This window comes from Saccopteryx bilineata, chromosome 2, assembly GCF_036850765.1.
Source record: "Saccopteryx bilineata isolate mSacBil1 chromosome 2, mSacBil1_pri_phased_curated, whole genome shotgun sequence".
Lineage (NCBI taxonomy): Eukaryota > Metazoa > Chordata > Mammalia > Chiroptera > Emballonuridae > Saccopteryx > Saccopteryx bilineata.
This window is the reverse complement of record NC_089491.1, coordinates 45,073,733-45,185,394: the sequence shown is the minus strand read 5'-3', so window position 1 is coordinate 45,185,394 and position 111,662 is coordinate 45,073,733. Positions and strand designations below refer to the sequence as shown.

Below are 111,662 nucleotides of genomic sequence, written 5' to 3'. Positions count from 1 at the left end.
ACTGTGGAACTAGTGGGTGGTTAGAAAATTTTACTACTAACAGAGATGCAATAGTGGGTGCTAGGTATAAAAAGGTTGACTACCCCTGATATGTAATACAAATCACAAATCTTCCAGATTCACACATCCAAATAATTTTTCTCAGTCCTTGTCTCCTCAACCTGAGAGAGTTAATAACCCAAATCCTTGGTAGGCAGCAATGTTTATGAGACTGGGGTAGCTATTTTAAAAAACACAACTCTTACAGAAATGATATATCCAAATGTATGTTTCCCTTTGTTCTTACACAATTATTTCGACAATGCTATTGTTTCTTTAATACTGACTGCTTTATGGGTACAGGTTTTCTGTCATTCATTTTGATCTTTTAAACAAACTTGTCCTTCCATTTACAAGAACCCTTCACTATGTCATATGACTTATGCAACATGTTCTTATGGTGTAACTTGTGAGAAATTGAGGCAGAGCCCTATTTTGATTAAAATTTAGGGAGCCTTTAATAGCTGTCCAGCCGAAAACTGTCCACTTGCACTCCATGCAGGGAAGCAAGAACAGTCCCGAGGCCGGGGGTGGGGGGACAGTATTTAGAGACAAAAACCAGGGTTACAGTTAGTTGCTTCAGCACATTTGCATAATATCTTGCAAAAGCATACATTGTTCTAAAAATAATAAACAGCCTTCCTGTTAATTCTACAAAAGCTGAAGTATGAAAACCACATCCTGCTTCTACCAGTAAGATTAGATCTTAGACCCTGCTGCACAAGCTTGTCACAAATTTTCCACTTGCGGCTGTGGCTATAAACCAGTTTCTCTTAAACTATAAGCTGAATTGGGTCAGGAGTTCTCAGTATGGGCCGGCAAGCCAGCACATTCCCACTGGTTTTACTGGGAAATCAAATCATTGTTTCCTTATCTGTATTAACGGGCTAATAATGTGCCCTTAGACTAGAAGCTTTATGGCTTGAATTCATCTAAACCTAAGTGCTCTCTTCCTCCTTTTCCTGAGTAGTAATAAACCTGTACAGACAGACCTTCTGCAACTTACATAAACCCTTATGTTTTATAAACTTTTTTAACTATTCAGAAGTAATTGGCTTTTATAACAATTTACTTTCTTACTTTTTCGTTCAAAAGAATTTTTATACCATATACTTTTTATTACCAAAACTATACTATTTTTTAAGTTAGAATTCTTAATTTTAAAAGTATTAACTTTTACTGACAACCTACCTGGCAACAAGTAATTTTTCTTTAAAGTATACTTCCTTTTGGAGGTGCCCTCCCGCCAAGTAGCTAGTATTGATAGGTTAAGTATAAGCACACATATATTTTTCATTACCTTGTAGCTTCCCTTCTAGCAAAGGGACTTATATCTCCCTTCGTATGACTCATGGTAGTACATGCATTAACCCTTAAGACAACTTGTTCTGGCTTTCCTTGACCTTAGTTTCCCTCCCTCCCCAAAGTCCAATTAGTCCAGTTAAAAGGAGGTCCTTAGTGAGTTTCTTCAGGTGTTAGCCATGCATAGACTAGCCAGCTTCCGGTTTGTGGCAGGAGCAGGGCATGCTGTCCTTCTCAGGGTCAATTACAATGGTCGGTGGGGTCAGTCTCCGTTGTCTACGTTGTCTACGAGGGTGTCTCTGCTGGGACTGCAAGCTTCTACAGGCTGTGGTAGGCCCAGGCGGGTATGCCTTCTACCTCGGCAGCAGTGGGAGTAGTCAGGATCACAGTGTGTGGAAGTCAGTTCTTGGGTGATGTATTTCTTTACGCAGACTGAGTCTACAGGCTGGAAGGGATGTACTAGGTCTTCTGGCTGTGCTGGAATCACCTCCCCAACAGTCTTTTGGACAGCCTGCTGAGTAATTTCTAGACCCTGCAAGTACTTGAGGAAGGAGTGGTTACCTAACTCAGCTTTTATTTCCTCTCTGAGTTTTGGTAGGAAGGGAGGGGGTCTCCTAAACATTATTTCAAAAGGAGTGAATTCGTCCCTGTAGGGGGTGCACCTCGCCTTAAGGAGGGGAGTAAGGTGGGCTACTTTTCATGGGTTTCAAAAACAAATTTGGTTAAAGTTTCCTTTAAGATTCGATTCATGCATTTTACCTGCCCTGAACTTTGGGGCCTATAGGCACAATGTCATTTCTAATTAATATTGAGTGCCTTTCCTACTAGCTGCGAGAGCTTCGATACAAATGCAGGCCCATCATTAGACCCAATATTAATGGGCAAGCTAAATCTGGGGATAATTTTAATAGCTGTTATTGCCTTTCATTTCTAGTAGGAAAGGCTTCTACCTATCCTAGAAAAGTGTTAATTACTTTAGCAAAATCTATTTCTAAAAGTTCTTCTCTCTGTATTTCTCTTTATATAATTTCTTTACTTTGCTTAGTATTTATTTGGCCATAGACTAAACACTTGGACATTATGCCTTCTGCAATAGATTCTAAGTCTGACTTTGCTAATTATTTCTTCTTATTCTTTGTCGTCCCTTTCCTGCTGGCAAAATCTTTTGCTAATTGGTTGCAAAAAAACCTTTTGCAACAAGGGTTCTGGTAAAGTTACTAAAATTTCCTAAAACCCCACTGGTTTTATGGCTACCTTATTGGTAGTATCATCAGCTGCTTGGTTTTTCTTGAGTTTCTAAGGCAGAGGTCGGGAACCTATGGCCCGCGAGCCAAATGTGCTCTTTTGATGGCTGCATCTGGCTCACAGACAAATTTTTAATTAAAAAGATAATAACGTTAAAAATATAAAACATTCTCATGTATTACAATTCATTAATTTTTTACTGCTCATGTTCATGGTTGCGGATGGCTGGAGTGAATCACAGCTGTCCTCCGGGACAACACCAAATTTTTATTGGATAATACATAATGTAGATGGGTCGTTGTATGGCTCTCACAGAATTACATTTTCAAATATGTGGCGTTCATGGCTCTATCAGTCAAAAAGGTTCCCAACCCCAGTTCTAAGGTGTCCCCCTCTTTTGGTGCTCTGGACAGTGGATGATGGCCATTATTTCAGGGAGCTGGCTCCTGTATTCCTGGGGTGAGGGTTTGAGCCTCACCTTTGTTAGTTCTTAAGTCTTCTCCTTATGGCCCCTCTTCGACTGTGCCTGTCTTCAGTTGTTCCTGTGTTCAGGAATCTTACCCGCTTTTGGCTAACCAGCCATCTTAGGGGCCAGAGTTAGTTATGTGAGTGAAGGAGAAGCAATGTCCCTTCCAAAATGCTTAGTTTTTAGCACCTGACATTTCTACCTTTCTAAAAAACTTATAATACATTTTCTTTTAATTTCTAGAGCTGAATGCTAGTAAAGGCTACATTGACTGTGTTAGTATCTTCTGGTGCCTCTGGTCTAGAGGTGCATAGATTCTGTAAGCTTTCTATAGTCTAAGAAAGTTGCGGGAGTCCTCTGAGGATTCTGAATAACTTTTGACACCTTAGACAAACTTATGGTTCTTTTTCTTTCTTGAGGTGTCTCAGTTGTCCTAAGTGGGGTAGTGTATGTACAGTACAGATTCTAATAGTCCTGTTAAGGCTTGAGGCTTCCCCGAGAAAGGGGATTCTGAGCTTTCTAATTCTATAGGTCACTTGGAAAAAAGGATGTAAACTATTTCCTATTACTTCTATGCCTCAAATCTAAAGATCTAGTTAAAAGCACTAACTGAAATGACCAATATTTCATAAAATAAAGCTTATACTCTACTTAATTATACATCTATTTTACATTCTAAGAAAACATACCCTATTTATGGTGTAACTTTACACACCTAACAGATAATGTCTAAAAGGTCAAGAGAAACAGATTTCTGTTCACATCCTTTAGCCCTTTTAATCTGGGCATAAAACTTAAATGTTTTCTACTACCACAATTAGTCATCTATTTTCTATTTTCTTTTTTCTACCTATTATGTTGAGAATTCTACTATTAAGCCAATTAATAGTAATATTTGTCACTCTGGGTTTGGTGACCTAACATTGAACAATACTGAATCATTACATTAATAATCATGACATATATTACATATTTCCTAATATTTAAACCAAGATTTCAACATGACAGGGCTATGAAATAGCAAATAAAAAGGAGAACTAACAAAAGACTCTTGAAATAACATACATTTCTAATATAGAATATATATTTTTTTCTCCTGACCAGGCAGTGGCGCAGTGGATAAAGCATTGGAATGGGATGCCGAGGACCCAGGTTCGAGACCCCGAGGTCACCAGCTTGAGTGTGGGCTCATCTGGTTTGAGCAAAGCTCACCAGCTTGAGCCCAAGGTCTCTGGCTGGAGCAAGGGGTCACTAAGTCTGCTGTAGCCCCACGGTCAAGGCACATATGAGAAAGCAATCAATGAACAACTATGGTGCTGCAAAAAGAATTGATGCTCCTCATCTCTCTCCCTTCCCGTCTGTCTGTTTCTATCTGTCCCTCTCTCTGACTCTCTCTGTCTCTGTCAAAAAGAAAAAAAAAAGAAAATTTTTTTTCTACAACAACAAATTGTTGGTACAAAAAGGAAGTCTTTGTATTTGGCAGACTATAGAATTCTATATGCCTTATTATTAGTACAAATTTAGTACAATTCACAATAAGAGGATTATAAACTACCAGCCTGTGATACATTCAATGAAAATTACATTTTTTCCTGAGTTTTTAGCTGATCTTCTCTAGCCTTGTCAGCTGCCTGTTTGTACTGCTTCAGGTCTTTCTTCAAATTTCCGATTTCAGTTTCTAAATGCATAATCTGGGTATAGACATCTGGAACATTTCCAGCATCTTTAAGTTCAGTTACTCCCTTTTGTTTTTTGTTGTTGTTGTTGTTTTTGTATTTTTCTGAAGTTGGAAACAGGGAGGCAGTCAGACAGACTCCCACATGCGCCAGGATCCACCTGGCATGCCCACCAGGGGGAAATGCTCTGCTCATCTGGAACGTTGCTCTGTTGCAACTAGAGCCATTCTAGCGCCTGAGGCAGAGGCCATGGAGCCATCCTCAGCGCCCGGACCAACTTTGCTCCAATGGAGCCTTGACTATGGGAGGGGAAGAGAGAGACAGAGAGGAAGGAGAGAAAGAGGGGTGGAGAAGCAGGTGGGCACTTCTCCTGTGTGTCCTGACTGGAAATCAAACCCGGGACTCCTGCATGCCAGGCCGATGCTCTACCACTGAGCCAACTGGCCAGGGCCTGTATTAACTCATTCCTTTGCATTATCTTTCATGTTTCTTTTACATTTGGTTTTTTCCCTGGCTTCCGGAAGAGCTTTCTGAGTACGCCATTCTGGTGCACTTTCCTTTTTATAACCAGGAACAACTCTACATTTAGGAGCTTGGTAACTACTCTCTGGTCCCTTATGTGTTACTGTTGCTCAAAATCCAGAAATCTCTGACAGTCTTCTTACTGGCTCGACTGCTCTCTGTCTCTTTGCAAGGGAAGCAGCATGTTCTCCCTCACTAAAGTCTGGTGAGTCTCAGGTAGCACCCTTATAATTGGTTCATAAGATGCATAATGTAACTTCAACCCTTCGAGGTCATTAATTAACTTCTTTTTTTCTTGGACTATTATGGCTAAAGCTGTGGCTTTAGAAGGGGCAGTATTCTCTAAGTCAGGGGTAGTCAACCTTTTTATACCTACCGCCCACTTTTGTATCTCTGTTAGTAGTAAAATTTTCTAACCGCCCACCGGTTCCATAGTAATAGTGGTTTATAAAGTAGGGAAGCAACTTTACTTTATAAAATTTATAAAGCAGAGCTACAGCAAGTTAAAGTATATAATAATAATTACTTAGCAAGTACTTTATGTCATATTTTAGCTAAGTTTGGCAGAATAAATCTTTATAAAATAACTTACTATAGTTAAATCTATCATTTTATTTATACCTTGGTTGCTCTGCTACTGCTCACCATGAAAGCTAGAACACCCACTAGTGGGAGGTAGGGACCAGGCTGACTACCACTGCCCTAAATCTTCTACTCAGGTCTGGCTATAGATATGGAGGCGGGAATTCCCTGGAGCCAGAGCAGAGGAGGGGGGTGCTGTAGCAAGGTGCTGGTAGCCCTTAGTTTACTGTGCTATTAAAATCCTTTGTCTTAATTACTTGGCGCAGCCCTTGAGCTACGAAAAAAGGTTTCTTTGTTGTACAATATAAGAGAGTCAGTTAGCGTGCCTGGGATTCCTGGTGCCCGAGGGGGAGGGGGCAGGTGCCTGGAGCTATGAGAGTAGCCTGCCGCTTCGCTCTTTATTTTCTCCGCGACTTCTCTTGCAGCCACCTGCAGCCTGCTGCTGTCTTTACTTTCCCTATCCCTGCTGCCTCTGCTGCTGCGATCTGCCACATCCTATGCCACCCACTCGCAGGTAGGTGTCCGGCGATAGCATGCTAGACTGCCTGTGCTTTCTCTGGGGCTAGCAATTCTCAGTCTGCTCTAAAAGTTGGCCAATTTAATTTACAGAGAGTTTTTAATGTACCTTTAGACAATTTTTACATTATTAGAAGATCTAATTTTGAAATTCTTAAGCAGACATTTTAGTGGGGTTTGCCTCTTCTTTCACAGTTTGGAGGGTGGGAGGCAGTCTTTGAGCCACTTTGGCTGCTCAGTAAGAACATCAATCCAAATCTCTATATATGGAATTTGGTTGGGGTGTCCAGGACGCCTGAATGTTGTGGACTGTAAATGGTAAAAAGCCATTGTAGATTCGAGGCTTAGCAAAAGGCTAAGTTCTCCCCCCTTCACCTACATATTGGCTATGATGCTGAGTATTTGCACCCACTTCACTTGCTTCCTTAAGTTGCTGGAAGCAATTTACACGCCCTTCCTCTCACTCTTTGTTTGTTCAGATGTAGGTTGATTTCACTTATGCCTGGTGGGGGGATTCCTGTTTATGCCTTGGGAGAGCTCCTGTTTCAGTCTCGGATGTGTAACTTTGTATTGAGGACTTTCTTGATTTGCATATGGCTATAAAATAAAGCAAACTGGGGCTATGGGGCACTCGGATATTGCCATCAGCATTTGAAGAGTCCTCCTGGTCCCATATTTTTTTAATAAGTGTGTTTCCTTAATTCTGCACCGTTATTAGGAGCCACGCTGGTCCACAGCACCTGAAGATGACTGATTGAACGTGATATGCAAGAGAGATATTAGTAGATCCCTCTGAAGGCCAGTTCCCTAAGGGTAGGGGGTGCCGCTGGCCGCACTAACTCACACAGAGTGCGTAGTCTCCTGGAGCTAATAGTTGCTCCATAGTCTGTAGCTCATTTCTTGAAGTCCTGGAAATTATTCAAAAAACATTAAAGTGGCATACATTTAGTACACAAAGTAGACTGACCCATATTGATAGACTTAACAAGGTCTAGACTGAGAAAGACAACCAAACACTGTCCCGAGAACATGTAGACAGACAAAAACTAAACCTGAGATCACTGGCCACTGTTGTATGCCAGGATCGGGTCGCAGAAGTTATGCTGTGTCCAGCCCTGCCACAGACCCCCTAGGGGTGCCCCAACCTGTCTGGACCAAGTTTCTTCCCGGTAAGATCCTGAGCGGCTCAACTTCCAATTAAGTAGAGATGCTCCTTTGGTTCCCTCAGTTGCCTTGTGCCTGGGGCTGAGGAATGTCTCTCAGGCAGGGCACCTGAAGGCCCAAATGGGCCCTGGTGCCACCACCAGTGAGGTCCGGTGGTATCTCACTGGGGCCTCCAGATGTTATGGTGTAACTTGTGAGAAGCTGAAGCAGAACCCAAATTTGATTAAAATTTAGAGAGCCTTTTATAGCTGGGTTGCTGACTGTCCACTTGCACTCCACGCAGGGAAGCAAGGAACAGTCCCGAGGTTGGGAGAAGAACAGTATTTAAAGACAAAAACTAAAGTTACACTTGTTTCAGCATGTTTGTATAATATCTTGCAACAGCATACATTGTTTTAAAAATAATAAACAGCCTTCCTATTAATACTACAAAAGCTTAAGTATGAGAACCGCATCCTGATTCTACCAGTAAGATTAGATCTTAGACCCTGCTGCACAAGCTTGTCACAAATTTTCCACCTGCAGCTGTGGCTATAAACCAGTTTCTTTTAAGTTGTAAGCTGAATTGGTCAGGGGTTCTCAGCATGGGCTGGCACGCCAGCACACATGTTCTTTTCTGTGATTCATACAGCCTGTGAAAATACATCTAAATTATTCTTACTTTATTCACATTATCTCTTCCCTCCACTTTTTTACTTTCTTTACTGTGGACAAGGCCTGCTGGGGGTGAGGATGACAGAGACGCAAAGGCCCGACTCCGGAGACCAGGTTCAGTGATGCAGATCCGCTTTATTCAGGAAGTAAGCTAGGTTAATACATGGGTTCAGTCTGTAGGATGCTACGGTAGGGCAGATGGCCAAAAAAGGTCAGGGGGCTGCCCCGCTGGTGCTGAGTCATTTCCTCACAGCAGGCGAGCTTCCTTCCTGGGTTAGCCCAGGAGGGTTCCGGGAGCTGGACTATTCTCACAGTATTGTGTCAGCCACAGCCACGAGGTAAATGCTCTGCACTCTACCTACACTTTACTGCCATTTCTTTTAGTTATGACTATGTATTTCCATCTTACCTCTTTCTGGATTCTCTATTGGTTATTACTTTGACTTTTAAAAATAAAAATAAAGTAGGAGATTTGGCTGACACATTTCCGGAAGCTAACGTTCTTAAAATTACAGCTAAGTGCTACACATCTGAGGAACTGTTTCTTCTTGAATACTACAGTCAACACAGTCAACAGTTGCTGCATCTATTAAGGTGTCAGTAGCACCAGTATTCTCCATCTGAAAATTTAAATGGAAGCCCTGGTCATAGCAATCTAATTACTAAGTGAATGTAGTTCTATACAAGTGGACAGCTGATACATTGAAATGAATTTTATCATTGGTGCAATATAAAGTGCTATTGATTTTGAGTTTACATGCTTTCCTGTTTTTACTAAAAATTGATTTTTCCATGTAAATTAAAAAGTGACTAGCCTGCAATGCCTTTAAAGCTTTACCAATATACTTATTCAACTGAATCTTTGAAATATTATTATTATATTGTTAGCAATTAATAAATATGTTTTTCAAAATAGATGAGTTAATATTTTTAACTTCTGAGGAAGAAGTGCTTTGCACTAGTTTCTAAATTCTTATATTCTTTAACCTACTTTGCCCTTTTCCTGAGTCCCTTCATTGAAGAATAATCAAGAAACATGGATTGGCACTGGCCGGTTGGCTCAGTGAGTAAAGTGTCAGCCTGGTATATGGATGTCCCATGTTTGATTCCCAGTCAGGGCACATAAAAAAAGCACTATATGCTTCTCTGATCCTCCCTCTCCTCCTCCCCCTTTACTCTCTCTTCCCCTTCTTGCAGCTGTGTCACCTTTGTTTCCAGTGTTGCCTGTCGCCCAGTAGCACGAAACACTGAGGATAGCTCGGGAGGTCTGAGGGCTTCAGCCTCAGGTACTAAAAATAGCTCAGTTGATTCTTCAGCCCAGCCAGGAGTTGCCGGGTGGATCCCAGGCAGAGCATATTTGGGAGTCTGTCGCTCTGTTTCCCCTCCACTCAACACTCATGTGTAAAAAGAAAGAAAGAAGGAAAGAAAGAAACATAGATTTTTTTTTTCATTTTTTTTACTTTTCTGAAGTTGGAAACGGGGAGGCAGACAGACACCCGCACGTGCCCGACCAGGATCCACCTGGCACGCCCACCAGGGGGCGACGCTCTGCCCATCCAGGCATCACTCTGTCGCAACCAGAGCCATTCTAGCGCCTGAGGCAGAGGCCACGGAGCCATCCCAGCGCCCGGGCCATCTTTGCTCCAATGGAGCCTTGGCTGCGGGAGGGGAAGAGAGAGATAGAGAGGAAGGAGAGGGGGATGGGTGGAGAAGTAGATGGGCGCTTCTCCTGTGTGCCCTGGCCGGGAATCGAACCTGGGACTTTTGCACACCAGGCCGACGCTCTACTACTGAGCCAACCGGCCAGGGCTAAGAAACATAGATTATTCCAAATGTTTTGTGTACACATTTTTTTATTTCCACTGATACTAATCTCCAGACTTAATGTAACAATTATCTATTACTAATCTAATCTAGGCCTAATGTAACAGTAAACTGTTACTGCATAACAACACAACAAACAGTGATTAAAACAATCATTATATTTTTTTATAATTCCATTGCCATCACCTGGAGAAGGGCTCAGATTGGTGGGTTTTCCACTGGCTCGCCTGGACTCATGTAGTCATCGTGGCATAACTGTGGCTGCATGGTCTTAGAGATTCTCATTCATGTGTCTGGGAGCTGGTACTCACCGTTAGCTGGATCATGTTTCTTCAGGGGTCTAGGTAACATCATTGTAAACATCTTTGCTGAGAGAATTTCACCACAAAATGAATTAGCTGTAAGGCAATTTGGCCATAAAATATAAAATAACAAGAAAAAATAGAGGAACATTAAAGAAGACAGTGAAACATGAAAAATGAACATTTAAAAGACTATTGCGGCCCTGGCCGGTTGGCTCAGTGGTAGAGCGTCAGCCTGGCGTGTAGAAGTCCCAGGTTCGATTCCCGGCCAGGGCACACAGGAGAAGCGCCCATCTGCTTCTCCACCCCTCCCCCTCTCCTTCCTCTCTGTCTCTCTCTTCCCCTCCCGCAGCTGAGGCTCCATTGGAGCAAAGATGGCCTGGGCGCTGGGGATGGCTCCTTGGCCTCTGCCCCAGGCGCTAGAGTGGCTCTGGTCATGGCAGAGTGATGACCCGGAAGGGCAGAGCATCGCCCCCTGGTGGGCAGAGCGTCGCTCCCTGGTGGGTGTGCCAGCTGGATCCCGGTCGGGCGCATGCGAGAGTCTGTCTGACTGTCCCTCCCAGTTTCTAGCTTCAGAAAAATAAAAAATAAAATAATAAAAAAAAGACTATTGCAAAAATAAAAGTATATTGTTGTTGAAGCCTTTCGTTCAGAGTTGGACCCTGCTTTTCCTATCAAAGTTTCCAAATTTTCATTGTGACTTGTCACGAGGACACTCCTTAGCATATTATGTCAGCTCAAGTAACAAGCAAAAGTATTTTTTTTCAAGTATTTTCTATGATTTTATTTTTCATGTTAAAACTCTGATCCATCTAGAATTTATTTTGGGTCAGGTGCAAATTGTATATTCAACTAATTTTTTTTTTTTAGAGTTCTACCTAGATGTCTCAACACCATTTCTTCAACACTTTCTTGCTCATGGATTTTAATAGCACCTTTAGCAGATATTAAATTCCTCTTTTTCTTTGAGTTTATTTCTAGACTTTCCAGTCCGTTCTATCAAGGAATCACTCATATTTTTTGGGATGTTGTTGTTTGTTTTTGTATTTTTTCGAAGTTAGAAGCAGGGAGGCAGTCAGACTCCCGCATGTGCCCAACTGGGATTCACCCGGCATGCCCACCAGGAGGTGATGCTCTGCCCATCTGGGGCCATTGCTCCATTGTGGCTGGAGCCATTCTAGCACCTGAGGTGGAGACCATGGAGTGGTCCTCAGTGCTGGGGCCAACTATGCTTTAGTGGAGCCTTTGGCTGTGGGAGGGGAAAAGAGAGAGGAAGGAGAGGAGAAAGGGTGGAAAAACAGATGGGTGCTTCTCCTGTGTGCCCTGAGCAGGAATCAAACCCGGGACTTCCACACATGGGGCCAACACTCTACCGCTGAGTGAACTGGCCAGGCTGAATCACTCATGTTTTCAAAGAACTCTTCAGCTTATAAAAAGATTTCCAAGGGTCCTATAAATATTGGGTTGCCTTTTGAATTTTTAAGTGTTTGTTTATACATCGTTAAGTAATTGGCAGAAAAGATTGGGGAAAGTAGGGAGAATTAAGACATTTGTTATGAACAAATACATATTGACTATTCATCTGAAGTATTTATGTAAATTGGTGAGAATAAAAATAGGAGTTGATTTTTATAAAGAGTAAGGAATTCCCAGGATATCTAAACTGTGAGATGCCTCTAACAAAGCCACTCACAGGTACTGAGAAATGCTTTTGAATATCCCCAGCAATATAACTCAGGGGAAAGCTGGGGTGATATAATCTGTCTTCACCTCAGAAATATGGAGAGAAGCCCACACTTCTGTCCATGAAGCTACCTCCTAAATGTTTTCTGCAGAATATGAAGAAGCAGCTGCTGCCCTCAGACACCAGACAGGCACATCAGTCAAGTCACCTTATCTGAGGACTCCTCACACCTCCACACTTAGTAAGCCTTCAGTTTACAGAATTCAACCCCATCAATCCCTTTGGAATCCCATGGGTCTGGAGCACCTGTGCAGGAGCCACCGGCAACTGGTCATTTTGCCGTAGTGGCTTGATATTCCTTCCCCAAATTGTGGGAGAATCAGAGCTACTGGAAATATAGTCATTTGATGAACTTTCCACATCGGTGGGGTAAATGCACGGTATTAACTCTTTTATCGCAAGACAGTGGAAATCGAATCATAATAGGCAAAGTGTGTAGTTATTTGTGACTAGCTTTGAGGTTCTGAACAAGAGACAGGGAAACATTTTCACAATGTTTCCTTGAGTTGTGCTAAAACACAGAAAACAGTACGCTTGAGATTGCAAAGTCTAGTTCTATAAGTTACTGAGTACCAGTCAGCAGGAGACACAATCTCTGGACCTCAGTTTACTCAAGCGGCAAATTCCTACCCCAATGAGTGCTTGATAAAAACACCAAATAATATAATACAAATAAGACAGCAAAATGCACTGTCAGCTGATGGAGGATACATAAATTGAAGGTACATATAAATGAGAAATTTATCATTATTACCTGTTTCCATGCTTTTTAACTAAAGCTTTAATGGCTTTGTTTGTTATCAGGCATCCATTCATGGAGAGTCCTTGAAGGCTGAAAGTTGACCAAAAAAGTAAGTAAATGAATAACATACATTTCTGTGATGTCTTTATTTACAAGAAAGATTTCAAACCAAAAGCTTTAAGTTTGTTAGTTATTCATACAGCCTCAAACATTAAAAAAGACAGATTTTGTTTTGGTAAACAATGTATTTTATTTTGGGTTTATCATCTTTGGGGGACTCAATAAATCAGCCACAAATATATATACATGATCGATGATAGATAGATAGATAGATAGATAGATAGATCTTTATTTTTTGGATTTCTATTCTGTTGCTTTGATTCTGTCTTTGCAGAAAACATTTTCATTTCAAATTATTTTATCGATACTTTGGTTGTGCCCTAAGACTGTGGTTGTATAAAGTATATGGAATGTTCCTGGTGTGGTCATTTAAACCATAGTTTCCATTATCACCACCTTGTCATTAAGCCAGATACAATAGTTTCCTTCAGAGATAAATTAAGGAAAGCATTCAATGATGTAGTAATCATCACAGAGAGTCTCTATGCTTTCCAACAGACCAGGCTTCAGATAGAAACTGACAACAAAGTAAAATACAGGGAGTAAGTACTACATAGCATTTAGATTTATCACCAAACAGAGTGGGACATAAAAATGGTGGTGTTTTTGCTATGACATTTCCCCGCATTGGATGTACAAAATCAGAAAAGCTGAAAGAGCATCTTCCCTTACAGTCACCAAATTATATCAGCAGTATGAACTCTTTGTGAAAACAAGGCTCAATTTTAAAAGGCTGAAACTTCACTAAAACTTGAAGTTGATTTAAGAGACAATCCTTATCTTGAAATCTCTCTACAAGGAAACTTTTCACATTGAGAAGCATGATGACGGTTTTCCTGATATAGTCAGTTGTCACAGTATTGGTTATCTTACATTACAGCTCGGAGCAAAGGAAGAACAATGAAGCAACAGCCCTGGCAATGAAGACTTCCCTCCCTGTCAGGCATGCCACCTGCAGCTTGGCAGAGGGCCACGAAGGAGTTGGTGGTTGTGCCACTTTTCTTACACAGACAACTGAGGTTAGAGAAGATCAACTGTGACATCACACTGGATGTTCAAAAATGTCTCGCTTTCTCTTTCTTTGCAGAAGTGTGGTAGAATTGTGATTCCTCATTTCAAGGAACTCATTGTTTTGACCAGGAGATGTAATCAGCTGCCTTACAATCCAGTGCACACTTCATGACATCTTCGTTCCTTCCTTCCCCAGACTGTGTCTGTGGAGTAAATACCTCCAACCCACCCAAGATGGACTTAAGCAAAAAAGAGAAACCTTTGTTGTTGTTGTTGTTGTTTGTATTTCTTTGAAGCTGGAAACGGGAGAGACAGTCAGACAGACTCCCGCATGCGCCCGACCAGGATCCACCCGGCATGCCCACCAGAAGGCAACGCTCTGCCCACCAGGGGGTGATGCTCTGCCCCTCCGGGGCGTCACTCTGTCGCAACCAGAGCCACTCTAGCACCTGGGGCAGAGGCCAAGGAGCCATCCACAGCGCCCAGGCCATCTTTTGCTCCAATGGAGCCTCAGCTGCGGGAGGGGAAGAGAGAGACAGAGAGGAAGGAGAGGGGGAGGGGTAGAGAAGCAGATGGGCGCTTCTCCTGTGTGCCCTGGCCGGGAATCAAACCCGGGACTTCTGCACGCCAGGCCGACGCTCTACCACTGAGCCAACCAGCCAGGACCTTTTGTTGTTTTGAGCTACTGAGATTTGGACGTTGTTTGTTAGCACAACAAAATCTAGCTCTTCCTGACTGAAACGAGGGCTGCCCCAACTTTCTATCACTAGAGTGCTTCTGCAGGTAATCAGAAACATTGAAGAACTTTTATGAGGTTGTTCAACTCAGGTGATCCTTAAAATCAGATCTCTAATCCTTTTGTTGTTGCCATAAACAGTACCAGTGATGAAAACATTGTCAGGATGATCTCATTGCTCTAAGGTCAAAAGAAGTTTTACAGTATCAATTCAATTTAAGAGCCTCTGAGAAATCCAGGATGTCAACCATTACCTGATACAGAGACCTACTAGAGTTCTCCTTACATTTACACACCTCTATAGTCAGGGCTATCTGCTCTCAGCTTCTGCTACCCTCAAAATAAAAAGTCACAACCATTGGGATGTTAAAGATGATATTTACATTCAGGCACAGCCTTTATATTAGAGTTTCATTAGAGAAGACTTAATTTTTGCTTTCTACTTTAATTAGGCAATTTGAAATTATTTCAGTTTGTTGGTGTTGGAATTAATTTTTGCATGAAAAATATTTATAAGATATTTAAAAACATTATTTTATGTTCTGATTTTTATGAAGAGAATAAATTTTCAAGGCAATATATCAATATATGTAAATAGATCAGAACAATTAATATACACATCTATATATTATTTGCTATATAATGTACATATATATATAATATATGCACATCACTATATGGAAAAGTTTTTATGTATGTGTGTATGTGGCTCATTATGGGTATGGAATCCATTGCTTAAATCATTTTTTCCAAGAAGTTGTTACCCATAACAGTTGAAGCACTTTTCTAAACTAGCATTTAGCCAACTATGGCCTATGGGCCAAATGCAGCCTATTACTGGATTTTGTCAACCAAGTTTTGGTGGAATGTGACTATGTTCATTTATTTACATATTGTCTATGGCTGCTACAAAAGCAGAGTTGAGTAGTTACAATAACTTGTATGGCCCGCAAAACCTAAAATATAAACTACCTGGCACATTAGAGATAAAGCATTTCAACCCCTGCCCTGATTTCTGCTCCATCTATTTCACGGCACCACTGGTGGCAAACTGAGACCCAAGGGCTGATGCTGCAGAAGTCAGGGCTCCATTAGAGGCAAATATTAATCCCAGGGAGGGGGGAGTCCTCTCAGGGTCTTCTTTCTGCAGTGAAAGGATTTAAGACACAGAGAAATCATACCCAGAAATCCCATTTTCGACATTCCAGTACAGACTCCTATACTTACTAGATGTGTGAAGTTAGGCAAGTTTCTTAATTTCACTGTGCCTAAGTTTTCTGCTCAGCAAAATGAGGAAAAGAAGAATATCTTCTTCATGGAGATGTTCTGGTCATTATAATAATGCAGACATTGCAACTAGAACAGTGGTTGGAATGTAATACGAGCAAGTATTACTTTTAAAAATGCATTATCAATGAATTAACTGGATGAATGGCAGGATGATTTTTGGTGCATTACCTTGAAATTCCTTGTATCAGAGCCATCACCCCCACGTCTGTGGCCCCGGACCAACTTATGTCCGCTGTTGTCAACCTGCTGCAAAGGGCCCTTGCCTGGAGCAGGACCTTGTTCCCCGTAAGCCCAGGACCACTGCAGCTTGTCACATTCAGCTGCTGGTGATTAAAACCAAGTGAGCATTTGTTAGAAACACTTCAGAATGCCTGGGCATGATCAGGAGATTTTAGTAACTAAGAGAGAAGATCAGGGAGTAAGAGCAATCACCTTAGAAGCCAATGACTGATGAGTGTAAACTAGCTCAGCAAAGAAGGAAAGAGAACATGACTAAAGCAATCAAACTGGCCTGTTTCCATTTTGGCCATTCCACCAACCTTCTGACTGGTTCACTGAATCTGCCACACCTTCCTGATAGGAGGGGGTCATAGGGGGAAAAGTGTAACTTGAGAGCCAATGTAGGATTACAGGAGCTCACCGAAACAACCAAAGATTATGTAGCCATTAAAATGTATTTTTGTGAAGAGGTTTTAATTGAGAAAACAAAGGCTTAAGTAACAATGATGATGACTATAGGATGTTTTAAAATTTTTATTATCTCCATTATGTTATGTAAATATTGTTTTAAAATACTCTTTAATATATATGTTAATTTTGTAGTCTAAAAAATTGTTATTTTTCAGCAAGGCAACACTAATTTATAGTGGCAAAACACAGAACAATGCCTAGCTGGAGGATGGCAGTGTGGGGACTAAGTGAGAAGAGGAAAGAGGCCATTTTCTGGGGTGGTGGTGACGTTCTATATCAGGATGCAGTGGGTTACAAGAGTGCACACATTTGTCAAAACTCCATAACTAGTAAACTTACAACATGTGCTCTTCATTATATATAAACTTTAGCTCAAGAAGAAAGAAACAACAACTGTAATGATAACACATGCTGAATTGTTTAGGAGTGATGTATAGCAGATGTCTATGACTTACTTGAAAATTAATTTTTCTTAAAAGATAGGTTGAAGGACAGAAAAAGGAATGAATATATAGGATTGTGATAAACCGAATGTACATTGCTCACAAAAATTAGGGGATCAGGGAACATACAGATACTCCAGTACTTTCAGCCTTTTGTATAGTGCATTTTCACCAATGAAGTAAAAGTTGCTTTTGCATGCCATTTGCATAATCAAACAACTTTCTTTGACTTGTTGTTTGCTTTCCTGATGTTCTTGTTTAATTTTAAAATAATCAAATGCTTCTCTTTTTTCTATCACTTCATATTCATTTTGAAATATCCCCTACTTTCTGTGAGCAGTATAATATACTGGGGAACAATTTTTTTTCATTTTCTGTTGCATGAGGTTTTAGAACCGTTTCTATATATTTCTGCATTGCTGATTCCAAATCTAAAATCCGTTGTTTTAGTGCATGCTCTAGTTTTTATGCAATTTTAATTTCTTTTTGTTACAGTTAATTCCATGTATTGGTTTTAAATTGGAGTTAAAGGGCAATGACTCTTTGAACATAACCACAAGGCAATTAATGTTTTACAAACATCACTTCTACATAATTGTAGTTGTTTTTAAATGTAAAAAATTATCTGATAAAAACACCCTCTCATTTTGTTTTAAGATTGAATCATGGCTTCTTCGAGTAGGTGTAAATGTAATAGTCCTGACACCTTCTGTTATATATGTGGCTGTTACACACTTCAACGTCAAAGGCGCAATATTTCATCATTTGTGACACGTGCATATTTTGCCTATTTGCAAGTTCCCCTTGGAGATCAAGACAAGAATTGGGCTCCTCATATTGTGTGTCATAATTGTGAGGCAATGCTTAATGATTGGACAAAAGGAAAACACAGAGGAATGCCTTTTGGTATTCCCATGGTTTGGCGTGAACCTAAGGACAACAGCAGTCACTGTTATTTCTGTCTGATCCATACAAAGGGCATCAGCAATAAAACAGCATATGATTGCATATCCTAATATTCCTTCAGCAACACGACCTATCCCACACTCTGAGACACTCCTGGTTCCAGTTTTCAATGGTTTTATTTCTTCTAAGGACGAAGAAATTGAATATGGTGAGCAAGTGTATTTTGATAATATGCATGAGGAAATGGTTGTAGAATCTGAAGGGTCTTTTTCTGATGCCAAGCAGTCATTAACTCCTCAACAGTTTAGCCAACCCGAATTGAATGACTTAGTAGGAATGACACAAAAATTGTCCTCGGCTTTCTGAAGTATGAGGAGCATAACTGCATCATTTGTATGATCTGAAAATGGTAAATTTCCTGCTAGGACAACAGAGAGGTTTCACAAGTATCCTTGCTTTCTGTGTTTGTGGGACAGCTGAGCTCAGAAGAAACACTGGACACAGAAGGAGTGGCCGAAACGTGAAGCTCTGGAAGTAGGGATGCAAAATATTGTGAATGAACCTGTAGTTAATTGAGACAGAATAATTTTTCCCCCACTTTACGTTAAACTTGGTTTAATGAAGCAATTTGTTCAGGCTTTTAATAGAGAAAGTGAATGCTTTCAACATACTATTTCTGCTTTTCCTGCCTTGTCTTTCGAGAAGATAGAAGCAGGTGTATTCAATGGGCCTCTAATTCGAACCCTCATACGTGACAAAAAATTTGCCAGGAAGGAGAAGAAAGCAGCATGGCAGTCTTCTGTGGCAGTTACAAAGAACTTCCGTGGCAACAAAAAAGCAGAAAACCATGAACTTCTGGTTCAAAGGATGCTGTTGGCTTTCCGTGACATTGGATGTAACATGAGCATTAAGATTCACTTCCTGAACAGTCACCTTGATAAGTTTCCCGAAAATCTTGGAGCTGTTAGTGATGAGCAGACTACTGCTGGAGCATCAAAAGAGATTGTCTTCAACAAGTACACAGACGCAAGAGCTGCAAACGGAAATTTTGGCCTGAATAGAATTTAAATAACTTTTGCAAAATTTTATGATTAAAATAACTGTTTTAATATGTTCTATTTCAAAATTGTAGACAAATTCTGATGCAATCATATCTTTTAGTGTATCAGTGTATTTACTGCAATATATAAATTATTATATTTTCACAAAGATGATGCCCAAGAAGACATTCTACTTTGTTATGTTAAACTAAATGTTGAAAATTGAAAATAAGATGAAAACCTAAAGTCTTGAATTGCAAAAAAAAAAACAAACCTGTAGCTTACAGAGAAAAACTGCTATCAGACTTGAGATCATGACACTCGAATTAGGTAAGAACAAGTGTTTCTGTGGATGGAACAAAAAAATTTTTTCCCCAGTGTTATCAATTATTGGGCAGTTCATTTTAAAATTAGAGCAGCCCGTTGTTATTTTACAAAATGTAGGTTGTGAAGCATTCAAGTCAGGTTCTATCAAGGTACAAGCAAGCTGTGTCCAAGGGTCCACTGGGTTGCGCCAGGCTTGGCCAACACTGTTCGGGACAAACCATATCCTCATCTCACTCTTACTGCTCCTTCTGCTCTACCCTTCCTCTGATTCTGCCCTCTTTTTTTCTCCATATTCCACTCTCTCCATCTTCTCCAAAGTCATCACAGGAAATGGTGTGAACCTGGTATTAGGGACAAGGTCAGATCAGATAAGTTTATTGGTACAAAATTTAGAGCCACTATGAATCCCAGGCACCTCTTTATGCAAATTAAGAGCTGGGGAGATATCACAACTTCATTCAAGCCAACCCAGTAGGAACTGCTGTGTGAGAGAGGAGCTAGGTAGGGTGATGCCCAGGGAATGTCATGTGAGGAAGATCTTCAGGAGTTCCTGATTGCCACACCACAGGTTCCCCTTGGATCCCGGCTAGAAGTATTTTCAGACAGTACTTTCTTACCCTCTGTGTCTGATTTCTTTAGGTCTCTTTATCTTAAGTAAAGACCCCTTCCAAAAAAAAAATCCTCAAAATAGAACACTCAATATTTCCGTCATTCTTTTAGTAATTCAAAAATTCAGGCTTCAGTTCTCTGAGGCCAATTCCAATTATTGCCTGACTCTAAAGACTTATTAATATTTCCTCTCTGCACAGTGTTTCCTGTGATCAATCCCTGCTCTGAAACTGAAATGCACAGATGTTGCCATAGATGTCACGTGTCCTTGGATGCTGTTCTGGAAAATAGATATACCTGTGGGTGGGAGGCTGTGGAGGACTCCCTGCAGTTCCTAGCATAACTGTAGACTATGATTTCCTAGAGGGTAAAAAAAAAAAAAGTATTGTATTCATCTATTTGGTTCCTCCGTCCCCTCACCAGCCAAGTTATTCAAGCTCCAGGCTGTAGCAAGAATGCTGGAAATGTTTGGTGACTTTAATAATTTCCTAGGTAACTATAACAAAATTCCACAAATAAGGAGGGTTAAAACAGCATAAATTTATTTTCTCACAGCTCTGGAGACCAAATATTCCAAAGGTATAGGAAGGGCCATGCTCTCCTTGAAAGATCTGAAGGAGACTCCTTGCTCTTAGCTTCCGTGTGCTAGCAATCCATGTTGATCCTCTGCTTGTAGACACATCACTTTAATTCCAGCCTCTGTCATCATCACATGTGTGTCATCTCCCTCTGTGTGTCTCTCTGTCTTCTACTTCTACTTACAAGGACACAAGTCACACTAGATTAGAACCCATCTTAGTCAAGAATGACCTCATCTTAATTTGAGTGCATCTGCAAAGACCCCATTTTCAAGTAAGTTCATGTTAACTGGTACCAGAGTTTAGTATTTCAACATACTTTTCGGGGGATAAAATTCAATTCATAATAGTGATGTAGTGGGAAAAAATGAGTTAATGATTAAGTGCATACGTCTTAGAAAGATGGAAAGAGCCCTGGCCGGTTGGCTCAGTGGTAGAGCGTTGGCCTGGCGTGCAGAAGTCCCGGGTTCGATTCCCGGCCAGGGCACACAGGAGAAGCGCCCATCTGCTTCTCCACCCCTCCCCCTCTCCTTCCTCTCTGTCTCTCTCTTCCCCTCCCGCAGCCGAGGCTCCATTGGAGCAAAGATGGCCCGGGCACTGGGGATGGCTCCTTGGCCTCTGCCCCAGGTGCTAGAGTGGCTCTGGTCGCAACAGAGCGACGCCCCAGAGGGGCAGAGCATAGCCCCCTGGTGGGCAGAGCATTGCCCCTGGTGGGCGTGCCGGGTGGATCCCAGTCGGGCGCATGCAGGAGTCTGTCTAACTGTCTCTCCTCGTTTCCAGCTTCAGAAAAATACAAAAAAAGAAAAAAGAAAGAAAGATGGAAAGGAGAAAAAGAACAAAAGAAAGAAGAAAGGGAGGGAGGGAGGGAGGGAGGAAGGGAGGGAGGGAGGGAGGAGAAACACCTGTTTTTTGTTTGTTTTCATGAAACTTAAAGTATCACAGCAAGAGAAAAAAATAATCTTAACTAGATTTTCTGAATTTATGTTCCGAGGAGTCATTATGTGATTGCATTCCCTCATATGACTGACTCAAACGAACAGTTCTTTTCCCTAAGACCAATGGTTAATTTCCTTAATGGTTTGCCTATTAGGTTGCTCATTAAAAAAGAATTAACCTAATGGCAAGTGCTTTGCATTAAATACCCAGAGTAGCTTCAGTTAGGGTCTTGTTTACTTGTCTGTTTTTGAGGGAAAGAATTTTACTTCTGCTCATAACATGAGAGTCTCTAGAGACCAGGCCATATGCTTCTAGTTGTCCTTCTCTCCTTCTGTGCCAGGAAACACAGACCCCTGTTGCTCACGCCCTTACCTTTGCAGCCAAGGAAGGGAGGGAAGGGGGTGCAGGGAGCCAGCCTACACTCAGTTCCCAGTCCTATAGAGTGAAAGGAATGATGTCTTGAACTGTTAGCCTGAGGACAAGAAACCTGGGCTCTGGATCTAACCGCACAGCCAATCACAGACTATCCCCAAATACCAGGTACCTCACTAATTGAAAAAAAAAGTGCTTTATATGGGTAATCTCTCAAATTCCTCTTAACACTGACATGAATCTATCCTGGGTGTCCACTTAGTGTAGTAGGTCCATGGAGACAAAAAGATTTCCTCTGCTCACTAATCAGTTGGGAAATCAAGAATCAGTTCTTAAGAGAACTTGAGAGCTTCCAACATTCAAGACTGAGAAGGGAACACCCTACAGAAATTGTAGTCCTTCTGAAACTAGAGCTGTGAGAGTCCAGGCTCCCCTAGGGAAAAAGCCATTCAGATGGCTGCCTTCAATTGGAATCAGAACATTAGCCACATTACCATGTTATCCCCTCTTCCTGGCAAGGCAGGTCAGTGAGTCAAGACAATAAAAAAATACAATAAACTTGGACTCAATAAATCTGGGTGATCTTTCCATACATTGTTTGAAGCAGGGTGCATTAGTGGTAAGACTCAGGCACCTGAATTTGAATCCCACTCAGCTCTACCATGTAGGCCCTGGGTCAGTTTAGGGGTAAGCCTGTTTATTCATCTGTAAAAACAGAAATGTTATTGCAAGAATAACATGAATATGTAAATATTTGAAGGACACAGTAAACACTTAGGAAGCACTTGTCTTCCTGTCCACAAATAGAAAGGCATAGCCTCCCTGTCCTTGCCTGCATCTTCAGCAGCCACAAGTCTGGTTCTCTGGTAGATATCTAGTGCCCTTGATGATAAACCACCTGCACAAGGCTGATTGTACATGCTGTGATGTATATTTTCAGTTATTCATCTGAGTACTTGCTCCGTGATCCCACTGAAATTTCATTGAGTCTATAATCTCAGGAGTTATAAACTCCTCAAAGGACCACATCTGTTTATAGCCATTGAAATAGCCTCTAAAAGATAAGAGAACACACATTTACCCAACGGCTGGCAGAGGAACCCGTGAGGACACACATTCTCCCAGTCACCACACAGCTGGGATTCACCGGTGGTTCCATTTTCTCCAGGTGCTAAGAAGATTACCTCTTCTGTGATCTTGTCACATAAATGGTAGGTTCTTCAGGATTAGGGAGCATAAGTTTATTCTTTCTGCCCAGCCTTTCAGAGAGCACTCCACCTAATTAATGCTCTATAGATGGCTAGCAATTCAACTCTATGTCAAGTTGTGATCATTTGGTTGAACCCAATGTTTGAAATGATAAATGCTTATTTCCTGTTCTCAGAGAGCACTTAGGAAATTTAAACATTATCAGCACACTTCATATAAGAAAAAATGCAAAAAATTTGGTTGTGTACTTATTTAGGCTTTCAAGATGGAAATATTATAAAGCAAACAAGTGAAGAGTAAAGCATTGTATCTCTTTTAAATTAGATCACTTAATAACTTGGAAATTGAGAAAAGAAAAAGTTGATGGTACAAAATCATTGCAGATGTTGAATTGCATAGTAATAGCCTGCCAATGTCCTAGTCCACAGAATCTGTGACTGTGCTCCCTTATTGGCAAAAGGGAGTCTGCAGGTATTATTAATGATATTGAGATGGTATCTTGGATTACATAGGTCATGTCCGTGTATTCACAAAGGTCTTTTCAAGGGAGAGAGGGAGAGAGGAGAGCCAGAGCCAGAGAAGGAGGTATGAGGGCAGGAACAGAAGATGCAATGTCATTGCTAAAAGGGGGCCTGTGAGCCAAGGAATGCAGGCGGACTCCAGGGCCTGGAAAACACTAGGAACAGATTCTCCCCTCAACCTCGAGAAGGAACACCATCTTGTCAACACCTTGATTTTAGACCACAGACCCACTATTTTATGTCTGGTCTCCAGAACCGTAAAATAACAAACTGGTGTGTTCTTTTAAGTCATAAAGAATGCTGTAATTTGTTAGCTAAGCAATAAGAAATTAATATAGATCAAGTAGAGAAACAAGACATATCATATATACTAATTATTTTGAGTTTTGTTATCAAAAATTAAGAGCTGCCACATGTAAATAAAATAAAAAGAACAATGGCTTCATTGCATCTTACATTCTTTTTTTTTTTAATTTTGAACTTTTGCAGCAAATGGTCTTATTCAAAGGCCTTGGGTGAGTCACAGAGTCAGTGTGAAAGCTCAGGAACACTGAAGATTATAAACAGTGACCAAGGGAAGAGAGACCCTGAGGAGTTCAGCCAAGGCCACGTCCTAGAGCAGTGGTTGGCAAACTCATTACTCAACAGAGCCAATATCAACAGTGCAACGATTGAAATTTCTTTGAGGAGCCAAATATTTTAAACTTAAACTATATAAGTAAGGTACATTCCTTATCTTGGTAGCACCAGCACATGGTATTTTGTGGAAAAGCCACACTAAAGGGGCTAAAGAGCCTCATGTGGCTCATGAGCCGCAGTTTGTTGACCAAGGTCTAGCAGGGGTCCCCAAACTTTTTACACAGGGGGCCAGTTCACTGTCCCTCAGACCGTTGGAGGACCGCCACATACAGTGATCCTCTCACTGACCATCAATGAAAGAGGTGCCCCTTCTGGAAGTGCGGAGGGGGCCGGATAAATGGCTTCAGTGGGCCGTAGTTTGGGGACACCTGGTAGAGGGTTTGGAGTCCAACCAAGATGCTGTCACTGCTTCAGCCCCTTTGACATCACTGTGGTGTGAGTGATCGGTAACCACCTCAGGTTTGCATTGCTCTTTAGGGCTCAGGGCTAGGCTGCAGCCCATGATGAGCTAAGTTAAGTTCTATACTACACCCCAGGGTCAGGGATAGAGATGCTATCTGGTCCAGTCAGCTTCTCTTGGGACTTGTGCTATTCTGCTTTCCCCTAACATCCACATGGTATAAATTCCCCTGAAAACAAGACTGTTCAAATGCTGGTAGAAAAGAAAATGATGTGTGATTCAGATGATCAAACCCTGTGGTAGACATTTAAGACCCATTTCTCTGCAGTTATGAAAAATATTGGCAAGGGATTTGTGTGCAAGTTGTTGTCAACCCCCCTCCAGAAGGTAACCTGCTGTGAGTCTGTCTTATCCACTCTGTATCCCCAGTGTCTAGAATCACACCCAGGACACAGTCAGGCTTGAGAAATGTGACTGAATTAGTGAGCTAACAGTTAGGAGCCAGATCACAGAGGACCTTAGAGATCATGTTAAGAAGTTGGAGGATTTAATCTAAAATATATATATCTGTACTGAAATGACTGATCAAGAGCAGATCTGTGGTAAATTAGAGAACATTCATTTCATCCCTAAATTCACACTGGACCTACTCACAGGATGCTCACTTGAAGGGATCCTTCCCAGCGCTCGAGTGCTACCCACTCGCAGCTTTGGAAATATGTGCCAGAAAACCTGGAGGGAAAATCTCTCAGGAAGCCAAGACCCTGAGGAGAACAGTGAGGACTTCTACAAGAGCTTATGTCAAATGCAGCTATAAACTGCCAGCCTGAGAGCACACCAGTTCAAGGGCCTGACCACCAAATTCCCATTCTATGGACAGTTAAGAACTACAAATTCACAAGTGAACCTGATACACTGATACAGAGAAAGTAAACTGGGTAATTATTGCCAGAATTTTGCATTTGAAAACTAACCTTACTTTGTAATTTCAAGTTGAAGCACTTTCATCTCTTTTACATTTTTAGCTCTAAAAACATGTCTAGATCAGGAAAGAAAAGATGTTATTCTTATTTTAAAGCTTACAAAACAATATGCTTTCCTGGGGATTCATTCCCTACTTGTGGACTTTTGGACATATCCCCTGGGGATCCTTCTCAACAGCCTACTTGCCATAGTATAAACATAAAGCAAGCTTCCGTTTAATTGGAGAACCCTGTGACCCCACCACCTCTGCTGTCACTTTAGACTCAACATTCCATTTCTTTACCTAGTCAAACTCTTGATCCAATCTGCCCTTTATAAATGGAGATCCTACATCTACAAGGATTCCATTCATAACTGTCCATTCTAACTTTCAGGCCTAATTTTTCTCTTAATGATTTACTTCTCTTTTAATGCATCCTACACAACATTCTCTCTTCCATGATACCCCAAATTTGTGTCCATCAAAATATCAAGATATGTGGGACGTACTCTATGAACTTCTGTCAAAGTGAGTTCTCTACAATGCTCCCTGTCCCAAATTATCTGTTAGATTTTGGAATTCTGTTATTGACTGACAGCAGTTTCCAGGGTCCTGAGCAAGGCCCGTGCAGCAACAGTGCTTCAGGCCTTTTGTTTAACAGAGGGTCATCGAAGTGCCAAGTATTATTCCAAAAACTTTATGGATGTTAATTCATTTAATCCTCAATATCACCCCATGAGAAAGACACTGCTGTCATCCCTATTTTACCAACCAGGAACCTTGGGTAGACAGGAGGTTAAGCCCCTTTTAATAGTTACCCCACTGGCAGGTTCAAAAATCTCATTTCTAACACAGTCCGCTTGGCTGCAGAGCTCAGACCTGTGGCCACCCAAATATGGCTGCCTCTTATTTATACTGCCTGGATGTGTGTGTGTGTGTGTGTGTGTGTGTGTGCACGCGCACCTGCGCACATAGAAACTCTTTGAAATCCTGCCTTATTCAAACAATTATATTTCTGATTATCCGTTCAAGCACTATGTACATCAGAAGGGAGGAGCTGCAGCCAGCAGGGCTATGGGTTTGGGGCACTGTGTCTAGTTAAATAAGCATAAGGGCAATAGGAGGCCGACCACTTATCAAGGGTGCTACCCAACTGAGAGCAGGCAGCCTCGTCCTCGTTTGGGGGATCAGAGGGTGAAAATCTCTGAAGGAAGAGATGTTCAGCTAAATGAGCAATAGCTATCTAGGCAGTATGGGGGTACAGATGGATAAAGATGGATGTCAGAGAAAGAGACAAACCCCTGGGGTCATGAGGAAGACCAGAGCACATCCTGAAATTTTTCTACTAAAGCCTGCGATTCCTGGCCATCACTCACCAAAGTGGTTGACCTGATGCCCACTGACCAGGATGGCCTGGGTGTGCCCTAGCCCCCACCCTGTGGTCATTCCCTTCTCCCACTGGCCAGCTGCGCAGGCCAACAAGACAAGAGTTTTAGAGCACAGTTTCAGGTAGGCACCTCCTAGAATTAGAATTACTTCTGGGATTCCTGCAGCACCATTGAAGGAAACACCCCAAAGGCTAAAGGAAGCCTGCTTTATTTAATTTACAATGCAGAAAATATTTGTAGTTCCTTAGACATTTGAATGACTATAAAAATTATACTTTATGATACAATTATTAATGGTTTGAAGAGAAATAAACAGTATAAACGAAATATGGCTGATACTATGAAAATGGAAGCCATATAAATCAAAATCATAAAACAATTATTCAATACTCAGAGGCCTACTTAATATATACATCTAAAATTTCTTATACACATATACAATAGAAGCCTGCAAAAACACAATCAATCCGAAGCTGATCACTGTACAAATATGAAAATAAATCTTTATATTTAACCTCAATTTTACCTTCAGCAAGAGGGCTGTGTGACTTACATTTGGTATTAAGTAATCAAATGTTGCAGCTGTCATACAGAGCAGCAAGTGGGAAAAATTATGAAAATGCATGAGGCTAAAAGTTAACAGTAAAAAATGTTTCTTTATCCAACATTCTTTTCTATGATGAAATTAGAACATTGTCCAATGTCAGGATACATAAAAAGGAGTGTAGTATAATTGTAATTTTAAAGCTCTCTAAGGCAAAATTCAGATAAGATGACTTACTTGCATAGAATTATGCAAATGTATCAAATTAAGTGTAAGTTAAAAACATGAAATATAGTGTCGTGCCAAACATAAGAACAGACCAAAAAGTTTGTTTGCAAGGTTGAAAGAAATACTGGACCTACCTGAACGCTGAATTTAGTAACGAGAGGGGGAGGCTCAGCACGCTGCCACCTGCCCCTGCACACAGGCACACTGCTGTGCAAAAACCCAACTTCCCTCCCTTTTCTTCTGTCCTCCCTCCCAGTCTACCAGTCCAACCCCCACCCCAGCCTGTCTCTCTCTTCCCCCTCTCCCTTTTATTATTTCTCTTCTCAAGCTTTATCTCTCTGGGCCTCTTTAGATCTCTCCCCTCTCTTCCTCTCCTCTTCCCTGTCCTCCCTCTCTGCCTTCCTCCCTCCCTCTCCTCCTGATGGGTCTTCTTCCTCAGACAGCCCCTCCCTGAACAACCCTCCCCGACCCGGTCTGGTCTCCCAAGGCAGGCGCACGGGCAGGCGCAGGTGCACACACACCTTATCTTTTATACTGTATACTTTCTGTACCTTCTCGCTTTAGATGTGTTTAGATACACAAATACTTACCAATGTGTTACAGCTGCCTAGCGTGTTCAGCACAGTAACATGCAACATGCAGTACAGGCTTGTAGTCCCAGAACAATAGGCTATTCTGTACTGAGTGGGTGGTAGGTTAGCCCATCTGGGTGAGTGAGGAGCATTCCTCGATGTCTGCACAGCGACGAAATCACCTAACAAAGCATTTCTCAGAGCACATCCCACTCCTTAAACAGTACATGACTGTATTTTTTGTTCTTAATAAAAATAAGCTTTAAATTTGAGAACACCTTCATGAAATCAAATGTTAGTAATAATCATGGTTTCCTAGCAATGCAGCAGAAAAACCTGTAAGCAGCTTTTCTGTAAACAGGAGTGCTACTCAGAGCGATAAGGTTCTGTTTTGGGTTTTTGTTGACAAAATATTTACCCATTGTCGAATAAAGAAGACTGTCCATTAAAGGTGCCCATGTAATCTTGTAATCTAATCAATCTGGGTGTACTGGCCACACAATTCAGAAGCAGAGACCCAGATAATACCTCTGTATCAAAGGTATACCCATGTGTACAGACTGTGAGACAAATATAGAGACACTTTGGTGGGAAAGAAAGGCAACATGACAACAAGTGTACTAACACAGTTTTGTGCAAATACACCAAACTCCTGCGCATGAGTTCAATATGATACCTATGTCAGTTCTGTTCTAAACTGGCTTCACAGATGTCACCCAGGCAGACAGCAGCAGAACTCTCACCTCCTACATCCTCAAAATAACAACCACTCCCTCCCCTGTTTACTTTGACACTTACCCACAAGGAAGGCTTTCTTTTTGGTCAAAACCATCAACTTTTTTCTGGGACTAAGAAACATCAAAGAGGAAACAGGACTCCACGGTGGAGTTGCTAATGACCAATCCAATTTTCCAGAAAAAAACTACATGCCGTCAGTGAAGAGAAAAAATGCTTTCAATAGTTAAAGGAAGGCCCTGGCTGGTTGGCTCAGTGGTAGAGTGTCAGCCTGGCATATGGAAGTCCCAGGTTTGATTCCTGGCTAAGGCACACAGGAGAAGCACCCATCTGCTTCTCCACCCCTCCCCCTCTCCTTTCTGTCTGTCTCTCTCTTCCTCTCCCACAGCCAAGGCTACATTGGAACAAAGTTGGCCCTTGTGCTGAGGATGGCTCCATGGCCTCTGCCTCAGGCGACAGAATGGCTCCAGTTGCAATGGAGCAATGCCCGGGATGAGCAGAGCATCGTCCCCTAGTGGGCTTGCTGGGTGGATCCCAGTCAGGCACATGTGGGTGTCTGTCTGTCTGCCTCCATGCTTCTCACTTCAGAAAAATACAGAAAAAAAACCCAAAACAAAACTAAAGGATGCTGTGGCTACTCATAATTCATGTGTGTAATGTACATGGTCAATTTTCATTAAAATATAAATGAAGCTTAAGGAATTTAAGGTTTGATCATAAAAATCATAAACAGGAGAGAAATTGTTACAATGAATTATTTTAATTCAACAAAAAGGAATATTTTTTAACTTACATATAACAGTGATGATTTAAGTTTTTTCAGTGAACTACTTGAGGCCTGGATCTATGTGGACCAAGGTAAGTTGAGATCTCTGGCTGGGAGTAACTTAATTGGTTCACACCACTGAAAACAAAATATAACAAAAACCAGGGTTTGTTGACCCACAACAGGGTCAGGTATTGAAAAGTCACTAATTTGATATTTTGAGAGTATAAATAACCAGAGTTCTTAAGTGTGAACCATCTCACGCTGCTTCCCACTGATTAAAAAGAATAATAATAATGGGGAGAGGTGAGGCCGGCAAGGCCATGCTGCCTTGGTTTACAGATGAGGGAACAGACATCTGAGACCACAGGCCTAGTCAACAGCAAAGTTCAGTAGGATGCTAACCGAATATTTGAAAGAAATGTTGTCATGGATTATGTCAGTGGCCACATGAACCTAATGATGTCCATGAGTTTCTTCTAGAGCTTTGATCTGAGCATGTGATTTCCTTAGCACTTAAAAAACATTTGCACATTATTGTTCAAGCCTCTGTAAGGACACGACAGGCATATTTAACCAGGGGACCCAAACTGTTCATGGGAACGTAGCAAAGAGGAGCCGAGGCTCTGGAGAGACCTAAGAACACAGTTCAGACTTCTGGCTGGTCACTCTCCAGGGGGCAGTGTCCGCCAGCTGCACCAGGCTACATAAGAAACAAGTCCCATAGCTTCTGTCCTCCGGAAATGAACACTTCACAAGCCAAGGCCATGGTTATGGGTTTAACCCTTGCAGCAATTCTTCATATGGGTTGACTGTTTGGAACTGCCTCCAGTCAGATTGGTAATGGATTTGCTGTCATCCTCCTCCGTTCTTTTTTTCACTTCCCTGGAGAGAGACAGAGAGGTAGAGGCAGAGGTAAGAGCAGAGGGAGAGAGAGACTGGGGATTACTGAGGTACAAAGCTAAACCACAAATGGCTCTGCAGAAATAAAATACACAGCCACACACCTGCAGTGTGCCGTCCATATGCTGTGTAAACGCTTGATCGATGTTGACTTACTTAATGTTCACATGAACCATGTGAATTCATCGTGCCCCACTGTACATCTTACACATGAGGAGTTCCCTTAGGTCACACAGCTGGAGGAGTGGCAGAGCTGGGACCCACGCCACGCAGGCTGGCTCCAGCGCCTGCATCCTGAGCGCCAGGCCACAGACTCACACACGCAGGCACAGCCCCTCATGCACAGGCACACACACATGTGTATATACTCGTGCATACACGGACTCCTCCTGCTCTCTCCTGTGGTTTCACATGCTTCATAGTCTGCTGCATGCACAGAATGCCAAGGGAATGGTGTACTGCGACTTCTAAGCCAGGTGTTAGTAAGGCCTGGCTGCCCTGAGCTCTCAGTTAAGGAGTCCAGTGTTCCTCAGTAGACAGAGGCCAGCAAAGGAGTTCTGGGGGAGGAGAAGACACACAGAGGGGCACCCTGGTGGTCTCAAGCCTGAGATAGCCTGGTATCCATCTGACTGCAAATGGAAGACCCCCAAGTGAGAGAAGTTGAGGAAAGTTCTAACTGAGACCTGCCAATTCTAGTAATTTCTAAAAATAGAGGTGGTTGTGGTTTTAGGTGACCAAGTTTTGGGGTGGTTTATTACAGAGTGGTAGAGAACTAAAACTGTTGGTTCCAGAGTAGCAGATAATGGGAATTAATACCTGGCAGAACAATGCTGCTCAATAAAATATAATATCCACACACACTCATTTTAAATATTTAGTAGCCACACCAAAAACTGTAAATAGAGATAGGTTACATTAATGTTATAATGTACTTTATTTTTTAATTAATTTTAATGCAGTGACATTGATAAATCATGGTACATATATTCAGAGAAAACATCTCCAGATTACTTTGACATTTGATTATGTTGCATACCCCTCACCCAAAGTCAAATTCTTTTCAGTCACCTTCTATCTTTTCTTTGTGCCCTTCCCCTTCCCCCACCCCCTCACTCTCCTTCCTCGTCCCCCACCCCTGTTACCATCACATTCTTGTCCATGTTTCTGAGTGTCATTTTTATGTCCCACCTATGTATGGATTCATATAGTTCTTAGTTTTTTCTGATTTACTTATTTCACTTCTTATAATGTTATCAAGGTCCATCGATGTTATTGTAAATGATCCAATGTCATCATTTCTTATGGCTGAGTAGTATTCCATAGTATATATATACCAAAGCTTTTTAATCCACTCGTCCTCTGACAGACACTTGGGCTGTTTTCAGATCTTCGCTATTGTGAACAATGCTGCCATAAACATGGTGTGCATTTCTCCTTTTGGAACAGTTCTATGGTGTTCTTAGGGAATATTCCTAAAAGTGGGATATCTGGGTCAAAAGGCAGTTCGATTTTTAATTTTTTGAGGAATCTCCAAACTGTTTTTCACAGTGGCTGCACCAGACTGCATTCCCACCAGCAGCGCAGAAGGGTTCTCTATTCTCTACATCCTCACCAGCACTTATTCTGTGTTTTGTTGAGGAGCGCCATTCTGACTGGTATGAGGTGACATCTCAATGTGGTTTTAATTTGCATTTCTCTAATGATTAGTGATGTTGTGCATTTTTCATATGCCTATTGGCCATCTGTATGTCCTCTTTGGAAAAGTGTCTATTCATTTTTTTTGCCCATTTTTTTGATTGGATTGTTTGTCTTCCTGGTGTTGAGATTTACAAGTTTTTTATAAATTTTGGTTATTAACCTTTTATCAGACGTATTGTCAAATATGTTCTCCCATTGTGTAGTTTGTCTTTTTATTCTGTTCTTATTGTCTTAGCTGTGCAAAAGCTTTTTAGTTTGATATAAACACATTTGTTTATCCTGTCTTTTATTTCCCTTGCCCGTGGAGATAAATCAGCAAATATATTGCTGCGAGAGATGTCAGAGAGCTTACTGCCTATGTTTTCTTCTAAGATGCTTATGGTTTCACACCTTACACTTAAGTCTTTTATCCATTTTGAGTTTATTTTTGTGAATAGTATAAGTTGGTGGTCTAGTTTCATTTTTTTGCAGGCAGCTGTCCAATTTTCCCAACACCATTTATTAAAGAGGCTGTCTTTACCCCATTGTATGCCCTTAGCTCCTTTGTCAAATAACAGTTGTCCGTAGAGCTGTGGGTTTATTTCTGGGCTCTCAGTTCTGTTCCATTGATCTGTATGCCTGTTCTTATGCCAGTACCAGGCTCTTTTGAGTACAATGGCCTTGTAGTATAACTTCATATAAGGAAGTGTGATACCTCCCACTTTATTGTTCTTTTTTAAGATTGCTGAGGCTATTCGTGTTCTTTTTTGGTTACATATAAATTTTTGAAATATGTGATCCATATCTTTAAAGTATGTCATTGGTATTTTAATTGGTATTGCATTGAATTTATGAAGTGCTTTGGGTAACATAGACATTTTAATGATGTTTTTTCTTCCTAACCATGAGCACAGTATATGCTTCCACTTGTTTGTATCTTCCTTGATTTCTTTTATCAATGTTTTATAATTTTTCAAGTACAAGTCTTTAGTCTCCTTGGTTAAATTTACTCCTAGGTACTTTATTTTTTTGGTTGTAATGGTGAAGGGGATTGTTTTCTTAATTTCTCTTTCTTACTGTTCATTGTTGGTGTATAAAAATACCTCTGATTTCTGAGTATTAATTTTAAATCCTGCCACTTTGCTGAATCCATTTATCAGGTCCAGTAGTTTTTTGACTGAGACTTTAGGGTTTTCTATATACAGTATCATATCATCTGCAAATAATGATAGTTTTACATCTTCTTTTCCAACTTGAATGCCTTTTATTTCTTCTTCTTGTCTGATTGCTATGGCTAGGACTTCCAGGACTATGTTGAATAAGAGTGGTGAAAGGGGCCACCCCTGCCTTGTTCCTGATCTTAAGGAGATTGCTTTTAATTTTTGCCCATTGAGTATGATGTTGGCTGTGGGTTTGTCATAGATGGCTTTTATCATGTTGAGGTATGTTCCCTGTATTCCCACTTTGCTGAGAGTTTTCATCATGAATGGGTGATGGATTTTATCAAATGCTTTTTCTGCATCTATTGAAATTATAATGTGTTTTTTGTCCTTCCTTTGATGTGATGAATCACATTGATTGATTTGCAAATATTGTACCTGCCTTCCCTCCCCAGAATAAATCCCACTTGATCATGGTGTATGATTTTTTCCATATATTGTTTGATCTGGTTTGCTAATATTTTGTTGAGGATTTTAGCATCTAAATTCATTAGGGATATTGGCTTACAATTTTCTTTCTTTGTGTTGTCTTTGCCTAATTGTGGAAACAGAATTATGTTCGCCTCATAAAAGGTGCTTGGAAGTCTTCCTTCTTCTTGAATTTTTTGAAATAGCTTGAGAAGAATAAGAGTTAGTTCTTGCTTGAATATTTCGTAGAATTCACTTGTGAAGCCATCAGGACCAGGACTTTTCTTTGTTGAAAGTTTTTCGATAATTGTTTTTATCTCATTTGGTGTAATTGGTCTGTTTAGGTTTTCTGATTCTTTCAGATTGTATGTTTCAAGGATTTGTCCATTTCATATAGGTTGTCTAGTTTTTTGGCATACAATTCTTCATAGTATTTTCTTACAATATTTTGTATTTCTGTTGTGTCAGTTGTTATTGCTCCACTTTCATTTCTAATTTTATTTATTTGAATCCTCTCTCTTTTTTATTGGTGAGTCTAGTTAAAGGTTCATCAGTCTAGTTTACCTTTTCAAAGAACCAGCTCCTACTTTTATTGATCTTCTGTATTGTTTCTTTAGCCTCTATGTCATTTATTTTTGCTCCGACTTTTATTATTTCCTTCCTTCTACTGCATTTGGGCTTTACTTGCTGTTCTTTTTCTAGTTCTTTTAGATGCAGGGTTAAGTTGTTTATTTGAACTTTTTCTAGCTTAAGGTATTCCTGTAATGCTATGAGCTTCCCTCTCAGGACTGCTTTTGCTGTGTTCCATAAATTTTGAGTTGATGTATGCTCATTATTGTTTGTTTCTAGTAATTTAATATTTCTTCTTTGATCTCATTGTTAACCCATTTGTTATTTAACAACCTGCTATTTAGTTTCCATGTGTCTGAGAATTTTTTAGTTTTTCTGTTGTACTTAATTTCTAGTTTCATGCCATTGTGATCAGAGAAAGTGCTTGATATGATTTCAATCTTCTTAAATTTGTTGAGACCACTTTTGTGCCCTAACATGTGGTCTATCCTAGAGAATGTACCATGAGCACTTGAAAAGAATGTATCTTCTGCTACTTTAGGGTGAAAGGTTCTGAAGATATCTATTAAATCCAGTTGATCTAGTGTGACCTTTAAGTCTGCTGTTTCTTTGTTAATTTTCTTTCTTGAGCATCTATCTAGTGATGTTAGTTGGGTAATGAAATCCTCTACTATTATATAGTATTGCTGTTATCTCCCTCTTTATATCCATCAAAGTCTGCTTTATATATTTAGGTGCTCCTATATTAGGTGCGTAGATATTTATAATAGTTATATCTTCCTGTGGATTGCTCCCTTTATCATTATGTAGTGGCCTTCTTTATCTCTTACTATATCCTTTGTTTTAAAGTCCATTTTGTCTGAGATAAGTATTGCTATCCCAGCTTTTTTTCATTTCCATATGCATGAAATATTTTTTCCATCCTTTTACCTTCAGTCTATGTGCATCTTTTGTTTTAAGGTGTGTCTCCTGTAGACAGCATATGTACGGGTCCTGCTTTCTTATCCATACAGCTACCCTATGTCTTTTGATTGGATCATTTAATCCATTCACATTTAAGGTTATTGATATGCAGTGGTTTATTGCCATTTTATTCTTTAAAGCTGTATTCCTCTTTTGCTATATGCTTTTCCCACTTTGATCTGTTTACAACAGGCCCCTTAACATTTCTTGTATCATTGGTTTATTTGTAATGATTTCTTTGAGTTGTTTTTTTTTTGTCTGAGAAGCTTTTTATTTCTCATTCAATTTTAAATGATAGCCTTGCTGGATAAAGTAGTCTTGGTTGTAGGTTCTTGTTCTGAATTACTTTAAATATTTCTTGCCATTCCCTTCTGGCCTCAAGTGTTTCTGTTTAAAAGTCTGATGTCACCCTTATGGGGGCTCCTTTGTAGGTGATAGTCTTTTTTTCTCTAGCAGCTTTTAATATTTTCTCTTTATCGCTTAGCTTTGGTATTTTAATTATGATGTGTCTTGGTGTAGGTTTCTTTGGGTTTCTCTTTAATGGAGTTTTCTGTGCTTCTTGAGCTTGTGAGAGTTTCTCCTGCATTAATTTAGGGAAGTTTTCAGCTATGATATAATTGAACAAAGTCTCTATACCTTGTTCTTTCTCTTCTTCTTCAAGAACCCCTATGATGTGGATGTTATTTCTGTTCATGTTGTGACAGAGCTCTCTAAGAGTTTCCTCAGACTTTTTGAGTCTCTTTTCTTTTTTCTTCTCTGCTTTCATGCCTTCATTCCACTTGTCTTCCCCCTCTCTGATTCGATCCTCAGCTCCATCCATCCTGTTTTATTTATTTATTTATTTATTTATTTATTTATTTTGTATTTTTCTGAAGCTGGAAACGGGGAGAGACAGTCAGACAGATCCCGTGACCGGGATCCACCCGGCACGCCCACCAGGGGGCGACGCTCTGCCCACCAGGGGCGATGCTCTGCCCCTCCGGGGCGTCGCTCTGTTGCGACCAGAGCCACTCTAGCGCCTGGGGCAGAGGCCAAGGAGCCATCCCCAGCGCCCGGGCCATCTTTGCTCCAATGGAGCCTCAGCTGCAGGAGGGGAAGAGAGAGACAGAGAGGAAGGAGGGGGGTGGGTGGAGAAGCAAATGGACGCTTCTCCTATGTGCCCTGGCCGGGAATCGAACCCGGGTCCCCCGCACGCCAGGCCAATGCTCTACCGCTGAGCCAACCGGCCAGGGCTCCATCCTGTTTTTAATTTCTTCCAATGTGGTATTCATTTGTGATATTGTATTTGCCATCTCCGACTGATTCTTTTTTATTATTTCAATATCCTTTTTTATACTTGCTATATCTTTATTTAGGTGTTCGTAATGACCATCCATTGTTGTTCTAAGATCCCTAAGCATCCTTACAATCATTATTTTGAACTCCACACCCGGAAGTTAGGTTATTTCCATATCACTCAGTTCATTTCCTGGAGGTTTCTCTTGTGGTTTCATTTGGATTGCACTTCTCTGTCTTCTCTTTATGTCTGTGTGTTTGAGTGTTTTGTTTGTAGAGCTGGTTGATTCTAGCCTTGGTGTTGTCAGCCTCCTGTTTTCAACTGTTTTATTTCTAAGGTGTTTTTGGGTTGGCATCAGCTATTATTTGTAATCCACTTTCGGAAATGGGATGCCTTGTAGTCTTGATTTGTTTGTTTTCTGAACAGGTGAGTCTTGTTTACTGATCTCGCTCGGCAGGGGGCTTATTTGAAACTGTATCCAGGAATGCTGTTGGTGTAACCTGAGACTTAAGGCCTCTTCTGCCAGTTTTTTTCTCTGGGGGCAGGGTGTTTTCTCAGCTTCAGTAGGGGAAGGTGTATCTCAGATCTCCTTGGAGACCTGAGTTACTTCTCCTACTCCCCACCTCTTGTTTTCAGCTATGTCTTGTTGCGTTGATTGGAGCTGGAGAGATGTCTGGAAATCTGTGACCCAGAATCACTTTATTCTTTTGTTTTGTGGAAGGATCAGCCCTTCCTCCAGCTATGGCCACCTCCATTCCTCTGCCCCTCACCGTCTCTCTCTCTCTGTCCCCCCTTTATTTTTGGAAGACAAGTCAGCCCTTTCAACACACCTCATTCCCTGGTCACCAGGCAAGTGGCTGTGAGCAGTATTTTCTGCTCTTTTCCTTGGAGTGAGAGCCCTTCTGTGCTCTCAGCCTCACCCCCCCGACTCTGTTCCTGTAAGCAGGTGTGATTCAAGCGCTCCCTACCAGGTTTGTTGTGGCTGCTTCTTTGCTCCTTGGTTTTTGAGAGCTGTTCTTGTAGTTCAGAGTTGGTTTTTCACGCTGATTGTTCCTAAATTAGTTTGCAATCCAGTTCAGTGATGTGAGTTGGGAGTCTGTGCATCTGTCTACTCCGCTGCCATCTTCAGGTCTCTATAATGTACTTTATTAAACTCAGCAGAACACAAATATTATCAATTCAGCATGCTATCTATAAAAATACTGAGGTACTTTATAACCATTTTTATATCTTCGAAATTAGTACTTGTTCAATACATGCAGCATATCTAAATTTGGATTAGTCATACTGCAGGTGGCCAGTGGCTGCAAAATTGGTCAGGAAAGGTCTAGGAGGTACTTTTGATAACTCCTGCACTGATAGAAGGGAAAAAAAAGAGCGATCTTGCTGAAGGCCAACTAATAAATGCTGTGGCATAGGCTTTCCCATTTTTTATTTTCACACACACACACACACACACACACACACACACACCTGGACAGGTGACAGGTGAACATTATTATCCTCTGTTCAAAGATGAGGTAGCAAAGACTCAGGGACAGGGAAAGGATTCAGAGTTCAATCCCTGACACCCTTTAGACTAATTTCAGACTTCTGACCTCTAGGTTGTAAGATAGTAAGTTTTCATTGCTTAAACTACTAGGTTAGTAGAAATTTCTAGCAGTGACAATACAAAATCAATACAATTTCCCAATTCCCAGTGTACTCACTTGGTCGTTTGATAAAAGTCCAATTTATGCCAACTCTGGGATCCTCAATTAGTGAGCTATGAGGGAGAATCAGAGATCTAAATCCAGATGTTCATCTGTGCAACAGCGTATTCTAAGTGCCCTTAGCAATGTTCATTCCATCCACAGTGAAAAAACTGCAAGTGAGGACGCCACTCAAGAAGCAATATGGAATATCTTAAATAATAGTTTTACTGTTTCTTGTCAGGTATTATTTAATATTTTTCATTAATATATTAAAATTCTTTCTTATAATAATCTAGTTTTGTGTACCTCTTTTATTGTTCTTATTTAAGTATTAAATGCATGAAATAATAAACTACCATTTGGTATATCATCTGTTAGACCTAAAACAGTCAATATAGAGAACCAGTCGTTAAATTATTTGAATCCCGTCACTGTCTAAATCAATCATTACTGGATCCAGAGAAAGCTGCTACACACATGCACAATGTTCTTCAGGGACACAAAGGGAGCACCCCAGGGAGCTTGGTGCCGGGAAGGGAGTGGACTCTGACAGCAGGGCAACCCCTTGACTGAATGGGACTTCCCTCAGTAACGAGGAAAGGTGATTCCAGAGGCAGGGAACAGCATGCACAGAGGCAAAGAGGCATAAAAGAGCTTAGCCAAGACTGGAAACAAAGTTTGCTGTGTCTATAGATTATTGTTTGTTTGGAAAGCAAAATAAATCATATAATCAGCGAGGCAGGCAGGTTAGACTGTGAGATACTAAGCCACTTGCTAAGAAACTTGGACTCTGTGCTATACATAGGACATCTACGTGGGGCTATAAGCAAAAAAAGTGTTAATTGGATTTTTTTATTTATAAATACTAGCATGAATGCAGGGTGGAGAATACACTGATGAGAAGAAATGCTGAGGCAGAATCTTTGGTGCCTCCTGCACTGAACCCAGGTGAGAAATTCCCAGGCAGAAAATTCTCAGGCCTGATGCAGATAGGTGATAGATAGACAGACAGACAGCAAACAGACAGAAATATAGATAAATAGATATAGATAGATAGATAGATAGATAGATAATGAATAAATATGAATGAATGAGAATATAAATGAGTTCAAGAAAAAGTACAGAAAGGTCACTGAATCAACTGGGCATCCACTGGAGGTAGGTGATAATGGAACAGAAAAAGGAGTAAAGATTGATTCTAGGTTACTACTTTTTAATTATAATTTTGGTAGTTTCCTGAGAAAGTAAATAAAGATTGAGGAACAATTTTTTTTTTTTTTGTATTTTTCTGAAGCTGGAAACGGGGAGAGACAGTCAGACAGACTCCTGCATGCGCCCGACCGGGATCCACCTGGCACACCCACCAGGGGCGATGCTCTGCCCCTCTGGGGCATTGCTCTGTTGCGACCAGAGCCACTCTAGCGCCTGGGGCAGAGGCCAAGGAGCCATCCCCAGCGCCCGGGCCATTGCCGGGCCATCTTTGCTCCAATGGAGCCTTGGCTGCAGGAGGGGAAGAGAGAGACAGAGAGGAAGGAGAGGCGGAGGGGTGGAGAAGCAGATGGGCGCTTCTCCTGTGTGCCCTGGGAGGGAATCGAACCCGGGACTTCTGCAGGCCAGGCCGACGCTCTACCACTGAGCCAACCGGCCAGGGCTGAGGAACAATTTTAAAGAAAAATTATGCCCTAACAAGGTGGCTCAGTGGATATGGCATCATCCTGGTATGCTGAAGTTGCGGTTCAATCCCTGGTCAGGGCACGGACTAGAAGCAAACAATGAGTACACAACTAAAAAGAGCAACTAACTGGAACAATGAGTTGATGCTTCTCTCTATATATATTGCTAATCTCCCTCTTCTTTTCTCTGTCTTTCTCTCTCTCTCTCTCTCTCTCTATATATATATATATCTCTCTCAAATAAATGAAAATTTAAAAAAAAAAAAAAAAAAAGGAACACATTAGGATTTGTATAACTTCGGTCAGTTATCCTATGAAATTTCCAGTTATGAATGGGTGGGAGTAGAAATATGGAATTTAAAAAGAAGTAGAAATTAAAAATACAAAAACTTGAAGTCACCAGCTAAAGAGAGTTCTAGAAACCATAGGGATGAAAGGAATTATACAGAGAGAGAGAGAGAGTAAAAGGAAGAGAATTAATAATGGAAGTGTAAAATTACCAGCATTCAAATCGCAAGCCAGTGATTCAAATCAGCCATTAAAAGTCCTAATTTTGACATTTAGTAGCTATGTCACTGTAAGATTAAGTATTGTAATTCTCAATTTTCTTATCTGTACAATGGGTACAATAATCATAGTATCCTCATAAAACAGATCACAGCTCTTCTTTCTGGGAGGGCCAATGGCCTCTATGAGCTATATATTGGGTTGGCAAGAAAGTAATTTTGGTTTTATAGTGTGAAATAAAACTCATTTTTTAATACAAAGAATAAACTTTAATCAATTACATATTTTCCATTTTGTTCAATGACCTTTTGCCATCTTTCTAGCAGCTTCACGATTCTGTACTCATAGAAACTTTGGTCCTTATCAGCAAAAAACTGAACCAAGTGCAATTTAAGGTCATCAACATTTATGAAAGTTTTACTATTCAAAGAGTGTTGCAAACTTCGAAATAAATGGTAATCAGATGGTGCCAGGTCAGGGCTGTATGAGGTATGTGACATCACTTCCCAACCAAACTCCAATAATTTCCCACGAGTTACTAAAGATGTGTGAGGCTTTGCATTATCATGGTGGAACACAATTCCTTGGCGATTTGACAATTGTGACCATTTTTTCTTTGTTTGCTTCATCCAGTTTCATTAGTTGTTGACAGTAAACATCAGAATTGATCGTCTGGTTTCTTGGAAGCAGCTCAAAATATACAACACCTTTGTACTTCCACCAAATTGACAGCATGACCTTTTTTTGATGCAATTCAGCTTTAGATGTGGTTTTGCTGGTTCATCACGCTTGGACCATGATCTTTTTCGAATGATGTTACTGTAGATGACCCATTTTTCATCACCAGTGATGATTCTTTTCAAAAAAGGTCGGTTTCATTGCGCTTGAGATGCATGACGGAAATATTGATTTCGTTGTATTTAGTGAATCTCTTTCAATTCATGTGGAACCCAAATACTGAGCTTCTTAGCAAGCCTATGACATTTTAAGTGATTTTCATTCGTTTCAACTAACCTCTCTGCAATCTCTTGAACAGTTATATGACGATTCTCTTCAATTTTGGCTTTGATTTAGTCATCATCAACTTCAGTAGGTCGACCAGAATGTTGGTCATCTTTGAATGAAAAATCTCCAGAATATAATTTTTTAAACCAATTCTGATACATGCATTCAGTTATGCAATCAACAGCATAAACTTCTCATATCTTTTTGTGAGCTCAGAAGCTTTCTTTCCTTAATGGAAATAAAAAAGTAAAATATGCTGAAAATGACTATTTCTGTGCTCCGTGTTAAAATTGACCCAAAACTAACAGCTACAAACAAAATTACGCACAACTTGCTTCTAAGGTAACCTAAATGTGACTGATATCAAATGTCAAAAGGAAAAAAACATAACACGAACAGAAGTCCTTCAAAACAATTGCAACGTTATCTGTGACAGCCGAAAAAACTTTCTTGCCAACCCAGTATCATATGGCTGCTTGATCATGTTTTATTTTGTTTCTCTAATGTTAAATTGCACAGCCTGTCTTTTTCCTTAAAATATCTACTGAGCCACGTATGGGCTTTCACATGATGTGTGCTCATGATAATGCAGACATTACTGAACCTGAAAGTGAACAGTAATGGGGCACATCGTTCCTCTGACCTTCAGTCTTTCATCCACCAAAAATAAAGGCACATTCCATTTCAAAGAAATTAGAAAGATATATTCCAGAAGTCTAACACAAGTTTAAGACTGGGAAAATGAAATTACCTCACCCAAAACCACCATATGTTTAATAACCTCATTTTAAACGACTCAGTCTTGGAAACAGATTTACACCCAAAGGGCTCAGCAGTTGCGCTGAGCTGATCTGTCAGCCTGAGCTTCCTGCGTTTTTCTCAAATTTCAGGCCATTGATCAATTAGTGCCTGTAGCATCTGAATAAATTGAAAAATGTTTAAAGCCTTGTAGTTTTTTAATAGCAAATTTACTTTCCAAGGACAATGATTGTATGGTTGTCCTATCAGCGCTATATGGAAATTACAAAACTGCATTTCTAAGATAAACTTTTCCTAGGATTGAGAGGTTTTCTTTGAAAAAGCAGAGTAGTTCATGTTGTTAACCAAACATTTATGGCCTCCCTTCAAAAAGAGTCCTTCAGACAGTGTAAATTCTTAAACCCATCTAGTTTAAGTTTTTTGACATGACATGGTGAGAAAGGGACTGTGCTGGGAATTGTCTTTTGAGATCTAAATAGAGAACTTACATGTCCTGCCTTCTCCATAACATTCTAAACGTGTAAAACTTTTTCAATTTTCATTTAACCTGTGGAGACTATACCATTTCCATTTGAGACTTCAGTATTTTGACAAGCAAATCTGAAAGCAGAGTATAAAGAAAATATTAATGTCTTTACATATTTGCTTTCTTTCTACTTTTCATATTTAACACATGGTTAATAACTAAAAACCTCCTTGATAAGGAAGACACAGGAGGTGCCCTTTTTATAGAAAATGCCTGTGTGTACAGATGTTTCAAGTAAACCAGAGCCAGTGTGGAAGCCACAGAATAAACAGAGCTGCAGGAGCAAGTACGGACAGACAGCTCACAGCCTCTCCATCTTTATGATTTTATAATAAAGAAAATCGATTCTGCACTCTTGGTGTGACTGCGAAAATTTGGAGCCACTTAACTTTAACATGACCTGTATGGCCAGCAGTCACGGCCGTCATGGCCATACAGGTTCAAGTTCTCATTGGATCAGGCAGATGGTAAAGAAATAGTGGAGCCAAAAAATGGTGGGCCGTTCCTTTATTCAAGTCTCGCACCAGCTGATGAGCAACACACAGGGAAAACACTTCCCCTTCACTCATTCAGAGCTCCCAAAGCCCTGATACATTCTCCAGTTCCACAACCAGGAGAATATTCTTTTTTTCCTAGACTCTAAGGCCTCACCAGTCTCAGCAGAGCTCACAAAGCCCCTCAGCGCTGGTTCCCCATCTGCACACCTTCTCTTTCTGCACAAACTGGCTTCTTCCTCAGCACCCTGCATTCTCTCCTCTCACTCACTCTGCCAACATGGCTTCTCTCTCATCACTGCATTCTCTCACCTCTCACTCTGCAAACATGGCTTCTTTTCTCTCTCTCCTTCTGCTCTCTCTTTTCAAACTTTCTGGCTTGAAAACCTCTCCTCCAGCAAACATTAGCAGAACAATGGCCCGTCCCAAGCAGGAAGGTAATTTGCAATTTCACAGACCACATATACCTGGTGCTGCCCAGCCCCTAATGCAAACTATAAGTGAGCAAACATAAAAATCATATTTTACAAATTTATTTGACCAATAGGATCCTATAAGACAACTCAGCATTTCTAAGCAATTGCATTATTCAGTGGACTATAGGCTGTTGTATATAGAATACAGAATGTTGAAACCAGAGAGGGTCTGAGAGATCCTTGCCCTCAGCCATCCTTCCTCATTTGACAGATGAGAGATGCCCACAGGAAGACAGGAACGTGTTCAAGGCTTCATGGCTAGTCAGGGGTAAGTTTAAGGCTGGGCTTTGAGCCTCCTGACATCACAATCCTCCAGCACGCTGGGCAGCAGGCAGCAGCCATGCAGAGGGCCTGCTCCGCAGCATCCTTCTCGGATCACTCGGAGCAGCCATTCAGCACCTCAATGCCTAAGGCTAAGGTAGCACTGAGCCCCTGTCCAGCCTGGCGCCCAACCAAGCTCTAAAGACCTGCAGGTCCTCCCTCCACCTATCTGCCTCAGAGGGCACATCCTCTCCGTCCCTTCCTTTCAATGAAGCACCGACACAACCTTCTCAAAAAAGGAAAATGCCTACTGACTCAGCACTTACTCCACCTTCACTTCACTGACTCGCCCCACTCTGTTTACTGAATGTATCCTGTTCAACCAAAATGGCTGTGCACCCAAAGGTGCATGAGGTCCATTACTTCACCCTAATTTATGAAGGTTTTATTCTGATTCTTGACAAAAGTGATATAAGCCCATGATTCTCATACTAATTACAAGCAAAAAAACAACAACATGTAATTCACTTGAATTTATACATTGAAATATATGTTAGCCTTTTCTCTACCCATTCTAGGTCACACTCAAAGTTAGCACTGCTTTAGCTTTAATCAAAAAGGATTTCCAGATTTCCAGTGTGGTGGGGACAGGTGGCTCTCTCTTGCGTTGATGTCAAAGGGGATACTTGTCAAAGTATCTGTCTGAGTTCAAGCCCTGCCATAGGTTGTAAGCCTGTTTCCTGGTTCTCTCTGGCCACAGTCTCTCCAGGGCCCCAGTCCAAGCTTTCTATTAACAGAATTCTGTTCTAGTAAGCACTATAACACCAAGTCACTAATAGAAAAGCAGAATAAAAATCCTGTGAAGTATTTTAACCTTTGATGTATATTAGCAGAAGAGGCCAATTATCATACTAAAGTTAAAATTCTTGTAAAACCTCACAAGTGATCAGCAAAAGCACTATATACCTAAAATTACATTTCTACTTTGTCAGCAATTAAACATCATTAGCCTGGATATTCATAGCACACATTTTTATTTCTTTTTTGCTTCCTCTTTCCTTCCCCTTCCCCCCTTCCCTCCTTCCTTCCTTCCCTCTTTCTTCCCTTTCCCCCTCCCTCCCTCCCTCCCTCCCTTCCTCCCTTCCTCCCTCCCTCCCTCCCTCCCTCCCTTCCTTCCTTCCTTCCATCCTACCTCCCTACCTACCTTTTAATAATACCTTTAGGTCAATAGAGAATTATCTTTTCATTTGTGGCAGAAAACTAGGCGCAAGACATAAATATAACAGACAATGTTGTTATCTCCTAACAATACTCTAAGGATTAAAACATATTCATACCCAAGTTCCTCAATAATGCAGTATTTGATTCTACTCTACACACCAAAATGTTACTTATTATTAACACCATGCCTCAGCTTAATAACTACCTGTGTAATAAATTTAACAAAGTGCTTCCACCTGGCTTGATATGAAATTTGCCTTATTGAGGTTTTCTTTCCTTTACCCTAGAAAATCTCTTAATAGTTATATTCATAATAGTCTCTTGTGTTTAAAATCTGTTCCCTGGAAATGACTCATACAAGTCAACTATTAGCTTTGTTGTGAAATTTTGAGAAATGTCAACAGCACCTCAGATGCACCTGCTTTGTTTGGCACTAAGGTATTTTGCCAATGTTCACAGTGAACATGGAGCTTCACCAATTCTTATAAAATCTATGTTTAACTGTTTCTCTAACCACTACAGAAAGATAAGACAGTGTTTTCCAACGTACAGTCATGTTGTAGTTGAGAAGTTTGACATGTGAACCAAGGAAATGAAAATTCAATCCTACGTCCAGATTTTCAAATAAGAAACAAAGATTACCGGGCAAGATGGAGAACAGCTTCCACGATATTCGAACCGTCTTTGGCACTTGTTTCACAGAATAATGCCCCATAGGTCTGTAGGGCAAACAAATACAGTATTAAACAAAGTCTTTAAGCTTCCTGAAGTTTTAGCTTAGAAGTTAATAAATAAAAACATTTTCCTGTTGAGTACACTAAGAGTGACTACTAGCTGAGAAACTGGATTCACAGTTTCAATAATTAAAAAGAAATGACCAGTTTTAGCCTCGTTATTCCAAAAAGTTCCTAGTTGAGGTAGTTTTCAGTTTACAATGGGGGTTGAGGAAGAAAGGCAGGGGAAGGGGAGTCAAGATGGACACATATATGGTGACAGAAAATGACTTTGGGTGATGGGCACACAACACAATCAACAGTTCAAATGCCATAGAAATATTTACCTAAAACCTATGTACTCTTATTGATCAATATCACCCCATTAAATTTAATTTTCTAAATAAAATTTTTAAAAACCACAATACAATTTTCATGTTTTGAGAGGCTTTTTTCCATTAGTCACACACATACTACCCAATGTTTGCCATCAAATAGTTTGAGAGAAATAAGAACGATAGTTTAAGGTAACCACTCAGGTTACCTTAAACATCAAAAGTGTGTCTCCTTTTGGCCACCACCTAACACACATCCCCTTTCACACTGTCATTTCCTGTCAAGACTCAGCAACCTGCAGGATGCTAAAAGCAGTGGACATTTTTTAGTCTTCTATTATTCAACCCACAGCAGTCATGCGTGTGATCACTGATCATCTCCCTCTCCTGCTTCAAACCTATTTTAGCTTCAGGTTCTACTTCAAGTAATGTTCCAATGCTTCACACCAGCAGACAAGACCTAGCCCACATGTGGCCCCAGCCAACCTCCCAGGTTTACCTGCCACTGTTCTCTCCCACAATGCTCCAGGGACCCTGCCCTTCCCTCCGTTTCCACAGTGCTCCCAATCCCCTACCATCTCAGGACCTTTGCACCTGTTGATCCCATTACCTGGGTGGTACCTTGCCTCCATCAACGCTTCTCCAGAATGACTCCTACCTACCTTTTGGATCGTAGGTAATCCTCCCTTGAAGTTAAGATCAAGCGTTTCCTAACCATGAAAAGTTCCTATTTGGTCTTCTTATTGTAAAACCTCCTAGCTGCCTGCATTTTTCCTGCACAGCACTTGCCACAACTGTAACTGCTGAAGTAATATTTGTGTGCCTTTGTCTAACAAGCTGGAGACCATCTCTCCGGAAAGGAGAGCAGTGTGCCACGGGCCTGGATGTGGGCCACACCGTCCTGTGTGGGACCAGGGGAGGTTGTGGGGGCTGCTCTGGAGCAGGGAGAGGGAGACAAACCAAACAGTGGGGGACACTGCACTGTGGGACCTTGACTCACAAGACCTCATATCCACAGAAAAATCTATTTAAAAAATAAATAAAAAAATGAATGAATTCCCAGTATATCTGGAGAGTGCTGCTGCTGAGTCCTGCATCCATGATGTTCCGGGTTGAAACAGACAGCGCTCTTGAGGAGAATATAGATGATGAATTCCATAACTAACCTTGAAAACTGAGAAATCAAGGGGAAGAAATAAAACTGGCACGCAGACAGGGATTGTGAGATCTCTAACGTGGTAGAGGGACCGAGTCTGACATGTGGCTCATATGTGTTCAATGTCTCTCTCCCCAGACAATAAACTACAGGAGGACAAAGACTGCCGGTTTTGTTCTCAGTTCTTTGCTCGGTACATAACTAACTGCTTATCACATGGTGGAGACAACTAAATACGTGTTGAATGAATCTCTTCTGTATTCATCACCTCATTTTGATGTTGACCGTGTCTGGTTCACAGTTCTAAATTTGAAAACAAGAAAAATCTCCCAATTCAGAACAGTGAAACTCAAATTTCTTTCAGAAATTCACATGGATATGCTACAGAGAAGAAGACCCTTTTATGGTGCCAATGACAGGCAACAACCATAGCAATCTCACATCAGATGGTGATGGTACAAACTTCTTATCTGACTCAGGGTGCGCTTGTAAGTCAGGCCAAATCATTAGAGGGCCACACAGCTTTCTGACAGAATGATAACAATGGGTGTATTAACATTACCCACAGTAATCACCTGGACTGGAGTGAGCTCCATCCTCTACACAAATGCAAAACCAAAAGTAATTCTGGACTCCTCCAACTAAACACAAATCTTACAGAAAAAAAACAGGTCTTCCAACCAGGGCACACACTGTACCCTCTGGCCCTTGGCAGAGAAACCCTCTGGAATCCAACCATCCTTGAAACAGGACACCCATTCTTCTTCTTTCACCTGGACTCCAGTAGAGAAGGGTTCCAGGAACTGATGAGAGTGAGGAGGAAGACGTGGTAACTCTGGCTCCTCTAGGTCAATGGAACTCAGTGGGAGAAAGGGAGAGTAATCAATCTCCCTCTGTGAGGGATTTCATCCTTGGTGCTAGGAACTAGATTCATTACGTGGGGTAACACCAGGAGTTCTGTGTAAGGACAGAAGCACCATCACACAGGGTGGGGGTTTGTCATAAAACCTCTTACGGAAAGGCAGGCGAGAGCGAAAGATCTCTTCCAACCTGGACTCACTTTCCCTCTTACCATGGCCAGTTTCTCTCCACAGTACCCAGGGACGCACTTCTGTCCCTCTGCAGCAGCAGCGTCACGAAGATCAGCCTTGTTTCCTACCAACATGATAGGAATATTCTCAGTGGCTGCATCCTACCACAAAGAAAAAAAAATATTGTGTGTACATCAAACACTGGACAAGTTACAACAATGATGACAGCAGCTACCAGGTCCAAATGCCCGTGTGCCGCATGATGTAGCAATACTTTCTTTAAACTTCAAAATCTCTAAAATAAGACAATCATTTTCCCATTGACAGGTGAGAACACTAAAATTCTAAGATTTTAAATAGAAGTTTGGAAGGGCCCAGGCCCAAGTTTAAATTGACTGCATCCCCCTTCCCACTAAACAAACCAATATACATTCAAGAAGCATGACCTCAGAGTTATATTTGATTGTGGTGCCCACATCATTTCCTATCATTTTCATTCTAAAAAATAGTAATTACAAGTCTAATTCATTATCCAACACACAAAACACACAACTAATGAACTCAGCTATAATGAGACTAAAATGGAGTTTGAAAGTTCCACATGGGCTGCTATCTGGTTTACAAGAAAAGCAAAGTGAGAATGTCCTAAAAGTGAACATTTTTCTTATGAAGAGTCAGTTACCACTCTATTCAAAAGAATAGCTCCTCAGGATAATGTTTCCAAAACAGCATAAGTAAATGTCACGCTATCCCACACCTGGGGGAGCTGGGGTGAAACATAACCTGTGAGAGGCACGCATGAGTTTGAGCCCCACCCCTCCTCACCTGCCTCCTGGCCACTCACTGGCTACATAAAATCAGGCAAGTCTCTTCATGTTTTTGCCTCAATATCCCTATGTGTATGTAAAGCCAGTAGCTAGGGCCACCATCACAGCCGCCTGGCCCATGCAGGTTTGCATTGGATTTGGACAGTTGGTAAAGAAACAATGGAGCCAAAAACTGGTGGGCCATCATCTTTATTCCTAGTTTGCATTCCGCAGGCAAGTAAAAACACACACTGGGCTCCAAAACCCACTCATTCAGTACTCACAAAGCTACTAACTTATCCGAGCTTCCTAGAATCAAAGGTTTCTAGCCCACCAGACTTATTTACCACTGTTTCCCATCTCCTTCTCCCTGTATAAACTCTGCACAAACTGGCTTCTCCCTCAGCACTCCACTATCTTGGCTGTTTCTCCTGGATTCCTCCACGTGGCCTTTCTCTGCTATCCTCTCTAATGCTAATCTCAGGAACCGAGAGAGCAAGCTCTTGGTCTGTCCCCGGGAGTGTAGTGTAGTTCATAGTGTAGAATCAAAACCTTTAATCCAATATACAAAATAGGGAAGTCTGTAATACAAAGTCACTTATCTGAGGCATGATGGGATTGCACCACCCCACATCAAAAAGGGTGGAAAAGGCTTAGTCCTAAAACCAAGTCCCAGGCTACAAGGATCCTGCCTGCCCACAGCCCACTCCCAACACACATTAATATCACCTGGGCGATGGGCTTCCAAGTGGGCAGCGCCATCTTTAACAAAGTGAAAATAATATATTTTATCTGCCCAACAGTGTACAATGAAGGGGCAACATAAAAAGGCATGCCTTTTCCATGTAAAAGGCATCTCCCATCGGATTAGGCTATGATGAGAATAAAAGAATACAGCTGCCTAGCTCAGGAAAATGGGGTTCTGGTTCCAAAACAAGAGAGGCAGCAGCCCTGGTTAAGATGTGCAGAAATGACTCTTGGCAGTGCCCAGAGACACCCAGGTGCCCCTTCAGTGTGGTCCGCACCCAACACAGGATCAAGAGATAAGCCTTAAAAGTAATGAAGTTCTATTTGACTCTCCTTCTCTTCACATACTTTCTTCCAACTGCAGGCACCAGAGAGCAGTTAAGGGCAGAGGGGAAGGGGAGAAAAAGGCTCCCTTCAAACCTACCCCACCTGCTCATTCATGTGTAATTGTGTTCTTTGGCAATCTGCTCAGGATCCAAGGGACTTCATTTGGAAGCCATTAACCAAATACTCACTTAAGTAGGCCAAGAATCCCAGCATCTAATTGACTTCACACAGTCACACAGGTAAATACCTCCTCTGAGCCCTGACTCAAATATCACCTTCTTGTGAGGCCACCCTGACCACACAAAGGAAAGCTGAGGCCACCACCTCACCATGGGCCCTTCCCCTGCCTGCTTTCAGTTACCATAACATGTATCACTTTCCGTCATTCTAGTCATTTTATTTGTTTCTGTTTTCTGCTACGTCTCCCTCACTAAAATACAAGCTCCATAAGGATAGGGCTCTTTGCTTCACTAACAGACAGAGGCCAAGCACTGGAACAGCAGAACAGTACTGCACAGAGGAGGTGCTCAAGATACTTTCAATGTGTAAAAGTCAGGATGAGAGCTCACGTCTCACATGTCTCCATTCAAGTTTTCCGCAAATATTCAGTCCATAAATTATTCATGCCAGATAAGTGAATGGCTATAATTTTTTTTTTTTGCCCATGGTTTCTTATCAAGATTTTATAATCTAGTTAATTTCTGATCTAAGTGTATTAATTACTAATTCGGAGGGTCCATTAACCACTGACATTCTACTTCTTCTCAATTCTCAGGCCTATCCTGATGATTACACGATGAGTTTCTACCCATATATGGTGGCCATAGAAACTGTCCCTATAGAATTCCCTCAAATTGGAAAGGGCGAGCCACGCAAAGGTTCATCACGACCATTATTTTTCTAGATGAAAGATAAATGCCAAGTGGTCTCTATTTTTTTCTCTATACCAGACCAGATAATTCATCTTGAATACAGTGTTCTTACTCTTCAGAACCTGGGAAAGGTGCAACCAATAGCTGCCAAGGTCACTTTCCTGCTGCTCAGCATTTGACGGCTGTGGGCTCCTGGAACACACGGCAACCGGTCACTAAGAGCTATTTCAACACCACGGCTGGCCTCGTCTTTTACACTTTCCTTTCTTGAGTGCAATCCAAAGACTTAAAATGAAAACTAGTTTCAACAGTTACGGCAATAGAGTTTTGCTGTAATTGTAACTACCCATGTGTATGAGTTAGTTGGGCTTATTCATTATTCCATTATTCTCTGCGCTCACAGCCCTATCCCAAGGGGGACCATTTGTCCCCTGGAGTAGATGCCCCTCCTCCACGCACTAACTGTACCGTGAGTTCCTTTCTTTACATCAAAAGCTGCTTCTCACAATCTGCTGCTCACTCTGATGTTTTAGCAAGGCAGCAACCATAGTGAATCTGGAGGTTCGATTCTAGCCCTCCTCCAACCCTAACCTCCAAATAACTGTAAGCCTGTGTCCTACACTTTCTATGCCTCAGATTTCTCTCAGTAAGTGAAAAAAATCTGCATGCCTTCCTTTCTCAGATATGTTAGAGATGAATGTAACATGGAAAATTTTATGAAATAAAATATAAATGTCAACAAACTTTCACTGCATTTATCATTTTAAGTCATGATATTTCAGTAGGACAAAATGCATGTTTATTCATCACTGTCCAAGTTTTATTGCCAATTACAATGTCATTTCTCATATCACCTGTTTAGTTAGAAAGAGAATAATATTAACCCTGTTTTTATACAGGGTATGAAACATGGCCAACTGAAGCATTCAGAAGCCAACTTGAGATCAGACAGTCGTAAGTGCTCTGTTTAGAGACCCCTGTGTTTAATGCCTGTTAAAAATTAAAAAATTGAACAATTATATTAGCCACTAGTTTCAAGGTCCCCTCCCCCCACTCCCAGGAGAGTATGCTAAACCAGAGCTTGTACTGGAGTTTTATGTTAATAACTGCTGGCAGCACACCGGTCAAATCATTTCCTACTTTCAAAAATTATTTACAATGAAACCAAAGGATATGAAAGCTCCTCAGGTAAAAGATACCATCTCAGTTGATCAAAGAAAGCACAGACACCACACACATTTAAAATACCAGTTGGCTTTTCAGTGGTACTTTGAGATGCGTCAACACCCAAATCGCTACCAGAATCAGGTTGAGAACACAGCTGAATAGAATCTGAGGCTCACAGGCGTTCACACCAGGCGGTGTTTCACCTGTACTTCTAGTGCATGTGGAAGCCCTGTCCACATCCAGCCATGCTACACACCCAGCCCACCAGCCTCATTTCTCGGAGCTGCTGCTTCTCAGGTTCTCTGCATTTCCACTTGCTACCAATGGGGTTCTGATTTCATCTGTAAGGAAACCCAGAAGTTTTATCTCCAGAAACTCCCTTTAGGTGTCTTGGCCTTGTGGGAACCTGCCCAACTACTGAGGGAGACCGATACCACTGAGTGCCACCAGGAACCCTGCCTCTCACATCCAGTTCTTTGTGACAACATGATTTCATGGGTTCTCATTACGTTCCCTTCGACGAAGAAGAGAATCAACATTTTCCAGGACGGCTTGTGTAACTTTGTTTCTCTATTTTGATTTCTTACCTCTATCATATCTACCCATTCTCGAACATTCAGAAAGCTTTTCTCACACGTAACGTCATACAGCAGCAAAACACCATCTGCTCGTCGGAAGTAGGACTTGGCAATACTTCGAAATCTGGAAAAAAGAAAAGCACTGAAGTCATGATTCTAACCAGTCTGGTAGGTGCTGCTTCATTCTTCTTCTCTTTTATACTCACTATTTTCTATCTTCTCAAATAAGCCCCAATTGAGAAAAATATAATTATAACAGATCACTGGAAAACAGCCACCACTGAGGTCCAGAACGACCCAGTGAAAGGTAATGGGATGAGAATCTGGGATGCCGATTTTAAAAAGCCCATCATTTTCACAAAAAACAATCCCAAGAGTGTTTACAAATCCCAAAACATAACCAGGACAAGGCTGACTGTGCCATTTCTAAAAATCCCAGGCTCAGAAAAAACCTACCAGAACCCACGAGTGGGACACAAGAGTGGAAGAAAGTGCGCATGAGAGAGGCACGAGCTTCCGGGAGTGAGCAGGGCAGAGGAAGAACAATGTGGAGCCCCACACCACGCAGAAGCTTTGCTTACACAGAGGTGAGGGGCTCACAGGGGAAGAGCATACTATAGAACACTCTTAATCTAAACCATGTGCAATATTTTATATTGTCTTAAATCGGGCCATGTAAGACACAAGTTATTGATATTTTTGAAATGTTGAAACTGTCACTCTGCTAGAGATATGAGTTCCACCTGGGCAGGTATTTGTACCAGCCTAAATAGCACCTGGTACAGAGCTTGGTAGGCAGCCCATACGTACTTGTTGAACAACTGGATTCTGCTCCCAAAGAGCTGAACAACACTAAAACCTATATGTAAAGCTTCTTGTCATTGGCAATAAATGCAGGATAAGGAACTGTTACCAGACACACATCGCCTATTTAGTTTGTGCCTCTGCCCTTAAATCAAGGGCAACTAACAGCTATTTTTTATTGTGCCCTAATTAGTAGCCCCTCACACTGTCAGTGCATTCACAGGTGTGGTCTCCCCTAAATTCTCTTCCTAGGAAAGGGCACTCTCTTTTTCCCAACTGAACAGGAGCTCAAGGAAAGTTTAGGATCCTTTCACACAACTGATAGATAAGGAAAGGAGGTAGGGAAGTGGAAAAAACTGAGTACAGTGGTACCTTGAGATACGAGCAGACTAACATAGATTTTTTTAAGATACGAGCTGTGACTCTGTACATGGTTTTGTTCGAGAACTGAGCGAAATTCCGAGATACGAGTCATGATTCAAGAAGCTGCTGCTAGTTGGTGTGTTGGCGCACGGATCCAGTATCGGCAGCACAACACCAGCATCTCGTTCTTTCTCACATGTTACATGCAGAATCAAGTCGAATCTCGTGCACTGTATTCGTTCTTGTATCATTTTTGTATTTTTTACTAACTTTTTTTGTGTGCTATCATGGGGGCAAAGAAAGTGAGTGTAAAGGACAGTGGTGAGAAGAAGAAGAGAATGATGTCAATAGAAGCAAGAAATAATAGTAAAACAGGAGCGTGGTGTATGAGTGATTGAACTGGCAAGGCTGTACGACCGCAATACATCTACAATTTGTATCATCCCTAAACAAAAGGATGCCATCAAAAGCACAAATCCAGGAAAGGAACTGCAATTCTGTCCCAATTAAGGACAAATATCCATGATGAAATGAAGAAGCTTCTGCTGGTGTGGGTGAAAGAGAAAGAGCTGGCAGGAGATACAGTGATGGAGACTGTAATATGCAAAAAGGCACATATTATTTATGGCAACTTGAAGAAGAAAGAACTATCAATCTCAAAAGAGGCAGCAGAAGATACGTTCAAGGCAAGTCATGGCTGGTTTGAAAATCTGAAGAAGAGATCAGGCCTCCACTCGCTGGTGAGGCATGGTGAAGCTGTGAGTGCTGATGTTAAGGCAGCTGAGGAGTACATCACACGTATTGCTGCGCTTATCGCAAAGGAAGGCTACATCCCCCAGCAAGTGTTCAACTGTGACAAAACAGGATTGTTTTGGAAAAAAATGCCCCAGAGGACTTTCATCACAGCAGAGCAGAATAAGCTGCCAGGTCATGAACCCATGAAGGACCATCTAACCCTTGCATTGTGTGCAAATGCTAGTGGTGACTGTAAAGTAAAGCCACTGCTAGTGTATCATTCCATAAATCCTCGAGCCTTTAAGACTCACAACATTCTTAAAAAAAAACAACTGCAGGTTAGGTGTTGTGCCAACGCTAGGGCATGGGTTACAAGGCAGTTTTTTATTGAATGGGTAAATCTCGTCTTTGGTCCTGCAGCGAAGAAATATCTTCAAGAAAATAAACTCCTGATGAAAGCATTACTATCCTTGAAAATGCTCCAGCCCACCCACCTGGTCTTGAAGATGAGATTCTCGATGAGTTCAAATTTGTGAAAGTCCTCTACCTCCTACCCAACACGACTTCAATCTTGCAACCTATGGATCAGCAGGTCATTTACAACTTTAAAAAGCTTTACACAAAGCACTTTTTTGCGGCTGCTTTGAGGTGACTGAGAATACAATTCTAACACTTTGAGAGTTTTGGAAAGACCACTACAACATCATGATATTTATGCATTATCGACTTGGCATGGCAGAGGTTATAAGAAGAACCTTGAACTCAGCATGGAAAAAGTTATGGCCTGATGTTGCAGACAGGGACTTCGAAGGATTCGAGCCAGAGACTGAGACCGAGGTAGAAGCATTGGAGGAGATTGTGTACCTTGGAAAGTCGATGGGTCTGGAGGTAGATGAGGGTGACGTAAACTAGCTCGTTGAGGAAAATGAGGAGGAACTCAAACTGAGGAGTTGAAGGAGCTACAGATGATGCAACATATGGAGCTTCTGCAAGAGATTAGTAGTGAGGAGGAGGTAGAGTCGGAGGAAGTGATTTGTACAAGTGAAATTAAAGACGTGCTGGCAATGTGGGGGAAGCTTTCAAGTTTCACTGAAAAGAAACACCCAGAAAAAGTTTCAACTGGTCGTGTTTCAGCATTTTTTAATGACACTTGTTTGTCACATTTCTGTAACATTTTAAAAAGCAGGCAAAAGCAAACCTGTTTGGATAGATTTTTATTCAAAAGTCCTGCAAGTGGAAGTGCCAAAAGTGCAGCCAAAAAGGCAAAAACAGGTGATGATTAAATAAAAAATACATAATGTTAAGCTTAGGTTAAGTTTAAAGTTAAGAAAGTGCATTTTTTTACAATTAAGCTTTTGTGGTTTCATTTTAAGTAAAGAAAGTGCAGTTTTAGTTGTGTTTAAAGTAAAGGAAACGCAGTTTTAGTTTACATTTAGTGTTAAGAAAGTGCACTTTTAGTTTACATTCAGTGTTAAGAAAGTGCAGTTTTAGTTTATGTGTCTACAGTGCCTGCATCCCTTCCTCCCTCCCTTTTCCTCCGCCATTCACCTCCGTTAGCCGCACTCGTCTGTCTCCAAGGTAAGAATACAGTACTTTTACTCCAGGTAAGAATAACACTTTTTATCGATATTTTATTTCATATATTTTGTTATGCATTGGTAAAGTATACATGTGTGTTTCTTAATTAAAAACATGTCTTTTTTCATAATTTAGGATGGTTTGGGGATGTTTCACAGGGCTGGAATGCATTAAATCTATCTCAGTTATTTTAAATGGGAGAAATTTGTTTGATATGTGAGTTGACTGACTTACGAGCTCGGTTACAAGAATAAATTAAACTCGTATCTCAAGGTACCACTGTATTCTTGAAATTCTAATGTATCATATAACTATACTGTGTAAATATATAATTATAAGTGTAAAAACCACAGTGCGTGCTACAAAGCTGGCCTGTGCCAGCCTGCGCAGAGCCCCAAGCATCGTGGACAGCACTTGCCTCTCCTGACCGGCCGTATCCCACAGCTGCAGAACCGTCCGCTCTCCATCGACAAGGAGAGTTTTCATTTGGAAATCAACTCCTGGAAAGGAATATAATAGAACATGAAAAACATGTTGTAAATAATTCCACTGGTTTTTACTTTCAAGCACTCTTTAGATGAGATAGAAGCCAGTAAGCCAAAGAGCCCAGTGAGGTAAAGAAAAATCAGCATGGCCTCCACAGAGAGTGATCTTCACATGCTAATTGTAAGTCAAACCCCACGTGGGCACACAAACGCACCATCTGCATGTTGGCGGACTCGGGAAAGATTTAGTCTATGGACAAAGGGAAAAGCTGTGTTCTATTTGTCCGTGTAGTTAGATGAACTCAGTTATACTTGTGTGTCCTGCATGTACATACATGTGTGTATGTGTATGGGTATATATTCATGTTTATATGTGTCCAAGTATATATGGATATGATATGTATATATGCCATGCTCTCTAGCAACTGAACCAGAAACTGTAGTCTTTTTATGAATCAAATTAAAGTGAACTTTTTATTTTGTTATCTTGAGTGGCCTAACAAAGAACCAGAAATTTACAAAGATGCCCTCTGTAAAGAAGATAACTGATCTTTCCTAAATTTCTGGTTATCAAAATATGAATACTTCAGATAAAGAAAAAAAATAAATGATAATCTGCATATATTCAACTCTTTTTAGTGATTATACAAATTTGAGAAATCAAGATACTCCCCCTTCCTTGTTCTGGGAGGCAGTGCTCCTGATCCCCCATAAAGGAAGCAGACCTGTAGCAATGATTCTGACCACAGTGACCAACCAGCCGTCAACACTGTCACTCTACCAGCATCAAATGGCATCTTATTAGAAAAGCTCTCCCTGGCTGCCCTAGGTAAATGTGTACTTCTCCTTAAAGCGCAGATATATATTTTTTTAATTTGTTTTTCACCCATTTCCCTCCTTTGGGATGTAAGTTCCTTGTGAGCTGAGATATAGTTCACTCTCTTCACTGTGCATCCTGAGCACCTATAACAACATCTGGTCACAGGAGGACTCAAGAAATGTGTGCTGAATAAACAAACCTGTCATTGGTGCTGGCCAATGGCTCAGTGGGAAGAGCATCAGGCCAGCATATGGATATCCTAAGTTCAATTCCGAGTCAGGGCACACAGGAGAAGCAACCATCTGCTTCCCTCCCACCCCCCTTTCTCGCCTTCTTCTCCTCCCACAACCAGTGGCTCAGATGGTTCAAGCTTGGCCTTAGGTGCTAAAGAAAGCTTGGTTAGTCTGAGCACTTCAGCCTCAGGTGCTAAACATAGCTTGGTACTCAAGCATTGACCCCAGACAGGGTTGCCAGGTGGTCCCAGTCAGGGTGCATGCAGGAGTCTGTCTGTCTTACTATCTTCCTTCCTCTCACCTAAAAAAAAAAAAAAAAAAGTGAATCTGTCATTGCAGGCTCTAAACTTGATCTGGTTCATCTGATTTTCTGAGTATACACCCCTGTCCTTTGTCAGTCTTCCTTTCTTAAGCTGGGCCTTAGCAAAAACAGAAAGAGACCATTCTATAGACCAGGACACACACACACGCACACACACACACACAAGCACACACACACATCCCTAAATATATGGCAGGGGAGGGAGAGAGAGAGAATGAGATTGATCTGTCTATCTGTGTATATAACACCTAAAGAAAATAAAATCTAGCTGAAGGTTATTTCCCCAGTACTTTCTGGAAACATACCCAAGGTAGCACTTGTGTTTCCTCGAAATTCATTCTTGCAAAGTCTCATGAGGAAACTGGACTTGCCCACTGCGGCGTCCCCAGCAAGCACAATCTTGTAAGCCTTTTGTGAGCTGGAAGATTTGTCGTCATCCACCATGTCTGTCTGGGGGGGGGGGGGAGGGGAAGCCACAGTGGGTGACGAGAAGTGCACCGGTTTTCTTCCTCTTAAGGCTCATAGCACAGAAAATCATTTCTGTTCTTGAATAAAAGCTGTCTTAGAACTACCTACCTGGGGTGAAAGTGCCAACATGGGCTTTCTGGAAAAACCAGCGACGCTGCCTTCACCAACAGACCCCCGGGGCTTCCAATCCAGGACAGAAGCCAGGCCCTCCGAACCATATGCCTCTTCTTCCCTTATATCAGGAACCTGTTATAAAAAAAAAAGCTGTTCAAAATCCAAGTCTCTCATTACACGTCTATATCAGAGATCAAAGAGGAGAAAATAGCTGAATCTATAGTCATTGCTGTAATGAAATAGTGGCCAACAGCAATCTATGAGAATTTCTCCGGAATTCGATGGAGAAAGAAAATAAACACTCTGCCTATGTTTCATATTTATAACCTTTAAAAAGGATTCCCATGTCAATCACAGTCAAACAGAGTGACAGATCTCTATCAAAGATGAGGCCTAGGAGAGGAGTGACTTCTGGGACTTACGTCTGTGTCTGAAGCATCACCCGCAAAGCTCTCCTGCGTGCCATGAGACCTCTGAAATGCCCTCTGGGGTTTGTATTCCACTTCCGAGTCGTACTCGTTGGAATCGCGCAAGGTGGACAAGCCACTGTCGAAGCAGCTCTCGGGCAGGCTGTCAACTTCACAATTCATCCTCTGCATGGGATCACAGAGGGCCAGGGAGTCACAGTCCTCATCCACATAGGATGAGCGAGATGACCTGGGATAAAGAAAACTGCTTTACCGCAGGGCTCACCACACTCAAGACCACCCAGGCTAGAGTGAGACAGGATGGATTCAAGACCAATGTTCTCACTTTTGCCAAGAGCCACAATGTATTCCGTAATTAAGCATCAGGGGAAAAAAATGTTCAAAGCCATATCAGTTCATTCTATGTAATGATCAATTATGATAAAGACACTCGAGCATTGGATGTGAAAGAGATCAGGCTGCGACATCTGTCACCCCATTGATTGCCAGGGTTGATTGGGCTGATCTGGCTGGCTAGGCGTGTGTCCCCTTCCTCCCTCACTGCTCCATGTGCATTCCTCCCGAAGCTGTGCGCTCGGTCGAAGAGGACGAACTTCCCCGATAGAGGAGAGGGCCGTTCTTCAGTGAATGGTATACGAGTAGCTGCTCTCCCCTGCTGGAAACTCCAAACAAGCTCTCAAGACACTCGAGCATTTAAAAAATGAAGCTACTTTTTTAAAATCACCTTTACTTCCTGATACAAAAGTGCTCGAGATCCAAATGCAATCTGAAGTTGCGGTAAGAAAAATACATGTAGAAGATGTGAACCTTTTTGCTCTTACGTGGTCAGACCACATTCTGAACAGTGTGTCTGTTTCAGATAATATCTCTACATAAAAAGGAAGCAGAACACCTGGACGGGAAAGGCAACCATGACGATGTGAAACTCAAAACCCTCAGAGATGAGAAACAGTTCTGTGTCCTCAGCTTAAGTCTTACGTTTCTCTCTTCAAATAACCAAGAGGCTGACCCAAGAAGAACATGTGTTCTCAGGTGGCCCAAGACCAAATAAGGTCTTGGTGAAAATAATAATATGGTGAAAAATGGCGGGCAATGAGAAATGTGTGGTACTGGAATGGTTTGACAGATGAGATGAATTCTCTGCCACTGTGTGCTGACACACAGTCTGGAAAGACCCCTGTAGGAGAGGTTCCACAGATACAGGCTCACACTTCTGACTTCTATGCAGCTTTCCTCTCATGAAACTCAAACAGAAGAATCTGAAGAAACTGCATATTCCCCTATTTACTTTTGCTTTTCTGTTTATTTTTATGAGAATCTAAGTTTATATTGAAAGAAAAGCAATGACTATAATTTATTTAATCACGCTACACACTGAACACAACTCAGGACACATGACCTCACCAGAAAGGGGGGATGGGCAAGGCCATGGGCCTCCAGATAGGACATATGATAAGAGATAGATATGCTTAGAAAAGACAGGGTGATCTCAATATAAAGTATAAGCCATGTGAATAAGAGAAAATATTTTGATGCCTTTAGCCAATGTTTAGTATTAACTAGAAATGTGATTTACCCACCATACTTTGTCTGTGTTGCTCAGTTATGAAGTCTTCCTCGACCTGTTTAGCTAGCTAGGTGTGTGCGTGTATACACATTCTTTTACTATTTCATCATTTATAAAACTCTGCTTCTGAAATTGATTTTAGGTTACTCTGTAAGGAACTAAAAAAAAACCATTCCATTATAATATACTACAAACTACTTCAGATCCATGTCGTTATTGGTTAGAAACAAGTTCAACTGTGGCTAGAGTTCTTAGAAAAACATAAAACTAAAAAGAATTTAAAAGTTAAAATCCAATAAAGGCCACAAGAGTAATAAAATTAAATTTATAATACACTTTTAAGTTTTAATTTTAGCATCAAAAAGAAAGTAAAATGTTAACTTCCTATATCAAACTAATGACACCCCCAAAAGAAATACCAGTCAGACCACAGTATCCCTCCAGTTACTGTTCAAGGAAGAGCACACAAGTGATAGACTCCTGTCACTCTGAGTCACTGGGGTATGATGACTTTGTCCCTTAGAATCTACTGCCCAGGAGCTCTTAGTCATGGTGTGTACTGTTTTCAAAAATAAATCATGATGAAATATCTGGAATAATTATCAGTTATATATCTTTTCCTCAATGTGTTTAACAATGATCTTAAATATCAGTCTAGAAAAATGGCATCACACACACACATTCTTAAAAATAATCTCTATTTCCTAATCCCAGAGCAGCCAGCTGCCTATAAATTAATAAACATTTTAAATTTCTTATTTCACAAATCAGTGGACAATAAAATCATCAGATACGTGGATAGAATTTTCTTAAAAGTGATCCTCAATAGCCAGCCCATTTTGCTATCATCAGGATATTAAGTACATTGTTCTTTAGACCAAAGGTTGCCAGATGAAAAAGGAATCAACTGGAGCAGAAATGCAGAGATGGAAACCTGTAGTTTGTGCATTCTCTTCTGACAAACCAGGACATACTCCAAAAGTAACGTTTTCTTTTTTTTATTCAGTGAGAGGATCCAGGCAGAGAGAGACTCCTGCACCCCAACCGGGATTGACCTGGAGAGCCCACTAGGGGGTGATGCTCTGCCTTATCTGGGGCCACTGCCTTGTTGCTCAACCTAGCTCTGTTTAATGCCTAAGGAAGAGCCCATAGAGCCATCCTCAATGCCCAGGACCAATTCACTTCAATTGAGCCATGGCTGCAGGAGACAAAGGGAGAGGAAGAAAAGTAAGAGGGGGATGGCTAGAGAGCAGATGGGCACTTCTCCTGTGGGCCCTGACCGGGAATCAAACCCAGGACTTTCACATGCCAGGCCGATGCTGTACCACTGAGCAACTGGCCAGATATCAAAAGTAATACTTTAAGTAGCAACACTGGACATATGTGTATGTTCACACATGTATACATACACATACACTTTCAGTTTTTATTGCAAGATCTCAAGTTACAGTAGGGCTAATATTTCACTTCATTTAATTAAAAATAGAGCTAAATTTTCACTTCTGGTAAGCCTTCTGTGACTCCTTCAACACAGCAACTTATAAACATCTACTGGCTTATAGTTACTATAATATTTATTTTAAAGTTTCCTTTCCCTTGAATATAGCTTACGCAGTATTAATGCTGAGACACTGAACATTTGCCAAGAGTCTCAACATCATAAACCACATATACCACATCATATACCATGGTCCAACTGATTTCCCTGAAACTCCTCTTCCTGAGACCACTTCTAAGAAATGGGACAAGATTAGGAATCAGGTAAAGGTGAGCATACATAAAACCACGTCATAATAACATCTTAAGGAGATCACTTTGCCCTGTCTGGAACATTTTTACTTTAATATTTATAAACTTTATGTTTCCGACATATAAAGTAAGAGTAGAAATAGAAATTACTGTCCAAAATATATTCTATTATTTTAATTTACCTCTAAGGAAATATACTTTCAACATTGATCCAGAATTCAAACAAAACATAAGTAACATACCTGTCATAGCCCAGAGGTTGAGAAGGACCATTAAATTTGGGACTGCTCCTAGAAATTGTATTCCCTGGTGATATATTATTTATGCGCTGTAATACATAAGTAATGTTTTGTTACTCCGTGTAAACATTTTATTTATATACACGTTTTTTAAACTGTTAGCACACCAGTTAACTTCTAATGTAATTAAAAGTCTGATATCCTATGTGAGCAAATGTGAGTACAGAAATCAAGGGAAAAACACGCAAAAAACTGCATATGGTACTTCCTCCTCATTGTGTCGTAAGTCTAAACCAAGGGTCCCCAAACCTTTTACACAGGGGGCCAGTTCACTGTCCCCAGACCATTGGAGGGCTGCCACATACAGTGTTCCTCTCACTGACCACCAATGAAAGAGGTGCCCCTTCCGGAAGTGCAGTGGGGACCGAATAAAAGGTCTCAGGGGGCCGCATGCGGCCCGTGGGCTGTAGGTTGCAGACACCTGGCGGACGCCTGGACTCTAAACCTACCACATAAGTCATAAAGGGGCACCCAGTTCCCTAGATCTGCCAGAACCATGCAATACCAACTTCTTCTCATTTGTTTCTTCCTGAATCATAATTTGGCATAGTGACATTCTTTCAAACCCAAAGCTACAGCACTGGGCCCCCCGACTTGAAGCTGACCCCCACCAGTGGATGAAGAGATTTTGAGGCACACAGAGTCTGGGGAAGGTCCTCAAAATCCCAGTGGTGGCTTAGTGTGTTTGCATAGGAGAGTCTGAAATCTGAGGCCCCCACTCTGAGACTCTCACTGCCGTAAAGAACACTCACTGTGTGTGAACACACTCCTCTATCAGAAGCACCCCTCCCCCCTCTCAGATGGGCAGGGTTGCATGTGTACATCTGCAGGGCTGCCCACTTCTGCTCTTCCTGCTGTCTGTGCACATCTTCACTATCCACTACCCCATCAACTCTGCCAGGACCCGGGTCGCACCTTGCACGTCTCTCTCTGGTTCCCCCGACTATCTAACAAAAGCTAGTCAACCTGCAGGCCTTCTTTTTCTCAGAGAAGAACCACATTTGTTTTTAAATTTGTGACAGTTGTGCCCCAGTTTATTCTATGGAATAGCTTCTCATGATCGTAAGTTCTCTCCTAATAAAATACAAGATTTTCATCGAAATACTCTACCACAACCAGAGCAACACGTTTAGAAAATTCTACTGCACACCAAGGATCTGTTGAACTTGCTGTAAGTGTTTTCGAGAGCACTCCTCAGGCCGTCATTACTGTCGTGCAGCTTCCGGTTAGCTGTTCTGCAGAGTAAGGAAATACAACAGAGAAATCGATATAAAAACGTGTTAGTGGGGGCAAATGTCACCACTTATTTCTCAGGCTGTGATGTTCAGAACATGGAATGACCACCTCTTGCAACTTTCTCCCTCTTCCCTTCACACCTCATAAACTGAGATCTAAATGCATTACAGGAAGCACAACCTCATGGGTGTGTCACCTCTCTGTGAGACCCCACGGCATGTAGGAAGGGTTAGCTGTCCTGTGGGACTGCTCTGCCCTCCTGCAGCCCCATCCTTGGAATAGGTTTCAGGCAGGTCTCTGCTCCCAAAACGCTGGGGCCAGCCGGCAGGACAATCGCTCTCTGACCCCTGCACGCAGCCTGGCTGTGGGTGTGGTGTGTGCCACACTCCTTCCTTACTAGTCCTGCATCCCCCTCCTGGTCAGGTGCTGGGACACCAGGCACAACCATGTACCAATTAAAGGCTCTGATGTTGACTCAGGTTTCAAATCCAACTCAGGCGTGTCCTCCCACATGATGGACAGGAGCTTTTCACCTGTCAGAGCCTCAGCAACCTCCTCTATGAGGTGAGGACAATAACAAAGCCTCTGGCATGGAGAGTAGCTAATCATGCCCCACTGAAGGCTTCTTCATCCCTATGCCCTCAGCTTACTCGATGCTTCTGCTGGGAACACTTCCTGGACCTTCCTGCTTAGGCCAAAGTTCTCTTTGGTACGCATCCCTTCCCTTTGCCCACTTCTCTCATTCAGCATTTTATAATTCCATGATGTCTGATCAGGTTCTCCTCTTCCCTAGACTAACCCCATTAGGAGAAAGACTTTTTTCCTACTACTTGCCACTCTACCCTCAGCTCCCAGCACACCCTGCCCATAAAAGGTGGTGAGTGAAGATTTGCTAAATGAATGAATCAATCAATCAATAGGATTATGACATCAACTCTGTAATTGCCACAGGTGAGACTTAATAACCATTCCAGGATGGTGAGACAAATTTGTCAAGCCTGATCTTACTCCATTTGGGGGAAGTGAAAGCAGCAGAAAATACTGCGTGGGAGGAAAAGAGAGAAAGTGAGGGAGAGGGCGATTGTGTGAGGGAGGGCCTCAGAGGCTGGAATTACCGCAGCTCCGCTGTGAAGCTGACAGACCAGGTATAATATTTCCAAAAGGGTTTTTACAAAAACCCAAGAGAAGTACACCTCTGACCAAGCACCATAAGTTGTGAAAGAATGATCACGTACGCCTGGTGCTGCGATGAGACCACCAAGAGACACCTGACCACCTCTCAGCTGAGCTGCAGAGGCAGCCGTGAACGCCAGGGCCATCACTCTCCACAGAAGTGTAATAGAGACACAGGGCATGGAGCACCTGACTTGCAAGGACTTTTAGAGAATTATGCTCTGGGGCCTGGATGTGAATAGTTGATTTAGGATTAGAAGCGTCAGACAGCTAAGAGGTTGTTCTAAATGCAGCACAGCTAGAGGACATATGCATACACACGGGAACCCCTATTAGGATACAGCGACTTGTGTTACATGTGGCACTTGTTTTATTAACAACAACAACAACAACAACAACAGAAGTAAAATGTAAATGAAATGAGCAGTTTATATGAGAACTTACTGGAGTATTTCAATCTGCCTCTCAAGACTACTTCGATCTTCCGTGTACTCTCGGATTATTTCCAGATCCCTGTAAAATGGTTTTATGTTGAGTGAGAATCAGGTGTTCAGTCTTCCCTTACCCAAAACCGCCAATCTGCAACTCCTTTTCACCTTTTCTAGGACACGTGTCCTTACCCATTCCTGTCTGGGCTCCCACCTGGCCCCTCCCCCGTCAGCAGCCCCTCTCCTCCAGGGACTCCACAAACACGCCCACACTCTCTGCTTTCTTGTGCAAGGTGCTGCTCCACCTCATCGCCCACTCAGCACCCACCAGCCTTACACCCCCACCACTGGCCTGGCTCTGCTCCTCACTGGGAATGAACCGCTGCCCTTCTGCTGAGTACCCTCTCCCCACCTTCCTCTCCTTCTAACCCTGCTCTGCCCATTCGAACCCTTACACAATCCCACCCCGTTATTATCTTTCTCCTGGTTCCTTCTCTCCTTGCCTCGCCCCTACTCCAACTCCCCCCTCTCCTCCCTGCACCACAGAGGAATCCACAGGACAGGGCCCAGCTGTCTCCATGCACGGTATGTTCTCACAGGCTGACTCCTCCCTCGGCTACTTCACTGTGAAGCCCTGGCCTCATCCTCAAAGGTCATGCTGAGCAGCAGTCACTCATCTCCAGCCCATACTCCACCTCGGCCATTTCTAAGCAACAAACCCCCTCACTAGCTTTCAAAATGCTCATGATATTACATTCTAATCTTAAACTAGCTTTCCAACATTTTTTTTTTTTTTCTGAAGCTGGAAACGGGGAGAGACAGTCAGACAGACTCCCGCATGCGCCCGACCGGGATCCACCCGGCACGCCCACCAGGGGCGACGCTCTGCCCACCAGGGGGCGATGCTCTGCCCCTCCGGGGCGTCGCTCTGTTGCGACCAGAGCCACTCTAGCGCCTGGGGCAGAGGCCAAGGAGCCATCCCCAGCGCCCGGGCCATCTTTGCTCCAATGGAGCCTTGGCTGCGGGAGGGGAAGAGAGAGACAGAGAGGAAGGAGGGGGTGGGGGTGGAGAAGCAAATGTGCGCCTCTCCTATGTGCCCTGGCCGGGAATCGAACCCGGGTCCCCTGCACGCCAGGCCGACGCTCTACCGCTGAGCCAACCGGCCAGGGCCCATTTTATTTTTTTAACTTTTACTTTTCCATTCAAAATATCATTTTTTTTACCCAGTGGTATGATCACTCCTCCCCAAATGAGTCTTATCTGTCCCAAACATCTGGATTCTGCGCTGGTCACCGCCTGACCTGGGACATCTCTGGACTCTCTCCTCCCATCTGTGAAGTGGGGATAAGGACAGTCCGTCTCACAGGATACCCTGTGGACTGAAGGAGTGAATACTAACTAGGCACTGAGGACAGGGCCTGGCAGATGGCGCCTGTGTTACTGCTGATGTTGCCTCTGCTCCCCTTGAGCAACACAAACCTATTCCCCTCCCAAGGTCACCTTGAGCGTTTCCTCTTTAGTCAAGTTCTTCACCTCTTCTGAACTAAAAGCACAGGTTTTCTACCATCACGTGGCAATGAGGCCCACCTGCGCACTGCTGGTGGTATTGCTTCTGACAATGTACAGCTCTATGTCAACTCTGTCATCTTTTAGCTTTTTATCCTCCTCAACTAAATCTGAAGTTCTCAAAGAGCAGAGACTACAACTGTCCTTTTTTATACATTCCACACTCAACACTCCTCATGTAGTTCAAGGACCTGCTGAATAAATGTTTCACTGCTTTCCATTACAGGACCTTGATTCTGATAAAAATTTGCAAACAAACAAATAAAAAATGTTATGTTTTCCCAAGTGTACACATGTGTATATACATACATGCATATACTATAGATGCATTTCATATGCATATATGTATAGATACATTAATATGCAAATGTGTATGCTTGTGTATATATTTTATATTTCACACATATCCATTTTTGCATATCTATATATATATAGTCTTGTGTGTGTGTGTATATATATATATATAAATATATATCTCCATGTGTGTGTTATGCCTTCTGTTACTAATGCCATACAGCAAAACTAAAGCATAGTAAAATAAAATTACTTGTCTAAGATAGCTAATTTTCCCTATGTTGAAGGACCAATATTCCTATCTTCGAAGCCCTTTAATTAGCACTGACTCTTGACATGTTAGAAATATTCTTCTGCTCCAGGTTAACTCAAGTATTTTTAAGCCGTGCACTGTCCTACCTGGTCAATAATTAAACTAACTAATCTGTTTGCATAAAAAATTAGACACAGCCTGACCAGGCGGTGGCGCAGTGGATAGAGTGTCAGACTGGGATGCGGAGGACCCAGGTTCGAGACCCCGAGGTCGCCAGCTTCAGCGTGGGCTCATCTGGCTTGAGCAAAGCTCACCAGCTTGAACCCAAGGTCCCTGGCTCCAGCAAGGGGTTACTCAGTCTGCTGTAGCCCCACGGTCAAGGCACATATGAGAAAGCAATCAATGAGCAACTAAGGTGTCACAATGAAAATCTGATGATTGATGCTTCTCATCTCTCTTCGTCTGTCCCTCTCTCTGACTCTCTCTGTCCTTGTAAAAAAAAAAAAAAAATTAGACACAAAAATTACTAGAAAAGCCAATATGAACATAAACTCTTTAGAAAGCAATGTATCAGTAAAGTTAATCCATAAGCCTTTCTTGTTACACAGCTGAGCATGGAATCCCATGTATGGTTACCAAAATGAACATTCCACTCAAACTAAAACAATCAAATGTGAAGTTTCTTACCTTTCAGAATTCAGACTCTGATCAGCATAATCACTTTTCAAAGCATCTAATTCACTCTGAAGAAAGGCTATGTTTGTCTGGGCTTCTAAAAGATCTTTCTTAACTTTCTGATTTTCCTAGAGAAAAGGAACATTGCAGGTATTAGATTCAGTCTCTTTCACCTGGAGAAATAAAGTCAAGTGGAGTGGAACGTCCCTGCATGAAACTCTCACCCATCCACAGGTCTTCGAATCTCAGTATACAAAGAATTATCAAGTCAAGATAATTTGAAATTATTAAAGCGTCCAAAATCTAAATCCTCAAAGTTGTTCTTTTTATTTTTAATAATTGACATTTGGTTCCAAACTCCAACATTCTTCAGCTTGTTGTCATTATTAACTGTGACATGTTATTGGCAAATTAACTGAGATCAAACATTTAACATCTGTTTACTTAATGAGAGCTATGCACTACTGACAAAACCTCTGTGAAATGAAGAGGAGCTATTACCAGGCAGACTGGCTCCTTTTCACAGTAAATCCTATCAACTAACATTTTTAAGTTTTGCACACAAAAATAAAACAACGTGGTTAGAAATTTTATAATTTTTTTTTAATTTTAAGGAAGTAAGACATTGCCATTTACGATAACATGTACGGACCCTGAGAACATTATATTGAGTGAAATAAGTAAATCAGAAAACTCTAAGAACTGTATAATTTCACACATAAGTGGGATATAAAACTGAGACACATGGACATGGATAAAAGTGAAGTGGTTATGGGGGGGAGATCTAGGAGAGGTGGGTGTGGGGTGAGGGATGTAGAGGAGGGGGGAGGGGAGATCTAGGAGAGGTGGGTGTGGGGGAGAGGGATGTAGAGGAGGGGGAGGGAGGGGAGATCTAGGAGAGGTGGGTGTGGGGAGAGGGATGTAGAGGAGGGGGAGGGGAGATACAGGAGAGGTGGGTGTGGGGGAGAGGGATGCAGAGGAGGGGGAGGGGAGATACAGGAGAGGTGGGTGTGGGGGAGAGGGATGTAGAGGAGGGGGAGAGGAGATATAGGAGAGGTGGGTGTGGGGAGAGGGATGTAGAGGAGGGGGAGGGGAGATCTAGGAGAGGTCGGTGTGGGGAGAGGGATGTAGAGGAGGGGGGAGGGGAGATCTAGGAGAGGTGGGTGTGAGGGAAAGGGATGTAGAGGAGGGGGGAGGGGAGATCTAGGAGAGGTGGGTGTGGGGAGAGTGATGTAGAGGAGGGGGAGGGGAGATCTAGGAGAGGTGGGTGTGGGGGAGAGGGATGTAGAGGAGGAGGGAGGTGGAGATCTAGGAGAGGTGGGTGTGGGGGAGAGGGATGTAGAGGAGGGGGGAGGGGAGATCTAGGAGAGGTGGGTGTGGGGGAGAGGGATGTAGAGGAGGGGGCAGGGGAGATCTAGGAGAGGTGGGTGTGGGGAGAAGGATGTAGAGGAGGGGGAGGGGAGATACAGGAGAGATGGGTGTGGGGAGAGGGATATAGAGGAGGGGGAGGGGAGATCTAGGAGAGGTGGGTGTGGGGGAGAGGGATGTAGAGGAGGAGGGAGGTGGAGATCTAGGAGAGGTGGGTGTGGGGGAGAGGGATGTAGAGGAGGGGGGAGGGGAGATCTAGGAGAGGTGGGTGTGGGGAGAGGGATGTAGAGGAGGGGGAGGGGAGATACAGGAGAGATGGGTGTGGGGAGAGGGATATAGAGGAGGGGGAGGGGAGATCTAGGAGAGGTGGGTGTGGGGGAGAGGGATGTAGAGGAGGAGGGAGGTGGAGATCTAGGAGAGGTGGGTGTGGGGGAGAGGGATGTAGAGGAGGGGGGAGGGGAGATCTAGGAGAGGTGGGTGTGGGGGAGAGGGATGTAGAGGAGGGGGCAGGGGAGATCTAGGAGAGGTGGGTGTGGGGAGAGGGATGTAGAGGAGGGGGAGGGGAGATACAGGAGAGATGGGTGTGGGGAGAGGGATATAGAGGAGGGGGAGGGGAGATCTAGGAGAGGTGGGTGTGGGGGAGAGGGATGTAGAGGAGGGGGAGGGGAGATACAGGAGAGGTGGGTGTGGGGGAGAGGGATGTAGAGGAGGGGGAGGGGAGATCTAGGAGAGGTGGGTGTGGGGGAGAGGGATGTAGAGGAGGGGGAGGGGAGATCTAGGAGAGGTGGGTGTGGGGGAGAGGGATGTAGAGGAGGGGGAGGGGAGATCTAGGAGAGGTGGGTGTGGGGGAGAGGGATGTAGAGGAGGGTGAGGGGAGATCTAGGAGAGGTGGGTGTGGAGGAGAGGGATGTAGAGGAGGGGGAGGGGAGATACAGGATAGGTGGGTGTGGGGGAGAGGGATGTAGAGGAGGGGGAGGGGAGATACAGGAGAGGTGGGTGTGGGGGAGAGGGATGTAGAGGAGGGGGAGGGGAGATCTAGGAGAGGTCGGTGTGGGGAGAGGGATGTAGAGGAGGGGGGAGGGGAGATCTAGGAGAGGTGGGTGTGGGGGAGAGGGATGTAGAGGAGGGGGGAGGGGAGATCTAGGAGAGGTAGGTGTGGGGAGAGGGATGTAGAGGAGGGGGGAGGGGAGATCTAGGAGAGGTGGGTGTGGGGAGAGGGATGTAGAGGAGGGGGGAGGGGAGATCTAGGAAAAGTAGGTGTGGGGAGAGGGATGTAGAGGAGGGGGGAGGGGAGATCTAGGAGAGGTAGGTGTGGAGAGAGTGATGTAGAGGAGGGGGGAGGGGAGATCTAGGAGAGGTAGGTGTGGGGAGAGGGATGTAGAGGAGGGGGGAGGGGAGATCTAGGAGAGGTGGGTGTGGGGAGAGTGATGTAGAGGAGGGGAAGGGGAGATCTAGGAGAGGTAGGTGTGGGGAGAGGGATGTAGAGGAGGGGGGAGGGGAGATCTAGGAGAGGTAGGTGTGGAGAGAGTGATGTAGAGGAGGGGGGAGGGGAGATCTAGGAGAGGTAGGTGTGGGGAGAGGGATGTAGAGGAGGGGGAGGGGAGATCTAGGAGAGGTAGGTGTGGAGAGAGTGATGTAGAGGAGGGGGGAGGGGAGATCTAGGAGAGGTAGGTGTGGGGAGAGGGATGTAGAGGAGGGGGGAGGGGAGATCTAGGAGAGGTGGGTGTGGGGAGAGTGATGTAGAGGAGAGGGAGGGGAGATCTAGGAGAGGTGGGTGTGGAGGAGAGGGATGTAGAGGAGGGGGAGGGGAGATACAGGATAGGTGGGTGTGGGGGAGAGGGATGTAGAGGAGGGGGAGGGGAGATACAGGAGAGGTGGGTGTGGGGGAGAGGGATGTAGAGGAGGGGGAGGGGAGATCTAGGAGAGGTCGGTGTGGAGAGAGTGATGTAGAGGAGGGGGGAGGGGAGATCTAGGAGAGGTAGGTGTGGGGAGAGGGATGTAGAGGAGGGGGGAGGGGAGATCTAGGAGAGGTGGGTGTGGGGAGAGTGATGTAGAGGAGGGGGAGGGGAGATCTAGGAGAGGTAGGTGTGGGGAGAGGGATGTAGAGGAGGGGGGAGGGGAGATCTAGGAGAGGTAGGTGTGGAGAGAGTGATGTAGAGGAGGGGGGAGGGGAGATCTAGGAGAGGTAGGTGTGGGGAGAGGGATGTAGAGGAGGGGGAGGGGAGATCTAGGAGAGGTAGGTGTGGAGAGAGTGATGTAGAGGAGGGGGGAGGGGAGATCTAGGAGAGGTAGGTGTGGGGAGAGGGATGTAGAGGAGGGGGGAGGGGAGATCTAGGAGAGGTGGGTGTGGGGAGAGTGATGTAGAGGAGAGGGAGGGGAGATCTAGGAGAGGTAGGCGTGGGGGAGAGGGATGTAGAAAAGGAGGAGTGGAGGGTGTAAAGAGGGACATATATAAGGTGACAGAAAGTGATTTGACTTTGAGTGATAGGTATACAACATAATCAACAGTTCAAATGCTATAGAAACGTTTACCTGAAACCTATGTACTCTAGTTGATCAATGTCACCCTGTTAAATTTAATTTTCTAAACAAATTCTTTTTAAAAACTTTCCTAAAATTTTTAAAACTTGTAAAAATTTATCTAAGAAAATTTTCTAAAATAAAATTCAAGCAGCTCAAAGTGGTGAACTGAGTACTTGAATTTGTCTTCCCTCCCTTCTGAGACCCCATTAACCTGAAACACGAAAGTAAATAAATCAATGAAAGTATAAAGAATGGAAGAGGGACCCATCTGCAGTTAAGTGACTTAAGCATTTCTGAAAATGGAAACTGGACAGAAACGTGCTGACTAAGGCAGAGAGCAGGGGTAAAGCATGCCCGGAAGATACATGTGGAGGGTTCTGCCTGGAACAGAGGAGAGGCAGCTGGCTATACAGAAGCCCAGAGAATGAGAGCGGAGCTGAATACAAGTTCAACTTATATATTAAGTCACCCGCCCCTCAAGCCCATGCCTGCTCTTACCCTAGGAAAGAACCGCAGATAGCCAGAGTGGACTCCAAAGGCAACCAGACAGGGCTGGCCTTTACCATAAAACACGAATAGCTCATGTAGGTAAGCGGAGGGGGCACAGGGGGTGAAACAGCAGTGGAAAGAGACTTTGCATGGGGCATGCGGGCACGATGCAGTGGGCAGAGGGTGTTATATTGAGTGAGACACTTGAAAAGATGTCAAAACAATAAATTTAAATTAAAATTAAAAAAAAACTGTATGACTCTTACAAGGAAAGGTAAAGCATCCCTCTGAATACCCAGGCCACACCCATTCTGGTAATTGGGGCCCCCCAGCATGACAGCCAGCTTCACACACACAGCTCCTAGGAAGACCCATCACAGGGCGGAGGCCTTGAGGGAAACAGATGCTTTTACCCAGCTGCCCAGAAACCTACCCCAGCTGCTAAAATGATCCGAAATTCCAAGATAACATGGGCAGCAAAGCAATCAATCCAATAAGGACTGAAACTTTGTACACTCTAAAATTAATATGAAGGAGAAAAAAATAATTTCTGTGCATTGGGAAGAATAATTAGGAAGTTATAAAGTATCAGTGATATAAAGATGGCTGATTTTTTGTTTGTTTTTTATTGTTTTGTTTTGTTTTTTACAATAAGAAATAAAGAACCAGGAAATCAAAAAAATATATATGGTCTACCGGAAAGTTCTATCCGTTTCTATCACAACAAGTTTTGACACATAAGCACGTTTATTTGGCGCATGTGTGCCTCTCTATTTTTATCACTTAATGTATACATACTGATGTAGCCAATTAACTAAAACAAAGTTAATTCATGTTAGTCTTATGTGTGAAGCAATAGTATAACCATGGCTACTGATAAAGTTCATTTACGCCACAGTAATTTTTACAAATTTCAACAAGGAAGAAATGCTACAGAAGCATGTAGAAATTTATTGAAAGTGTTTGGTGAAGGTACAGTTTCTGATAGGACATGCAGAAAATGGTTCAGAAAATTCAAAACAGGTGATTTCGACCTTTCTGATAAGCCACGTTCTGGGCGACCATCTTTGATCAATGACAATGTTGTTAAGACCATGTTGGAGCAAGATCCTTTTCTGACAACATTGGAGATCACAGAAAGGCTTAATTCAGCTCAGCAAACCATTTCGGACCATATTCGAAAGATAGGATTGGTGTGGAAATATTCAAGATGGGTGCCACATGAATTAAGTCAGAAGAATTTGTATTTTGTTTTATTCCAAAAACGAATAGAAATTTCCGGTAGACCTTATACAAAAAAAAAAACAAAAAACGCACGACTCTAAGAAAGTCATGATCCAAATACAAAGCCAATTAAGATGTGGCCAGACATGGAACTGATCGTGCATTAAGGAGCTTCATTTGACCATGAGTTTGGGTGGCACAGGGATAATGGCTAGAGAGAAAGGAATGCAATTCTAGCTCATACTATCTCATTTCTTGGCTCCTCAGTGAGAATAAAAGAAATGTTCATTATTGGCTTTCAACTTTTAGAGTTAACCTAAAAACAAAATAAAGAAAACTTCCTCATGGTCATATAACAGTGCAAATGTTATTGGTATTCACAATAGAAAGACTAAAAATATAGTCAGCAGAAGATGGAAAAGGGACTGAAGGAGGAAAGCCAGAGAGAAGAAGGGCAAAGCCATAACGCCTCATCTCATCAAGCCGGGGGACACAGATCAGAGTTGATGCTATAAGAATGCAGGGTTAACTATTGAAAGTTCAAGGCCATGACATTACTGCTTGCAATAAAAAGTAAATGTAAGCATTCACAACAGGTGAGGTATCACTGAGGGAACAGCCTGCATAAATTATATCTTTGATTTGTGAGATTAAAATATGACTTGAAAGGTATTTCAAAGACTTTTCTCATTATAGTATTAATGTCTCTTTGAGCTTCTATTCCTGGAACAGTGAAAGATTAGTATAACTATATTTAGGAAATAGTAGTCTAACAGGAAATGTGACTCTGTAAGTGAGAATGTGATTCTTACCATTGATAAATCATAGATCTGTTTCTTTAGTGCAGCCACATCTTCTTTCTGACTCACATGTTTGGATTGTTCTTCTAGCTGAAAGAGCAAATAAAAGTTGTGTGTTTATAGACATATACCAAATTGATTCAGGTCAGTTTAGTAATATCCTTGCAAATAGAAATGGGAATTCTAGAAGTCTTCAATTTTCAACATTAGAGAACTTTATAAGTCAATAAATTACATATAATCCATAAGAATTCAAAATTTTGATTTAAATAATTTAAACATTTGAAAAATTTTTTAAAACAATTGGAAAGACCTTTAGGGAAACCACTCAACTGTTAAGCAAGCCAATCCTTGCTCTTTCAGTTATGTTGTATATCAGTCTGCACCTCTATATTCACCTAGAACGTTATGAGCACTTAACACTTTCTATCTGGCATTATAATTATTTCTAAATGATCTACCTGTCCTGCCCAGAGTCTTTTTTTTTTTTTTTTTTTTTTTTGCATTTTTCTGAAGCTGGAAACGGGGAGAGACAGTCAGACAGACTCCTGCATGCGCCCGACCGGGATCCACCCGGCACGCCCACCATGGGGCGATGCTCTGCCCACCAGGGAGCGATGCTCTGCCCATCCTGGGCGTCACCATGTCGCTACCAGAGCCACTCTAGCGCCTGAGGCAGAGGCCACAGAGCCATCCCCAGCGCCCGGGCCATCTTTGCTCCAATGGAGCCTTAGCTGCGGGAGGGGAAGAGAGAGACAGAGAGGAAGGCGCGGCGGAGGGGTGGAGAAGCAAATGGGCGCTTCTCCTGTGTGCCCTGGCCAGGAATTGAACCCGGGTCCTCCGCACGCTAGGCCGACGCTCTACCGCTGAGCCAACCGGCCAGGGCCGTCTTTTTTTTTTTTTACAGAGACAGAGAGAGAGAGAGAGAGAGAGTCAAAGAGAGGGATAGATAGGGACAGACAGACAGGAACGGAGAGAGATGAGAATCAGTTTGATGAGAATCATCAATCATCAGTTTTTCGTTGTGACACCTTAGTTGTTCATTGATTGCCTTCTCATATGTGCCTTGACCACGGGCCATCAGCAGACCAAGCAACCCCTTGCTCAAGCCAGCAACCTTGGGTCCAAGCTGGTGAGCTTTGCTCAAGCTGGCGACCTTGGGGTCTCGAACCTGGGTCCTCCGCATCCCAGTCCAACACTCTATCCACTGTGCCACTGTCTGGACAGTCAGAGTCTAATATTTTTAAGAATAAAGTTAGTGTCATTTTCACCTATATTTTCTTCACAGCGATTTCAGGAAATTCTTATTGAATGACTGAAATCAATAAAATTTAAGTATGATGAGAAGGTAGAGACACATGCAAACAAAATTAGAGAAATATATACACTACACAAGCTTTGCTTCCCAGTTGGCTCATTAGTATTTCCAGGCTAAGTTGGCTCAGGAGAATTTATAACCTAAACAACAAAAATGTCTTCAATAAAAATAGGTTACACCCCATGGGAAATGTGAGGATTTGTGTGTGTCCATTAATTGAATATTTACACACTGATCAAAATGTATATTTCATTTCATTATGTCTAAGTCAAAATCCAAGTACTCTGACACTGGACTTGATCTTGCCAGAAGTTCTCACACAACTGTGTCATGACCGCACATGCTGACTGTAACTGAAACGAACTGCTGAGTTTTGAGAGGCACGCCAAGTTCAGGGAAGAGGAACTGTGGCATCACTAATTTCTCAGGATCAATGACATACGGTAACAGCCATTATAACAACTTTGTAAACTCTTCTGCAGATCTTCTCAGACTTTGCTGTGCTCTCGCATGAATCATTGTTTTACAGAACAACCCTACGAAGCAAGCAGGAAGTCTGGTACAAGTGAGAAAGCACCAACTGTTTAGTATAGATGACTCCATTACTTGGTAGCTGTGTGCCTTTGAATAAGTTACATAACCTCTCTAGAACTCAGAGTCCTCATCTGTAAAAAGTTAGGATATTTATACCTACTACTAAAAAAATGTTTGAGATTTAGATTTGTAAAAATTATAAAAAAGTACTTTATAAACTATAAAGTGAATAAAATATCAGTTATTATAGTTAGGTAGGACACCACATTATTAATCACATTTTACAGATGAGAAGCTAATCAGAAAGATGAAGTCAACTGTTTCAGACATTACAAGGCAGAAATTGAGACTCTACAAGAACTCAGGTGTCATCACTCCTGACTCTCAGGGCCTATTTGGTCTTCATCGTATGCTGTATTAGGGTAAAAATCTGTCTCTTCTTGCACACATTCTCTTAGTCTGAAGATTTCGGGAGACATGGAAATAAGTGAGGATGATGACGAGGAAAATCTGTGACTCTAACATAAATAATGAATTAATGTATCCAAATTCTGCAATATAACCATCATATGTACAGTCTAATGACCTTTGGAAATTAGAAAAAAAGGTTAACATTGATAATAATTTTCCAAGAATACTATGAGAATTCTTAATAATTCCAGAGGTTTAAATCGTGATAGCCCACAAAATACAGTTAATCATCACTTAAGCTCACTGCATATTAACACTGTAAGGAGTATTAAAGGTTATCACATCAACAACAGAAGCAAAGGGATGGCCCCAAATTCACAATGCCACTTTCAGAGGTGATTGTTTTGTAAGCGTTAATTTTAGTGCTAGCCATGATGTTCCTGTTAGTTATGGAGACCATCCCATAGCAGAAATGCATCCAACACCGTGCTGGAGTCAACCTGTCTAACCAGGTGAGGGCCTGTTTTAAGCACCTCTTCCCAAGCTGTGCATTCAGTGATATCAATTTAGTAGCTTGAAATCAGTAATGGAGTGTTTATACCATGGAAACTGGCAAATGCTCCAAATCTCTTCCTCCCCACCAGAGCTGGAGCCAGTTGATAAAAATCTAGCAAAACTCCACTGAGTGAACCATACCCTACTCATTTGGAACCAAACAGAGCAAAGGCTAAAACCCATTCACACCTTTGCTCACACTTCAACACATTCTCTCCCACCTCTTGCTGATCTGGGGTCCCCAAGATCTGGAACTTTCAACATAACGGGGAATATTCATTTCATTTAATAAAGATTCACTCAATATCTACGAGGTCCCTTGCAGTGAGCTGGGGACAGACATACTAGGCTCTGTGACCAGGAGACAGTACCTCCACTGCCACAAGCACAATCCACTGGACACGTGAGAAATGAGGGCCCTTGGTGGTGAAGACTAAGGAAAGAAAAGCGAGGGTTGATGGACAAATGTGCAAGGATCAGAAATATTCATTAGATCTAGGCAAAAGGCAGGATGCCATTGGAAACTTAAAAGAAAATGGAGGCCCTTAAAAATGTCTTTCCACAGAGTCTAACTCGACACTGAGGTCTCACTACACCTGCTGCTCCAATGTGATTCCAAATGTTTTTAGCCACTAGTAACTCTGACACACTGATATCCTGAAGCCATTACTAAAATCTAGCGCCACATACCAACCTTTTTCAGTTTCTTTATCGTCACCTGTAAATCTCCTACTTCTGTTTCATACTGACGTCTGAGGTCACTGAGGGCTTCCTCAGCTTTGCGTTTTTCCTAAAAGAAAATAAAAAGGTTGTGTTTATTTAAATAAGTTCTTCAAAACCCCAGAGATGAGAAATGTTCTTGTTGAAATAAGGCTGATCCGAAGTCTCCTACATAGGGGGGGGGAGGGCAGAAGTGACCACGAGACTCTAGATACACGGCCACCTCTGGAATTGCAACCACTCCAAGGATGAAACAACAAAGGCTCCACGGTCAGGTTATTGTTCCCGCATCATCCATAACCCAGACAGGACAGAGTCAGGACACAAACCCCGGTCTACGGATGCCAACACTCAGGCCCTTCTCACTTAATTGTGCTGTCTTTCAGAGTTAACAGGACAAGTGAATAAAAAAAGAAAAGAAAAAAAGTACTTTTCAAGAAAATGAAAGCCAACACTAGTTACTCGGAAAAAAAGAGTTTTATTTTCTGTTTCCAGTAAATACTAATGATCCAAATATATTTTATAAGGAAAAAGATAATTATTTCTGCCTTGGAAATCACTGGAGCATCCAAAACTTTCAACTATAAGAATTCCTGTAATGATGAATTAAGTATATCCCAAATGTACCTTTACATATAATTCATATTCCATTATGGAACATGGAGGTTAGCAGAGGGAATGTGAATGTCGCTGTCATCTAGCGACAAGGCTGGCAGTAAGCATGGGCAGTGAGACGGCGCTGTGTGACACTGGAGCACCTCCTCTGCAGGAGGCTGGCTCTGTCTTCTCCTCAGCCCTCAGCTCTCATGTCACCTCCTCTCCACCAGACCTCTCAGCCTGAACATCCCCCTGTGCCAGGTGCGTCTACACACACGCTGATTCTTTACTGCACTTGTCCCTATGGAAAATTATCTGCTTTGTTTATTTCATTATTTATTCTCTGTCTCTCCCTTTACCCTACCTACCACCCAAAACCACCACCACTAAAAGTGTCCTTGTCGAGAGCCCCTGTGGGAGCCTGAACTTGCTCCAGCCAGAGGATGCCCAGTGCCCAGTCCAACAAGGCGTGTCATGGGACTCACTGACGAACCAATCCCACACACTCACGTCTTTCCGCGTCTTGTGTTCTGCAGCCTGAATCCTCTGATCCATTTCCTCTTCCAACTCACTCAGCTGCATGGCTGCCTTGTCCTGGGCTCTGAAATTCAAGAGGATGCACTCCTTTTCATTATACTCTTGAACTTGGAACATGGAAGCTTCGACTAATCTATTTCAAGCCCTTTATTTTACAAATGAGGGGAAACACAATATTTAAAATAATAATTGCTGTACCTTTCACATAATAAAATAAGATTAGCAATTTAACCATTTAGGTGTAAAAGGACAGTAAAATATATATTAAATAAATGGAATAGATTGAATAAAATGGCATTAAAGTAGATTGTGTCAAAAACTGATAAAGGTAACAAATTACTGGGAGGCTATCAAATTTTAAAAGTCCTTTTCTGTGTCATGACTGGGTTATAACCCTAGAAATAAATAAATAAAATAGAGAAAGAGGGAAGGAAGGAAGAAAGGAAGGAAGGAAGGAAGGAAGGAAGGAAGGAAGGAAGGAAGGAAGGAAGGAAGGAAGGGAGGGAGGGAGGGAGGGAGGGAAGGAGGGGGGAGGGAGGGAGGGAGGAAGGGAGAGGAGGGGGGGAGGGAGGGAGGGAGAGAAAGAGGGAAGGAGGGAGGGAGGGAGGGAGGGAGGGAGGCAAGGAGGGAGGGAGAAAAAGAAAGACAGACTTCATGGCAAAGAGATGGTTAGATACAATTTTGATATTTCATTATATGAAACCACCCAATGTTAAAATGCTACAGTTAAAAGGGAATAAAAGGAAAGAACTCATCAATTATTACTAATCAGTCCCTGAAATTTATAAATGTAGATATAGTTACCCTTTAAAAATATTAGTTTTTTTTTACTAATATAATCAATAAGTCATATTTTATGGAGGCAAACCATATTGATTTGCTATAAAGTCAGAAATGAGAACATTTTGTTAAGAAGAGTTCCCATTTTATTTAACAATAGCCTCGTACGAAGACATCTGTCACTTTAGAATGGTTGAGGCTTCAGATTAAGCCCTAAAATAGATGTTTTAGTTCTCTCTGAGCTCTATGTCCAATTACCTACATTTTCATACCCGTATGACTCGCCTGTTCAACTGGATTGTACGTGACTGAAAGCAGCCACCGTGAGAGTTAGAGAGTCAGACACTTGGGTCAATGACACGCCGCTAACAAAGAGGAAGGAGCAGGAAGACCTAATTAGAACTCCCGTCTTCCAGTTTGGTGGCTTCTGCTACGCCATCCTCCCTGCTTGCAACTTACTCCCCTGCAACACAATTTACTGGTGCATAATTTAATTTCTACATAAAGTTCCAAACGAGCATTGAGGGGTGAGGGGAGGAACCCAAAGTAAAATTTTGAGTGACATACTACTATTTTATGCTCCTGTTTACTGCCCCCTAGCCTGCCCAAGGTTATGTTAACTCCATATGGAAAAGTCAGCTATTTCTAGTTTGCTTATAAATACTTGCTATTTGAACCTTAGGAATTATGTACCACCATAGCAACTTCGATATGGGGTTTTGTTTGTTGTTTTTGTGAACTGTAAAACTGTATAGAGGAATGCCACATAATCATTTCTCTTGTTATGACCAGTGTTTCCAGCCAGTCTTACACGCATGTAGTCCAAACATTCGGGCACCTGGGACTGCCACTGAATGTGTTCCCCCACTTTTCTCACTTCTGAGCCACTTTTATAGGTTCTGGTTGTTCAGTCTGTGACCAGAGTGTTTGCCCCAGCAATGCCTCATCCCTAGTAAAATGTCCAGAGCATGGGGGAATGTCCTCTTCACCCTAGCCCAGGGCCCCCACCAGGACACTGGGAACCCATTATTCAGGTGCAAGTGCAGAGCAGAAAGCCTGAGACCTTCCCAACCTAAAAATAGAGGTGAGGCTAGGCAGGTAAGGAAATGTTCACAGTGGTCATATATCGATGCTTCAGTGAGGTCTCTGATAATTGAGAGAGGGGTCTTTAGGAGGTCTGCACTCAGGACACAGCCTGACTTTGGACCCCACCCGAGAGCACTGAAGTGGGGACAAGGAAAGCACCCACACGGTTCAGCATAATGTGACATACAGCTCGGCTGGAGAGCAGCCTGTCTGGTAATGAGAGCCTAAGAATGTCATTCTTTTTCTCCCTAATGGGTTTACATGGTCCTATCTTTAGAGGGAGCACACACGTGTGTTGCTTTTGTGCATGTGTGTTTGTGAATGTATGTGTGCTCCATGTATCTCTGTGTGGGTCTATGTGTGCCTGTGTGTATACAAAAGAGTTTATCTATTTGAAGCTATTCACCAGACACTGTGAAAACACACTGTGTGTGTCCGCTACTGCCCTCTCAAAGGAGGCCTGTCTGGGGCTCTGATCAACACTTCACAGTGCGCTCCGGAATCCAGAGCTGTGAAGGGCACCCTCTTGAGAGCCCAGCAGGCACAGTGCAGGGAGAAGACCCAGACCAGGAGGGAACGTGCTCATGAGCAACCCCCCACCCCATGAATACTTCAGCTCTCGCATAACTCTCAGACTATAAAAATAGTCCTACTTAACATCAACATTGTAAAACATTTTCTCTTCCACCTTTTTTAAATTTATTTTTTAATTTATTGGGATGACATGGTTTGCCAAACCGTATAGGTTTCAAGTGTACACCTCAAAATTACACCATCGACTTCAGTTACTTCAAAGAGTCAGCTCGATAGTCTCACTGTCAGGTTGAAGGACAGAACAGAGACAGAGGAGCAGCCCTGCCTGCCCGCACTGAGACGAAGGCATCCTACCAAAGGGCCGTTTGCAGGCTCTGGGCTGAGGCCTCGAGCAGGGTGGGTAGCACGCTTGGAGCTGCCGGGTGAATACATGTTAGCCAAAAGCCTCCGTGGGACAAACCAGGAACTGTATCAAACAAAACATCTGCCCGAGGAGTGTGCTCCTTCAGTAAGCAAAGAGGCTGCTATATGCACCATAACACACGTAATTCTTCTTTTGCACTGGCTGCTGTGAAAACCAGTAAGACAGCCTGTGTGAGCCAGCTCTGCCTTCCAAATTGGCCGTGTGACCGGAAGGGCTTAGCAGCTCTCAGGCTTTCGGTCCCAGCCCCAGGACAGGCCTAGAGGGAGAGGCATCACCCACAGTGGCATCTATTAAGTCTCAACCCCCTGCAGAGGTGAATATTTATGGCCTCGATTGGCACAGGCAGAACTGAGAGTCGCGGAAATTAAGTAACTTGTCTGAAGTTGCACGCCAGTCACTGATGAGGCCAGGCTCCCAGCGGAGCCCTGCCTGCCTCTTGGGATGGAAAGTGTCCCATATGTTTCAAGTGGCTGAATAGCAGATAACAAATCTCTTTGAAGTGTTCTGTACAGAATCGTGGCCTTGAAGAGATACGACTGACTTGCTGATGGACTGCTGACTGACCCTTTGAAGTACTGCCTGACTCAACTTCCCCCATGCTGGCTTAGCTGAGACAGCTTCAGGTTCCCAAGGACCAGAAGGCCCTCCCACATCAGGATGTGACAATGCATTTCTGTCCATGTGACCTCCAGGTCGGAGAGCCAGTTCGAGGACCCCAAGTGCCACTTAGAAAGGAAGGAATGCAATACCTCTTCACTGCAATGGCCAAGTTTTCCATTTCTGTGCTTTGAAGTCTGATCTCACGGATGAAGTTCTTTATAATGTGCTCATACGGCTGGATCAGTCTTGGCTCCACAAGGTTGATGTTTTGATACAAGGTACTAACTTGTTCTTTCCTTCAAAACAAATCAAATTAAACCATGTGAAAAATAAAGAGGCAAACTTTCAGAATATTTTTACGAAAGAGACACATAAATAAAGAACTAAGGAAGAGCCCTAGCTGGTTGGCTCAGTGGTAGAGTGTCGGCCTGGCGTGCAGGAGTCCCGGGTTCAATTCCCAGCCAGGGCACACAGGAGAAGCGCCCATCTGCTTCTCCACCCCTCCCCCTCTCCTTCCTCTCTGTCTCTCTCTTCCTCTCCTGCAGACAAGGCTCCACTGGAGCAAAGTTTGCCCGGGTGCTGAGGATGGCTCTGTGGCCTCTGCCTCAGGAGCTAGAATGGCTCTGGTTGCAGCAGAGTAGGGCAGAGCATCGCCCCCTGGTGGGCGTGCCAGGTGGATCCCGGTCAGGCGCATGCAGGAGTCTGTCTGACTGTCTCTCCGTTTCCAACTTCAGAGAAATACAAAAAAAAAGAACTAAGGAAGAAAACAACAGCAATAATACAGTGTGTACGTAAAGTCATGGTGCACTTTTGACCAGTCACAGGAAAGCAAGAAAAGATGATAGAAATGTGAAATCTGCACCAAGTAAAAGGAAAACCCTCCCAGTTTCTGTAGGATGATGTGGCAGCATGTGCACATGCGCAGATGATGACGTAACACCATGTATACAGCGAAGCAGCCCACGGCCATGCCAGTCAAGATGTGAATGGTACAGAGGAAAGTTCAGTGTATCCTGTGGCTCGCTAAATTCGAATCCATGACCAAAGTGCAATATGAATGTCGGCGCATTTATAACGAAGCGCCACCACATAGGAATAGTATTACTCAGTGGGATAAGCAGTTGAAAGAAACCGGCAGTTTGGTGGAGAAACCCCGTTCTGGTAGGACATCAGTCAGTGACAAGTCTGTAGAGGCTACACGGGATAGCTACCTAAGGAGCCCTAAAAAATCTGTCCATGAGCCCACATCAAACTGCTCTAAATAGGGATGAAACTGGGAGAGTTTTCCTTTTATTTGGTGCAGATTTCACATTTCTATTGTCTTTTGTTGCTTTTCTGTGACCGGTCAAAAGTGCACCATGACTTTATGGACACACTGTAGAATGACCTATTATGGAGGGACATCATCAAAGATGTTGCTACATTCTTCATCTTTTTTTTTTTACAATAGAACAGCAACTTTATTGTTTTTGCAGCTTTATTGAGGTATGATGAACAAATAAAAAACAAACAGTTTTCAGTTATGCAATGCGATTTTAAGGTGTACAATGTGATAGTTTAATGTCAAAAGATGGAGTCTTATGGGGCAGTGGAAATGCATACAAGGGCACTGATAGGGAAGAATTTTTGTTGTTGTTCTTGATGGGTTTTCTTTAACAGAAAGATAATAGATTTATAGAGAAAAACTTAGGTAACACTAAAACAATTGTTTAATTCCATGTTCTACCAATCCAACAAGGAAGTATTTCAAATTTTATGATCGTAAGAGAACATATACCTATCATTTTATGGTCAGTTAAAAATTACTTCATGTACAGGCCTTGGCCGGTTGGCTCAGTGGTAGAGCGTTGGCCTGGCGTGCAAAAGTCCCTGGTTTGATTCCCAGCCAGGGCACACAGGAGAAGCACCCATCTGCTTCTCCATCCCTCCCCCTCTCCTTCCTCTCTGTCTCTCTCTTCCCCTCCCACAGCCGAGGCTCCATTGGAGCAAAAGATGGCCCGGTTGCTGGGGATGGCTCCTTGGCCACTGCCCCAGGCGCTGGAGTGGCTCTGGTCGCAGCGAAGCAATGCGCCAGAAGGGCAGAGCATCGCCCCCTGGTGGTTTTGCCGGGTGGATTCCAGTCAGGTGCATGCGGAAGTCTGTCTCTCTGCCTCCCTGCTCCTCACTTCAGAAAAATACAAAAAAAAAAAATCTCTACTCTTAAATTGTCTCACATACTTCTTTGCCTTTCGTCCATTTTCTGACCACTAGCAGGATACACAGCATAACGACATTCTTATGAATAGGAACCAGCCTGTCAGGGATGACCATTACGGTACTGTGACTGAAAGTCCTTCTTTACTGGACAATTGACAGCAATAAAATATTCATAGGTAGCTGTTATAGATTTCCTGACTTCCTGCAAATTTCCAAAGTAAGAAAGGAACATAATTACTGCAAATTCCCTTGGGTCCTTTGCTGGTCCTGGCATTATACAGAATTTCAGAAATAATTTACAGTGAATTGTACAAATAGATTAATAACAGAAACTATCTGCCACTCACATATAACATGGGTAACTGTTGCGCTAGAGATGACCTGAATACTCCTCCATCCTGCTTCTTATTGCAGGGCACATGGGGAGCACTGACTTCCCAGGACCCCTGCAGGCAAGCTGGAGGCATGGCACTAGTTCTGGCCAGGGGAAGGGGAGGAGAAACGGTGTGCGGCCACTCCCGTGCCTGGCCCTTACAATCCTCTGTAAGACCCTCAGCTCATGTGGAATCTAATTCATTCATTCATTTTCTATGTGTCTATCTCTTTCTCTGCCCCCGCCCCCCTGTCTCTCCTCACCCTTTATCCTTCTCTTTCTCCCTCTCTCCCCTCCCCTTCTCTGCCTCCCTCTTGTTCTCTCCCTCATCCTCATAGCTGAAGTGAACACTTCCACTAAAGAAAGCCACGGGACAGCACATGCTTGAATCCCCACTCTGAGGGGAACAGCTCACGAGGACTGCCTGGCCACACTGGGCTGTCTGACACATAAGAAAAACATAAGTCTGCACTTCAGAAAGCCACGAAGTTTGTTACGGTCACCTTGAGCTTAGAAAGTTGGCATTATAGTGTCCTACTTCGTTTTTTTATCATGCTCTTCCAGATTAAATTACTTCCTTGATAGCTTTATGTGAGCTAAGTAATAAAACTTCTCTGGCCAGGGTAAGTCTTTCCCACCACCACCCTCTCTTGTGCAAGGAACAAAAGGCTGTTCTGAAGCACGCCTGTGCTGACGCAGACAGCCCTCTAGCACCTTACACATGCAGTCCGCGGGGACTTCAGTGTTTACATGTACGGTTTACTTAATCCTCATGACAACCCCATAAAGAAATTATCACTAGTACTCTACATATTTACCATGGAGGAAACTGAGGCAGACAGAGGTGAGTATCATCCTGTGGCAGAGCCAGGAATTCCAACTCAGCCCATCTGGAGGAGGATACATACATTATTGCTACAAAAACTGTCCACACAGCAAAAGGACTCCTTTAAAGCATAAAGGCACAACTAAGATTAAAATGAGCTAATTTTACACAACTTGGTTTACCTAAAGCTAATCAGGGAAAACACTACTGCAGACAATGAGACCCACCCCCACCCCTCATCAGCCTGTGAGCTTCATTTCGTCTGTATCTGTGAAACTAGAAAAACATCGGATTATGCTGACAGACTACTACAGAAGGCACAGGGCAATTTTCACACCTGATGGAAAAGAAAAAACAAAACAGAAACGAAGCAATACTTGACCATAGCCAGAGATGATACCCGGTCCCTACTGAGAGAGCTGAGTGCTGTGCCCGGTACAGGCAGCTGAGCACTTGCAGGTTCCTCAGCTCAGCACACTAGGTGCCAAGATGATGTGTCCCACTCCCGGAGCGTAGTCACCAGCCTCCCCGGGCCGAGGGTTAAACAAGCAGGGACTGCACAGTGCTGCACACACAGCCCTGTTTCCCAGGCCTGTCCCAGCGCAACCCTCTTGAGTTCCCAAAACAGTGCCCACCACTGACAGGGATCGAAGCACTTTGAAGTCTATGGCCTCATCTAATACACTGGGATTCACAAATACCAAGTAGCTGACAAATACCAGGAAAAGGTTAAAGTGAAGTCACATGTGCTAGTCGGCCCAGAAAACAAAACAGTCTCTACTTCTATGCAGAGAGAGCCACTGACACTAAAAAGTCCCATTTATGTCTAAAGACAAAGGATCAATTGAAAGACATTCAGAGAAAAATGCACCCTGAATTAACAATCAATTTTAGATGTTTAAAATCTGAGTCTATTCATCTCCTTGCTTGATAAACTACAAGCGGATTTGTGTGAAAGATTGTCATAAAGGCTAATTACTGAGAAAAATTTCAAAAATTAAGAATTTTAAATGATCCCTGGGAAATAAGCATTTAAAACTGCAAACAGTCCTATCCCCTAAAGGGGATATTATTTGAACTTGTAAGACAAACAGGTACACTTAAGCTGTACAAAAATTTTGAAAAATCACACACATAAAATTAACATTTTACTTACATGATCGGGTATGTGTGTGATTATGTATTTGTCATGTAGAAGGCCGGTACTTAGAATGTCTGGACACCTCTGGTCTCAGGACACCTCTGGGTAATAGTCATGTGCAGACAACATTACTCCATACTTAGGAATGCAGTGACCCAGTAACGGAGCTAGGAAAATGATCCCTTAGAGTCAGTCTTGCTTCTTTAAGCATTAAAATAGGGGGCAAACTATTTATTCAAACCGTAAGTATCTAGAGTTAAAGACCAAACCAATTTTCTGTGAATAAAAGAAAGAGAATTAAGGGTCAAGGCCTATATCATTCTATACTAGGGTCTACCACAAGAAGAATGACACAATGACCGTAACATCTGAGCATGAGAAACTAAACATCCATGCCATCCAAGGGGCACCATATTTGTTAGATCCTGGATGTAAAATGCTAAGAAACAGGCTGAGTTACTTCCCTCCTAAGGCTCACCATGAAGATTATGTACAAGATGCTGTGACAGCATGGGGCCGGAGATCATAGATGAGTAGGTGACATCTAGGCAGAAAGCAGAAAGGAGGCCTTCCCAGGCCCCAATAACCATAGGTGAGGGGTTTGGGGGGCAAGGAAGGATCCAGCAATTTTGTAACTCAAAGAAGCTGACGAGGCCAGAGAGCTCAGAGTGGGGAGGGGTCACAGCTGTGGGTGGGGAAGGAGAAGTCAGCAGGAGTCAATGACTGCAGGAGCATGAAAGCAGTGAAGAAAAGGAGGAGCGGTTATTTTGAGAGGGCAGAAAGCCATTAGGAGGTTTAAAGAAAGAGATGACAGGATCAAGTGCATTTCATAGCTGTTCCCATCTTCACAAAATTTGGGCAATAGTAAAGAATTAAGCAAGGATTTTGAAAAAAGTTTTCAGAGAAAAAGATTAAATCTTAAATTTACTGTCATTTAATCTAGAAATGTGGGACTTCAGGAGTTTTCCCTAACTTCTACATTTCTTTGTTATAGAGGTGTAAAATTATAGATAATTAAAATCTGATAGTATAGATAGATCAATGGAACAGAATAGAGAGCCCAGAAATAGACCCACATCAATATAGTCAGCTGATCTTTAACACAGGACCGGAGGCAATACAACAAACCAAGATAGTCTTTTCAATAAATGGTGCAGGAAAACGGGATATCTACACGCAATAGTATGAATATAGACACAGACCTTACAGACCTTACACCTTTTCAAAAATTAATCATAGACCTAAAGCGATAAACTATAAAACTCCTAGAAGGTAATATAAAAAACTTAGATGACCTTTAGTATGGCAATGACTTTTTAGATATAACACCAAAGGTATAACCTATGAAAAATATAACTGTTTAGTGAATTCATTAAAATTAACAACTTCTCTGTGAAAGATAGTTTCAAGAGAATGAGAAGACAAGCCACAGATGGAGAGAAAGTATTTCCAAAAACACATCTGAAAAAGGACTGTTACCCAAATTATACAAAGAACTCTTAAAACTCAACAAGAAAACAAACAACCCATATCAAAAATGGGTCAAAGTCCTTAAGTTCACCTAAGAGACAAACATGGCAAACAAGCACATAAAAAGATGCTGTATCATGTCATCAGAGAAATGCAAATTAAAACAATGAGCTATCACTGCACACCTATTACAATCACCCAAATCTGAAACACTGACAACACCAAGCCTGGTGAGGAGGAGGAGCAGCAGGAACTCTCATTCATTGCTGGTGGGAACGCAAAATGGTACAGCCACTTTGGAAAGAAGTTTGGTGATTTCTTAGAAAAGTAAACATACTCTTACAATTCCATTTAGCAACTGCTCTACTGGGCATTTACCTGCAGGAGATGAAAACTTATGTCTGCACAAAAACCTGCACATGGATGTTTATAGCAGCTTCATTCATAATTGTCAAAACTCGAAAGCAACCAATAACGTCCTTTAGTAGGTGAATGGATAAATTATACATCCAGACAAGGGAATATTATTCAGCACTAAAAAGAAATGAACTATCAAGCCATGAAAAGACATGGAAGAATCTTAAAAGAAGCCAGTCTGAAAAGGTGACATATTGTATGTATGATTCCTATATGACATTCTGAAAAAGGCAAAATTTGGAGAGAGGAAAAATATCAGTACATAGTTGGTGGGGTGAAAGGTAGGAATGAATAGGCAGAGCACGAAGGATTTTTAGGGCAATGAAAATACTCTGTAAGATACTATAATGGTGAGTATATGTCATTATGTATTGTACAAACCCATGGAATGTTATGGTACCAAGAATGAACCCTAATGAAAAATAAGGAGTATGGGTGATTACGATGTATAAATATCAGTCCATCAATTGTAACAAATGCATCACTCTGGTGAGGGCTGCTGACAGTGAGGAAGGCTGTGCATGTACAGGGACAGGGGGCATGTGGGAAATTTCTGTACCTTCCTTTTCGTTTGCTGTGAACCTAAAACTGATCTTAAAAAAAGAGCCTTTTAAAACTCTAATAGCTTATTTCTTTGGAGGCGGGGGATGAGTATATTCCTACTAAGGTGATACCAGCATACCAGCTGATCTTGCTCAATGCCTGGAACAAACCACACTGAATGACGTAAGTGGAAAGGTTTATATTTCCCTTCATAGAAGTAAAATCTATGGATTTCAAAATGTACTTTTATTACATAGTACACATACTTCCAGAATAAAATCCAACTAACCGGAAAATAAATTCCAACAGTTGAATCTAACTAGACTGCAAGACCCAGGCACCTTCAGTTCTCTTTCTGAAGTTCAAGTCCTTCCCACTAACCACCTCGAACCAGCTGCATGTAATGATATCAGTCTGTCCTCACAATAGGTCTCACTCCTCATTAACTCAGTCATAGAATGGGTACCTGGCTCTTCCTTCTGGAGAAAACACACAATGGGCTCATGAACTTGGTCCCATCGTCCTGCAGACTGGGAAAGACAAGCCAGACCAGGGTCCTGGGCTTTGCTGACTGTTTGGAGCTGTTCCCTCAAAGGAGTGGGGTGGGGTAATGCAGACCTAACCCTCCTATACCCAGGAAACACTGTGTTTTCATCCTGTCCTGAGTTCCCTATCAAATTTTCCTCATTGATTCCCAGCCAGGGCACACAGGAGAAGCGCCCATCTGCTTCTCTACCCACCCCCTTCCTCTCTGTCTCTCTCTTCCCCTCCTGCAGCCAAGGCTCCATTGGAGCAAAGATGGCCCGGGCGCTGGGGATGGCTCCTTGGCCTCTGCCCCAGGCGCTAGAGTGGCTCTGGTCGCAATAGAGCGACGCCCCAGAGGGGCAGAGTATCGCCCCCTGGTGGGCAGAGCGTTGCCCCCTGGTGGGCGTGCCGGGTGGATCCCGGTTGGGCGCATGTGGGAGTCTGTCTGACTGTCTCTCCCCATTTCTAGCTTCAGAAAAATACAAAAAAAAAAAATTTTCTTCATGTATGTATATCACATTATCAATGCTGTCCATGTGTACATGTGAGAAGATGAACCCCTTTACTTAAGAGTACTTTCAATGCACATTCACTCTCCCAATATTTCTCTTTTACCAATTTACTTTGAATCAAGCTAAACGTGGGCATGATCTAGGAAGGTTAATGCAAGCAGGTGTATCACAATTACTTTTCACTGAAAACTTCCTTCTATTTTGGCAAGAAAGATCAGGCTTGGGGAGAAAATACAAAGTGCAATATCAGTTTCTATGCAAAATTTCCTTTTAGATGACATCTGTCACCTTCCCAGGTTTGCTGGGAGCAATCACAGCTTATGCTTATGGTGCTGGATCATGTCTATTTTATCATTCATCCAGAATTTTCTTTTTTAATCAAAAGGTGACATTAACAGTAACTTACTAAACAGTGTATGAATGCTGAATTAAAGTTAACAGTCTCATGAAAACAAGCCAGGGTGAGTTGGTGGATGTGCACTTTGCACCTCCAGCTTTTACCTGGTCATGTGTAGACACCCGGACAGTGAAAAGGCTTCTCATGAATGTGTGCCCAGATCAGGAGACAATCAGTGACAAACCCATCTCCCCTTTCCTGACCTAGTGTAACTAAGCCTTGTCTTTCAGGGGCAGAAACAAAAGAGTCACTGATAAAATCAAATTAAGCTGGGACAAGAGAAGCAGGAGACAGGTAAGTCCTCCAGGTCTTGGATCATGCAGGAGAGAGCCGGATGGAGGCAGCTGTTTGCTGGCCACCTGAGAGCCACCTACAAGATCTGCAATGCTGCTCGGTGGCTGTGTGACCCAACCAATAGGGAATTAGGAAATTCTAGATCCGTGTACATGAAATAGGTACAGAAAGCAGAAGTTGGCAGTCTTGCCACAGAGCAACAGAGAGTACCTGAAGTGCTCTTCCTACTGTGATTTAACCATTTGTAGCATCGTTAAGTGTATAATGTTATTTTATCACAAGGGTAGGGAACCTATGGCTCACGAGCCAGATGTGGCTCTTTTGAGGGCTGCACCTGGCTCGCAGACAAATCTTTCATAAAAAAAATAATAACGTTAATAATATAAAACATTCTCATGTATTACAATCCATTCATTTCCTACCGCTCATGTTAATGGTTGCGGGTGGCTGGAGCCAATCACAACTGTCCTCCGGGACAACACCAAATTTTTATTGGATAATGCATAACATACACGGGTCGTTGTATGGCTCTTGCAGAATTACATTTTAAAATATGTGGTGTTCGTGGCTCTCTCAGCCAAAACGGTTCCTTACCCCTGTTTTATCAGATGATAATGCTTCTGTATTTTGCAATAAAGTAAGCCCTTTTAGATCTCAAAAAACAAAAGCACCTGCTTAATAAAAAGTTAAGCACCAAATAATTTCCTTTCTTGAAGAAGCAGGATGATAAACGTGTGACTTGCTTGAAATGTTTAACTGTCTCGGCCCAGATGATACATGACAACTAAATGTCATGTGGGGTCCTGGACAGGGTCCTGGGACGGAAAAAGACATTAGGGGAAAACTGAGAAAATCTGAACAAAGTATGGACTTTAGTTAATGGTAATGTATCAATATCAGTCCATTGATTGTAACAAATGTACTACTATACCAATGCAAGAGGTTAACAATGGGGGAGAGTGGGTAGTTATGCGGCATTCTCCTCACTACCTTCACAATTTTTCTGTAAATCTAAAAACATTCTAAAGTAAGTTTCCTAAAAAAAAAATGTTCGTCAACATTTATCATTCACCACAGAGGACCAGGGCAGTGGTTGGCAAACTGCAGCTCGCGAACCACATGCGGCTCTTTGGCCCCTTGACTGTGGCTCATCCACAAAATGCCACATGTGGGCTACCTCGATAAGGAATGTACCTACCTATATAGTTTAAGTTTAAGAAATTTGGCTCTCAAAAGAAATTTCAATTGTTGTACTGTTGATATTTGGCTCTGTTGACTAGTGAGTTTGCCGACCACTAGACTAGGGGGATATCATTAGCCCCAGGAAAACCAGAAAACACAAATTTCCAGAGGAAGCCTCAGCATCTATGTCTTTTAAGAAAATGACATTCAAAGCCTACAATTTCACGCATGCAGCGACAGGTTTATTTACACTCCACCTGACGGAAGGCTTTTCTCTTAGATCAAATGATTATTCTAATTTGATACTGTGTATTTTTTATTTCATCTTTTTTTGTACAAGTGCAAATAGTGAGTGATAGCTGTTTATGTTGTCTCCATTATCAGAGAAAGAACTTCATAGAGATCATTGAGGGAGTGTTGTATCTATCTGATCAGATGCTTCAAAAAGAAAATCAGTAGCATCAATTTCAATAATGGTTTGATTTTTTTCCCCCTCCACTGCATGGAATCAAAGTGAAGCTTTTAGTAATTCATTGTGTTGAAGGTAAAACATCCAACCTTATTACAAATGTCATTGTCAATTTACAAAAATAAGAGTAACACACTGCCGTATAAAAATTTTTAATAAATTAAAAAATCTGTGAAGTAGAATTGCACCTAGAATTGGTGATAAATGCTTATAATGGCATCCAAACAGGCTCCGATAGTCTACTCATTGAAACAGAAGCTGTAACTGTCAAAATTTCAAATATATTTATACATAGTCTCAGTACCTAAACATTTTTATGATGGTTACTTTCTCACTTTACACTCTATATCAGGGGTCCTCAAACTTTTTACACAGGGGGCCAGTTCACTGTCCCTCAGACCATTGGAGGGCCAGACTATAAAAAAAAAACTATGAACAAATCCCTATGCATACTGCACATATCTTATTTTAATGTAAAAAAACAAAATGGGAACAAATACAACATTTAAAATAAAGAACAAGTAAATTTAAATCAACAAACTGACCAGTATTTCAATGGGAACTACGGGCCTGCTATTGGCTAATGAGCAGTTCCATGTCCGGTTCCATATTTGTCACTGCTAGCCGTAACAAGAGATATGACGCACTTCCAGAGCCAGGACGCCTGCGTCCCGCATCACGGGAAATAGTACTATACTGTGAGCGACTCCGCACTTTGCCCCTTCCGGAAGTGCGGCAGAGGCCAGATAAATGGCCTTAAGGGACCGCATGCGGCCCGCAGTTTGGGGACCCCGGTCTATATTCATTCGGGTTTTTGAAGAGTTGAACCTTTGAAGAACTACTTCGCTAATCATTCTGGTTTTTGTAAACTAGTCCTATAAGTTTTCATTATCTTTTGTTCAAAATCTATTGAAAAGCTTTCATCAAATTAGTCAAAATGGGAGCTAGAAAAACTACCTTCCGCTTTCGAAGCTGTTAGCAGTTTAGAGTCAACTAAAAACTAAGCCTGATTACAGGAGGGCAAATGGACTAACCAGATTAAATGATGAGAGCTCCAATGTTGTGCAAATGTATTCCCAAATTCTGTAACTATGATTTGGAATATGCCAATTTACATGCAGGTTTTCTTCAATAAATATCTGTACCATTTCTGATCCATGATCGGGATTCCATATACGTGAAAGGCCAACAATATACATGGTTCTGTGCCATTCTACACAGGGGATATATATTACATATTTGTATACATGGTAGTATTTGTTTAGTAACTGTGGGAAAAAAAGACATGCCATAGAAAGAACTTTTAAAATCTACTTTTAATTTTAAGAATCATTGATTTTTATCTATCTATCAGACACAAAGATAAATCAATAATGCTTTTCCACCACCATTTTATGCAAAGAGATGAGCCAAAAATATCAACTAAAGCAATATCAGTTGTACAGATTTTCTTATAAATTTTCTTGAATACATTTCCCCTTTAAAATAAAATGTTCTGACACCTTGAATTCCACCTTTCAACAGTTGAGCCCCCTTGAGAGGCCCCGAGTCCCCGTCAACGGCACCCGGGGCGCCTTTTCCACAGGCAGAAGCTTCCCCAGATCCACGCCAGAGCTCGTCTCCCGTCCACCTCCTGCTGCCAGCAACCTGAGGGGACTTACTTATCTTTCCATTGGATTTTCTGAAGAACCAAAGGTGATTTTCTTGGGTTGTGATTAAAAAAAAAAGAAGGTAGCCAAAAAATCCTATTAAAATCTGGCTTTTTCACATTATACCAGTTGTCCTGAAAACCAGCTCACTTTGAGCTCCCAGAGCCCTGGCCCATTAAAAGAGCAAATAACCATCAGAATTGCAAACACTATCTACTAATGGGATCTGTCCTCAATGCCAAAGGAGAGCCAAGAAAAACCTAGGCTTTTCTTAATTGAGTCATCATCTTATTAACTCACTGGTGCATCACGTAAGGGAAAAGCAATGTCAGTGAACTGTGTATTTACACTGAACTCAGTATCTGTTTTCATCCCAAACCTTTCCTCTTCCTTGGTCCCCCATCGCATCAGCTGCCCTCCTCTCTCACTTGCATGGATAACATCCCCTCCGGGCGGTACAACTGGCCCAAAAGCTACTAAACATAATGGAAATATATGTATATGTTGAATACTTGCATTAAATCCAAGTACTAAAGAAGAGGCTATAATAAAGTTATTACAGTAATTCACTTGAATGGATAAGAGAACCCACAAAGCAGTATTATCTGTTTTCCTTCCTGTACAGCTTTTGTAGCATTTACCTGACTCAACAAAGAGCATTAAAAATAAGTTCAATGACCAACTGGGGGACCAAGACACAGGTGCAAGCCCATATCTTGCCAGACTGCCATGGGTTCATCTCAGCATAAGCCCATAAGCCTTTGCCACTCTAGGCTCGATGCCTACTTCTTACATGTAAGTATATAAGAGAAATCCCTGTTTGGTGCTTATCCTTCTTAACTGCATGATGTTTAAGGAGACAATTTAGAACTAAAATGTCTACTTTGGGGAACTTCCACTATGAACAAAATGGGGAATGAAGTTAAAATATGAATATAAATAGAAAGGAATAAAACTGAAAAAAAAATAATTTCAAGATGGTGAAGTGGCACTCCAGCCATCTAAACTCAGGTGTCTTGGCACCATGAAGAATCCAAAGGAAGGCTGAGATTGAGAAAGAATGAAGAACAGCCTCTGAGACACCCCTGCCCACTACAGGAATGACCTGCACTCAACCCGAGGATTCAGAACATAATTTTGATATCTCTGATCATTTACTTTCTGAATCTTTGGCAAACAAAGGTACCTAGAAGGAAGGAACTCCTGCCAACAGCAAAGTGTAACCCGACAACCTACCCAAATGCAAGAACAGAAAACACGGACAGGAACCCAGAGTCACACTGAATCCTCACCTCCTCCAGTCCTAGGACTATCACTACACCCCTGCCCAGGATGAGACCTGGCTTCATAATGACGACCCTGAGTTAGCAAGGAAAGCTTAAATGATTTTACAGTTATTAAAAGTAATGCATTCTATGTATCCATATACTTACGAAAAGACACGTGACAGGTTGCTAGCTGCAGCACTATATGCTTTAGCCACAAAGCAGAAATTATCCAAATGGTCATTAATGGCAAAATGGATAAACTGTGGTACTTCACTCTACAGCAATGGGAATGACAGATCTACAACTACTATAATTTATTTATCCACCTCTAGAAGTGCTCTCAGGTCAATGCTGCTGGTCTGAGGCCCTTGAGTAGCAAAGCCTGAGAAAAAGATTTAAAAGCAGTGTCTGCTGAGCTCCTGGGAACTGAAGTATGCCTCGTCCTGGGAATATGAGCCTGGAAATAGCAGCTTTTGTATGGCTGAGTTTTAGGACCTGAATTGGGGCTTCCCTGTGCCTCTCAAATTGCATCACTGTTAGCAACAACCAACTGAGGGACAAAAACTAGTAGTTGGGGACAGCAGAATAAGAACTTGTTCCTACTAAAAAAAATTTCTTACTGTTTCCCATTAAAACTTCAGCCTTTGGATTTCTTAGCTTAATGCATTTACCATAGCATTTACAGGAGGGAGAGAGAGATAAGAGGGGAGGGGAGGGGAGAGGAGGGGAGGCGAGGGGAGGGGAGGGGAGGTTAGAGAGGATGGAAGGAGAAAGAGGGAAAGGAAGAAAGGAAGTGAACAAGCTAGCACTCAGTTTGCCCGGGAGAGTGCAGTAATGTAAATACCCGGTTGGCTTGCCAGATGGTTAAGGCTGCTGAAATCTAGGACTTCTGTGAGGTGCTCAGCTTGGAGTTACAGTTAGGCTGATGAAGAATGAGACTGAAGGGTGAGAATGGGAGGGTGGAAACAAGGGTGAGTAACAGCCTCTTCTCCCGGGGAGCAGTTCAGAGCCATAAACACATGTAGGGCCAACCTTCTCTTGGCAGACAGAAAAATGTTAATAACTTTTTAAAATTGCCCCAGAAATGTACTATGTTGTTTTGAGGTGATTAGGCATTTGGAAGGAAGGAGTACAGGAGGGATATAACAGATGTATGGGGGGTTTTTCAGGTTCACATAAATATTTGAAAGTTTTCCGGTTCATATTTTATAAGCTGAAGGCATTAAAAAATGCTCTCTGATCTTTTCAGAACCAATCCCCATAACACAGGGAATCTCAAAAACTGAGACTATCTGAAAAAGTTCCTTAATGGTGGCAATGGTTCCTTTCATGTGTCAACTTGGCTAGGGAACAGCACTCCCACACTTGGTCATACATGTCTGGAGACTGCTGTGATGGTATGTTTGTACCGAGATGAACACTAAACTCAGTACATTTGAGTAAAGTAGATTTTCCTCATCCAATTAGTTGAAGACCTTTAAATGAAGACTGACTTCCGCAAAGGAGGAGAGAATCCGCCAGCAGGCCCGAGTTACTGCATGGTTCTCCCTGGGGACTCCAGCCCACTCGCCTACCCTGCATTTTGGACTTGGCCAGAATCTACAATCCTGTGAGCCAGTTCCTGAAACTAATTCAGTCTATGTCTTCAGCTAGATAGATAGGTAGATAGATACAGAGATATATGTAGACGCCTACATCTCCTATTGGCTCTGTTTCTCTGGAGAACCCTAACTCATACAGTGGCTGAAATCACTGCACTTCCACTGGGACTAACTGCACATAAACAATGTACCAGCTTCTTGGTGAATATACGAGAGCATTCCTACATTAGTTGAATAAGACTATTCAATTTATTTAGTTGAATAAGTTGAATTCAATAAGAACTGAATTCTCTTTCTGTTGCTGAATAAGAACTGTAATTTTAAATACCATTCAACAGAGTAGGTCAGTTTTTAAGGCCCAAATGCTCAGCTATACAGTAATATTTTAATTCTCACCAGGATTCCTTAGGATTATAACAACCTGATAGATCTCTGTACTTCTGTGGACCAACAGATTTTCTATTAGCCTGAAGACAGCTTACTCATGGTAATCTATTAGGAAAGAAGTGATGCATTATTCTTTAGGCCAGTATAAAACCTCCAAATCCGTACACACAGAATCAATCCAACACTCACTTCTGGCTCTGTGCCTTGCCTTAGCCTCTCATGAATGTGTACTGAAGACTAGGACTGCTCTGCCACAGCGCATGTTCCCATTTCATCAGTTACCTCACTCCCTGGTCAACAGGTGCATTCCCATGATGTTAATGTTTGACACCTCCAGTAACAGCCACCAAATGCAAGTTCTTTACCACAGCCGAAGGCAGCAGGCTGCAGGTAAACACGGCGGGGCACAACGCCCACTCACCCTCGGCTCTCCCCCTTGCCACCGATGTGGTCCATGTGATTAGCCTTGATTCTCTCAGATGTTTGTGCATTTTGTCCTTGTCCCCATAACTCAGCAGCCACAATCCATATACCCCCTTCCATCAAGGCTACTTTTACCTTAAAAAAAACAATACCTTAAAAAAAAAAAAAAACCAGCAAATCCTATTTAAAATATCTACAGGTACTTCCATGTTTATTAAGACATATTTTTCTTTTTTCTTTTTTTTTTACTGTGCTAGTATCTTATTAGGATTGTGTAATGCCAGTGACCAAGGCCCGGTAGGTTCACATTGGATTCGGGCAGACAGTAGAGGACTGTGGAGCCAGAAAGCAAGCGGTGGGCCATTCCCGTTTAATAGATTCTCCCACTGGCGGACAAGCAAACAGCAGGGAAAACCGCTTTTCACAGCAGTAGGCAAACAAACAGCAAAATAGCCCCTCGCAGTGGAGGCAGGCAATCCACAATCTGCCATCCAAATCCGCCCTGAGCACCTGTAACCTTACTCAGATTATACACACGTGGTTCCGCCACGTGCTCATGCACTAACCATACAAAGTGCAAGTGAGCATGCCTAAGAGCTGTTTTCCCAACAGATTGTTATTGGTTTTGTTTGTTTGTTTCGTTTGAGTATTCTGGTTACAAAGCTATACAGGTAGTGAGTGGTTGGCCCCATCCCTACTTTTTTTTTCATTTGACTTGTGTGTGTGTTTGCAGACAATCAGGTTTTCTGGAATGCATACACTACATGAGAGCACAAAGGCCTGCACTGTAATTCATTCACTAACATCCCCATGCTAACTGTATCTGCCAGTCTGAAGTACATGCTATGCCAACAGATCCCCAAGAAGGAAGAGAAAGAGTATGTTGCACCACAAATGCTAACACTAGTTCATAGCGTGTCCATCAGTAAATATGGCATATGATGGTCCTAAAACAGGGATTTTCTAAGCAAATGTTGGTTGACTTTTCAGGAGTTCTTCCACTTCAGCCCAAAGTAGAACTGTAACTCTGTTCCATAGAAACAAGAATTATGAGGTGACTGTGTCACAGGAGGGGATGAAACAGTGCAGCTGCCATGCCTAAGTCTACAGGAGACACGTCAGCAAATGCTGCCACAACCTTCCAAGAGCCCTTCTCCACCTCTGGACCAGGTGACACGAGCTGATGGCAGGTGGTACTTTCAGCACTGTATTCAGATTTCAGAATGTATAACTCGTTTATAATTTTTTGATGACATTTAAAAAAACATTTCTGGTCAAAGATATCATTAAAATGAGATGGCCACTTCAGGATGCTCCATAATTTTATAATTATCAATGATTACAATGGGATATCATGGCTAAACATTCCCATAAAATGTCCTAAAACTAAACCAAATAAATAGAAATTGAAGAGAATGGTTGCCCTGGGTTTGTGTGTGGTGGGAAGGAGCTCTTAAATATGTCATTATCTCCAGTGTCTCTGTTAGTTTTTAAAAATGATAGGTATGAGTGCATTTAAGGGCCAAACTAGATAGACAGGACCTATATTTGGAACTGTTCCCAAAAATGAAGACACAGAGCTTCTCTAGTGACTCAAATTTCTTATCTAAAAAATTTCATAGTCCCTTATATATACGTATTTCGCATGGTAAGAAACATACAACATGAAATCTATCTTCTTAACAAAAATTAAGTGTACAGTAGAGTATTACTGACTACATGTATAATATTGTAAAGCAGGTCTCTAGGATTTTCTCATCTGGATTGACTGTAAAACTCTACCAACCATGAACTACAACTCCCCATTCTCCCTTTGCCCCACCCCTTCCACAAAAATTCCACATTCTGCATTTTAGAGTTTGACTACTCTAGGTACCTCTATGTTAAGTGGCATCATGCAGTAATTGTCCTTCTGTGACTGGATAATTTTATTCAGTAAAATTTTTCCAAGTCCATTCATGTCGTACATATTATAGGAATTCCTTCTTTTCTTAAAGCTGAACCATTGTTTTTCTTTAAAGCTGAAATATTTTCTTTATCCACTCGACTGTCAAATAAACACTTAGGTTGCTTCCACCTCTGGCTATTGTGAATAAAGCTGCAGTGATCATGGGGGTGCAGATCACTCTGTGAGATCCTGATTCATACTTCTTTCAGATAAATACCCAGACGTGGAACTGCCAGGTCATATACTGGTTCTGTGTTTAATTGTTTCAGGTCATCTACATAGTATTTTCCATAGTGGCTGCACCATGTTACATTCCCACCAAGAGCTGCACAGAATCCCCTTTTCTCCACCTCCTCAGTAGCACTTCTTTCCTTTCTGGGGTTGTTTTATAACAGCCATCCTAATAGGTATCAGTTAGTATTTCATTGTAGTTTCTTTTCATCCTATATATTTCTTTTTGCTTGAAGGACAAATTATTCCAACAACGAAAGAAAATACCACTGTGGTACAGAAAATATAACCTCTCATAACTAAATTCTCTTATTTTTCATCAAAATCATTCCATTCCAATTGATTTTTACATGTCTTAAAAACTGTTCCAGCTCAAGATGAAGAGAAAGACAGACATCGGGGCAAAGGTGTTCTGAAAACCCCAATGCATTCAGAGCTCAGCCTTCTTCCCCAATGACTCACCAGGCACTGTAACCTGGACAGAAAATATTGTACGGGGACCTTGGTTGAGCCGGTACAAAGTAACCCTGAAAACACAATAACATTCAAGAGCAAAAAAAGAAAGTAGAAACAGACTATTTTCGGGTCAAAGCACTATTTCACGTACACAGGCAAGAAGGACCACAGTTCATGTTCTGACTTAGGTACCATTGGTCTACATTCTAGTATCAACACGGATCTTTAGGCAAGATCACACCTGACACGTGTGAATTTACCCATCACAGGGAGGAAACAGAGGTTGCAAACTGGACACAGTAACTTTTTCACCTCAGTGCTGTGAGCACAGAGTAAACAAAATGGGAAATTTCCACTTAATATCTCTATTTCCACTGTCCTTATAAGTTGGCATCACTGGCAACACCAGGCCTACATGCGGCATGACAGCACTGCCCATCCCCCACCAGGTGAAGCAGAGGCTCCTCCTACCCAGACTCCGCTCCACGGAATCAATGTTCCCCACCTGGTCCCCGGGGATCCGAGTGGGAGCCGCACTCCATCACGTCAGTCACCCACAGGGGAGAGAAAGGAAGACAGAGATCCTCTGACAGGAGCCTAGAGTCTCTCACTGGAACCGTGCCACTGCCAGAGTGGAGACAAAGAGATAATATCTCTATTGAAGCCAGGAGGAAACCCTGAATTTAAACGGCCTCCTTGATTTCTGACCAGAGGTGACAGCTGGATCCAGACCATCTGCCCCAAGGTCCTTCCCACTCTTTGTCCTCACTGATGCTGTCGCCTGTAGATAGAGAGAGCAAGTGGGCATTTTGATTTTTGACAGGATACTATTTGAAAGCCAGCACCCAGTGCAGAGCTGGGTACGTCTGAATACAAAAAAAAGAAAAGAAAAGAAAATGTGGGAGGGTAGAGGAAAAGGCAAAAAAAAAAAAAAAAAAAAAAAGAGTTTCTTCTGTGGGAAAATGACAAGACTGGGAACAATTTAAGATTAATTTTTCACTACAGCGCTATGCTCTCAATTTAAATGATAGACAAGGTCGATTCACAATGAAAAATAGAGAAACTGATGTTTTCAACCCTATGTAGTTCTGGAGGATTCCAAGCCCTTGTAGAAGAGTATTTCTCACACTTGATAAACGTGCTGATCTTAGCCAAGAAAACATGTCTTATGCATTCCAGAATTGATATAAAGGTTGTTTATATCATATTGCCCAACTATGAACAAACATAAACCAGACATAAACTCCTTATACTTACAGCTCTAAAACATTTACAAAATCACTGAAATGAGAATTAGCAACATTCATCTAATCTGACGGGGGATGCACTTGAACCGAAACTAAATCACCACGGACGAAGTCAAGATGGTACTGGCGGCGGCTTGCGCGTGGCGCTCGGCAGCACACACACAGGAACAAAACCCCTTCCTCCCGTCACTTTCTATTGAGACCACAGACGACCCGACACTGTGCCCTTGGTCACTTCCAATCTGCACGAACACATCACTGACACAGTGAGCCCACTGTCTGCCTCCCTCATCCACCCGTGACAGTGAACGGAGTGCTGTGGGATGCTGTACAACCTAAATCACAGAGCAGCTGGCGAAACTGTGTAGCCAAATAGGTAAGGAAGGAGTCATTCAGGCAATTTCAAATAGGCTCAAATTAATTGTTGCACCTTTCATTAAATGAAAACAGAAATCTTGAGTCTTTTAAGACCCCCAAGCGTACATGTAAAAACCCCAAAAGGTCTGAAGCCCCCCATTTGAGACACACTCTTCATAGGACGTGTCCATAGCTCCAGGTGCGTGCCAGCAGGTGTTCTTCCATTCCCTGTCTGCACCCCAGGTTCTTCAGCTATCAGGAACCTATAGAACTAAGAAGGTGAGACAATAAGCTCCTTGAAGGTCGGGGTCAGGTCTACGAAGTCTGACTCATGCCTAGGACTCTGGCAAGCACATCAATACTGAGGGAATCTGAGTAAAAATTAAAGAAACGAGTTAGAGCTGCTGCATTAGCATATCTTGTTTTTATAAAACATAAAGGCTAAGGAATTAAGGATTAAAATTTCCTTTTCTCTTTCTATAATTGACAAAGGTAAATATAATTTGGAAGATCTCAAATGTTTATAAATTGAAGCAATGAAATTGTTTTCTGGGGGGAATCATTTCAAGGAAATCACATGTGCCATACATACATTCCACCTTTACAGCTCCCTCTGGAAGGAGTGTTTACTTTGCATTTTACAACCTGATATGAGACTAATACAGTCAGGCAGAAACAGCCTGAACAACCATAGTTATTTCCCATGTCTTCCATCTAACTACATACTGCAGTCAAGGGTTCTCAGCCTCTCCAAGATACAAGAGGCAAGAATGTATAATGCATATACTATCTTAGGAGGAAAAAAAGCAACGGACATTTGATCACTATGGTATTCTAACCTCTCCCATCAACACTTCTCTGCTGTCAATTCCCACACCTTGTTCAAGGCAGAGCAACACATTGTAGCTATTTACACTTTACAAATGAAATAGACTATGCAACCAGGAAGAAATCAAAAAACACAAAACGATTTCCATTTCCACATACTCAAGGTGACAACACAATATGACCATGAACTTGAATAGTGATTTGGGAGAGGAGTCCATCAACATTTCAGGTTAGAAGACAAGCTAGACCAGAGTCCGTCATTTTTGGCATGTCGTTTTCCAATGACACCTCATGTTAAACCTTTTCCATCCATCAGATCAGAATAAATAACATCTCACCAAAACCCAAGAAAAAAGCTCTAAACAATCAGCAAGATCTGAGGGTAAGAGCTGGCCACTGCATCTATGACCAGAACTGACAGTCCTCTAAGACTGGGGAGGCCAGGATACCTATTGGGGCCAGAAGGCCAAAAAGAATATTCTTTATTTAAAAAATTAAATTTAACAGGCTGTCATTGATTAATAAGAGTCCACAGGTTTCAGGTAAACATTTCTATAGCATTTGAACAGTTATATTGTATACTCATCACCCAAAGTCAAATCGCTTTCCATCACTATTTATTTGTCCCTCTTTACACCCACCCCCCTAGCCCCTCCCCGGAAACCACTGAACTTTTATCTAGATATGTCCATGAGTCTCAGTTTATCTCCCACCTATGTGTTAAATCATATAGTTCTTAGCTTCTTCTGACTTACTTAAGAAATTATTACCTTGAGATAAAATTGAAATATCAGAACCAGAAGGGATCAGCAGCAAATTAAAAACTATCTTGCAGACAGACTACTGCAAGGCCCCAAAGGTTCAGGCACAGCTGTGGACTCCTGAGCAGAGTTTTCCACTTCGGCAGTAGGGTAATGATCACATCATCGTGACAGAGGACATATTAAAGAGAAAAAACAACTAAGAGTGAAAAGACCAGCAATAGTGAGAAAACAAAGAAAGATAGACAGACAGACAGACATAGATACACACATACATACATACATACATACCCCAGTTCTGAATCCAGAAAAGGCACAGAATCTCTGAAAAGCCTGTGACTAGTGCACTGATGGATCCCAAAGCCATTACCAAAAGTACACGTCATACGGAATCAAAACACCCTTACGCCTCTTCCAGCACTGGGTTCCAACCCACCATCATGCCTCAAGGCAGGAACAAACCTTTATCTCCTTGGACAAACACAATATTACTCACCATATGAGTAAAAAATATATATATTCACCTTCAAACACTACGAACATGTTCTGAAGCACCCAGATGCCCACATTTTCAAAATACTCAAAGCTGAGGTCAAACAGAGAAGAGCTCATTTGTCTCGCTCATGTCAAGCTGGCCATAAAATCATTGAGTGGTAACAGGAGAAACTGAGGCTCTAATCAATCAGTGTCTTTCCATCTGTCTGCAGATCGCTATCTTTCGCCTGCTCTCCCCTTGTTTCTGACTCTATGTCTCCAGCCCTCTCTCCATGTTTATCTCTTTCTTTGCTTCCATCTCTTCTCCCCCTTTCCCATCTTTCCAACACTGTATCATGTGAGTGAGTGAGTGAGTGAGCTGCGGAAGCAACAGCACTATTGCCAAAGACCGTCAGACTGAGAGCCGTAGGGTGAAACCCAGGAAGGGAACATGTGTAACAAACCCTAAGCAGTACTCAAACTCTGCCTCTCCCTATGCATAGCACTCATTCTTAGAAACGTCCTTGTTAAGTGGGATTGCTGTTCAGCTGCTGGTCTTTTCTTCTCGATTTTGGTAATCTTCGTTATACAACCAGGCTGAAGTAAACTGGTTTGGCAATCCATGTACAGTTCACACATGTAATTTTGGTTCTTCTCAATTAAATTTCTTGTTTCTAAATTACTAAATGAAAGACTCCCCACTTCAATATTGTATGTGGAGAAAGATCACAAACTACTATATATGACACAGCTAACCACACAGGACCAGTTTTGGTGTCTGACCAAATTCCGCCCTAGCCCTGTCTGGCAGGTCCCCAACCACACTAATTCCTGTTACACTCCATGCACCCACCCTGTGTCCGTCCCTGACCTGGCTACTGTGGCAGAACCTGTGCCCATTCACAAAATCTTGGTGGTCCTGGGGCCAGCTGGATCCTCATGTTTCTGTTTCTGAGAATGTGGGGTTCTTAGCTAATTTATCAAACTGAATCAACTCACAAATGACACTCAAAATTGCTACAAAGGGGGTTGAGAAAACTGAAAAACTTCAGTGCTGATCAGAAATAAGTTCTGCCAACACTCATCTCCCCCATCAAATGCTCAGTGAGTGTACATATACACACACATGCACACACACATAATTTCCTTCTCTTCCTGCCTATCTCTGTACATCACCACCATTTCACTCCAAGAAAGTGAGAAAATCAAAAAAGGAAATAAAAAGAGACACCCAGCATGAACTAACTGCTTCCTTAGTATTTATATACAGATCAAGGAAATGAAGACAGAGTCTTATTCAACTCATCCAGTAAATATTTATTTAACCCATTTATTGAGTAGCTCCTGGCTACAAATCTCCCTTTTACCAATATAATGAATGCCCAGGCACCAGAAACTGGCTAGGCTAAGTTATTACAAGTCTGTTCTCTGTCCCTCCCCAGATATTCTCTCCCTACTGGAAGGACTTTTTTTGGCCCGGTATGATCTTCCTTGTGGAATACTCTTACACAACCACATCACCTTGCCCACTGTGATGTCACCTACCGGCTGACCCACTTCCAGCTTACTAGGAAGCGGGAACGATCCGTCCTGACTCTGGACACCATGTCCACACGCCCAGCTCAGACTAACAGGTCATGTGATGGTTTGAGACCCAACCCCGCCCAACCGTTAAGGGAAGGAGTCCATCAGTTTTTTAAGAGGAAAAGAACTTAAGAATAAGTTGACACACACGCAGAGACCATTTTCATCCTTTCACAGTGCAACATTATTTTCTAATATCACAGTAACTGATGACTGAGGGGTTTAACCCAAATTCGCTTAACATTTTGATCTAAGTGCTTGAATGAACTTTGAAATGGAAATCACTACCACGTTTTGCCTCTACAGGATCAAACATTCTTATCTCTGATATCTGGTCTCCTCACACTGTACATGAATATTCACCCCCATTGGCACAGGACAGGGTGCCACCAGGGGTAAGATGGAGAGCCAGGAGGGAAACAAAGCCACCAGATGAAATAGTACATCTTTCTGGAGAGACAATTTCCCCTTATAAGGAAATATAACACATTTCGTATTAAAACAAGCTCCACTACAGTATGAAGTAAAATGAACAAGTATATGATCTTTTTAAGATAAAAACTCAACACTTCAAATAAGGTCCTGCTTATAGCAGTCTGTTGGGCTATGTCCACAATATATGGAGTTTCCTGAAAATAACTCTTCTGCTTTTACATGGTCTTTGAGGAAATTTTTTTTTTTTTGTATTTTTCTGAAGCTGGAAATGGGGAGAGACAGTCAGACAGACTCCCGCATGCGCCTGACCAGGATCCACCCAGCACGCCCACCAGGGGCGAGGCTCTGCCCACCAGGGGGCAATGCTCTACCACTCCGGGGCCTCGCTCTGTTGCTACCAGAGCCACTCCAGCACCCGGGGCAGAGGCCAAGGAGCCATCCCCAGTGCCTGGGCCATCTTTGCTCCAATGGAGCCTCGTCTGCGGGAGGGGAAGAGAGAGACAGAGAGGAAGGAGAGGGGGAGGGGTGGAGAAGCAAATGGGCGCTTCTCCTGTGTGCCCTGGCCGGGAATCGAACCCGGGACTTCTGCACGCCAGGTCGACGCTCTACCACTGAGCCAACCGGCCATGGCCTGAGGAAATTTTAAAAAAATGTTTCACTCATACTATGAATTTCTTAAGGGCATGCACTACATCTCTTACTTCTCTTTGTCTCCAGGGAACTAGGACAGTACCTAAGATAGTGTCTGGCACAGAAGAGATACTCATTAATGATTGCAGAACTAATTTGGCTGAAATAATGACAATGGCATTATCAATAACCAAAGATTTTTATCATATTAGGAAGGGAAGGAGAACAGCTGTATGAGGAAGTAGAATAGAAGCAATCCAATTTACCAAAATAGTTATGGCTGCCATGGTAACCATCAGATGAGGCAGCTCTGTTTAGTTCTTTTCCACTTGAACAAGTACAGGAAGACAAATATTGTACTTGTTAATCTCCCATCAGAAGGGGGTGGGGCTTAGGACACAAGTCTACCAGGTGACACCAGTAGCCATTAAATTTAATAACTTTTGAAGAGTTTGAAAAGTTATGAAAATAATATCACCAACAAGAATAAGTTTGAGTCTGTACACTAACCCTACGAAGGTCATTTTAACCATTTAAAGGTTAAGTGTCAAATATCTGCTGCTGAGACAGAACAATTATGAAATTAGATCCATATGTGTGTGTATGTTATATACATAAAAATAATATAATGTGAACTCACCTTTCCTTATTCCTAAAATTGTTACCTTTTTAATTGGCTGGACTGGACCCTAATCAAGTAACAAAATAAACATTATTCAAAGAGCAGAGTTTATAGCAATGTTTAAATTTCTTTACTTCCCTGGTGGAGACAGTCCATTTTAATTCATTTGTAAATACTAGAAAAGATGGGTATCACACCCACTTTCTCTACACTATCCCGCTTATACTGCAGTGAGTCACTCACTCTCCTTGACAATGTTCTCTGCACTCTCCAAACTGGAGAGAGAAACTGGGAGGAGGCAGAAGTGAGGACTCCTTGCCCTGCAGGTTACTATGTGAATGGGTGAGCCACACCACTGCCACCTCCCAGGGCTCTTTCTTACTCTGAGTCTTCTGTCTCAGGTATCTAACTGCCAACCAAAACTATGTCTTCAAGATTTTTAAATAATGACAGCCAGTGTTCCATAACATTTCAATTAAAATCTAAGCAGAAAGCTAAGAACCATTTTACAGCAGTCACATGTTTATAGTGCCTGAGGAAGAAATGAGAGCAGCTGCCTGAAACACATACCATAACACCAGGTACAGACAGGTGCACCTTCACCTCAAACAGAAAAACCTGAGTGGCTTTTCCTCCCTGCCCTGGACCAGCAGGCATCCTCTTTCCCGCTAAGAATTTAGTAACTTTGTTATTTCTACTGGAGTAATAGAAGTAGAATATTTACTGTATGATTTTATTATTTTATTCTGTTGTATATACAGTTTTTCAATTCACATCTGGGATCAAATCCCTGCACTTTTATTAACTGTCCAAGTACCTAAACGTTTTATAGGTATAAATTTCGAGGTCTAAGTTTCTCTATCAATCAAAGAAAAAAAAGTTTACCCCCATTTATTACTATGAAATTTAAACAAATAAACTCCTTAAAATGCTTAGCACATAGTAGGCATCAAAGAATATATATGTGTCCAGCAACATAAATGCCCAACAATGTCTCTTTTTCTACTTAGTAGTAAGAAAATATATGCAAAACTGTTCTAGAGAAAATAACGAATTGGCAAAAGGCCCGGGATCACCGCTGCTCCAGGGAAGTCCTCCAGAAGGTGATAGTCATAACCAGGTCGCATTAAAGAGCCGGCGCTCCTAAACCCATGCCCTGAAGAATCTCAGGACGCCCAGGATTTCACTATGGTCCCTGTAATTAACAAAGCCCCTTTTGCAGGGCTCAGAAACGGACAAGTGACTCTTTCTCTTCTAAACCCTGGTGCTGAATGCATTTCATTTCCTGAATTCCTAAGGGACCTTGGTCTTGGAAAAGTTAGTGAGTGAATGGAGAAGAGCAACTCGCAGAGAAGAGCAGGGTTCAGTGGGTCTGCACAGGAAACGCCATTTTCACCTCCCGCCTTCAAACCCAGACACGCACCTGGGGATGAACTTGGCCTCGTCCCCGAGTCGCGCTTGGAAGTCCTGCCAAGCCCGGCCTGCGCCCGCCTGGCCCCAGGGGACTGCCAGCGCCGCCGCTGCCGCGTCCTCGTCGCCGTCATCCTCCTCGCTCTCCCCAGGGTCGGACGTGGCCCGGGACACTGAGAGCGCGGGCCCGTGCTGCTCGCAGCCCCTACGCCGCCCCCCGCGACGGGCCCCGCGGAAGCCGCGCGCGAACTCCTGGAAGGTGATGACGCCGTCGCGGTCAGAGTCCAGACGCTGGAACACGGCCTCGGCGTCCGCCGGCCGCACTCGCAACTCCGCGCACAACGCGCTGAACTCCTCGCGCTCCAGGCGCCCCGAACGGTTCGCGTCGCAGGCGGCGAAGACAGAGCGCAGCCGGGCCAGTTCCCCTTGGTCCGCGTCCGCTTCCATCCCACCCGACCGGGGCGGCCGAGAAAGTTCCGGGACGCGACTAGGTGCACCGAGCGCCTTGACTGTGGCGACAGCGGGAAGTCCAGAGCCACCTGCTGCCTTCGGGAGTCGTGGCAACTTGGACTTGTCCGGCTGGTTCGGCCACTTGCGAGACCGTCTGGGCGGCGGGAGGCAACCGGGCGGATCGAGGACGGCGCACTCCAATGCTGGTCCCGCGCACGTACACCTGATGGCTCCTACCGGCTCCGGGAGCGGTGCGACTGCGCCCCTGGCTGCGCGCAGCGCGCGGGAGCGGCCGTCCAAGACTGAACCCCGCGTGTAGGCTCTCGCCACTTTCCCGAGGGGCGGCTCCGCCCAGCCAGAGAGGAGGGGCGCGCGGCTCTGGTTCCCACGCCTCCGGGAGCCCGTTGTGCTTCCCTGCCGAGTTCTGGCCATGATACTGGGATTGGGGCTCTAGGAGTTGGTTGCTAGGCCCTTTGGCATAAAATTTTCCTCGGTTAAAACCAAGAATCTAGCGCTCCACAGTTACGTTGTTGGCAAGAGTGTGGGAAACTGAACAGAAAGGGAAAGGGAAGGGAAGGGTAGGTTTCCAAATTGATTAACGTTAGTTGTGTTTTATTTTCTTCTAATTGCGGAAAATTGGTAAACGTCTGTATATACCAGTTTTCTTACAAACCAAAGTGTATGATTGGCCAGAAGATCCCATTCCCCGAATACACTGGTTCTTCTTAACGCATATTCGTCCAACATTCAGGTCCAACTATATAGTTAATACACAATAGAAATCACAAATCTTCCAGATTCACACATCCAAATAATTTTTCTCAGCCTTGTCTCCTCAACCTGAGAGAAAGTTAACCCAAATCCTTGGTAGGCAGCAATGTTTACGAGACCGGAGTAACTTTTTTTAAAAAAAACACACACACAACTCTTACAGATATGATATAGCCAAATGTATGTTTCCCTTTGATCTTACACACTTATTTCAACAATGCTATTGTTTCTTTAATACTGACTGCTTTATGGGTACACGTTTTCTGTCATTCATTTTGATCCTTTAAAACAAATCTTGTCCTTCCATTTACAAGAGACCTTCATGCTGTCATATGACTTATGCAACATGTTCCTTTCTGTGATTCGTACAGCCTGTGAAAATGCATCTGGATTATTCTTACTTTATTCACATTATCTGTGCCCTCCACGTTTTTTTACTGCCATTTCTTTTAGTTATGACTATTTCCATTTTACCTCTTTCTGGATTCTTTATTGCTTATTACTTTGACTTTTAAAAATATGATAAAA

General features: G+C 42.4%; 1 protein-coding gene across 2 annotated transcripts; it reads right to left on the bottom strand.

Annotated features, from left to right (window-relative positions):
* Nucleotides 1–30,027: 30,027 nt before the first annotated feature.
* On the bottom strand, nucleotides 30,028–110,869 carry RASEF (RAS and EF-hand domain containing). Of its 2 annotated transcripts, XM_066257020.1 has the most exons (17): nucleotides 109,927–110,866; nucleotides 83,407–83,553; nucleotides 79,807–79,897; nucleotides 78,674–78,769; nucleotides 75,174–75,251; nucleotides 68,770–68,885; nucleotides 65,986–66,054; nucleotides 64,283–64,367; nucleotides 63,076–63,161; nucleotides 59,512–59,746; nucleotides 59,084–59,221; nucleotides 58,813–58,957; nucleotides 57,066–57,147; nucleotides 53,177–53,291; nucleotides 48,712–48,831; nucleotides 46,078–46,154; nucleotides 30,028–30,687 (listed from the first exon to the last, which is right to left on the bottom strand). In XM_066257020.1, exons 1-17 carry the CDS (start codon nucleotides 110,793–110,795, stop codon nucleotides 30,582–30,584), a joined length of 2,655 nt encoding a protein of 884 aa, XP_066113117.1. In that variant the 5' UTR covers nucleotides 110,796–110,866; the 3' UTR covers nucleotides 30,028–30,581. The 2 variants fall into 2 exon arrangements, with proteins under 2 accessions (XP_066113117.1, XP_066113118.1); XM_066257021.1 differs by lacking the exon at nucleotides 83,407–83,553 and having other exon boundaries at nucleotides 109,927–110,869.
* Nucleotides 110,870–111,662: the final 793 nt, after the last annotated feature.

Excerpts from the sequence above, each read along its gene's own strand:
- RASEF (XM_066257020.1), bottom strand. The coding sequence starts at position 110,795 with ATGGCCAGAACTCGGCAGGGAAGCACAACGGGCTCCCGGAGGCGTGGG. Across the intron at positions 66,055-68,769 it reads CAGAGTCTGAATTCTGAAAG|GGATCTGGAAATAATCCGAG; the intron begins GTAAGAAACTTC and ends ACCATTTTACAG. Across the intron at positions 48,832-53,176 it reads AATGGGTAGATATGATAGAG|GATGCAGCCACTGAGAATAT; the intron begins GTAAGAAATCAA and ends TCTTTGTGGTAG.